General features: G+C 38.5%; 1 protein-coding gene across 6 annotated transcripts; it reads left to right on the plus strand.

Moving 5' to 3' along the window:
* The first annotated feature begins 14,121 nt into the window (after nt 1-14,121).
* FAM107B (family with sequence similarity 107 member B) lies at nt 14,122-112,216 on the plus strand. Of its 6 annotated transcripts, XM_036760324.1 has the most exons (5): nt 15,169-15,280; nt 88,764-88,878; nt 96,247-96,430; nt 108,212-108,362; nt 109,375-112,216. In XM_036760324.1, exons 3-5 carry the CDS (start codon nt 96,303-96,305, stop codon nt 109,489-109,491), a joined length of 396 nt encoding a protein of 131 aa, XP_036616219.1. In that variant the 5' UTR covers nt 15,169-15,280; nt 88,764-88,878; nt 96,247-96,302; the 3' UTR covers nt 109,492-112,216. The 6 variants fall into 6 exon arrangements, with proteins under 6 accessions (XP_036616217.1, XP_036616216.1, XP_036616219.1 ...); XM_036760322.1 differs by lacking the exons at nt 15,169-15,280; nt 88,764-88,878 and adding an exon at nt 14,122-14,192; XM_036760321.1 differs by lacking the exon at nt 88,764-88,878 and having other exon boundaries at nt 15,146-15,280.
* Nucleotides 112,217-144,179: the final 31,963 nt, after the last annotated feature.

A 144,179-nucleotide genomic window follows, 5' to 3' on the forward strand; every position in this document is an offset into this window, starting at 1 on the left:
AGCCTGGTAGGGGAGAAAGTTAAGGTAAAAAAAGAGAGTTTTGTTTTTTTGGGGGGCAGTTCTAAAAACTCTCAAATGATTAAGAATGTTTACCTTCTCAAGTCAGCTTTTTATTTTGCCCAGTTCTCTTCAACCTCTGATGCGAATGAAACCTCCTGTAATGTTGCAAGGTGGCAGTTACTGAAATTACTTTGCCTAGTCAAATAGATTTAGAGATTAAACCTTTTCTCATCTTGTGCTGTTTATATAGCCAAGCCTTCATCAATTAAGGCTTCATTGTGTCTTTAACAAACATTATCTTCCCAACTACCAGGAACTATTGGACATTTTGTTTCACACGGGAAAAATTTATTTGGAATAATAAAGCAGGAACTTTTCCTGATGTTGCAATTTTTTAAAAAAGCTCATTTTTCATAGAATTGGGCAGGATAAGTCTGTCACTTAGAAACACAAACACGCACACACACACACACACACACACACACACACATACACACACACACCTACCCAGCTGTTTACTATTATAATACCTTTGACAACAGGATATTTAAGTAGTCGCTCTAAATAGCTGACATGGGAAAATCAGACATAACATAGGATGTACTGAAGCACAGTTTAAAGCAATGTAATTTAAAGTAGTTTGGGGGATAAGAGCCATAGGCTGGGAAGCTGTAACCAGAGCATACAGAACCAGGGAGATGCAGACACAGAGTTCCAAAGAGGCAGAAACTCTCCAAAAAACTGACTTCAGTAGCCCAAGAAAGGAGTGAGGCAGTAAGTTCCTCATCACTTGTTGTTGCTCAGTCATATCCAGCTCTTTGTGACCCAATACATGGGGTATTCCTGGCAAAGATAGTGGAGTGGTTTGCCATTTCCTTCTCCAGTGGATTAGGCAAACAGAAGTTAAGTGACTTTTCCAGGGTCACACAGCTAGTGAGTGTCTGAGGCCACATTTGAATTCAAGTCTTCCTTACTTCAGGCTCAGTGCTGTATCCACGGAGCCACCTAGCTCTTCATTACAGAGATTAGGATGCAGTCACTTGATAGGGTTGTAGGGCAGATTACTGCAAGGGTTCTGAGGCTGCACTCTAAATGATCTCTAAGGTCCCTTTCAACAAATATTCAATGATTCTATGCTGTTTCAGCTGAAATACAAACGGATTAACATCAGTGTTGACTGGCTAAAGTTAATATTAGTTAAAAGTCTGGTTAAATATTGACAAAACTTACAAAATACTATTATTTCTAAAATCACCACCAAAGCCCAGCAATTATTAGCATTTTAAATGTGTGGGTGATACGGTTCTCTAAGCATAGTTAATAAGCAAAGCCTTCTTGTTTAGTCAGAGTGAGTATTAACCAGACTATTAATGTTATCATTAGCTATAGTTTGGACTTTAGCTGTTAACTCACTATGAAAAGGGCTGCTGCTTTTTAGCCACACCTAGAAACAACATCATCAGTGGCAACCTCTTCAAATAAGGAGAGTAATACACAATAATATTTTTAGAGTGGAGAATTTTCCATCAAGAGCTATAGCCTTCATTCTCACTTTTACCCATTAATTATGTGATCTTATGGATGCGTTTATCAGATAATACATAGGCATACAGGTAAAATAAATGTTCTTTCTTTAATGTATCAAACAACACACCTCACACTGCTATATGCTTTTTGAATGAGAGTGTCACAACCAAGGGTCTACAACAAGGGTCTACAACCAGACACTGCTACCATAAGAATTTCAAGATAAAAATTGTTGATGAAGCAAAGTTTAAAATGGCTATTTCCTCTTACAAAACATCAGAAAGTCAGGAAGAACAAAAAAAGGAAAAAAAAGTAAACTAAATTTTAAAACATTTAGAGTACCGTTAGCCACAAGCATCTAGCAACCAGAACAAGAGAATTAACTCTGTTAATTTATATGTAGAGATACATTACATTGGTTAATAATTTCCAGTGTTAGAATATTTTAATGATTTGGCAAGTTGGTATTGGATTTTTCTTTCTGACTTTCTGTGCTTTGGTCTAATTATTTCCTTTTGTCAGAGAGGAAGAATCTAAGATAAAATGTTCTTTTGAAACTAGTTTTAATACACAGGAAAACTCTCAGGAAATCCTTTTTCTGCCTCAGGCTTCATGCAAAGAAAAAGACATAAAACTCAGATATTCATATCATTTAGTTTCTGTATATGTGAGCAACAGCTGTTTCTTTAGTGTATTAACTCAGTTTGGTTATACGATTACAGTCACTATTTTATGGAGTTCGTTTGTTTTTTAAGACAAAAGCTTCAAAATGCATATTGTGAAAATTCAAATTTCAAACATTTTTGGAAAAACAAGTATATTTATTTTTTGTAACAAAATATATTCTGAAATTTTAAAACCACAAATATAAAAAAAGAAGAATTTGGTTAAATCACAAGGACTTTGAGATGTAGCCTTGTCATGTGGTGCTTACAAAACACTTTGAAGCTGAAAAGTACAGGAAGAGGAAAAATATTCAGCACTGCTGATATTATTGTGACATATGGTCTAATCAAATGATTATATGCTTTTAATCATAATTAATGATTATTATGAAGAATAATTGAATTATTCATAATTGAGTTGAGGGCATTTTTTTGTGAAAGATCAGTTCATCTGGCTTCCAGCATATAACAGTTAAGTATGCCTAAATCGTTTCAGTCTTTTCCACTTACTTTAAAACAAATAATGACACTGTCATATTTACTGAACATATTTTCAATCTAACAATTCATCAAGATAGTCTTAGCATTTTCTTGAAATGGAGGTATCTCAGGGGTAAGAGATGTGATTGTCTTAATGAGAAACTATAGCAGTAATACATAAGGAAAGTAATATTAATAACTCACGTAATTTTTTTTTGATCAGAGACTCTCTCCTGAAACAAAAATCCCTGTTAGAATTTGGAAGCTTCTCATAAATTTTTCCAGTTCGTCTATCCTCACCTAGCTGAGACCTTGGATCATAGGTATCTGCTATTTCCCAGAAAGTGGCCATTAGTTTCTTTATAAGCACTCAAGATCACATCAGACAAGTTTTTATTTACACTGTAAAGGATCATGGATAGTCAAGATTTTCCTTCTCTCCCAATGGGTCTCTATCTTCCCCCATCAACCATATAATCTTTATGACTTACAGTATTACCTTGGGTGGGGGCCCCAGTAAGGGGGAATAACTCAGGGTTTACTAGTTTTGTCACTTCTTTTCTAGCAGATTGGTCCCCTCGAGAGACTTATCCTATTCACATGACTGATGGTGTTGCCCTCGATGCAGTTCCATCAAGGGCCAAGGTCCCAGTGTGCTCTTCTGTATTATAGCTCTATGCCCTGTTGTCCCTTGGTCAGGTCCCCCTCTAGTCATAGTGCTCTGTGGCTCCATTACTTCAGCTCCTTGCCATGCAAACCTCTTTTTATCGGTGTTGTGTAGCTCTGCTACTATTGTCTTGTTCAGCTTTGTTATTCTGGCTTTCTGACACACTAGCATTCCATTTCCATCAGCGTTCCTTTCCTCTGCTCCCATGGTGCTTCTTCTCTCTGCGAGATGATGCTGGCCCTCAAGCCACTGGACCAAAGGGGATGGACGAACAATGTCATAGCTCTTTTATGCCCATGGCCAGAAAGCTTTCATGTCACTTGAAACTTTTTTCTTTTTTTCTTTTATGTGGGGCCAAGACTCAAGGGTCTCTTCAGGCAGCTATGGGAATCACTCTCTAAACGTCCTGTTCCACTGAGTCATTGATCTTTAATCCTGTCTGAGTTATGGTGAATCCTCCTACGAGCACCGTCTCTAGCTTCTGGGTGATGGTGCTAAACATCTTCCACTGAATCATGAGCATTTGATTCTCCCAGATTGTCTTTGAGTTAGCTGGGCCAGGCAATATACTCTATGATTGCCTTGAGCTGACTTTCCTTAAGAAGCCTTGAGAAAACAAAGTGGGGAAGGAGGCAGAGCTGATGGTTGTTGCCACGTAAGTGCCAGGGAGGTGATTCAACCCTGATGAAATAATGACGAAGATTCACGGTCTCTGCCACACTCACATGTAAAAGGGGTTGATCAAGAAGGTTCCCTGATCAATCTGATGAAGATATAGACTAGAGCGTCTACATTGACGGTACACTCTCCAACATAGATAATAAGGCTGATGCATATATTGCCAGGGCTAGCTCAGTGTTTGGGAGGCTTCAAAAGAAAGTGTGGGAGAGAAGAGGTATTAGGCTCCTACCAAACTGAAGGTCTGACTACACTGTTGCATGCCTATGAAACCCGGACAGTGTATCAGCACCATGCCAGAAAGCTGAGCCGTTTCCTCCTCTCAGGAGATTACCTGGAAAGATAAGGTACTGGACACCGAGGTCCTCTCCACAGCTGAACTGCCAAGCATTTAAATTCTGTTGCAAAGAGAGCAACTCCAATGGGCTGGCCATGTAGCCTAAATGCCAAATACATGTTTACCTAAAAAGACTATTTTTCAGAGAACTTACACAAGGTAAGTGTTCATTTGGTGGCCAGAAGAAGTGGTATAAGGACACTCTCAAAGTATCTCTGAAGAACTTTAGTATTGACTGTGAAACAAAGGAAACACTGGCACAGGACCGCCCAGAATAGTGTGCCTGCATCAGAGAAGGTGCTGTACTGTATAAGCAAAGCAGAATTGTAGAAGTACAATCCAGAGCAAATCTTGCAAATCCAAAGCCATCTCCACCCAATATAGCTAATGGATCACCTGTGCCCCATCTGTGGTAGTGCCTTCTGAACTTGTATTGGACTGATTAGCCACAGTCAAACACATTGTGATGTCATTGGTCTTCTTTGAAAAATGGACAAACAACAGAGTGTGACCTTGGTCTGGGATCATGAAATCACTCACCCATAAGAGTATGGGCATGCTGATTTGTACCTTGTTGAAAGGATACAGAGATACAGACCTATTTTTTCTCTCTAGATATAAACTCCTTGACAATTGGGAAAGCTTAATTTTTGCCTTTGTATACCCAGTAGCTGTGTATTAAGTAACAATAGGTTCTTAATAAATGTTTTTTGATTAATTAACTGTTCCTGATTGGATTTCCGGTATTAGGGCTGTCTCCAAGATGATTGGTTGACTGGGACTCAAAAGGTTGGAATCTTGTTGGAGGAGTTGCTCCTTTTCAAGGGAATATCAAAATAAACATACATAGGGTCTTTTTAAACTCCTTTTTTTCCTTCCCATTTCCTTGTTCAACTGACACTGCAGAAAGAATCTGTGTCTATTGTATATGCGCACAGTGTCATCTATCTCCCCAGGAACCACTAATGGCTGCTTTGGCATAGAACCATATGGGAATTATTCAGCCCAAGGGAAGAGTTTCTTGTAGAGCACTTTCTCAATATAAAATATGGCAGCAGCTGGAGTATTGGTGGGCAGATGTGTTCAGTCATTGAGACAGAGAGAAGTTTATAGACAATGCTCTTGAACCTCAACCTATTGTGCAGAAGAAGGAAATTTTTATTCCTAAGCAGCATGATCCTAGAGGTAGACTTCTCTCCATGCAAGGGAGATTCCCTGATCAACATCAGCTTTGTGAATTGACTAAAAAGTAGTCTTCTATTCAAAAATTTGGAATTAAGCCTTCTGGAAATAAATGAATAATTGTTTATAGATCCTGGGAGTCTTTTGTACCCTTGTGCATTTTCTAAGGTTGAGGGCTGATCATATGCACTTGTTTCCTTGACATTGTTACCTGCATTTGTGGAATACTAAATATGAACTATATCTAAGTGATATTTTGCGATTTTCATGGTTTAAGCTCTAGGCAGGGGCAAAGAGCCCAAACAAGAAAATGAACTTCTTGGGTCATATAGGTATATATGTATATATATATATATATATATATATATATATATATATATATATATATATACACACATACACACATATATGCATACATGCATAAGTATATTTATACATGTTCCATTTCTTGTTTGGGCTTTTTGCCTAATTTACATATAGATACTTATAGAGACACACACATGCATGTATCTATTACATATATATATATGTACACATACATATATATATATATGTATATATATATATATCGTACATACCCTACAAAAAAAGGCATAGAGGGACTTTTTTAATATCATAAAAAGCATCTATCTAAAACCAAAAGCAAGTATCATACTCAATGGAGATATATTACAATCTTTTCCAATAAGTACAGGAGTAAAACAGGCATACCCATTCTCCCCTCTATTACCTGATATAGTTCTGGAAATGCTAACCACAAGAGAAAGAAAAAGAAAGGTGAAAAGAAGATAAAACTTTTACTTGTTATACTTGGAAAATCCTAAGGAATCTGCAAAAATACTAAATAAGACAGTAGCTTCAGCAAAGTTGCAGTCTGCAAAATCCTCAAAAATCAACTATTTCCATATAATAATAGAACACAAGAAGCAATAATGGAAAGGGAAATTCCATTCCAAATAACTACAAAATGCATAAAATATCTGGGGATCAACTTGTCAAAACAAACAAAGATGTATAGATTCAATTATAAAATTCTGTTTAAAGAAATAAACAACTTAAATAGTTGGAGGAATATTCAGTGTTCATAGCTAGACTGTGCCAAAATAAATAAAATAACAATTCTATCAAAATTAATTTGCAATTTTAATGTTATACCAATCAAATTACCAAGGGGGTATTTTGTGGAACTTGATAAAATAATAACAAAATTCATTTGGAAAAAATGAAACTCTAAAACATCAAGAGAAATGATGAAAAGAGGTAGAGACAAAGGGGAAATATCACTTCCTGATCTCAGATAATATTATAAAGCAGCAATCATCAAAACCAACTGGTATTGGTTAAAAAATAAGAGAGATAGATCAATGGAACAGAATAGACAAGGGTGAATCACAAACAATAGAACTCAATAACCCAGTGTTTGATAAAGTGGAAAACATAAATTACCCAGGGAAAAGTTCCTTATTTGATAAAAATTGCTGGGAAAACTAGAGGGTAGTTTGGCAGAAATGTTTTCACCAATAACATGTCATATTTGAAAATATACTCCATTTTTTTGGTGAATGAAAATATTTATTATCAGATGCATTTTCTTATAATCTAAGAATCACATTTTGCACATTTATTCATCACTCATTTGCTACAAATGCTTTGTATTATTTTATTTTTTGCAAGTGTAGCCTAATCTGTGATCCTATTCTAGTATTTTCTAATGTCACAAGTATGGTACTTTTTGGCTGGAGATCTTCAAGACTGCTAATTGGACAATCTCTCTCTTTTTAAAAACATTTTTAAAATTTTGAATTCTAAATTCTCTCCCTTCCTCCGGCTCCTTCCACACTCACTGAGAAGGCAAGCAATATATCAATTATACATGTGAAGACATTAGTTGCAAAAAAATCAAGAAAAGTAAAGAAATTGAAAAAAGTGTGCTTCAATCTACACTACAGTTCTCTCTCTGGAGGTGGATAGTATTTTTCATCATGAGTACTTTGGAATTGTCACAGATCACTGTATCGTTCAGAGTAGCTAAGTCTTTCACAGTTGATCATGACAATATTGTTGTGTACAATGTCCTCCTGGTTCTGCTCATGATCACTTCACTATGCATCAGTTCATATAAGTTTTCCCAAGTTTTTCTGAAACCATCTCCTTGTAATTTCTTATAATACCATAGTATCCTATCATGATCATACAACTTTTTCAGTCATTCCCCAATTGATGGGCATCCCCTCCATTACCAATACTTTGCCACCACAAAAAGAGCTGTTATATTTTGTACATGTAGATTCTTTTCCATATTCTTTGATCTCTTTGGGATAAAGACCTGGTAGTGGTATTGCTGGGTTGAAGGGTATACATAGTTTTATAACCCTTTGGGTACAATTACAAATTGTTCTCCAGAATGGTTAGATCAGTTCACAACTCCACTGACAGTGTATTAGTGGTCCAATTTTTCCACATCCCCTCCAGCACTAGTGAGTTTTCTTTTCTGTCATGTTATCCAATCTGATAGGCATGCCTCAGGGTTGTTTTAATTTGCATTTCTCTAATTTTTAGTGGTTTAGAGTATATTTTTGTGACTATTAATAGCTTTAATTTCTTCATCTGAAAACTGCTTGTTCATATCCTTTGACCATTTATCAGTTGGGGAATGGCTCTTATTTTTATGGAAATAAATTTGGCTTAGTTCCCTGTATAATTAAGAAATGAGGCCTTTATCAGAGAAACCTGCTGTAAAATTTCACCCCTACCCTCAGTTTTCTGCTTTCCTTTTGATTTTGACTGCATTGGTTTTATTTGTATAAAAGCTTTTAAATTTTGTTTAATTAAAATTATCCATTTTATATCCTGTGACCCCTTCTACCTCTTATTTGATCATACAATCTTCCCTTATTCATGATCTAGCAGGTACATTTTCCCATGCTTCTATAATTTGCTTATGATATCACCCTTTATTTTGAAACCTTGTACAAATTTTGACCTGATCTCAGTATAGAGTATGAAATATTGGTCTATACCTAGTTTCTGGCACACTGCTTTCCAGTTTTCCCAGCAGTTTTTGTCAAATAGTGAGTTTTTGCGCCCAGAGCTTAGATCTTTGGGTTTATCAAACACTAAATTATTATGGTCATTTGCTTCTGTATATTGTGTATGTAATCTATTCCACTGGTCAAGCACTCTATTTCTTGTTAGATGGTTTTGATGATTACTGCTTTGTAATAAAGTTTGAAATATGTTAGGCTACCTTCCTTCCCTTTTTTCCCCTCAATTCCCTTGATATTGGCTTTTTGTTTTTCCAGATGAATTTTGTTATTTTCTAGCTTTATAAAGTAATTGTGGTAGTTTTTATGGAATAGCACTAAATAAGTTAATTTAGGTAGAATTGTCATTTTTATTATATTGGCTTGGTCTGCCCATGAGCAATTTATATTTCTCCAATTGTATAGATCTCTTGTAACAACCACTTGGCTAGCAGCTGCTGTAGAGGTGTAAGACCCAACAAGACCAGCAACAAGAGCTGCCAGCACAGGTTCTTTGATCTGCTTTACTAAGAAAAGCAACTTTAAGGGGTTTACAATCTCACTTTAAGCAAACATACATATATCATTCACTTACTTCAGGGGGAAAAGCCAGCACCCTGAACTTCAGAGCAAATACAAACAAATTACAAACAGAGACAATATAAACAGACCAAATCACAATTCGTAGTTACCAGAGAGGAACCAATGGGTCTGGGTTAGCAAAGCCGGGGGGCAGTTACAACAGCTTGCCCAGAGTCTCAACACTCCTTCTATGAGTGAGCCCCAAAGGCAAAATGCAAACCTCTGAGTTTATATGCCCTGTTCAGCATTAAAAGGCGTCACAACATGTGACTCAAACCCATGTGACCTAAAAGCTTCTAGCGTCACAAACATGTGACTCAAACCCTTGTCAACTAGGCTTTCCCTTGAGGTATGCAGGTCATCAAAGACTCCTGATTTAATCAAAGAAACAAAGACTGGACTCATCAAGGGCACTTGATTAAATAAGTGCTCCAAAAAAGAAAACAGTAAAAAAAAAGTCCCACCTTAATTACTGATACATCTCTCTATGCAAAAAGTATCTTGTAACTCTGTTCATAATGTTCCTGTGTATGTGTCTTGGCAGGTTGTAACACCATTGTTACTAGCAGCTGCTGTGGAGGTGTAAGGCCAACAATACCAGCACACAGGAGGGCTGCTAGCACAAGTTCTTTGATCTTCTTTTTTGAAGGAAAGCAACTTAAAAGGGGCTTACAATCTCATTTTAATTAGACATGCATATATCATCTACTTAGTTCAGGGGAAAAAGTTGGCACCCTAAACTTCAGAGAAAATACAAACAGGAATCACAAGCATGAATTACAAGCAGAAGTTAACACAAATCAATAGACAGAGCTTCTAAATGTTTGACCATAGCAATACATACATAGTCACCAGAGAGAGAAGTACCATCATCTGGGTTTTTCAAAGTTGGGGGCGGGGTTCCTTAGCAGCTACCCAGAGTCTCATCTGGCTACGTTACAAGAACACTTTTCCCATGAGGGAGTCCCAAAATAAAATTCTAACCTCAGGGCTGGAGAGCATCACAACCTTCCAGCTCTTTCTACTCCAGCCCCTCCTATTCCACTCATTCAGCAAGTTCCTCCCACCACAGGCTTCATGTAACTTAGGCTTCCATTTGACTTAAGCAAGGCATATGAGCCTATTAATGGGTGCAAATTTACAAAAATACATTAACAATACACAGGTAGACTCCCAAATACTTCATAAGGTCAGTAGTTATTTTAAATGGAATTCCTCTTTGTATCTCTTCTTGCTGGATTTTCTTGGTAATACATAGATGGACTGATGATTTATGTGGATTTATTTTATATCCTGTAACTTTGCTAGAGATGTTACTTGTTTCAATTAGTTTTTTTAGTTGATTCTATAGGGTTCCCTAAGTACACCATCATATTGTCTGCAAAGAGTGATAGTTTTGTTTCCTCATTGCCTGTTTTTATTTCTTCGATTACCTTTAATTCTCCTATTGCTAAAGATAGCATTTCTAGTACAATATTGAATAGTAATGGTGATAATGGACATCCTTGCTTCACCCTTGATCTTACTGGGAAGACCTCTAGTTTATCCCCATTACAGATAATGCTTGTTCTTGGTTTTAGATAGATACTATTTAGTATTTTAAGAAAAGCTCCATTTATTCCTATGCTTTCTAGTATTTTTAATAGGAATGAGTGATGTATTTTGTCAAAAGCCTTTTCTGCATGTATTGATATAATCATGTTTTTTATTCACAATATACTCTAAAGGGATATGTAACCTTAATATTAAAGATCATATTATTAAAAAGCTTAGAAGAGAAACAAATACTATATCCCTCACAGCCATGGGTAGGAGAGGTATTCTTAACCATACAAGAGATAGAGGCAATTACAAAAGGAAATTGCATAAGTTTAATTCTATGAAGCTGAAAAGCTTCTGCATAGGCAACATTAACACAGCTAGGTTAAGAAGTGGTCAAATGGGGAATGTATCAAGTTTCTCTGTAAAAGGGTAAGTACCCAATGAATAAATATATATATAAAGCTAATTGCCATTACCCAATAGATATAGTCAAAGGATATGAATGCCCAAAGAATTTCAAAGTACTCATAATTACATGAAAAAATACTGCAAATCACTAATAATAAGAGAAAAAACCCCAAAACCAAACCCTGAGGTTTTACCTCATGCCCTGAAAGTTGGAAAAAAATGACATAAAATAGCAATAGATAACTTTGGAGGGGTTGTGGAATTATAGGTTCACTAAATGGACAACCATTTTAGAAAGCAAGGAAAGTCCCTGTATACTCCAAAATCTTTATTGTTGAACTTTGTGTGATAGCAAAGAATTAGAAACAAAGTATATGCTCACCAATCAGGGAATGGCTAAACAAATTGTGGTACATGAATGTAATAGAATGTTGTAAGAAATTATGTGTATGAGGAATACAGAGAAGTATGGAAAGATCTATGTGAAATGATGCAGAGTGAAGAAAGCAGAGCCAAAAAAACAATATACACAGTAACTACAACAATGAACAACTACATGCCCCCAAAAATATCAAAAGTGAATGTAACAAAATTATACAGCTCAAGCATGGTTTTAGTGAAAAGATTTGAGTGGCCCCCCCCACTCACTCCTTCATAGAGGTTCCACAGATGTTATACATTACATGTTTTTTGAACTTTTTCAATGTATCAATACATTGTATTGATTGAAGGAAACTTGAGATAACTGTTGTGATACAAGAAAAAGAAGACACTTTCTGTCACTGAAATAGACTAGCCTCAGTAAATGGAGTCTGAACAACCATAGATCCAAGGTGGGGAGTTTGCTATGATTTCAAGATATTTGGGCTTGAAATCAGGAGACTTAGATTTCAGTCCTAGCTCTACTGGTTATTAGCTTCGTGACCTTCGGTCAATTGATTTATTTGCAATATATACTTCACAGTGTTGTTGTGAAGAGAATGATTTATAAACTATTAAAGTTTTATTGTTAATGTTCTCTTTTTCCTTGTGTTATATTTGTTAGAGGTCAGAAAGAAATAGTTCTGGGACAAGTTGCTGTCCAATCAGTGTTCTTTTAGGGAGGGAGAAAGGGAACACCCTTCCAGGAACTGTGTTAAGCTCCTTTTACAAATATTATTTCATTTGATCCTCATAATGACCCTAGAAGGTGGGTGCTATTATTTTTAAAGTTAAGGAAACTGAGACAGCCATTAAGAGACTCGCCCAGAGTTAGTGTCTGAGGAGGGATCTGAACTCAGGTCTTCCTGGGTCCTTGTGTGTTTTTAGGATTGTAGTCTTTTGTTTGGATATTTTCTAAATCTCTTGCTCCATTTTATCTTCCCAAAGCGCATATTAAATTGGCATTGCAAAAGGGTTAATAGTTCTAAATATATTCTTCCCTTTGAACTTTGACCTCAGGATGCTAGTCTCTAGACATGCTGCCACAACTTTCTCCTTTGGAACTTTACAGTCAATTTGTCTTGCCTGAGGAAGCAAAGGTATTTTTTAAATTTTTTTTCCCCCACTGGTTGTTTTGACCTCTGGATTTAAGCTCAGAGCCTTAAGCCTCTATCTTAAAAGAATTTTATACTCAATGAATGATATGGTTATATAAGTGAGTTATTGTTGTTTAATTATTATCTGATGCAATCCTGGATGATCTAGATGAACTGTGGATAATCTTTAATCCAGAAGCATTCTAGGTAGCAAGTCAAACTGGATTACTAGCTGTGTCCGGATTTATTCTGCTTCATGCTCCTGTGTATTTCCATAAGTGGTTCCCCATGATAGGAATGCACTCTCTCTTCATCTCTGCTTTTCAGAATCCTTATGTCCTTCAAGGCTTGCCTCAGGTGGCAAGTCCTCCATGAAACCTTCCTTGAACCATCAGTTGTGGGTGCTTTCTTCCTCCTCAAATTACCTTGTATAATGTTTTTCTGTGTACCTGTAGTATATCCCCAATAAGATGTCATTCTTGGAAGTCAAGAACTCTTGTTTTTTGAATCTCCTGTGCCTAGTTCATCCGCGGTGGCCTCAGGAGACTCACATGGAATTTTGAGTTCTATTTTAGCTTAGACAAGGTAGGAATTAGACCAGTGGGTAGGTGAGGAAATTCATCTGCCAACTCATATCTACAACTGTTTTGCAACTTGGAGCTTTAGTGAATCGTTTGAAGGCACTTGAGATGTCAAGTGGCTTGACCAAGGTCACTAGTTTGTGTCAGATAGGGAAGTGAATTCAGGTCTCAGCTCTCCTCCCAGCTTTTTCTCCATTCTACTCCACTGTCTTTCGCCATTTATTATCATTCCCTGTTGCAAAGGTAGTAAGGTTTATTCCAGAGAGTTATCAGGCAAAATTTGTCCCTGGGGGTATGGAAAATGAATATCAAGCTGGGTATCCCTGAAGATCTTCCCACGGGCCTACTATCAAAAGGGAATCTGCCCCTTTGTTCTAGTGGAATCCAGTCTTTGAGCTTCTGTTGTACTGGACGCTAAAATCCTGCTAAAAGGCAAGGTTAGGAAGTGGAGAAGGTTCACTTTTGGTTTAGTGGGAAAGTAAAAATCTCTACCCACTTCAGGCACTCAAATGGGAGTGCCTTGGACTGAGATTGAGCGCTTCTTGAAAACTTTTGAGATTTCTCAGCCTAGACCAATCAGATAGAGTCCACGTGAACAGTCTGTGCAGGCTAAGATTTCGGGTCGAGAGGGAGTTTTTCATCTTTTGGTTGTTGATGGTTTTTTTTTTTTTTGTTGAAGTCTATAAATGAGATCTTGAGTAATCATTTCCTTCATCATGACCCAAGCTGCTCTCTCCTGCAAAATTTCCCAATTAAGAGACCAAGACGCAGTCATTGAGTGTCAAGGGAATGCTTTTTTGCTCTTTCATGTCTAAAACACACGGCAAAGATCTAGATGAATAAATCCAATAAATCCTCCCCTCCCTCCCCGCAGCCTAAGCAGTATTTGGTTTTGCATTCCCGGAATAGTTGTCAGCATTGCTGTAGGCGCTGGCAAGTGGCGCTTTTGTTATTGGTTCCTCTGAAACAGATCGGGGTTATTCCTGTGCCAGCTGTGATTCAGGTAGATTGTAATCTTGAAGTCTTTGGAGGGCTGGGCTGATAAACTAGAGTTGGAGAAGTCTGAGACCTTAAAAGTAATCTTGGGGGTTGCGGGGGGGGGGGGAGGAGAGGGAGAGAGGTGGCTAAGGTAACTTTCCTACGGGGCACGGAAAATTCAGTCTTCAGTCACCTTTTAAGTCAGAATGTGGGGCAGGAAGGACAATTCTCAGGTGAGAGGCACTGGCTGCCCTGATTAGTTAGAGCTCCCGAGCACGGTCTCTTTTCTTTTCTGCCTTTCTCTGGGTCCGAGGCGGGCAGGTTTGGGGGACCCCCTTCTCCCATCTTGGGTTCGTTCTTTTGCTTGAGAAGAAAGCGTTGGAAGCGGTCACGAGGAAGTACGGTGGGCTTTTAAAAGAAAACTTAACCTTGTACTTAGCTCTGGTTTTTCCAGACCCGGGGAAGGTGTGACTCAATTGTCACATTCTTTTCCTCATTGCTCACATCTCATAAGCACCCTCCTGTCGGGGTGCAGCCTGTCCTACCAAGACACAGCTCCCCGCTTTTAAAAAAAATTAATTTGTAAAAATTCCAATCACTTCCACACACAGCCCTCCCCCACCCCCACGTAGGCACCAAACTTTCTGCAAACTCCTTCCCGGTCTCTCCCAGGTAGTCCCTCTAAGACCGAGCGGGGACCGTCTAGCCGAGCTAGACGCGGGGCCGAGGGGACCCGCGAGTGCGTGCCGAGCCGCCGGTGGTGGTGGTGGGGGGGCCGGGGCGGGTCTGTGACTCAGCAGCTGCGCCCCTCCCCCGGCCCGCCCCACTGCTTAATTCCGACGCTCCGGGCCGCGGGGTGTGAAAGAGCCTCCCCGGAGCGTGGAGCGCGCGAGCCCTGCCCGGGAGCCCCGCAGCCGCGCCGGCCCCCGCCCCCACGCCGACCCAGCCCCGCCGCGAGGAGCGCCCGCCGCCCCTCCCCCTCCCGCCGCGCGCCAGGAGCCGCGAGGCAGGGATAGCAACCGCCGCCGCCGCCGCTGGGAGGAGCTCGGGCTCGCAGTCGCAGCCGCCGCCGCGAAGCTCCTTTGTGAGACCCCGGCCCAGGGAGGGAGGGAGGTAGGTTCCCGGCTCGGGCTCGCCGCTTCACTTGACGCACAAAGACCGGGGGGAGCCGGAGGGCGCGCGCCCCGCCGCGAGGCCATCCCGCCCGCTGCCCGCGCCCTCCTCCTTCGCTTTCCCGCGGAGACCGGACGGACGCGTGAAGGAGGGAATGGAGGAATGATGACGGGCTGCGAGGGGCGGCTTCAGCCGGCAGGCTGCGAGGTGGTCCCCTTCCCTCCCCCTCTCCGAGGCGCCGAGGCCGATCGAGGGGTCTCAGAGGGCCCCAAGCACCGCGCTCCCCGGGGCTTGTCAGGGGGAAAGTTTCCCGGGGCATCACCGCGTAGTGAAGGAAAGAGGCGGGGGGCGGCTTGGCCGCGGAGAGATGCTGCCGCGGAGCAGAGAGCAGAGGGAGGGAGTCCGGGGAGGGGGAGGCGGGGAGAGGAAGCCCCCCTTTCGGTGCCGTGGGTTTATTGTTGTTTTCTCGGCTCTGAAAATGGAGTGGATGCGACCTGAGGAGGTTTGCATCGCACTCAGCCATGTGCTTCTCCCCCACCCCCACCCCTCCGCCAGATGTGGAGCCCCCACTGGGGCTAGGATCTCTTCAGCCTCCGAGCACCGGACCTAGCGGGTGTGCAGAGGAGGGGATAAGAATGCAAACATTTGGGCAAACAAAGAAGGGTGGGAGAGTCGTCTTCTACCTGGGCTTCTTAGGGGAAGGTGGCTTTGTTTCCCAGCAAATCATCGTAACATAACTTTGGTCAGTTTCGGACTGTGCCTGCCCTCCTGGCCACCGGACCCAGGACAGGCAGGTGAGCCAAGGAGAGGGGAGAAGTCCTAGTCCTGAGGGCAGCGTTTCAGCAAACCCAGCCTTGTGGCTCTCGGGGGCATCATGTTCATCGGGTCACCAGGCGAGGGTTTTCATCCAAATGTTGACTCTTAGGTCTCTTAATCAGGTGTTTTTAACGCATAGCGTAATTGTAGAAACGAGCAATCCATTTGAGAGTCGAAATGGACGGCAGAGGTGGCTCTCTGTTGCATGCATCTAAACAATCACCTAAACTTGCTTTCAAGTCTGGAAGTAAAGCAGTTACTTGGTTTAGTTGTGGATGAAGAATTATCATCATCCTGCTAAAATAGGAAATGTGGGTATAATGAAAGGATGCGGAATTATTAAATGAGCAAAATGACCACCTATTTTGAGTTTGGCCAAGTTCGCCTTCGCCAAGAGCAGGTTGCGAATCAGTTACATTAATTTTCTACTCACCAGTAGTGTCAGTAAAGTTCTCCTGTATAGTACATGCCCAGGAAATAGTTACATGTTTGCAGTGTATTGGTTATGGCATTTTGCTTGAGTTGCAGTTTAGTGGACTGTGTGACGGACTTAGGGAATCAAAAACAAACTTCTCATCTCCTTTAACATCAATCTGAAGCTTGGCACGTGGTTACCAGTGACTTGCTATCGGTGGGGTTTTAAAGTACTTACTGCGTGTGGTTTCCAGCCAGCCTGGCAAATAGCCAGTCATTTGCCCAACCTAAACAAGGACAGTGAGAGATAATGCTCTTCCTTGGACGGGGAAAATATGGGTTAGTGAAACTGCTGTTTTATTAAGTCAGTTTTATATAAGAGGGAATTCTGTGTGCGTGATTAAAAGGTATTTGCTCACTGAACAATTTGGGTACCAAGGATCTCATCTTAATTTTTGTGTCAAAAGAGTAAAATTCTTAGTCGACTTGACTTTCTCTACTTACAACATTGAGTAGTAAGATGATGTAATAAAAGTTGGGAGGACTTACAAGAAGAAAGTTGCTGCGGTAATGTAATGTGCTCTTTTTTTGTTTTTGGGTAACCTTTAAAAATGAACAAGCTGCTCATGTGAAGAACTGCCGTGGAAGAGACAGGAAAGTGGCTGATGGAGTGGGTAGGGGTGGCAAGTGTGGTGTCAGTGTTGTGGCACAAATGTTTTTGAGATTTAACAATAGTCCCTTAACGTAGAATGCAAATGAAAATCAAGTAGCAAAACAAAACCATCAGAATTCTTGAGCCTGGTTTTCAGCCTGTCTTTGTAGGTGTGAACCATGTGTAAGCTTGTGGAATGCAGAGATGATTTCATTTTGATTTTCTCTTCTTCAGGTCTTCTTTCTCTTCTGGGGCTGTGGTAGGATGGCAACTTCATCCAGGATTATTGGACTGGGAAATGTTCTAAGGGAAGTAACAGAAGTTGCATTCCTTGAATGTAAAGCTAGATTGAAGTAAATTTGAGAGATACTGTGGACAGTCTGCTCTGGCCTCCAGGGAGAGTCAGAGGGTTGAGAACAGATGACTTTCTGTTTTTTTAAGCCATGGAAGCTAGAGGTGTAAAGGACTTAACAACTTTTCTTGGGTAGTGGTAAGAGGTGGAGAATTATAACTTTACAGTTAGAGAGTGAGTGCATGGTATCCTGGCTTCTACTCCTCTGAACTGGACTCAGAGCTCGTGTTGTTCTCAGATGGTCCTTCAAGCTGTGAAAACTTTACATAATACTAAAGCAAAAGGCCTTCCTTAGCTCAGGGGAAGGAAGAAGAGGTCCACCCAGCAGCCAAGCAAGTGTGAAATAGCTGTGGGGAGCTGCAGGTCACCTGATGGGGCCCCCTGTTCTGGTTCACTTCCTTTTCCTTTCTTATTTCCCTTCTCTCTTGACTTATTTTTGTTTATCTTCTTTGAATAAACCTTTTTTCTCCTTTCTGTAGTCCAGAGGACCTGCTGACCCTTTTTCGGTGAACTTTGTTGTACCTTTGCCATGTAGGGATTGTGTGAGTAAGAGCCAGGAGGGGGAACCTTACCGGTCACCTGTTTTAGCCTCATTATACAGGTGAAGAAATTGAAACCCAGACATGTGTCCAGGGTCACACGGGTAGATAGTAAGTAGCAGAGCTGGGATTTGGACCCAAGTCCTCTTGATTCCATAGAGGCCTTTTTCCACTCAGCCTGGGTGGGGGTGGGGGAGTAGGGAATGGAAGCAATAACTTACCCTTCCCCTCATCTTGGAGGAAGGCACATTGGTAGTAAAAGGGATGATAAAATCAACTTCGCTTTTTGTTTGCCTGGTACAAGGTGCTGTTCTGCCACAATGAGTATAGGTAACGGGCTCTAGGGATGGTATATGCATTAGCTACCTACAGGTTTATAGGAGGTTCACAAGCTCCTGGCATTTAGAGGACCTGAGAGATCATTCAGACCAAGCTCGCCTTGTACGGGAAAGAAAACCAAAGCCCAGAGGGAAGCTGAGTGACTTGAGGAAGGTCATAAAAGTACTAGCAGAGTCTGGATTCAAACCCAGGTCCTCTGGACCCAAGTCTGCTGAGTTTTCCACTATAATGCGTTCAAAGAACAGTGTCCATTATGTAAATAACTATTTAATAATGACAGCTGATACTTGTATAGTGCCTGCTCTGCGCCGGGCAGCGTGCTAAGCACCGTACACATGATCTCATTGGACTCTCCCAACAAAGTGTGTGCTGCTGTTACTCCCATGTTACAGATGAGGAAAGTGAGGCAGTCAGAGGTTAAATGACTTGCTCAGGGTCACAGAACTAGTAAATGTCTGAGGCTTTGTTTGCACTCTGGCCTGACCCTCTGGGCCGCCTAACTAATCCTAATTTCATTTAGGAGCTGTGTGATACCTGTATGAGAATTATATTTCTTAGAGTTAATGATGGATATTTGAATGTTTCTGAATGTATAATGGGAAAAATGCTACATGAAAGATGGTCTTCAGGTGGGTGATCATCCGTGCTGACGGGGGTCTTAGGGGTAGGGTGATTTAAAATGACATCTACAGGGATGAAGTTTATGACCTGAAGCTGGTGTTAGGGTTCCTGTACTTGATCAAGCCCTTTCCACTTCAGTGCCCAGTGAATTGTCTGCCTCACCTAGTCTCTCCATGCTTTCTGTACATTGCAAGACATTGGTCCTAGGTCCCCAACAGTCAGAACTGATCTAGGAGAATTCAGGTCTGGTTTCTAGGTGAGCTCTAGTATTATTCTAGGTGTGTGTGTGGGGAGAGGGCATAGCTTAGTCTTGTACTCAGACCAAATATGTAGTTGAGTGGAAAACTACTAGTTATTAGAGAGGAGTTGGCAAAGAACAGAAAAAAGGCAAGCTTTTTGAAAGCATGAAAGGTAGCTTTGCCTTATTCATTTTTATGTATTGCACAGTACTCACTTTGGACATAATAGATGCACAGTATACCATAAGTGCTCAACAAATAATTGTTGAGTAAATATTTTGAAATTAGATGCTTTTTAAATTCAGAAGGGAAAGGAGGGAAGAGGTAGAGAAGACATAGACTGAGGAATGGAGACCAGTTTCACTTCACATGTGTTTTTAGCAGGATTTTTAGCAGGATTCCAAAGGCTTTGTTTAAACAAAACAAAACAAAAACCAACCTTGCATGTAGTAGTGTACAGCAATATCTAACTATCTAGTACTATCCATGAAATTGATAGATTTGGAGAGATAATTGGGAAATAGTAATATTCTATAAAAACACAAGGATTTTAGACTTATCTACTGTGAAAGAGGGAGCTTTATATTTAATGTGGCTTTATTTGAAGTCACGGTCTGGTTTGGAATTGTCTGGTCATTATTAGTTATATTCCTGGTTCTGTTCCCGAGTCATGATAGGCCCTTGGATATGTCATTTTACTATTCTCTAGTTTCACCTCTGTCTCTAAATAAGGAAATGTGAAGATATAGAATTCTTATAGAGATCGTGAGACTTTAATTAACTGAAGTGCAATGTTTTGAGATCATCTCAGATCCTTAGACAAAGTAAGATGTTGAAATGAAGTATGGTTTATAGTCTGGCAACTTCTACCATCTCCCTCAGTCTTTTTCTTCCTGTTTTTTTTTTTCCAAATAGGCACAGTTACTGACTGATGTATTTCCTCTTGTGTATGAAATCTGGATTCCTATTTGTCCTTATTCCTTATCAGGTACTTAATTCTTTTCTAGTGTGTTAGAGAGTCTATCTTTCATTCTACATAGAAGGGTAACTCATGAGATGGAGGATAGGACAGGGAATGTCCTCTTGGATGAGTGCAGTAAGGAGACCAGGTTGTCATGCCATGGTCCATGCCATCTTGCCTCTCAGTCTTCTAATAACTAAATCCCATGACACCAACATCACTGATGCCTGCTCTTTCTTTACTAATTTGTCCTTTTCTTCTGTGACAGGCTTCCAGAACCCTGTTCTTGTCAGAATTAGCTGAATGATTAGTTTAGTGTATCATCTGGACCGTGGTTTCCTCATCTCTACACAGGTGAACTGTAAAATAACCATTCTATTTACCTCCCCCTCCTTTGATGCTTCATTGTGTCATGAAGGTGACACAAGGTTCTCCAAGACTATGACCATGGAATGTCAGCCTTTCTTACCCAGCTAGTGAACAGGGCCAAGGTGGAATGAACCTTCTTTCTCTCATCTTGCATCCTGCCTGTATAATTTAGAGAAATTCATCACTTGGTTGATTTCAAGGTGATTAACTTTTCAGCCATAATAGTTCTAGAAGTTCTGGTAAGTGTAGAGGGTTTATAATCTAAGTTCATGGAAAGCAATATTTGTCAAATCAGTCCATCAACAGATATTTTGTAAGTGTGTGCTACGTGCCAGGCATTGCTCTAAGCCCTGGGGCTACAAAGAAAAAGCAAGAACAGTCTCTGCCGTCAAGGATCTTACATTCTAATGTTGGAGACATATTTATAAATAGGTACATATAAGATACATGCAGAGTAGATGGAGTAATCTTAGCAAGGGTATTGATTAATACCTTGATTAAAGGATCAAGAATAAATCAAGAATTTTGGGACACCCCATCTAAACAACTTGTTAAAGCTTAAAGCTGCACTAAGACTTTGGGACACGCTTTATAAATATCTACTTTTAATAGAGTTTTAGGAGCAGATAAGAGAATAAGTGTTACCCTTATGCAAATGTGTAGGAAATGTTAGATGTTGTAAGCAGGCCTCCAATCCCACCTCCCTCTGTTCCAGTTAGATGTTGAGATGTAATGAGGCACTACTCAGTCATTGAACAAAGGAAGTTTATTTAGTGTGTTCAAACACAGTAAGTGTATTTAGCAAGAATAGTGATCCTTAACTTCTCTGGACTCAGCTCTGGCAGCCAGGTAAGTTCTGGTCATCAGGGTGCGGTTACTCAGTGCTCTTAGGTAACTACCACGTCTGACAAGTCGGAGAGGCACCAACTAGATGTTGCTAGGACCATTTGTGCCCCCAGTCTAGGGGAGCTGGGGCCTATTTGGTTGCATATGGGTGGGGGAAGCTTTGTCAGGGAATCTGGGGCCAATGAAGTTGAATGGGAAGAGAAAGTCAGGGATACTGGGCTGAGAAAATGCTGAGACACTAGATAACAGCAGAAAATATTTATCTTTTATCTATAGAAGGATGAGAAATGGTGTCCTACATTGCAGGAATTAACTCCAACTGGAATAAGTAGTCTATGAATAATATAAAGATACTTAAATCTGTTTGATTGTTTGTCGCTTTGATGAGACAGCACTCTTAACTGGGAAATCATAATTTATGATCCAAGGAGAGGAAAAGTATATGTGTGTATCACACATTTTAATTCTAGAGTTAACTAAATAGAAATTACAGTGTAGTCTTAGGGTGATCTATTTATGTAGCATTCTTGTAGGAACTCTGTTGAAACCAAGTTGCCCTTAATTAAAAACATACAGCTACATAATTAGGCAAGGCTTGCTTTAAAAAAAATCTGATTGTTTTGTTTATTTATTAGAAACATCAGCTTGGTAGGAAATGATACCATCCAACAAGATAGTCAAGCTTTTTACTATTTATAAGTGAACATTAACCATACATCATCGTTTGTCCCCACATACACATAGTATCCTCAAGTTTTTTTTTTAAATACTAATTTCCATTAGTTCTCTTGGCTCTTAATGGAGAGACAAATGCTTCTTGTCAGCTTCTGTTACTGGCTTTAACTCAATATATGGCTTTATTCAACTAAAAAGAACATTAGATCTGGGAATGAACTTGAAGATCATCTAGTCTAGTTCCATTATTTTCCAAAAAAGTTCAGTGGATATTGCAAATGTTTGTTTTTGAAAGAAATAGTATTTGGTAATAGTCTAATACAGAGGGTACTGAACTGGTAGTTGAGACCTGGGTTCTCCTCCTGGCCCTGTCACTGAATCATGTGGTCTTGGGCAAATCATTTAACTTAAGATTCCAAGTTTCCTTTTTATAAAATGGGAGGTGGTGGTGGTGGTGGTGGTGGTGGTGGTGAACTAGTTATGTAAGGATTTTTCAAGTTTCAAATGCATGATTCTAACTCAGTTGTAGGATCTTTAAGCAGTACACCCTGTCAAGAGTTTATTCTAGTTTTGTCCTCAGTAAGTTATGAGTATGATGACCACATGACACAGATTTTCCAGGCCAGACCTAATTTCAAGAAAAAAAAACTGTACTTTTAAAAATGAGGCCTTACAAAAGAAATACTCTTTCTTAACCCATGTGTCCTGCTTTTTTTAGTTCAGAAAATAGGGTCACTTTTAGAGCTAGAAGGAATTTGGAAGTTCAGGGGGATTAAAGCTACAGACTCAACCCTATTTAAATCTGAACTCTGGCTCATTCCTGATAATGTCAGTGACATTTAGGGATAGTATATGCATTAGCTATTAGTCTGTGCCTTAGTTTCCTTAATTTCTGAAATGACTATATAAATACGTTGATTAATCATTTCAAACAAGATAAATTTTGGCTTAGTGTCCTAGGTTTTGATTTGAAGTAACAAAAAGAATAAACGTTCAGTCATTTCTGTCATAACTGACTCTGTGATTCCCTTTGGGGTTTTCTTGGCAAAGATGACTGTTGTGGTTTGCCTTTTCCTTCTCAAGCTCATTTTACAGTTGAGAAAACTGAGGCAAACAGGATTAAGTGACTTATCCAGGTTCATACTGCTAGTAAGTATCTGAGACCAGATTTGAACTCAGGAAGATGTCTTCCAGATTCTGGGCCTGGTGCTCTATCCACTGCTTTTGAGTAACTTACATTCTAAGAGAAGACAAAATTGTGTGATGCCAAACTTTTAAATTAAAGGTGATTTAGTCAATGCATCTGGTAGGCTGCCCATTCTAGTAGCCACTGTGATACAGTACCTTATTCCATAGCCTTTATTTTTCTGTAGTTAAGTTGAAGGGCAATTCAAAGCAATCAGTTAATTAAAAAACATTAGGCAGCTATCATATACTGTATGTGTAGGCAGAATGGTGAAATGTGCCAAGGTTGTTAAGGATGCTCTTAACTTCTTTCTCTCACCTTTTACTTTCTAGAAATGAAAGAAAGAATATTTGTAAGTATATTTTAAAACATGCAAAAGGCTGCACTGGGGATAATGGAAAGAACCCTGGACTTTGAAGTCTGCTGCAGCTAGGCGAAGCTGTGAGTAAGAGTGGTAGACTTGGAGTCAGGAAGACCACAGTTCAGATATTGCCTCAGATACTTACTAGCTGTGTAAGCTAAGCTTACTTAATGAGTCACTTAATGTCTCTTAGCTTTAGTTTCCTCATCTGTAAAATGGGGGTATTAGCATCTACTTCCCACTGTTTATAGGATCAAATGAGAACAAATGAACTGTGCTTTGCAAATCTCAAGGTGCTATATAAATGCTAGTTCTTACTATTATTAATTATTGTGGAGGTTTGAGTTTGAATTCCTTTTCATCCATTTACCAAGCTTTGTTCTCATGAATGAGTCACAGGACCACTTAGGACCTCAGATCTTCATATTTGAAATTGGAATTGGCTTCATCAGCCTCATAGGATTATTGTGAGAAAAGCTTTTCCACTATACCCTGCTGTCTAGGTGGCCCATTTCACTTTTAAAAAGCTATCTATCTTGTTGGATGGTGTCATTTCCTACCAAACTGATGTTTCTAATAAATAAACAAAACCATCAGATTTTTTTTTAAAGTTTGAACTAATGCTTTCCTCTGCATAGGATTCCCTGTGACAACCAGAAATTTTGAATTGGACAGACGCGTTACCTCATGACTTATTGTGGGGGCAGAGGTGAGAAGTTGTGCTCTCAGAGCTCGGTGGCTAGTGTGGCATAAGCTTGCGCTAATTTTGTTACACTAAAAGGTTTTTAACAACCAGGTGACAGGACCCTGCTTGACTATAGGACCGGCTTAGGTAAATGTGAAGTACTCATCACTAGAAAAGACGAGCTGCTAGGTGGTGATTTTTTGCTGTTGATGATGATCCATGAGACAGAAAAAAATCTATTGAACAAATAGCACCAAGATATTTGATGTCATCACTAATGACTTAAATTTTCAAGGTTTGGAAAGCAGGAACCTCCATTCTGATTTTGCTAGTCTACCTTTCTTGGCCTCCTCTATCCCTTTCCCCTAAATGACATCAGGAAATAACCTTGAAGGTGCAAAAAGAAGACCTTTAATTTAAGGAGGGATAGTGTCATAATGGTATGTGGTTAATGAGGAAAATTAGGGGACTAATCACAGAAGTAATGCTTGGGGGGGGGCAAGGAGTGTGGTATTCATGGGCTAATTGTGTATATTGTGTGTGTGTGTGTGTGTGTATGTATATATACACACACACACACACACACATTATATGTTTATAGGCTTAGGGACTTTTTTCTTTCTCAGAATTCAGTAATTTGGTATGTTATATAGGATCCTTCCCTGCAATATCACTGACAAAAGTGGTATTATCTTTCCTTGTCACTGAAGTTCTGATGGAGGATTTACTATCTTGGAAAGTCTGGGCCTGTTGGCTTGAATGTATTATGGGCAACTTGGCTCTGTTCAGCTATTACTTTTAATTATCTTAGTTTTAACACCTTTGTAGGCCATTTTTATTACAGCCTGCCTGGTCCAGGGTCCACTTGGTCAAGTTATGTTTGTTTCCCTTTCCCACTGCCTAGTAGAGTCACCGCTTTTGTGAGATCTTGGTAGAGAAACTGAGTAAGTGTTAATTAACATGGAATGAGCAGAGCCCTGAGCTTCCACCCCAGAACTAATTCTTCTAATATAACCAAGACTTCTCTGTATTTTTGTGCATTCTTCAGGCTTTTATTGTTAAACTTCACTTTATTACAGATACATTAAAGATATAGTAAACAGATTGGTTTTAAGCTTCCACTTTGCAGTTATTCATAAGTTTCTTCTTTTTCTACACTTTAAAAATTGATATATGATTGAAATACTAAGGCTTTCCCACCCTTTTTTGTGCTAAAAACAAAATAACTGGCAAATACAGTTTAGAACATGTTGCCTTCATATGCTTCATTGGAGACTATAGCACATAGTAGAATAATTTCAAATATCTCCTATTTATAGTCTCACTTGTTAAACTTTTCTTGTTTCACCCATAAAAATCATGAAGAAAAAATATACATTTTTTTAAAAGTGCGGATAAAATAGTTGAATTATTTCTGAGATCAGTATCTGGAGCTTATTGATTCAAAAGTGACAAATACTTTATTTAAATACCCTAAAATTCTTCTAAAATGTATCATTTTAATCTTGTAGCTATTGAGGTTTTTATGAAAATTGTAATAGAATCTTAGGAGTAGAAATGAGCCCTAGAACTCATCTAATACAGCACCCTTTTTTGGTTAATAGACTTCTATTCCACATGTTTCTTCTAGTTACACAAAACCCCCTAAACATCACAGAACGATGAGACACTAATGTTCTGTTTTTAAAATATTTTTATCATACATAGATTGCTCCACTTTTGTTGATATATCCCTGACACCATGCTTGACATAAAATAAATGCTTGTTGACTGATTGAATGTCCATACTTTGGTTTTAACATTAATACATGAGATTTATGTTTTGTGTGCCTGAGACAGACCCTCATTAACCGAGGAGAACCATTCTTTTATGGTTAATCAGATTTCTGACATCATTGATTATATTCATCCTGTTCCCTTGATTCTGAAGGGCACTTGCCATAAGACTATTACTCATTATTACATGTGTTCAGTAAATTTCTAAATATACATTTTAGTAAACCTTGACTCCTCCTTTGGATATGAATAATTTTGAGTACTTTTTCTACATAAAAATGCATATGCTTGTATGTATAGTGTTCTTTCCATTGTAAGTAATTCTTGATTGTGTTTTCCGAAGAATTTTAGTTGTTTTTCAAAGCTGTTTTGTATAGTGGTGTTGTTACTGTATAAATTGTTCTAATGTGCTTACTTTACTCTGCATCAGTTTATTCAAGTTAGTTTCTCCAAAACTTCCTTTCATGGCTTCTTTGGGTTGCAATATCACATTACATTCATATGCCATAATTTGTTCATCCATACTCCAATTGGTGGGGTACTCTCTTTGTATCCAGTTCTTTCCAGCTACCAGTAGAGCTACTATGAAAATGTTTTATACATAGGAATCTTTTTTCTTTCTCCGCTGTCTTTGGCATTTAGACTTAGGAGTGATACCGCTGGGTCAGAGTTGTCAGTGAAGTTTAGAGTTTGGGGGCGGGCCTAGTTTCAAACTGCTTCCCAGGGCATCATTGTGCCTGTCTTACTGATGGTCCTCTAAATAATTTTAATTTTTAATCCTCTGCTTTTAACTTTAAGCGTACTTCAGTGGATCTGTGATTTCATCAGTATGGGTATTAACTACATCTGTACTGAACTCAACCCATCTATAGTTTCTCATTCTTTTTTTTTTTCAGCCAAAGAAAAACAAAGTTTATTAACAATCCACCATATTGGCCAGACCCTTAAGAAATCTCAGCATTGGCTAGACTCTTAAGGAAGCTGAGCATTTTGTGATGCTTGTATTGACGAGTGGGCCAGATTCAATCTGAAGTAGATTGAATCTGAGCAGCTTCATGGAGGCAAGAAAGACTATGAGAGAGATGTAAGGGGGCCGAGTAGTCTCAGGTGACTGGAGATGGGGAGTGTCTAGGGAGCGTCTCTCTAATGATTCTTATTCATGTTTTCTTTTTTTTTCTTTTTTTTAAATTAAATTAAGATTTTTTTATTTTTAGTTTACAACACTCAGTTCCGCATGATTTTGAGTTCCAGATTTTCTTCCCCCGCCTCGCTTCCCCAAGAAGGCATGGAATCCAATATGTCTTCTACATATAACTTCACATTGAACTTATTTACACAAGTTGTAAAGTTGTAAAGAAGAATTATGACCAATGGAATGAATCATGGGAAAGAAGAAACAAAACAACAACAACAACAAAAAAAAACAAAAACAAAAGAGAAAGGAATAAAAAAACAAAAGGAAAAAAAGAGCAAACAATTTGCCTCAATATGCATTCAGACTCCATAGTTCTTTCTCTGGATGTGAATAGTTCACAGAATCAATATGTCTGTGGTTGTGTATAATGTTCTCCTAGTTCTGCTCCGCTCAACATTATATGTTGTAGGTTTTTCCAGGTTACTATGAAGTCCGTATCTTCCCCATTTCTTATGGCACGGTAGTATTCCGTTACATTCATATACCACAACTTGTTTAGCCATTCCCCAATGGATGGGCATGCCCTTGATTTCCAATTCTTTACTACCACAAAAAGAACCGCTATAAAAATTTTTGTACGTACAGGTCCTTTTCTCACTTCTGTGATCTCTTTGGGATACAGCCCTAGAAGTGGTACTGCTGGATTAAAGGGCATGAACATTTTTATAGCCCTTTGGGCATTGTTCCAAATTGCTCTCCAAAATGGCTGGATCAGTTCACAACTCCACCAGAAATGTAACAATGTTCCAATTTTCCCACTTCCTCTGCAGCATTTATCATTTTCCTGCTTTGTCACTTTAGCCAATCTGACAGGAGAGATGTGGTACCTAAGAGTTGTTTTGATTTGCGTTTCTCTCATCAGTAGAGCATTTTTTCATATGCCTATAGATATCTTCAGTTTCTTCCTCTGAAAACTGCCTGTTTATATCCTTTGACCATTTCTCAGTTGGGGGATGACTTGCATTCCTGTAAATTTGGCTCAGTTCCCTGTGTTTTAGAGATGAAGCCTTTGATTTTCTCCCAACTTTCTGCTTCCCTGCTAATCTTTGTTGCATTGACTCATTTTTTCTTATAGGTCTTCCATACTAGTGGAAAGAGTTCTAGATTTGGAGTCAGAGGACCTGGATTTGAATCTCAAACCTCCCACTTACCTGTATGACCTTGGACAACATAATTATCCTCTCTTAGACTCTGTTTCTCTGTCTTTAAAATGAGTGCCCTGGATTAGATAACATAAGGTCCTTTCTAGCTCTAACTCTGTTCTTTTCTTATCTTTTTGTGGCTACCAGTGCACACCTTAGGTTGTACCTTGAGCTCACTGCATGGTCCACTGCTACAAAGTGTTATACCCCATTTGAGTCTGGAATTGACTCATGAGTTTTTGAAGGCTCTTCACAGTAGAACTCAAGTTCCAACAGACCCTACCTAGTTGGAAAGACTTTTCCAGCATGACCTCAGCATCAGATTGAGTCAGCCGTCCATGGACAAACCAAGCTAAGTATGGAGAGGCCACCAGTTGGTAGGCTATTAGATGGTGAATTCTTTGGGCATGGAATCCCATGAAAAGAATACAAAATTCTTTTTGAAAATGTTAATAAATAATACAAGATATATTTTACTGTGTTATCTCATGGACAGGTAGGCAGGAGAAAGGGAAATGAAGGTGATGTGAAGTAGAAACAGTATTGTAATCTCTCTTTTTGTTAAAGTCTTGAATGGCATAGATAAAATTAATGTAATAATACTGCTTTCTCTGGGGAAAAATAATTTCCTCAGATTTTTGTGTCAGGTATTGCCGGAATTTGTTAAAACAAGTGCATTCTTTTTTTTTCATTTTAATGACACAAAATCTCCTAAAGCCTTGCTGTGAGGAATAGCATGGGAAAAACAATGCTGAAATGAGGTAAGACCTCTGTCTTGTGTTGTTTTAGGTTATTGCCTCTAATGGTCATAAAAACTGAGTTGTTTCTGCCATTAGAAGCGTAAATTATTTCTCTTCTCTTCACCCCGCACTCCCCATAGGTGTGATGAAATTAAGTCAAAGAGGCATAGACAAAAAAATATTCTATCCCTGGTTATATGCTTGAGTGAAGGGGAAATGAAAGCTTAGACTCTTGATTTGGCCCACTATGCCTGGGAAAACATTTCATGAATGAAAATAAAGAAGCACTGTTGCAGCAATCTGTCAGCCATGGAGACGTATCATACAGTAGTGAATAGAGTGAGTACTTTTCTTGGAACTGAGGTTCATACCTCCCCTCTGAACTGTAGCTTTGTGAGCATCAATGAGGCGTTTTTGACCTTTCAGTGCTCCAGCAGTTCTCTCCTCTAGAAGTTGACTGGTTCCTCACACCGACAAAATCACAGGTTCACTAGACTGAAATTGCCTCCATTTGCCTGAGTTTACCTTTACTCTCATTTTATTCTCATTTCCATGGAATAAGAGTAAAAAATGACTGCTTCTTGGTCTTTCTTGTGGTTCTGAGTCAAGTGTGATCAGATATGAAGATCCAAGCCTAGTGTGTTTGTCAGTGTGCTCGGATCAAATGGAAGTAACCCCCTCTTTTTCAGATGAGACAGCTGGGACCTAGAGATATTAAGTGATTTCCTCAGGGTCATCCTGGAGTAAGAAGCAGTGTCAGGATATGAATTTGGGTCCTGTGACTCCTTTCTGCCTTGCTGCCTGCTTCCTGATGGTAGAGTGACCCTCTTTTCGTTAAGTGCTGCTCAGCTTGTCCTTCATTAGTAACTATTTCAAACTTTATTATTATCAAGGATTTGCAGTAGTCAGGAATTACTATTTTAACAGTTGCCATTCAGTTTGGTTTTTCCACCTGTTTTATATCTTCATAGCCCTTTAGGTATCAACAAAACCCAACTCCTCAGGGAGTCCTTTAAAAAAAAAAAAGCACTTTACAGACACAGGTTTCCCTAGCCTTTGGTTCTGCTTGTTTTGTCTGTCTCCTCTGTTCCTGGCACATTGTAGGTACTTAAATGCTTCTTGAATTAAATGAATGAGTCAGGGTACTCTGGATATATAAAATAGTGCCCCCAGTATTGTTGAAACGCAAGGTTGCTAAAGTTTTTTTTTTCCTTAGGTTCTCTGATAAATTTTTCCCCCTCCCTTCTAGGCAGCTGTAGTAAGTAAATGTGCAGGTTGCTGGGCTTATATTTTATCTCCTTCCTGCTTTCCTCACAACCCTGAGAGGTTTGTGTTCTTATAAACCCCATTTTACAGAAGAGGAAACTGAGGTAGAGGTTAAGTGATCTGTACATGGTCACCCAACTGATAGTCTGAGGTTGGATTTGAGCTAAAGTATTCCTGATTCCAGGTTCTGTTATGCATCTACTGCACAAAACCTAGCTTTGACCATTTATCTACTCAGAAGGACTTTTAGTCTAGCATATTTGAGTTATATCAGTCTATGTCTTACATACCAGACATTTTTTGGAGCTATTTGATACAAAAGGCTTTTTTCCCTCTCTCATTTGAGAGTTTTTATTACAGTTCCATTAATTATCAAGATTGTATGTCTCGTCATCAACTCCTCCCCATATTTGGTTTCAAATTCTCTGCAGTCATTAATATGACCAGTTAATTTTTATGTTATTTATCACTTTGAAGCTTATTGTGGTAAATGGGGGAAGATGATTATGTCTTTAAGAAGAATTTTTTTTCATTTAGATAAATATATACCAGCTTGATTTTGCTTCACTTTTTAGTAAAAGTTTTTCCAAATGTGTGCATTCAGTTTTCAGATTAATAGAAAAAGGGAATATGTGGGTGCTTCTCCATTAAAGTCTATCACAGTTGAGAACTGAATTATGTTAACATTTTTAAACTTGCATTTGAATATAAACCTTCCATGTTTCCTAGAGCAGGGCTTCTTAAACTTTTTCCACTAGAGACTCCTTTTTGCATTTTGGCAGGATAAATAGTACAAAGTGTGCATGGTTTGTGTTTGAAACCAGGGCTGCAGTGAAGGTGTGTGGTGCAAGATGGCAAAGCGCTGCCAGAAACACCTCAGATTCTTAAGTTTGATTTTGAATTAATTTTTGGTCGCTGTGTGTTGAGAAACCTTTTACTACTATTGCCAAATTTTTTGTGACCCTATATGGGGTCCCAGCCCACAGTTTAAGAAGTGCTGTGGAGAGTCTGTGTTTTAAAAGAGATGCATAATTTAATTAGTAATGGCACACAAATCCTAGTATTGCAAAAACTGTCACTTATCTCACTTATGATCTCAATGATTTATTAGGCAGCTCTTCTCTAAAATAGCAGACCATATCACCTGTGTCTTTCTGATGCCTAAGAGGAATTTTTAACTAAATAAATGAAATTCCTTTTGACTGAAGGTGCCTCTTTCAGAAGGGCCAGTATATGCTGCCTAACCAGTGGCAAATACAGACTAAATGATCTATGCTGTTATATGCATTATGAATGGGTTGAGCATGAATCACTATCTTAAAGAAATAGAGATTTTTCTTCCCTTTGAAAGCTTGGGTTTTATGAAGTCATGGAGTAGTGTTATTTCAGTGTTACTTCAGTCTGTACTGAGAGAGAGGTGACAGGGTGGTTAGAATGCTGGGCCTGGAGTCAGGAAGACCTGAGTTTAAATCTAGCCTTAGAAAGTTAACCAGCTGTGTCATTTGTTTGCCTTAGTTTCTTCAACTGTAAAATGGGGGTAATGACAGCATCTATTTCACAGGGTTGTTGTGAAGCTCAAATGAGATAAAGCTCTTAGCACAGTGCCTGGAATATACTACATACTACTTCCCTTCCTCCTACTGAAGTAACTTCCCTGCTTGTGTCACCTTAGGTCCACAACCTTGGACTCCCCCGTAACTCTTTCCTTTTCTTCTCTCTCTAGTACCTTGTCAAATCTCTTGTATCAGGTCCTATCTCACTATGCGCATAGTGGTCTTCCTGTTTAGGTCCTCTTCCCTTTAGATAATTCCATAGACTTTGAATTGTTCATTCTGCTTCCTGGTTTTTACATCTCCAGTCAGTCTTCCACATAGCTACCCAAACCATCATCCTGAAGTCTAATTCTGGCCCTGTCATCCCCTCAGTCAAAATCCTTCAGGGGTTTTTTATTGCCTTCAGGAAAAAATAAACACTTCTCATCTTGGAATTTAAAGCTCCTTGCAATCTGACTCCAGTTCACTTTTCCAGATTTATTTCTTATGGTTTCTTTTTACCCATCCTGTGATTGAGTCTGGCTGGTCTTGCTGTTCCCTGTTCTTAGCATCCGATCTTGCGCCTTGAAGCTTTTGCCCAGATTGCCTTCTGGTGCCCCCAATGGACTTCTTCCTCATTTCTACCATTTAGAACCTCCAGCTTCTTTCTACACTTCTCTCAGCTGTCAGCAAGGTGGTGCAACAGATGAGAGTATTGCACTTGGAATCAGAAGATCTGAGTTTGAATCTCAGTTTAGACGCTTAGTAGTTTTGTGATCTTGCAAGTCTGTTTATTTCTCTGTTACCCAATTCTCTCATCTGTGAAATGAGAGACACTCAATGGTCTCTAACGATCCTTTCAGCTTTTCATTATGGTCTTGTGACCAACTATAACAAAACCTTTCCTGATTCTGCAAGTTATTAGTGTTTTCTCACTCCTTAAATAATCTTGTATTAACTTATCACTTATTGAGGGCAGAGAATGTTTATAATTTTTGTTTTTGTGTAGCATAGAGCCTGTGACATAGTAGATGCTTCATAAGAGCTTGTTGAATTGAATGTAGATAAGAGATTTGGATTTATAATAGGGAAAATCTCATGCAGTTAAAAAAATTTGAGACACACTTCTGACCTGAAATTTTCACAGATTGGAAGTAGTGGAAAGAAATCAAGATGACCTAAAGACGTTGTTCATTCAGCTTATGTTTTTAGAGCTCTTCCCACTATGTGGCATTGTGGGGGATGCATAAAATAAGTATACCAGACACTTATATTGCACTTTCAAGGCTGAAAAGCATTTTTGCATACATTTTTGCATATCTCTTTTAAAAATTTATTTGGAAGTCTAAGATATGAGCCCTGCCTTCAAGGAGCTTACTACACTGTATCTGGAAAGACAAAAAGTTAAATAGCAATACCATCAGGAATTAGAGTCATAAGGCAACAATACATATCTTCCATTTTGTTGTTTAGTAGATAGGCTATCTCGAAGCTGAGATTAGTTCTAAGTAGCTTGTTTTGAAACATCTCTTAAAAATTTAGAAGAAGAGATCAGCTTTTGTAGCTCCTTCATGTAGGTACATGAGTCTCAGTGCTGCCACATTTAGCATTAAGAGATTTAAGAACCCCATGAGGCGCTATTTAAAGGTCTTAAAGAGGTTTAGGGCAAAACTCAACTGAGAAGGATGAAAAGCAAAGGTCAAAATCAATTCCTTTTGGCATATTTCTAATACTACTTAAAATAAAACCTAATTTAGCCAAAATCTGTTGACCTGTTGTTCAAACGGAAAAATAGCTTTACTAAAAAACATAAAAAAGGAGTCGGGAATAAACTCGTGGCCTCAGACACCCATACACAAATACATAAAGCTATGGATTACAAGCAAAGTGAACTAAACGAGGTCCTTACATGAATAAGCAAATTTATCCCTTTAGGTGTCAATGAGACACATGACCATATGAGACCCATGACTTGAATTTAACTATGGAAGCTTGAGCCAATTTCAAAAGAAAAGAAAGTTAAAAGGAAGCATGGAATAAAAGAAGGTATGCTCATGTGTTGAAATCCCGAAAGCAGTGTGGGAGATCATGATGATTACTAATTGGACAGAGATTAATGGAAGCAGAAACAGAATCTATATTGCCGCTGAAATATCTTCTAAACCAGCTAGTCAAAAAGAGGAAAGAGATGCATTTGGGAAACAGATCAGAAGTCAAGCATAGCAATTTAATGTAGTGTACAGAGTATTTCAGTTACCTAAACATTTTTTGGAGCCTTCCCTCTCTGTCAAAGGAAGTACATAATCATTTCTTGACTTTCGTTAGTAAGAATCATTCTTTGAAAGACAGAGGAATCAACAAGGGGAAATTATATTATGGTTCTTATTCTCACCAACAAAGAAGAACTGATGAAAATGTCTAAACAGACAAGTAAATGACCTTTGAGATCTCTTTGAATACAAAGGTTGGGGGAGCTGGACAACTGGAATCTACAACAACAAAAATACTCTGCCTAATTAAGTATGGAATGTTTATCTTTAGTGACTGTCATGAAGAGTCCAAATAAAAATTTTCAGCCTTTTACAACATCAAGCAAACTCTGTCTTCTGCATTAAAGGCTGTATTTAAATACTGGGAAGTGTTAGAAAATTGGTCTTCCCTTTTTATTCCCAAAGTTTTTAGAAATTTAGTGTTCACTTTTTAGGAGATGGAGAAGGAGAAGGAAGAGGAATACAATTTTACTTGTGATACAGCCTGGCTTTTATTTATAATGTGAGTTTAAATAGAATTAGGTTTTGGGGCTGTATACTTAACCTGATAATACTTTGGCATTTTGGTGGATCCCTGATTTCCTTTGTATTGTACTGCATGATCCAGTATGCCCTCTCTGACTCATTTGAAAGCTGACAGTTTCATGGACTGAGGGAGAGAAAAAATTATGATAGCTCTCCTGTAAGTGTTTGAAGTAGTATTTTACCCTTAGATTGAAATAATTTTGTGTGGTTATGAGTCCATGCCAAGCTATTCAAAGAGAAGATTGGTGGGTAGGTTAAATGCCTATCTAGAAACAAGTAACTTACGGTACTCTTGAAGAACAGCCTTGAAGTTCTATAGTGGGGAATTACTAGGCTCTAACAGTTGGCCCGGTAGTGCTGTTGTCAGGGAAGGCAGTGCCTTTAAATATCTGTGAGTGCTACTGGCCAGCCCAAGGTCTAATGGATAGCATAAGAAAGGGACAGAAATAAATAAGAGAAAAGGAAGGGAGAAATGTTGAGAGAGTGAAAAAAAGAAATACATGAGGTAGAGTAGTAATAAGGTACTATTGACCGTCTCACTTACCGATTGACACCTATGTAGCAGGCTGCCTGTTTATTGCTATTGGTAGTTCTTAATTCTCTAAAGAAATCAGAATGGTCACTATGATTTCTCATCATTTGGTATTCTTATTATAATTACATAATATAACATGTTTTGCTTTTCTGATTACATATAATGTACTCTAGATATTTCACGTGTAAATTACTCTCTTACCTAGATGACTGAGATCCTTTATGAATTTATGATCCTATAATTTAATATATTATATGACAGTTTAAAAAGTCAGAGCCCAGGAGGGATTTGAAAAGCAGATATTTTATTAGTTGTCAAGACTTTTAAAATACATATCCAAAGTGGTGATAGAATAATTTTTTGGATATATCTATGAGCTAATATGTGTGGGCATTTTCTTTACTGATACAGATCCTAACCTATCCATGCTTTCTTAGCCTTTCTTAGATTTTTGTTCATATCCTACCTAGCAATGCTTCACAGAAGATCTGCCCAACATTATAGAGAACTTCCTCTTAACACTTGTAATATATTTGTTAATAACCAGGCTGTCATGTGCTTCTTCACTCATTATATGACTAACTCACCTCCTTTTCCAGTTATTTATGTCATTAATGATATAATTTTTATACTATTTAACTCATGCAATTTATTTTCAATAATATGCTGCTGTGTTTCAAAACATTCTGTGCATCCATTTTTGATTCTTCTTAGATTGTGGTGATCCACAGGTGATTAAAAAGATGAGCTTTGATGGCAGGGAGCACTTGGGCTTACTTGGAAGTGTAGCACAATTTTCTAAATGCAAAATTATTTCCCCTCCCTGTGCCTACCTTAGTTTTGGGCCTTGCTCATTTTCCAACTCTAGTGCTGGTCTTAGGCATATGTATTGATGGACTGAATTGCATGTCATAATCTGGACAAGAAGTAATATTGCTGTAGAAAAGTAAAGTTACTTTTGTTGCCCCAAAAGTTAACTTGTGGATAACCTAAATATAGTTAGTCAATAAATATTAAGCACCTTCCATGTTCCAGACACTATGCCAAACACTGGGGATACAAAAAGAGACAAAAGATAGCTCCTTCCCTCAAGGAGCTCACAATCTAATCAACAAATATGTGCAAATAAGTTATATACAGGATAAATTAATATAATTAAAAGAAAGGAGGCACTAGAATTAGGGAAAGGCTTCACATGGATTTTTAATGGGACTTAAAGGAAGCCAATAGGCAGAGAGGAAGAGGGAGCTAGAGAAAATGCCGAGAACTGAGAAATGGATGTTCTTGTTCATGGAATAACCGGGGCACCAGTGTCTTATCAGTGGATAAGAGTACATGTCAAGAGGAAGATGTAAGAAGATTTGAAAGACAAGAGTGTGCTAGGTTTTGATGGGATTTGAGCACCAAACAGATAATTTTGTATTTGATCCTGGAGGTGCTAGGGAGCCACTGGAGTTTACTGACCAGGGAGGTGACTTGGTCAGATTTGGGCATTTAGGAAATCAGTTTGGCAACTAAATGGAGGATGCATTGGAGTAAGGAGTGACTTGAGTCAGGCCTACCCACCAGCTGGCTATTGCTGCAGTCCAGGCATGAGGTGATTAGGGTCTGACGCTCTGCATGGTGGCAGCGTCAGAGGGAAGAAAGGGGCAAGTTCAGAAGATGTTGCAGAGGTCAAATTGACAGGCCTTGGCAATGGACTGGAGGAGAGGCAGTGAGGAGTCAAGGAGGACACCGAGGTTTTGAGCCTTAGGGACTGGGAGGGTGGTGTGGTAGGGACACTTAAATACACTCTGAAGCCGGTGTATACACTGGCACTTTTATCCTCATTTTGTAGATGTGGAAGCTGAGACTCTGAGATTAAATGACTAGACTATCTTGTGTCTGAGGTGGAATTTGGACCTAAGTATTCCTTTCTCCAAGTCTGTTAACTATTTCTGATTGTAGAGTGATGCTGTTTGAGGAAGTGTTTTCAAACCCAAGATTATAGATGGGACCTTAGAAATCACAGATGAGGAAACTGAGGTCCAGAGAGTTGTGATTTCTTTTCCAAGGTCACAAAGGGTATTATCAAGTATTGGTACTGGAGTTCAGGTACTTTGACTTCAAATCTAGTACACTTTTCACTGTACCACATTGTCTTACAGATTAATTAGTCCACAAGCATTTACTAAGTGCTAGGCACTGTGATAAGCACCAAAACTACAAAGAGAGGGGGAAAAAAAAACCTCAGTTCTTATTTTCCAGGAACATGCATTCTAATAGGGGGGACAACATGCAAACAAATATGCGTGTATAAGATATATACAAGTAGATGTTAGAGGGAAGACACTGGCATTAAGGGGGACCGGTAAAAGCCTTCTTCCAGAAGGTGTGATTTCAGATTCAGAGTTGGAAAGGCTTCCAAAGTATTTTTCTTCTATCCATTTTCCTTCTCTTAAAATTACTTTTTCCCTCTAATATGTTTCTTTATGAACTTGTGTAACAGAAGACAAGTTATGACCAGTCCTAGTTTCCACAATCTATTTTGCTTCACCTTGTTGTTAGAGGACCCCCAAACTGGCTGTGTGTCCTGTTCCCTTCCTCCCCACAGTACAAATGGTCTACCTTTTGCTGAGCTAGTTGAATGCAAAATAAACATCCTACTTGTTCAGGAAGTAGCCACATTTACATGTAAGCATCAGTCTTTGAGCTAGGCCCAGCGTAAAAAGATGGATTGAGGCCAGATCAAGAGAGTAATCACATTGAGCTCAATTTGGTTTCTGGCATTAGTCAGGCTGATCAGTATCTAGGAAATAAAGGTTAATCATTTTGAGCAACCTATACTTAAGGACAGACTAGAATTGCCTAGTTGTTTCCTATTTGCCATGATTTTCCCGATCCACGAGTAGTATTTCCTTCCTCATTCTTGAAAGGAAATACTTTTTTTGTCTGCGAAGTGCCAATGAAAAGGCTGGGGGATCAGTGACTTTTTAGAAAAAAAAAAAGCATGAGCATATAGACACATACAAAAGATGCAGTTACATATAAAAGGAAGGTAGGTGATTGGGGATCTATAATTCCTACTTATTCTTCAATCCATTGACACTGGCTTCCTGGCTGTTTCACAGACAAGACCTCCATCTCTCAGCTCCAGAATTTTCTCTGGCTATCCGCCATGCCTGGAATGCTCTCCCTCTTCATCTTTGCCTACTGGTTTCCCTCGTTTCCTTTAATGTAAATCTTAAAGATGTGATTCAAAACTGGTCTCAGAGATAAATAAATAAATAAATTTTAATTAAAGGAAGAGATTGCATTAAGTCCAAACTTAATAGGCAAGTTACTTAACCTCTTGTTGCCTCAGTTTCCTAATTTGTAAGAAGAGGCTAATAATATATGCACTATCTACCTCAGAAGGTAGTGCTATGTGAACATTAAAGGACAACACAAATTGAATTTATTATTATTATTATTTCAGTCATAGACTCTTAAAGTTGAAAGAGAACTTACAGGTCATCCAGTTCTGCCTGCTACCCCTATAGCATCCTTGACCAGGTAACCATTCCAGACTCTACTTGAATACTTCCAGGAACTGAAAACTTACTGCTTTGTGAGGTAGTCTGGTCACTTTTTGGATAGGTTCTTTATATTACAGAGCCAATATCTATCTTCTCTGTTAAATTCTACCCGTAGATCTGTTTGTTCTCTGTACCCTCCTCCTAGGCTTTTTCCTATAGGCTAAATATACTAATTCTCTTGTCATCATAGATCTTGGTTCTTAGATCTCTCATTATCCAGATTGCTTTCTAGTTTGTCATACTTCCTCTTAAAGGGTCACACCTTAAAAGGGTCACTGTACTACTCTAGATTTATATGACCAACAAAGAGGACACTGAATGGATCGTAGTTTCCTAGGTACTCATTTTTTTTTTTTGGTTTGGTTCAATTTAGGCCCTCTTTTCCCTGTAGCCTCTTGTGCCTCTTGTGGTTCAGTCATTTCAGCCATGTCCAACTTTTTATGGGTTTGATTTTTTTTTTTGGCAAAGATACTGGAGTGCTTTGTTATTCCCTGCTCCCAACTCATTTTACAGATGAGGAAATTGAGGCAAACAGGATTAAATGACTTGCCCATGGTCATATAACTAGTTAAGTGTCTGGGACCAAATTTGAACTCAGGTTTTTCTAATTTCAGGCCCCACACTCTACTCAGTGCGCCACCTAGCTGCTCCTGTGCCTGGCATCTTTCTAAAACACAGTTTTATTGATTTCCTTCAGTTTGCAGCTTCTGGCTGTAAGCCTTTTTTTCAAGTTATCTTTAATAATCCAGCCTTTTGATGTGTATACATTTTCTTTTGAAAACAATTATAATCATTCAGAAAACAATACATTGGGTACTAAGTGTGCTGCTTATCTGCTGTGGTGAATTTCTTTGATTTGCTCTTTGTTTCAAAGTTCATTACCATTTATTTTGAGCTTTCTGCTCCATTAATTTCTCAGCAGAGGATACTTACTGAATTATTTTTCTTTTATAGCTGCTGTTCAGAGGTGATAGATATGGCAGAGTAGGATCATTGGAGAAAGCTAAGTGTTTGAACTTAGCTGTTGGTCTGGAAATCATTCATAATCTTACTGTCATCCTTTTAAAGTAACCATTAAAATAGAAAATGTTTGACAGAACTTGTGTTAAATTATTTTTAGGAGATACTTGGATGCTTCTGTGTAAAAGAATTAAAGAAAAATTCAGTTGATTTCCTTCTCTACTTGATATTTATGTAAGGAGTACCTAGTAGCAGTTACTAGGGAGAAGCTTCAGCTATCAAGGAAAAAGGGGTGGGGAAAGTGTTCTGAGGCAATTAGATCCATCAGCCTAAATAGAGTTCCTGACTGAATGTGACTGATTTGGTTTTAGAGGCAGATACTGGAGAGATATGTTATCCTGCTTGTTTTTAAAGTTTGTGTATGTATAATGTATTTCATCCACCTTTACCCTAAGAATCCACTTCTCAAACACCTACTTAAAGTGAAAGAAAGCTAGAATTAAAGTCCCCTATTCTGAGATCTCTTTCAAAACTTAGCCTTGATTAGCACTGGCTCATTGAACAGAAACAGTGATATCTAGCTCACAATGATTGGCAGCAGAGGGATGTGTCATGTGATAGTGAAATTCACACATCCACCTATCTGACCCCACCCGGGATGTGAGGTGGAGAGGATAGTCACACCTTAAGAGTATAGAGAATTGAAAGCTTGGCGAAGTGCAAAGTAAACAAAGCAAGACTTAATTTTTTCTCTTTGCCCAGGTATTAAGATATAATTTAAGTTTGTTGGACTTCTGTGATGGTAAATAATAACAGCTCACCTTTATGGAATGCTTTACAGTTTACCAAAGTGCTTTCATCAGAATGACCCTTTAGGATAGATTGTGCAAGTATTATTATTTCCATTTTACAGATGAGGAAACAAGGTTTCAATAGATGAAATGACTTGCCCACACAACTGTTGAGTGTTGGGAGTCAGGACTGAAACCCAGGTCTTCAGACTTCCAAGTCTAGTGTTTTTGTTAAAAATACACACATACACTCATGTTGAGTTCTTATGCTGTAAAAACAAAATTTAAAAACCTGTGCAAAAGCTGTTTTTAATGAATTATGTTTTTGTCTTTACTAAAAGAGGATTCCGATCCCTAAGTACATAAGCTCTTCTGACATTAATTATACTGAGATCAGTGCAGCATCATTTCTTGAATGAATTCAGGTGAGGTGGGGCTGAGTAACAAGAACAGGTGAATGAACTCATAAGGTTCAGAGAAAGAGAGAGAGAATGAGTGAGTGTGTGTGTGTGTGTGTGTGTGTGTGTGTGTGTGTCCTTTTTACTGTCAGATTTTGATTTGGAAAAGAAAGCAAGTGTAGAAAATGTTGACCGAACAAATAGTATTATTTATAAATTTTTTCCTGTGAAACATTAGTTGATCTCTGCTTGTTTGGTTGCCTTGGTTTTTTTTTTTTAGCTCCATTAAAGGAGAGGAGAAATGAAGAATCCCAGTGGTAGTTTGTTTCTGATTTTTTTGGGGGGGAGGGGATGCAGTGATTTGGACCAGTGAATTAATTTTAACCATCATCAAATTTGATTGAACAAATAAATATATTTATTGGAATATAATAACTCTCCCTAAGAATTATTTTCATAGTCTCTCTTTTTTTGGTGAGAACATAAAGTTTGACTCTAAACTTACTTAGCTATTAAATTATAGAATTGCAGAATTTTAAATAATATTAAGTAGCACTTTATGGCTAAGTGTATACTTTTATCAGAACAACCCTGTGACCTAGAGATTATTGCCATTTTGCAGGTGAATATAAATGACTTGCCCACCGTTGTAGTCTTATTAATGTTTCACCTGAGATCACATCCTAATTTTCTTGACTTCTGATAGAGTGTTAATTCTACTATACCATGCTGTTCCTTGAAGAAACAAAACATAGGCTCTTTAATAAAGTGTTTCTGATGCCTTGAGCCCTAGATTTAATTTTTCTTAAAAAAAAAAACTTCTTAAAATACTACTCTTAAAATCTATGTATGATAGGTGTGTCATTATGGTAAATCAACCTAATTGAGGAAGATATTAATAGAGAGCTGGAAGAGAGATAAAAAGTAAGAAATCAGGGTTATTTTTTAAAAGTGTAAATAGAGGCCCTATGGCCGTTCCAGGACTGAAGATGCCTATTAGGAATTACACACTGTCACACTATTTAATGAGGGTGTTGGTTCATAAGTGACAAATGTTTGCTTTAGTGAATTAACTTAAGAGTATTTACATTCAGAGTAGCTGGTCAGTTGTGCAGAACTAAAATCTTACAGCTCACTCTCAGAATCAGGATTTTTCTATTGGCTCAGGCAATCAGTAACTGGTACTAGAGTTCGTACAGTCTGTTTTTCATTGTTTGCCTTCGTTTCTTTGCCATGTGAGGTCATTCAGCTGTACACAAAGACTGGTATATGCAGTCATAACTTTTTCTAAAAGTTGCTGCTGGTTCTCCTTTTTATTTTGGGCACTAATTTGGCTTCCTGAAAAGGTAAGTTTTATTTAGAATTTCTCTCTTGCCATAGGGGGAAAAATTAGCATCTGCCTTCTTAACTCTGAACCTTTTTAGTGTGGTCATGGATTTGGAGACTGGATAGTTAGTATTCTAGGAGGTTAATATTTGGATTTTATATCCTTTTCCATCTAAACACAAGATTAGGTGGCGGTATGAGTTATAAGATTCTTTTTTTTTTCTTGTCCAAAAATTTTTCTTGCCAAAAAAGGATTTTTTTTTTCCTTCCCCAACACTTTATTTCGCCAGTTACAGCAGGAACTAGACATGAGCCTCAGAAAATATGTACCCACTGGAATCTTCCCTTAGTTTCTTTCTAGATACAATATTTTGATAGAGGAGGTATGAATTCTTAAGTTGTAGATTTTTAAAAGAAAATAAACCCTAGGAAACTCAGCAATTTTACTGGGTATGCTGTGGGGATACTGAGCATCTTTTATTTCTGCGGAAAAATGGTATAAAGCAATAGTGATTGTCTCTTTATTACTCTAGTACTCCCCCTCCCTCCCTCTCTCCATGCCTGAAAATCCAACCATTTTACTTGCTACTTTAAATTCACTTCCATCTAAGTTCTTGCCTTCCTCATCTTTCTCTTTCTTCCAACCCCTCCCGCCCCATTCTTTTGTTCAGCTTTGTCTCTGGCATTTTGGTTATGTCATATTGAAATGAATGCACAAATAAACACCTATTGTGTACAAGCCATTTTGACAGTAGATCTGGGGAATTCAAAGCCAGAATTAGGTTGTGGGTTTTCTTTCCTTATAAAGTTGTTAGAGTCACCAAAATAAAGTCTTAAAGGAAAACTGTAGAGCTGATCTATTATTAAAGGACTACCTGAAGTTTGCATATTAATTTTTTTTAACATAAACTAGTTCGAAGCTTTTTAAAATTATAATTCTCTCAAGTCCTCATTCCTTCCCTCTAATTTTTTTTCTCGTGTTTGCTGAAGTCTGTGCTGAAGTGCCATTTCACAAAAGCTTTGTAAATGTAATTTGTTTCTTACCAATTTTTTGACTGTGATCAGGGAAGGTTTTTTCTCCCTCTGGGGTACTTTCCATGGGTTAAGGACTGGAGCAATTTGTTGTCAAGCACAGTTAGAGTACTTAAGAACTCAAATTTTGATACTGTTTTCCTTTTTCTGGGGATTCCTATGTTCATTTTTTGCAGTAGCTTGTTACAAATTAATCCTGGGCACTTTTGAATTCTTCCTTTAGCTTCATGGGATACCTGTGTTTTCTTAGTGTCAGTCCAGGGGTACCCTTGTTTTGATCTTAAGGGTTTCTGTTTTTACTAATTTCTAAACTTTTACTGATTTCTAATCTCTGGCTCAAAAACGTTGAGCCTCTTTGAGTTTAGCAACTTGCTGTAGCAGATCACATGTTCTCTTTTCGTCTGGCACCTGAACTGTGTATCCAGTTCTAGCACCCTCTTTCTTCTCTATCACATCTGAACCAACTTGAGTTTAAGCAAGGATATTTATTTACAAGGGGAGAGTGGATATAAATTCAGATAACACAGCAGGATATGTTAAATAGAAATAGGTGTAAAAGATTACTCAGCCAAACTGGATGGCATCCAGCTTTTCGGTCTGTCCTGTGTCTTAACTGAACTTCTTGTGGACAAATATAAAACGTGTATGACTTTTTATCCTACATACTGTGTCAAAGCATGTTCCTACATACCTTTTCTGCCTCCCCCTCAAAAAAATAGAACTTGGCCATTTAGGATTGTCCCATATAGGTGCTTTCAGCTTAGACTGAGCTCTTTTTTTTTCCTCTACAAGCCAAAGATCATTTTCAGCCAATCAGGAAATCTGATTGCTGTAAGACATTTGGTGATCCACCCACAATCTTTTTACATAATTTTGAAGTAACTCTTCTTACCAAGAGAAAAGGAGAAAGAGCACTCATTAAATAAATTGCAGGTTCACTCTTTGCCCAGATAAAAGAACAATTCAGCCTACTGCTCTTTTCACCAAGGAAATTCATGAAAAACAATTCCTTATTGACTGTAATTCGTGTTTTTCTTTGATAAGTGGATTTGCAATATCCCCATTTAGAAAATATGGGTGGCTTTTCTCAGAATAGGGTGCCAATTTCATGTTCAGTTGTACAAAAATTTTTATTTATATGAAGTTAAATTTTTGACAAGTTTTATAACTTTTTAAAACTTCTAATATTTAACCTAAAGTCTTAACAAGAAACCTTATCTTTTTTGAGTATTTAATGAAATATTTCTTTACTAAATTAATAGAAACTTCATTTATTAAATTGGGGTTTATTCTTATAGTCCCCATAATCAGTTTTACAGGTAGACAGCTTGAGTTCCCTTCACGTTTTGAATCTCCGAGCCTTGCAGGCCCATTGGAGTGGTGGTTCTTTCTACCTTTGGGTAGAACCCTACCCTCTCCTATTTGCCTCCTTTCCTTGGAATCTTCCCCCAAATTCATGGAAGAACTAGGAAAGTGCTAGGTGAAACTTGACCAGCTTTAGAATGGGCCTGAGTCCCAGCTCTTCTTGTTAGAGTGGTTTGTGGGGCCATAAATTGAAGGGTTGAGGAGGAAAGAAAAGCACTTAGGAGGAAAGCTAGGCCTTCTCTGTAAGTTAAAGGAGGAAAAGAAGTTTAAAAACACTACCACAAGGAATCATTAATAGAATATTTCCCAAATCACTGACTACTGTGGAAGTACTAGGGCCCTTATGTATCTCTTCCATTACCTGTCTCCCTCTCCCCAATTTAGGGGAGAAGGAAGAGGGGAAGTCTCTGAGGTGAGAAGGTTGGGCATACTTCTTTCCTCTACAGGTCTTTCTCACTCTCCATTAGGATTGTTTATATGAAACAATGGACCATGTGGGTGAGTTCCCTTGGCCAACCATTGGGCTTATTATCACCAGATGGTATAGTCTTTGCAACATCCTTCCTCCCCACCCTAACCCCTGTGGAGAAGGATTAAATTTTTTCCTTTGACATTTACTAGGAAATTTATTTTCATACTGCTTGTTGCTTGCTGGAGGTTACATCAGCAAATCCATGAGGATTTCCTGGATTTATTTTTTAAGAAATGAAAACTGGCTTTGTAACATATGTATGTATTCATTTTCAGCCTCATTTTTTTCCAGTGTTGATACTAGGTGTCTGTAATTCTGTTTGTTAATAGAAGGGTATACGGTTCCTTAATAGTGCATTGAGAATAACTTTTGACTTAGAAATATTAATAATAGAATAATATTAAATAAAACAATGTATAGTAAATAGAAAAAGAATAAACAATGGTTACAAATCCAATTCCTGTCCTAATGAATATAACAGTAAGAACAGATGTACTTGATTCTCAGAAGTGCAGGTTAGGAAGTCAAGATAGCAACAGTGAACCATTTGAAGAGATTTGATGAGGACAGAATTGGGGGAGGGGGTGAGGTGAATGGGGAGGGTAGGTCTGTTTTTCAAGCCATAAAAATTCTTTTAAGTTGTTGAGGAAATTTAATTTAATAAGCATTTATTGAGTGCTTTGTGCAGGGTAAGATGTTATATGATATAGTGGACAAATAGTTAAAGTCAACAATGATTTGGGTTCAAGTCCAGACTTTGACACTTGCTGTGTAACCATAGGCAAATCATTTAGCCCCTTAGTGTCCCAGGAAGTTCTTTAAGAATCTATAGTCAGGGGGCAGCTAGGTGGTGCGGTGAGTAGAGCACTGGCCCCGGAGTCAGGAGGACCTTAGTTCAAATTCAACCTCAGACACTTGACACACTGGATGTGTGACCTTGGGCAAGTCACTTAACCCCAATTGCCTTGCCTCCCCCCCTCAAAAAAAAGAATCTATAGTGAGTTACTAATTACACAGATTGTAAAATTAGAGGGATTTCAGATAACTAAGTCTGTATCTGTGGAGATATAAGGTGATACAAAGGTAAAAAATAGTCCTTCTAGGAATTACAATTTTCTTGAGGGGGAGAAATATGTAGGTCAGTATTCCGGGCAGGATATGTGATTTTAATCAGGGAGAATTCCTCCCCCCAAAGCAGATAAGAGCTAGTAGGATCTGGTGAGGGAACTAAAAATTAGGAGAATCAGTAAAGGCTTCCTATTAGAGGTGGCTCATGAAATAAGACTTAAAAGAAGCTAAGGGTTCTAAGGGGTTAAAATTACATGTATTAGAGAGTTTTAGGGACCACTGAGTTTGAGGAACAGCTAGGTTGTCTGGAACTTAGAGAAGATGAAAGTAAAAATATGAAATATTTGAAAATCCAGCCTAGAGCCAGACTGAACTGTTTGTATTTTATTCTAAAAGAAATGGGAAGACCACTGAAGTTTTTAAAGTAAGGGAGTGACATAATTGGACCTGTGCTTTTGAATAATTATTTTGACGCTTGTATAGAATATTTGGAGAGGGGGAAGAGTGAAATGGAAACAGGGCTACCACTTAGGAAGGTATTTCAGTAGAGGTGAGAAGAATGAGGTCCTGTGAGTAAAGAGAAGGGGATGAATAGATGCAGCTCTGAGAGATGTGAGAGTAGAATCGACAAGAATAGATACAGAGAGGGTGAAGGAAAAGGGAAGGTCAATGATAGATCAGGTTGTCAGCCTGCTTAACTGGAAGACTGACAGTATTTTCAGCAGATATAGGGTGTTGGGGCTATTTAGCCCAGAGAAGAGAGAATTTGTGGGGAGGTGAACATAACTATATTTAAATATTTTTAAAAGTATTCCACATAGAAGGAATATTGTGTAGCTCCAAAGGACAAACTTGAAATAAATTTGAAACAAATAGAAGCTTCAGGGAAACAGATTTTGCTTTTAATAAATGGAAGAATTTATTAATAACTAAGGCTGTTGGAAAACTCATGAGGGAAGTGTTCCCTGGAGGGATTCAAGCAATGACTCCTTGACGACTTGTTGGAGATGATCGTGGGGAATCATTGGATCAAATAGAAGCTCAAAAGTACTTTCCAACTCTTCAGATTAGCTAAGCCACTGACAGCCCCAGTTTAAGTATGCATCCTTCATATATGAACAGTTGAATCATTGAGCAGCTCCAGGATTCCCTTTTCTCTGTTTTACCTAAGGGTTTTTCCCACCTATTTCCTTTATCTTCCCCATTATTGATGCAGATGCTGCTAACGTCTGGGGTCCTTTTCCCCTCACAAGTCCAAGTTACCTTCATTTTACCTCATCCCGGTGACAGTTGGTAGGGATAGGGTACATGGAAGTTGAGGGAAAAAGGGGAAGAAAAACTGATAAACGTTTGCTGCGTGGATTGCTGATTTTGCCAATATTGTATTACCTGTTTCTCTTTTACAATTTCATTTCAGCTGTTGAAAGACATGACCTTAGAGGATGCTGAAATGTGTAGGCAGCTCTTACATGTGAAGATTAGCTCCCTAATTTTCCTTAGTTTTAGTGAGGTTTGTTGACTTGGTGTCCACTGGGCTGACATGCTCATAAGATAAAGCCATTAAGTGAAAGTGTTTATCTATAATCCATCTGTCTGTCTAGATATAAATCCAAATCTCGTCTCTCTTCATGAAAATGTAGTATTCTACCACATGCTTTTGTTATTTTATGGGCCTTTTTCTTTTTCTGTTTTTGGTGCTTCAAAATTTAGCTTCTTGGAGAGTTTTCTGGGCATTGAGAAGTTATATGACCTGATAGAGTCACATATTTAGTATGTATCAGAGGTGGGACTTTAAACCCAAGTCTTCTAGACCTGGATGATTCTCCGTCTAGAGTGTCTTACTGCCTCTAATTATGTGCCTTATAATAGTTGATTAAATGTGGTTTCAGGAGATACAAAGCATTCTTAAACCAAGAAATGAGTTTGCAAAAAAAGGACAGTTATCTTATTTGTTAGTGAGAAAGCTATGATATCTTCTGACATTTTGATATTGTTTATATTCAGTATTTCCTGAAAAAAATAAGAGCTCAGGGAAACTTAATACTAGTGTCTAATACTATGGATTTGATTAATGTGTCGGATTAGTGGTCCATATATACTGTATTATTGATTTGCCAATATTTTGAATCTGCCTCTACTTTACTAAGCCACAGAAAATCACTTGCTTTGTTATGTAGCTTGAGATGTCTAATTGGGTATTTTGAATGGTGCTTTTATTTAAAAGATCATCCAGTCCTCTGACTGGCACTCAAGGGATATTTCACTTTTTTCCCTTGCTAAAAAAATGACTCCTGGATTCAAGTGGCTTTTGGAAGGAGCTGTTCACTCTTGGCATTTCTATTTCTCTTTGGCTTTGTGGATCAGAAATGCTGAGTGTATGCTCATATAGAGTCTGAAGAAGAGCCTGTTGCTTTTCATTTTATTCATTTGCAAGATAGGCTTGACTTTGAGCTCAGATCATAAAGGGTTCCTTGCTGTTCCTTGAACAAGACACTCCATCTCCCAACTCTTGTCCCTCATGCATGGAATGTACTCCCTGCCCCTTTCCACCTCTTAGCTCCCCTGGCTTCCTGCAAGTCCCAACTGAAATCCCATCTTTTACAAAAAGCTTTTCTAATTCCCTGTTAATTCTAGTATTTTCTTTATCTTGATTAATTCCTATTTATCCTGTATGTTGCTTGTTTGCATAGTTGTTTGCTTGGTGTCTCCTCCATTAGATTGTTAACTCCTTGAGGGTATAGGGACTGTTTTTTCTTTCTTTGTAGGTTCAGCCCAATGCCTAGCACGTAATAGGCACTTAATAAATGCTTATTTCCTCCTTCTGAAAAAGTCCAGAAACATGTACGTGCAACATGTCTGGGCCTCCCACCTCCTGAGAAGGGATAGTTTAGCAGTATCCTGTCATATCTCTTCTTTGACCCATTCTTATTCTTTACAATTTTGATGTTCACTTTTGCTTTTTCCATTTAATTTGTGTAGTCATTGTATGTGTTGTTTTTTTCTTTGTTTTGTCTCAACTTACTGCACTTTGCTGAATCAGTTCTTGTGGATCTTTCCATGCTTCTCTATATCATTTCTTATAGCATGGTAATATTCTGTAACATTCATATACCACAGTTTGTTTAGGCATTCCCCAATCTATGAGCACCTTCTTTGTTCCCAGTTCTTTGCTATCACAAAAAATTCTGATATAAATATTTTGACGTACATGAAAAGTTTCTTCTTATCAATGACCTCCTTAGGGTATAAGCCTACTAATGGAATCTCTGGTTTTAGTCACTTCGTTTGCATGATTCACAAGTGCTTTCCAAAATGGTTGTACCAATGAATGTTCCTCCAACAGTGCATCTAATGTCTATCTTCCCACAACTTTCTTTGCCAATTTGCAGGATATGGGGTGAAACCTTCATGTTGTATTGATACGCATTTCTGTTATCATTATTAGTGATTTGGAGCACTCTTTCATGTGGTTGACAATACTTTGCAATTTTTCTGCAACAGAACTGTTTAGTTCATATCTTTCAACCACTTATTATTGAGAAATGGCTATTTGTCATACATACCTATTTATGTTAATTGTTTACATATCTGGGATACCAAACCCTTATCAGGGGAACTTAACAGAGTTTTTTTTCCCTGATTCAATGGCTTCCCTTCTTATTTCAGGTGCACTAGTTTTGTCTGTGCAGGAGCTTTTCACTTTCAAGTAATCAGATTTATCTATTATATCTTTTGTGATTTCTTCTATCTCTTGTTTGGTTTTCTCCTACCCACGGCAGTGTGAAGTGTATGATCTCCTTCTCTTCTAATTCTTTTATAGTAATAACTTTTAATATGAAGGTTCTATATCCATATGGAATGTAATGTGTAATACATTGTAAGATATTGGTCTAAGCCTAATTTCTTCCAGACTGCTTTCCAGTTTTTCCAATAGTTTTTATCAAATGATAAGTTCTTCCTTAGTAACTTATGTTTTCTGATGAACTCTGGGTTATCAAATTCCACTGTTTGTGATTCTTCCTTGTCTAGCCTCTTTTCTGTTTATCTAGCTTTCTATTTTTTAATCTGTTATTTGTAATTTTTGTGATATTTTATCTTCTTTAATTTATAGGTTATTTTTACAACATGGTTTTGGTGACTATTGCTTTATAATATAGTTTAAGGTCCAAATCCCCCTTCTTTTCTTTCTGTTTTCATTTCTCTTGATATTCTAGATTTTTTGTTTTTCTGAATGTATTTTGTTATTATTTTATCAAGTTCTATAAACTTTGATAATTTAGTATATCATTAAAAGTATGAATTAATTTAGGTGGTGTTATTTTTATTATGTTGGTATGACCCAATCATAAACACTGGTATTCTTCCAGCTATTTAAGTTATTCTTTATTTCTTTAAAGAACACTTTGTAATTGAATTCACAGAAGTCTTTTGTGTGCTTTAATAGATCTGTTTCCAGATATATACATTTTGTGGTTATTTGGAATGAGATTTCCCTTTCTATTACTTATTGTTTTTGTTATTATTTTATAGAAATGCAGTTGACTTTTGAGAGTTAATTTTGTAGCTTCCAACTTTGCTGAAGCTATTGTTTGTCTTGATTAGTATCTTTATTGATTCCCTAGGATTTTCTAAGTATACCATCATATCATCAGCAAATAGGGATAGTTTTATTTCTTTATTTATCTTTATGCCTTTATTTTCTTTTTCTTGTTACTGTTGCTAGCATTTCCATAGCTATAGCAAGTAATAGTGGAGAGAGTGGGTATCCTTGCTTTATTCCTGTATTTTTTGGAAAAGGTTCTACCGTATCCCTGTTGCATAGGATGCTTGCTTTTAGTTTTAGGAGGCTACTTTTTATGATATTAAGAAAAAGTCCTGGGAGGGGTGGAGCCAAGATGGCATCTGGAAAGCAAGGATTTGCCTAAAGCTCTCCCCCAGGTCCCTCCAAACACCTATAAAAATGGCTCTGAACAAATTCTAGAACTGCAGAACCCACAAAATAACAGAGGGAAGCAGGGCTCCAGCCCAGGACAGCCTGGATGGTTGCTGGATAAGGTCTATTGCATGGAACTGGGAGCGGAGCAGAGCAGAACCCAGTGGGGGCCGTGCCTGGACCAGCCAGACTGGGAGCCAGGTGGAACAGGCCCTAGTGCCCTGAATCAGTGAGCTGTGGCAGTTACCAGACTTCTCAACCCACTAACGCCAAAGACAACAGAGAGGGTTATTGGGAAAAGCTGCTGGGACAGGGTGAAAGGAGTTCGTGGTCAGCCACTGCCCTGGGGACAGCAGAGGTGGTGCAGCTCTGAGGCTGCTTCCAGAGCTACAGCTGCAGTTACTTCCAGGCCCAGGCCCACCTGGTGGGAGGAATTACGTGGTGGATCTGAGCAGGAGTGCAGAGCCTGCTTGGATCTGAGTCGCAGTCCCGGTTGCCGGTTCTTGGGGGAGGAGGAGTGGTGGTGTGGCAGAGCTTGCTGTGTAGAAATAGCCCTGAAAATAACAGCACATTCCCCTCAAGCTTGGGACAAAGTACTCACTGCCCTCCTAGCAGTCATATCCCGATGAAAAGCTCAATGGTCAAGTAGTTGGCTGGGAATGTGAACAGGCAGTGAAAACACACTCAGATTCAGACTGAGACTGTGGAATCTTTCTTTGGTGACAAAGAGGACCAAAACATACAGCCAGAAGTAGTCAACAAAGTCAAAGAGTCTACATCAAAAGCCTCCAAGAAAAATGTGAATTGGGCTCAGGCCATGGAAGAGCTCAAAAAGGATTTGGAAAAGCAAGTAAGAGAAGTAGAGGAAAAATTGGGAAGAGAAATGAGAGTGATGCGAGGAAACCATGAAAAACAAGTCAATGACTTGCTAAAGGAGACCCAAAAAAATACTGAAGACAATGTCACCTTAAAAAACAGACTAACTCAAATGGCAAAAGAGCTCCAAAAAGCCAATGAGGGGAAGAGTGCTTTGAAAGGCAGAATTATCCAAATGGAAAAGGTGATCCAAAAGACCACTGAAGAAAATACTACCTTAAAAATTAGGTTGGAGCAAGTGGAAGCTAGTGACTTTATGAGAAATCAAGCTATTATAAAATGGAAACAAAGGAATGAAAAAGTTGAAGACAATGTGAAATATCTCATTGGAAAAACCACTGACCTGGAAAATAGATCCAGGAGAGATAATTTAAAAATGATTGGACTACCAGAAAGCCATGATCAAAAAAAGAGCCTAGATATCATCTTTCCAGAAATTATCAGGGAAAACTGCCCTTATATTCTAGAGCCACAGGGTAAAATAGAAATTGAAAGACTCTGCCAATAGCCTCCTGAAAAAAGATCTCTAAAACTTCTAGGAATATTGTTGCCAAATTCCAGAGCTCCCAGATCAAGGAGAAAATACTGCAGGCAGCCAGAAAGAAACAATTTGAGTATTGTGGAAACACAATCAGGATAGCACAAGATCTAGCAGCTTCTATATTAAGGGATCAAAGGGCTTAGAATACGATATTCCGGATGTCAGTGGAGCTAGGATTAAAACCAAGAATCACCTACCCAGCAGTGCTCCAAGGAGAAATATGGACTTTCAAGCTTTCTCAGTGAAAAGACCAGAGCTGACTAGAAAATTTGACATTTTTTTCTTGAAAAGTATGAAGTTTAAATATTTAAACCATAGCACAACATGTAAGAAAATGATAGAAACACTGCCTACCATTTTATTGAGTACTTGAGTATTGAGTTGAATTTGGTTGCTTCGCAGTACAAGAGGGAGTTAGCAGATGTGGACGGCTTTCAGAGAAGGTCTACAATACAGAAACACAGAAAGGAAACCTATGTATAAACGCAGAAACAAAATTCATGAGTTTAAAAGAGCTGAGACTACTCAGTTTGGAAAAAGGGAAGGATAAGGGGTAACTTAATAATGACCTTAAATAAAAAGCTCTTAAACAGGAAGTAATGCCAGCTTTTCCTTTGTTTTTGACCAGGACAAAAGAGGGAGGGATATGAGCTAGAAGAACTTAAGTTAGATCAACATTTATTAAAATAATTTAGCCATGGCAATTTGGTATTTAGAAACACCCCATAAGTACTAGTTCAAAGGCTTCGGTTTGGAGGATGGGTGATAGAATACTTATTGTACAAAAGGGAGTTTGGGAGATCTTTTGGAGTAAAATATAGGAAATTAAGTTTATTCTTGTATTGAAAATTTACTGCATATAACATGTATTTTCAGTTTAATGTTGTGGAGAGGAAAATTAGCATTGAAAATGTTCTCTTGTTATACCTATTTCTTGAAATATAGAATGTGAAAAAAATTCACTTAATATAATTTGGGAACTACTGTGCTACATATTATAAGCAGGAGTTTTTCATAGAGAGGGAAGGATGTTTGTGTCATTGGATTATTTATGTGTGGGTATGTGTAAACATCTTTGGTGGTCTTTAAAACATAAGAAATTTGCATTTTCATGACGTTGTTTAGCTTATTGCTGGGAAGGTTGTGTTGGAGATGGAGTAAACAATGAGGGAATGATTAGGTGAAGAGGATGGACTAAATGGCCAGTCATAGTCCCTTTCAGTTTGTATTTTTCCATAATTACTCTATAAACAAGTAGCAGGTATGGATTTTTGTGGTCACAATTGAGCATATGTAGAAAATATGGATATAAATTAGACAGACTTAAGGATTAAGAATATAGGCAGTTTCCTTCTTCCTTACTCACTATACTCATTTACCAAATCCTATTAATTCTGCCTCTGTGATATCTTATGTATCTACTCCCCTTCTTTTCTTCTTCCACCTTTATTCTCTTCTAATTGCAACAGCCTCCTGATTAGTCTTTTACCTCCAGTATTTCCTTCTGCGAACCCATTCTTCAGAAGGTTGCCTGAATAATTTTCCTAATGCTTCAGTTGTGTCGCTTCTTTTCAAAAACATCAGGGGTTGTCACAGCCCTCCATGATGCTGACTAATTCGTTATGCTCGTGGACTAAGATGAGAAATAAAAATCAGTACCATTTTGAGGCTAGCAGTGGAAAGGTGACAAAGAATATCAAAGAATATGATGTATATTGCTAACCTTAAAATCACCAAGCATTACTATTTTAGTAGGTTTTCCCAGTACTCCTTTGAGAAAGGGGTGAACTGGGCAGTCTAATTTTAAACTCATAGCTTCATATAGGAAGTTGAAAAGTGAAAGTGCATCATTCCCATGAATTCTCCCTAGGGAAAGTCCAGCAAGAGTGCAGGGGAAACCGCATCATAGGCATTTGTTTTTGAAACATCCTTTCTTTCAGGAGTCACAGTTCTCTTATCTGAGTTCATTCTAGTCTTTTCATTCTAGCTGCAGGCATTTGCAGTTCATTAAAAAGAAATTGTTTAGGACTCAAACACTTTTTACGTTTAAAATCATATTCTTCTTCTTATTTTGGGTACTCAAAGGGAACTACATATGTCCTGGATAACTAAACCTCAGAAATGTTCACCCAGCATCTAGAGTTCTTCTGGTAGGGCATTATACCAGTTTAAATCTAGTCATTGAGATGGGCACTATTGTGATTAAGGAAATACTTTAGTTCTTGATGATGGAGAAAAAATAATAACATTTTTTCTGTTATAAGAGTGACTTGGCAAAATAATTTGATTCTAGGCCTTTGAGTTATTTATCACCACATGTAATGACACCAGTATCAAGAAGGCTCTAGTTATCAGTAATAACAGCTTGTATATCATCTATTGCAGACATTTTATGTACCCGTACGTCTATAAACTTCTTCCTTCTGCAAGAACACATTTATGGCCAGTGAGTCTTCTTACATTTTATTCCATTCTACCTAATCTGTAAGTCAGTGACATTTTGGACTCCATGACTTTTTGCTCACTGCCCCTACGCAAGCCCTCATTGTTAGCTCCTAGTTTCTGAGGTTGCCTCTCATTTACACTGTCTTTTCATACATACGTATTTGTTTGCATGTTGTCTCCCCCGTTAGAATCTAAGCTCCTTGAGGGCAGGGACCATGTTTTTGCCTTCTTTTGTATCCTTAGCACTTAGCACAATAAGCAATTAATAAATCATCCTTGACTGTTGACTGTCAATTTAGAATATTTTGTTTGTAGTTATAGTAGCTCATGCTTTATGGGATAAATTTATAGGGAAGGGAGCGGAAGATCCTGACTGCTCATAATTTCATGATTGATTTTATTAAAGTAACAAATGTAATATTAAAGCTTCTTACCTTTAGTTAATAGTATTTAATCTAATAGTTGAATAGTTAATTTTTCTTCCCCCCTTTCAAAGCCTGGCTAAGAAACCTCATGTTTCTTTGAAATATTAAATAATATATAATACTGTCCTTTTATTCTGACCACTCAAAAGCTTAACATTTATGTCATCACTGCTTACAGCTGAATTTTCTTTTTCCAACCAAGAAAAGAAGTTGATATCTCCTTTCTTGAAACTCAGACATCAGTGATTTTCCTAGGTTTTGAAGGTAGAGTTGAGACTTTCAGAACTAGAATGTACTTCAGAGGCAGTATGGTTTGATCTTTATTGGGGGATCTTCCAATATCTCTGACAAGTTGCCATTTAGCCTTCGCTCACACATTTAAAATAAGAGGAAGTCCACTTTTGGACAGTTCCAGTTGTTAGGAAATTTTCTTTATTGTTGTAATACATAATGGAGCAGTATGGTACAGTGGGTAGATTGTTGATTGGGCCTTGGAGTCAGGGAGATCTAGGTTCTACTAGCCCTTTTAATAAGACTTTGTGACTTTTAATGCTTATTGATTGTATGACTGGCCAAGTCACTTAACCTCTCAGTTCCTCATAGGCAATTCTGTTAAGATTGTAGTTTCTACACTAGAACTTCCATAGACTAATGAAAATCGCAGGTTTTAATTTACCAAAAAAGTTATAGTTTACAACCATTATGGTGATGGTTAATATATTTACAAAACTAAAATGGAAAGCTCCATTACTTCTTGACATATGGGGATAGTGTGAAATGGTAGAAAGCAGTGGATGAGGAATCTGCTAGCATGAGAGTTCAACCGTTTAACCTCAATCTCTTTGTTTTTAATTGTAAAATGTCTGAGTTGGACTAGATGAACCATATGGTCTTTATTAGCTCCGAAATTCAGTGATCCGAATAAGGTGTCATTTATATTGATCTAGCCACTGGTGGCTGTGTTACTCAAAACTATCATAGTAGCTTAATTTAATGGACAAATGTTATGCTTAACTTAAAAAGAGAAGAAATACAATTTTCTGGGCTCATTGATTTTTATTTTTTAAGTCATACATCTTGACAATTTTAATTAATTTCAGCTTTTATAATTATTTTTTATTTAGTTGATGTACTACAGTGACCTCAGCACACATCAACAACCTTCATCTATTTGTAAAACATTCTTTAATATCAAAAGAAAATAGGGATTGTGTAGTTTTAAAAATTTACTAAGCAGAAATGGAGTCAGAGAAAATGTAACCAACTCTATCTTAAAATTTTTGTTGAAAATTATGTACAACATAGCATTTCCCGTTTCTAGAATTGATTTTAATACAATCACTTACAAGGATGCTTATTTCCCTTAGGTAAAATTCCTTCATTATCTGAAGCTCCAGTACATAACATTTCTGAACCTTTTCCCAAGTGATGGCTGGCTGATACAGTACCCTCTTAAACTATCTTTACTTGTATCTTTCTTTGTCATTTTAATGATCCAGTGAAGGGACTTTGGTGGTAACTAACTGTTACCATAATAATAGTGCTCTAGCTCTCTCAGATTTTAACATCTCTTATTAGTTGTCTGGGTTGGGTTAATGTTAAGATGACCTTTGCAAAGATGAAGAGGGAAGACAGAGTTAATGTACCTGCTACCACCATGACACTCCTTGCTTCTGACCTTCCTTCTTCCAGTGCCAGACTCACCAAGAGAAAGGGAAGCAGCGTGGAAAGAGTACCAGCTCTGGATTCAGAGAACTTCGTTTAAATACTGTCTCTGATATGTAAAGTGCTTTGCAATATTCAAAGTTTTCTATAAATATGTTAGCTGCTGTCATTAATTTTACTATTTGTGTTTGGGAAAGTCACTTAACTTCTCTGGGCCTCAAGTTTTGCTCTGTAAAATTGGGGAGATTGACCTAGATAAGCTTGTCAGTGTCTCTTTGAGCTCTACATCCATGCTCACTATGAATTCACTATGAGTAGGGATGGCTATAAGACAAGTGTGAGGGGCTGAAAAAACTTGTCTATCATCACTCTTTACTGAATTCCCAGTTACCATCCCAAGAATTATTGGAACTAAACTAAGCTTTTGGCAGTTCAGGAATATAGCCCAGCTTTGGAGTTGAGTTCCCTGTAATGTTCTACCTAACATACACACCTGTACTATACTATACAGGCAGCTAGGTGGTACAGTGGATAGAATACCAGGCCTCATCAAGTCAGGAAGACTCATCTTCCTGAGTTCAAATGTCACTTCTGACACTTTTACTAGCTGTGTAACCCTGGGCAAGTCACTTAACCCTGTTTGCCTCATTTCCTCATCTGTAAAATGAACTAGAGAAGGAAATGACAAACTGCTCTGGTATCTTTGCCAAGAAAGCCCCAAATGGGGTCGTGTAGAGTCAGACATAACTGAAAAATCACTGACTAACAACAAATATAGAATGCTGTAATGAACTTGGCCTGCTCTGAGAAGCTAGTCTTATTAGTCAGTCCCTAAAACATTTGTTAATCACCTTCTTTGGCATTGTGTTAAATACCGGGGATGCAAAGCAAAACAAAAGACCAATCCATGCTCTGAAGGAGCTTGCATTCTAATGTGGGAGACAGCACGAGAACAGTCATGAACAAGCAAGATCTATACACAGGTTAAATTGGAGCTAATCGTTAGAAGTAGAATACAGTAGAACATTTCTTTGGGGGCAAATCTGTCTCCAAACCAAAATGTAGCAAACACACACTGGCACATTGAGCATCAATCATACTTTAAATAAATTAAGTAGGTCCATATATTGTTTTTAGAACCCTGATAGTCATCATTGTGGCAATCGCTTGGGTAGGGAGGGTCAGAAGGAGTGATATCTAGGAAAATACTAAAAATTCAAATCACAAATGACAGTAATGATACAAAAAAAATCATTCCGGTTGGCAATATCAATTGTTTTTACCAGAACTATCAAAGGGAAGAAAAAAGTCTAATCTTAATTTCATTGTTTCTTCTCTTGCTCAACTGAAAAGTGGTCATCGATAAACAGAGGAAAGAAGGGGGAAGATAATTGATTTGGCTGTTTATAATCAACACAAAGATTCTAGGACTGGGATTTTGTTTTGTTGTTTGATTCTTTCATTTTTACACACATGTACAAGAATTTTTGAGTTTTGGTACCAGGGAGCTTAGATTAACGCTTAGCTTTTATGTTTTAGTAATATTTCTTTTAAAAAGAACTAATGGCTGTTTAAAATTTTGCATTCTCTACCTTTTCATTTGTGAACAGGGAAGCTGTACATTTTAACTTAAAAGTTAGAAAAGTAAGGGGAAAAAGGAATAGTAAATTTTTTTTCTGTCCCCCACTCCCACCCCCCTGTGCATCAGAGTTTACAATGTCTGACAGAAATGATTGCCGTAGGTAATTGAGCAAATTATTCTTTTACTTCCAAGAAACAAATGAAGTATTTGCTATGTGCTGGGTGCTGTGGATAGAAAGCTGGAATGAGGCAGAGGCCTCATCCTCAAGGAGCTTACATTCCATTGGGTCGAAAAGTCAGTTTAAACAAGCTAATGCAAGGCAGGGTATGATTAGGGCAAACTAGAGGTCCAAACTGTTATGAAAAATCTGAAGAGCATGAAATTACTTTAAGCTGTGGAATTGCACGGGGTAATGGAAGACAGAGTGGAGAACTGGGATCAGGGAAGGATTGATTCTTCATGTGAAAGGGGTTGAACCTAGGTCTTGAAAAGGGAGGGATTTCAATAGTTAGGGTCTCATTGTTTGGAAAACTTGAGTTGCCAAACAGTAGTGTGCAGCCATATTATCTTATAGGGTTCTTCTTTCTCTTAGCTTGATGGTTTTAAAAGATCTTCCATGACTCTGGCCAGTTGAATTCAGTTTGTCTTCACAGTTCTACAAGGAATATCTGGGCTCTATGAGAAGAAAGCTTTTGATGTAGGATATCTTTTTTGTTAGCCATATTTTGATCACACCTTAAGTGAGTTAGTATGTCCAGTTTGGGGTTATATGGTTTTTGTGGTCTTTGTGATGGTTGTTTTCATGAGGTTTGGGGCAGGAAATTACTCAGTCCTATAATCATCACTAAAATTTCCCATATTTAATTAGAGGTTTTTTTTGTTTTCCTGAAGATTTTACTTTTCTCTAGGCCATTTTAATTTTGTTAAATCTTTTAAGGTTAGAATTGTGTTACAGGGTAGAAACAAAGAACTTGTGTTTGGTGGAGGTGGTTTGGAAGGATGAGGCCAGTGGAAATTTTTGCTGTGTTGTTAGGTGTCTTCCATAAACTGTTATGAAGGAACTAAAGCCTTGGGGGCTTTGAAAGAATTTGGTAAGCTGTGGGAGTTATTTTGACTTTGTTTTAAGTCTAGGTGAGTAACTAAGCAAACGAGTAAACAAAAACTACTTAGTAAAAATGCAAAAAAAAAAAAAAGCCCAAACCACAGACAATTTGAAGGGAGTTTATCTTAGCTAATATGCAGTTAGCTGGATTAGTGATTTTTAGGAAACCGAATGTGTCTTTCAAAAGGTGAAAATGAGCTTTATGGCTTTAGTTACCACTGAACTTATTTAAATTACAGGGTGGGAGAGTGATTTTATTGAGAGCATTCCTACTCTTCTTGGCATTGTGAAGGAACAAATTGTAATATGTATAGAAGGATGTGTGAATATGCATATTTAATTCCTTTAGATAAATTAGTTATGTATTGACGACTATATCCAGTATGATAATCATAAGGTACACAGTATTAGTATATTTGTTTTTCAGCATTGTCTTAGTTTTTAATATCTGGTCTTCTTGAAATTACTGCTTGAAAGACTAACTTTTGTGGGTAGAGAACAAAATTTACGTAAAATACCTTGCAAACTTCAATATATTAGATAAATGTGAGCTGTTGTTATTTTTTGTATTCCCTTGGAGCCTACCCAGTGGGCCTGGTACACATAGTAGGCAGTATTTGCTGAATGAATTAATCCTATCCTTTTGTTTTTCTTGGCTTGTTACTATTTAACAAAAATTGCATCAGAAGTTTGTAATATTAAAACCATTTCAACCCGAAAACTAAAATGAACCCTAAAGGCAAAACTGTTTTACATAAAACTTGTTAGACTAAACATGATTTCTTTAAAAAGTGTAAGAGAAATGGCTAACATAATACTATAGAAATTTCTTGTTAGGAGAAGTCCTTTATAATTGCTCTTTTGGAAAAGATTTAAAATTTCCTTTATCGCCTACTGTCAGGGAAGGGCATATTGACACACCATCTGTCCTGCGTGGTCTTTTCCACGGTTAATGAAAGTAACAGGCCTAGTGCTCCGCTGCCTTATATAATATGTGTGTCTTAAAAACAAATAACATTTATAGCAGTCAAAGAAGAGCAGAACCTTTATTTTAAAAGAGCTGAGTGAGGCATTAATGTTGTTGGGAAGTTATTGGATACAGTTAAAGTGCAAAGTTCTTGAGCAATGACTACTATTGCGTGAAAAACAGGCTAAACTTGGGTAACTCAGAGGAACACAAAGTTCTTTAAATCCTGTGTAGAACTGGCCTTGATTGGTTTATCAAAAGCCACTAAGCTCTCCTCCAGCTCTTAAATTCAGTGTTTCTTGTGCGCTAGGCCTTGCTGTACTTAACACTTGGTGCTGCTCTGGAGTATTTTGACTCAGCTGATGCTTTAGGACAGTGAGGAAATCCTTGGATTTGGTTAGTGTGTCATTGAGTGTTAAAAGTCTTGGGTTAGGATGGGCCCAATGATTACTGGCTTGCCTCTAGGTGCTTTACGACTCACAAGTCTATATGATCAATCATTCAGTTATTTTGGTTTAGAAGATTTGAGTTATTAAGTATGAGTATATGTGCATACATACATCTATCTATCTTTGTCTATATGTGCTAATCCTAAAACTGTAATATTTTCACCCCGGTCCCTCCCCATTTCCTGTTTTAGAAACCCATTTCTTTTCAGAGTCCTTTAAATTTTGGAACTGCTTCTCATTTTCTCTCTGATGACTCTTATATTGGAATGGCGTCTGACATCCATGCTTCAAACAATACATATTTTTGACTGACTGTTAATCCCAGTAGTTCCAATACTCTTAGATTTTCCTTAAAACTGGGCTTGTTGAACTCTTATAAATTAAAATTTGGATATGACCTAACCAACCAAAAGTATAAACAAAGGCCAGTCATCATGATTTTTAGAACTTAAAAAAATTGTTTTTTAAATCTTGGGTTATGTGCTTCTATTATCATTCTAAGTTGGTCATCTCCTGGTATTTGCAAAGTTCTTTGATAGAACTTTTTGATCTGATTTCGCTCGTTCTTGAAGTCTTCAAATTGTCTTTGGTTTATGACCAAGCAAAATAAGGCCAGGATTCTATTTTCTCTTATTCTTCAGGCTCCAATACTGATTTGACACAGTTTCTGTTTTAGGTGAGGAGTTTGAAGGAGAATGAAATAGCTATTTATGGTAAATTATTTGGTGGCTAGCCTCTGTTGTTTTTGTTTTGCTTTGACTATGCAAGTCAGCCTGTGGGAAAAGAGAAAAAAGGCCCTAGCAGCCTCCTAAGGGAATTGGATTGATGGGCAGAGTGCATGCAGAGATTAAAGATGAAATGTAAATGAAATTTAGTTCTTATGTCTATTTATTGAGGATGTAACCATACATAAAGAAGGATAGTGTTTGAAATTTGTCAGAACTTTCAGTTTAAATAAACATACTCATTATGATGGAAAATTTAAGGATAAATGCATGCCAGCAAGCTACCATTAATGATACCATAAACTTGTTGTACCTTATTACAGAACCTCAAAGTCCCGTACAGGAAGTTATTACTGCTGTGGTTACCACTTTATTGCTTTGGAATTAAAATGCAGATGGGCTAAGGGACAACCCATGCTCTTACAAAGAGCCATTCGTGGTTATAATTCAATGGTCAGAACCCCACACTGCCCTTCAAACGCCAACCATTAGGTCAAAGGCAGTTGCATTTATTTCATTTGTAGAAGGATTCACTTACTACTAAAATGGAGAAATTTTCCTCCTTTGGTTTGGAAGTTGGTGTAGCTAGAGGAAAATTGCTCCTGACCTTACTCCTTTCAGTTACATGGTTCTTTTTGGGTTTGGATTCCCATCCTTGGTTTGAGAATCAGTGGTGAGATATACTACTTGTTATCCACAGAAAGCCCAAAGGATCAGCACAAACAATGGCAGGTTGGAAAACAGACTTTAATTGAAAGCCCCTAGGCTGTATAAATAAGTAAGCCCTAGAGTATAGCTAGACACAGACAAGCCTCAGAAGACTTATAGAAATGCTTGATTGTTTAAATCCTAATATATTTATCTTTCTCCTTTTGAGCCAAAAATCAAATGATAACTTAATATTTCTTCTTTAAAAGTGATTATTCATGTAAGCTCGGGAAGCCCCAATTCACAAACATGTTATATTTTAAAAGTTGATTATGTATATTGGTTGTTTTGAAATTATATTTTCCACATACACAATGTTAGAAATGGCAATTTGGTTCTTAACCTATTACCACTTCTCCCCATGCTTATTTAATTGATAATGTAGCTGAAGTTCTGTGCATTTGCGAAGAAAAATACTGTCATAAGTAGAAGGGATCTTGGAAGTTATTTGATTCAACCCTTTTATTTTACAGCAGAAAATTTAAGCCAAAGGGTATTAAGTGACCTGCCAAAGGTCACACAGCTACTAAATGGTTATAATCTAGGTTTCTTGATTATAGCCCAGGGATCTTTTGGCTATGCCATACAGTACTGGCTATGAAAGCAAAACAATAACAAAATTAAGCTAATTTTTTTTCATTTACTTTGAGTAAATACTGATATTTGAAAATGAATAGGTTTAATTGGAGGATATTGAAGAGATAGGAAACTTGTGCTAATTCTGAAGGAGACTGGAATATTTTTAGAATTTTAAGCTCTGAGTCCACATTCCCCCCAACCATCCCCTTTTTGGAAGAAGTATATTACTAGCATTAATCATATTTTAATCAACTATCTGTAAGGTTGTATTTTGATTTCCAAAGAATTGAGAGAAACTTTCCTGAGCTAATTGGGTAAGAGAAAACAGAAGGAGAAAGGGAATTAAGGGAAGCTATGTCTGTGCTTATGACAAAAACATTACCCTAGCCATGAATGATTCAGAAAGGAAAAGAATCTTTGCCTATTTATTGTGACCCTTCTATGGGACCAAAAGCCCTTACGTATACATGTTAAAGTATGCAACAACCCACTTTTTAAATACAGTATGGTAGCAAATTAAAAGGGTGTCTCAGTTACCCTCATGGTAAATTTTTATTCCACATAAGAGGTTTAGTGTGATAACCATAGGTATTTCTGTGGTCCCCTTTGTCAAAATTCAGATAGGTATGGCTGCCCATCTAAAGAATGGCTGGGATGAAAAGGTGATGAGTTACACGGATGGGTACAGGCCATTTTTTTCTATACTAGGGTAACTTCATATTTATTCAGGAACCCAAAAGTCAGGTAATCTGTAACTTCATTTTTTTTTTTTTGGAGGGGGGAAGGCAGGGCGATTGGGCTTAAGTGACTTGCCCAAGGTCACACAGAGCTAGTACATGTGTCAAGTGTCTGAGGGCCGATTTGAACTCAGGTCCTCCTGACTCTGGGGCTGGTGCTCTATTCCCTGCACCACCTAACTGCCCCTAATCTGTAACTTTAAAAACAAGTGGAGCAAAATGTGAGATCTCTGAATGCTCAATCTTGCCTATGATTGGAGGGAGGATACAGAGATACTCCCTTTCCTGTCTTCTAGCTGGTGTGTGGTCCAGTATATGAAAGACAGTCTGTGCCCACCCTTAGCTGGCATTACGTAAATAATTTTTTGAAACTATAGTTATGTCATCCTCCTGTTCTACTTTATAGTAATTTCTTCATACCTTTTATTCTAAATCAAAAGAATCCTTAGGGGGGAAATGCTTACAATATAAGTATAAAAAGGAATGTTTTGGTCAATTCATGTTTTGTGGAGAAGGTTTTTTTCCTAAAATCCTCATGCCTCCCAGCTGTATTTGTTGTCACAATATAGTTTATTGCAACAATGTGGCATAGCTTTATTAAACAAGGTTTTCATTGATTACCTAAATCTTTGTAGTATGTGTTACATCAGTCCTCTTAAAGCAGAATGAAAGATGGGATAAAGACAATAGAAGATATGACCAAACACTTGTGTGATATTTTTTTTGTTATTACTTTGTTTTGGTCTTCTTATAAACTAATTCTTGCCTTGTAAAATCTGCATCTTGTTCAGCTGCTTCTGGGCTGGAGTTCAAAGCCTCACCTGGGACATTTGACACTAGTTAATTAGTTACTTAGTAAACAGTCTGTTCACTGTACTGTTCTAGGTTCTGTATCTCAACAAACCAAATTCATGACCCAGTTCACAAGTACTTGTGATTTAAGTACTACATAGATAAGACGAACAAAGGCTCTCCCCCCCCCCAACTCTAAAGTTAACAGAGTGAGGGAGTAGGAAAAATTGACCCCCGTCTTTTGGTTTAGTTTGGAATATCCTGGACTTTAGTGGTAGAAGTAGGCAAGGAAAAGAGAAAAAATGAGGTCTAAATCACTGACTGGATGGAGATATGGGAGTGATAAGAGTTCATAGAGTTCTAAGAATTGCAGAGCTGAAAATGATTTAAGAGATTAAATCAATCCAGTCATTTTACAGGTGAGGAAACTGAGATAGAGATTATGTGACTTAGATTCTACCATGTGATGTAGCGGAAAGAGCACAGAACATGAAGTCTAAACATCTGAATTTGAGTCCAGCCTGCAATACTTGATACTTTTGTGATTGTAGGCAAGTATTTTTACCCTTCTAAATCTGTTTTTTCCAACTTTAAAATGGAGGTAATAATGGTTCCATTAATAGAAACATCATGGTATAGTGTAGCAGTTCTCCCTGAGACCTTTCAGGGAGTCTGCAATGTCAAAACTGTTTTAATAAAAATACCAAGGCACTTTTTGCCTATTAAAATACTACTCCAGAGTCCAGCTGTCTTCTGTTAAGTCAGAACTTAAAAGAGATTTGCAAAAAATGTAAGACAGTGCCATTCCTCTAGCTAATTTTAAATAAGTTATTTTTCATAAAAATATGTGGACATACTGTGTAATGAGTTTTATTATTTTTAAATGAATAAATACTTCAAACGTATCAATTTTAATTTAAAATACTATAAAGCATCAATAGATATAATCCACATTAGCAAAAGCTGTTTGGGGTACCCAAGAATTTTTGAGTGTAAAGGGATCCGGAGACCCAAAAGTTTAGAAACTCTGGGCAAAATGCATAGTGTTAGAGTCTAGAAGACCTTAGTTCAAATCCTTACTTTTGATACTAGCTATGTGACATTGTAGTCGTCACCATTTTAACTCCAGTGCCTCAGACAACTCTCTAGGATTGACCTGCTAAATTATAGTTTGCAGTCCCTTTTGGTGCATAAACTTTCCAAAACTGAGAGTTCTCTCCATTCAGGAAATCATATTTGCTCTATCTACCTCATCAGGTGGTTGTGAAGAGTAATTTATACATTTTAAAGCATTATGTACGTGTAAATAACTCTTATTGTTTCTATCCAGTTTCTACTTCACTGCCCCTTGTGGCACTGAAGTGTTCTTGGATTCTTAAAAGCTATGTCCCAAGTTACTCAGGTCCTTCCAAGATATAATAGATTCAAATATGGCTCTAGAGGCTTATTACCTTTCTGCTGGCCACTCGTCAGTGATTTTTTTCCCCCCTACAGCAACTCAGGGTAACGTAGCAAGCTAAGTGCAGAACTGAGACTAGAATATAGGACTCTTCTCTTTGTTGTTTTCCCACTTAATAGTATTTTATTTTTATCCAATTACATGTAATGATAATTTTCAACATTTACTTTTACAAGATTTTGAGTGCCAATTTTTTTCCCCTTCCCCCTCCCCAAGACAACAGGCAATCTGATATAGGTTATATATGTAAATCATATTAAATATATTTCCGCATTAGTCATGTTGGGAATCAGAACATAAAGGAAAAACTACCAGAAAGAAAAAAAAAGTGAAAATAATATGCTTTGATCTGCATTCATGGTCCATAGTTCTTTCTCTGGATGTGAATATCATTTCCATCATGACTCTTTTGGAATTGTCTTTATCATTGTATTGCTGAGAAGAGCTAAGTCAGTCATAGTTGTTGATTGAACAGTGTTGCTGTTACTGTATACAGTGGTCTCCTGGTTCTGCTCACTTTACTTGGCATCAGTTCACGTAAGTCTTTCCAGGTTTTTCTGAAATTTGCCTGCTCATCATTTCTTATAGCACAGTAGTATTCCATTACATTCATATACCACAGCTTGTTCAGACATTCCCCAGTTAATGGGTATCCCCTCAATTTCCAGTTCTTTGCCATCACAAAAAGAGCTACTATTAATATTTTTGTACATGTGGGTCCTTTTCCCTTTTTATGATCGCTTTGGGATGCAGACCTAGTAGTGGTATTGCTGAGTCAAAGGGTATGCACAGTTTTATAGCCCTTTGGGCATAGTTCCAAATTTCTTTCCAGAATGGTTGAATCAGTTGGCTCTTCTCTTTGAGTCCGATACCGTTTCCTTACATCATATTGCCTCTTAACTTGGGAATGAATTTTAAGGTAGGAAAATTGTAGGTGTTCTAAAATCATGGTTTCTTGGGTTATTCCAGATACTTCTTACCTGATTCGCTCAGAGGGCAGAATCTACCTTTTCATTTATTTCCCCAGATTTTAGTTCCCAAGGACTTTTAATTATTGTGTCTTAACAGCGTTAAAGCTGAGGTCTGTGGCTCTGTCTCTCTCTCTCTCTCTCTCTCTCTCTCTCTCTCTCTCTCACACACACACACACACACACACACACAGCTAGATTTCTATTTAAACGTTACTCTTTTTCATTTTGTTTTGCTGTCTCCCTCCCCTCACCTACCTGGTTTGCTTTAGGTTTGTGACAGAATACACAGGTCCATGGATTCCTGTAATAGCATCCCCATGGGGTTACCACAGCCACTTCTTTTTTAGAATTGCTAAGGCAATGAAATGCTGCTATCATTCGAAGAAGGGAAAACTCTGGTCTCAAAGCCATATCTCAACTTTCCTGAAACAGTTTCTTGATAGCAATCCTATGACTCTTTAACTCAAATAGTTTGTAATTTTCCATCTATATGCTGAGGACCCCTAGGGTTTCATAGCGTTATTTAACAAAAAACATCAAGTTTTAGGTATATTTGTGAAACAAATGTATGTATCTTATATATGTATGTATATTTTAGGTTATATATATATGTTCTATTTATGTGCAGACATTTGTTTCTTAAACCAGTACCTTTTTCTTCTAACATTTATAGTCCTCTGTACTTGCTAGTGAAATACTTGTTAACACGTGTAATCAAGGAATACTTGGCAATGAGAAATGTCATAATCCTTATAACTTCTTATCCTTAGAGTTAAAGCAGATCCCTGGCCTTTAACCCAGAACATCTTATTGTAACCCAACAACTTTTGTCCCCTGATATTTCCATCTAAATATTTATTTGTTTTCTCCTCCTCTTCCCTCAATCTCCATTCCAGATTGGATTATTGTCACAAAGTGGCATAAATTGTGTTTTTTACCATTTACTTTATATATAACACATAGGACCACAGCTTTAGAACCAGAAGTGATATCAAAGCATATAGTCCATCTCTTCATTTTATAGATAAGGAAACTAAAATCATGGAACTTATGACCAGTTCAAAGTCACATAGGAGCTAGGGAGGATTTGAATATACATCCTTTGACTACAGAGCCAGTGGTTTTTCTATTACATCACACTGCCTTTTTCTATAGAAAATTAAGTCTCTTTCATATTAATTACAGTTCTGTGACTTTAAAAATATATAATACCTAAATTAAATTAGTTAATACCTAAAAGTTTTTGAAAACCCTTATGTTTGACTGTTGTGCTAAAGTTTGAGTTTGATCCCTTTGTGGGGCTAGTTCATTTGGTTTTGTTCTGCAGTTATACAAACTAACACCAGGTTCATTGTCTTGACAAAATCCATGTTCATTAGATCACAAAGAGGACTTGGTAAGGGTATTCATGGATTAGGGCAAATCTAACATCCTTGTTAGAAAAACTCCTCAAAATGTGTCTAACAGATAATCTTTTAAGTTAAAGAAACATTACTCCTTAGGAAAAGTGGAGTGAACAAAGGGTAGTAGCTTCATTCATTTTCCTACCTTAAAATAGTCGGCATTCTGAGATGGCTTTCACATTCTTTTTTTTTTTTTTGTTGTTGTTAATATTTCTTTTTCCCAGTGGCATGTAAAAACAGTTTTTAACATCCATTTAAAAAAATTTTTAAGTTACAAATTTAATCTTGCCCTTCTCTCTCCCCTCATTGAGAAGGCAAGCAATTTGATATAGATTATACATGTGCAGTCATGTAAAACGCTATTTCCATTTTTTTTATGTTGAGAAAGAAAACACAGACCAAAACAAAAAAAAAAAGAAAACTAAAGGTTTTTTTTTTTAAGTGTGCTTTGATATACATTCAGACTTCATTAGTTCTTTTTCTGGAAATAGGTAGCCTTTTTTTATCTTAAGTCCTTCAGAATTGTCTTGGATCATTGTATTGCTGAGTATAGCTAAATCATTTACTTCCCTGTAGGGTAAGGTAGATTTCTATACCTAACTGAGTGTGTATTATTCCCTTTTTGAGCCAGTTCTGATGAGAGTAAAGTTCAAGTGCTTCCAACTACGTCCCCATTCCCCCCCTCTACTATAAATGCTTTTTTGTGCCTCTTTTATGTAAAATAATTTACCCTATTCTACTTTTTCCCTTCCACTTCTCCCAGTACATTCCTCTTTCTCCCTCCTTAATTTAATTTTTTTTAGATCTCATACCCATGCCCTGGGTACTCTGGAATTTGTCTTACTGGAAGTTTTCTTTTTGGGATCTCTTTCAGGAGGTGATTGGTGAATTCTTTCAATTTCTATTTTTCCCTCTGGTTCTGGGAAATCAAGGCAGTTTTCTTGGATAATTTCTTGAAAGATGATGTCAAGCCTCCTTTTTTGATCATGGCTTTCAGGTTGTCCAATAATTCTTCAGTTACCACTTCTGGATCTAATTTTCAAGTCAGTTGCTTTTTCAATGATTAATTTCACATTTTCCTCTATTTTTTTCATCATTTTGATTTTGTTTTATTGTTCTTGCTGTCATTAGCTTCCACTTGCCCAATTCTAATTTTTAAGGAATTATTTTCTTCAGTAAGCTTTTGTACCTCCTTTTCCATTTTGTCAGTTACACTTTTTAAGGAGTTCTTTTTCTTTAGTGAATTTTTATACATCTTTTTCCATGTGGCCAATTCTTCTCTTCAGTGGATTTTTGTGCCTATTTTACCATTTGGCCTATTCTATTTTTTAAGTTGTTGTTTTCTGAAGATGGCGGCTGGAAAGCAGGGACTTGCGTGAGCTCCCCACCACGTCCCTCCAAAAACCTATAAAAAATGGCTCTGAACAAATTCTAGAACTGCATAACCCACAAAATAGCAGAGGGAAGCAGGGATCCAGCCCAGGACAGCCTGGATGGTTGCTGGATGAGGTCTACCGCGCACTGAGTGGAGGGGAGCAGAGCTCAGCGTGGGAGGCAGCAGGACCAACCAGACCAGGAGCTGGGCAGGACAGGCCCTAGCACCCTGAATCAGTGAGCTGTGGCAGTTACCAGACTTCTTAACCCACAAACACCAAAGACAACAGAGAAAGCTAGTGGGAAAAGCTGGGGGGGAGAGAGTTCTTGGTTTGGCCACCACCCCGGGGCAGCGGGGGAGGTGCAGCTACAGAACTACAGCTGCAGTTACTTCCAGCCTCAGGCCCACATGGTGGGAGGAATTAAGTGGCAGATCAGAGCAGGAGTGCAGAGCCTGCTGAAGATTTTAGTCAGGTCTGGGTTGGTGGTCCTTGAGGAAGGAGGAGTGCTGGGGTGGCAGAGCTGGCTGTATAGAAATAGCTCTGAAATCAATGGCTCATCTCCTCAAGCTTGGAACAAAGTACTCTTTGCTCTACAAGCAGTCATACCCCGACGAAAAACTCAAGGGTCAAGTAAGTTGGCTGGGAACATGGCCAGGCAGTGAAAACGCACCAAGATTCAGTCTCAGACTTTGGAATCTTTCTTTGGTGACAAAGAAGACCAAAACATACAGCCAGAAAAAGTTAACAAAGTGCAAGAGCCTACGCTAAAAGCCTCCAAGAAAAACATGAATTGGTCTCAGGGCATGGAAGAGCTCAAAAAGGAGTTGGAAAAGCAAGTTAGAGAAGTAGAGGAAAAATTGGGAAGAGAAATGAGAAGGATGTGAGAAAACCATGAAAAACAAGTCAATGACTTGCTAAAGGAGACCCACAAAAATACTGAAAAAAATATTGAAGAAAACAACACCTTAAAAAATAGACTAACTCAAATGGCAAAAGAGCTCCAAAAAGCCAATGAGGAGAAGAATGCCTTGAAAGGCAGAATTATCCAAATGGAAAAGGTGGTCCAAAAGACCACTGAAGAAAATGCTACCTTAAAAATGAGATTGGAGCAAGTGGAAGCTAGTGACTTGATGAGAAATCAAGATATTATAAAACAGAACCAAAGGAATGAAAAAATGGAAGACAATGTCAAATATCTCATTGGAAAGACCACTGACCTAGAAAATAGATCCAGGAGAGATAATTTAAAAATTATTGGACTACCTGAAAGCCATGATCAAAAAAAGAGCCTAGATATCATCTTTCAAGAAATTATCAAGGAGAACTGCCCTGATAGTCTAGAACCAGAGGGTAAAATAGAAATTGAAAGAATCCACAGATCGCCTCCTCAAATAGATCCCAAAAAGAAAACTCCTAGGAACATTGTCACCAAATTCCAGAGCTCCCAAGTCAAGGAGAAAATACTGCAAGCAGCCAGAAAGAAACAATTTGAATATTGTGGAAAAATAATCAGGATAACACAGGATCTGGCAGCTTCCACATTAAGGGACCGAAGGGCTTGGAATACAACATTCCGGAGGTCAATGGAGCTAGGATTAAAACCAAGAATCACCTACCCAGCAAAATTGAGTATCATGCTCCAAGGCAAAATATGGATTTTCAATAAAATAGAGGACTTTCAAGCTTTCTCAGTGACCTGATCAGAGCTGAATAGAAAATTTGACTTTCAAACACAAGAATCAAGAGAAGCATGAAAAGGTAAACAAGAAAGAGAAATCATACGGGACTTACTAAAGTTGAAGTGTTTTGTTTACATTCCTACATAGAAAGATGATGTATATGATTCATGAGACCTCAATATCATAGTAGCTGAAAGAAATATGCATATATATATGTGTATACATATATATATGTATACACATATGTGTGTGTCTATGTGTATATGTAGGTATATGTATGTATATATGTGTGTGTATATATCTATATACACACAAAGGGCACAGGGTGAGTTGAATATGAAGGGATCATATCTAAAAAAAATCAATTTAAGGGATAAGAGAGGAATATATTGAGAGAGAGAAAGGGAGAGATAGAATGGGATAAATTATCTTGCATAAAAGTGGCAAGAAAAAGTGGTTCTCTAGGAAGGGAAGAGGGGGCAGGTGAAGGGGGTATGAGTAAATCTTGCTCTCATCGGATTTGACCTGAGGAGGGAATACCATACACACTCAATTGGGTATCTTACCCCACAGGAAAGGAGGAAGAAGATAAAAAGGGGGGATGATAGAAGGGAGGGCAGACGGGGGAGGAGGTAGTCAAAAACAAACACTTTCGAAAAGGGACAGGGTCAAGGGAAAAAATTCAATAAAGGGGGATAGGTTAGGAAGGAGAAAACATAGTTAATCTTTCACAACATGAGTATTGTGGAAGGGTTTTACATAATGATATGCATGTGGCCTATGTTGAATTGCTTGCCTTCTTAGGGAGGGTGGGTGGGGAGGGAAGAGGGAAGAGAATTTGGAACTCAAAGTTTTAAAAACAGACATTCTAAAGCAGCAGCAGCAACAAAAAAGTTTTTTCATGCAACTAGGAAATAAGATACACAGGCAATGGGTCATTGAAATTTATCTTGCCCTACAAGAGAAGAAGGGAAAGGGGAATGGGAGGGGAGTGGGGTGGCAGATGGGAGGGCTGACTGGGGAATAGGGCAACCAGAATATATGCCATCTTGGATTAGGGGGGAGGGTAGAAATGGGGAAAAAATTTGTAATTCAAACTTTTGTGAAAATCAATGCTGAAAACTAAATATATTAAAAAATTTGAAGAAAAAGTTGTTTTCTTCAGTTTTTTGTTCCTTATTTACCAAGCTGTTGAGACTCTTTTTTAAAAACAAAATTCTTGTGTCACTGTCATTTATTTTCCCAATTTTTCTTCTTCCTCTTATTTGATTTTTAAAATCCTTTTTGAAGTTTTCCAGGTATTCTTTTTGGGCCTGAGAGCAGTTCACATTTTTCTTTTGAGGCTTTGGATGCATCAGTTTTGACTTTGTTGTCTTTTTCTGAGTTTGTGTTTTGATTTTCCGTGTCACCATAGTAACTTTCTATGATCAGGTGGTTTTTTTGTTGTTTGCTCATTTTCCAGCCTCTACCTTATCTTTTAACTTTATGTTAAAATTGAATTCTGCTTCTGGGGTGGAGAGGACACCATTTCAAGCTTTAGATTTTCTGTGTAGCTGTTTTCTGAGCTAGTTTTGGGGGGTCCGTAAGTTTTCAGTTCTTCCAAAGTGGTATATTCTAAGAATGGATGTGGTCACTGCTCTCCTGGCTTGTGCTTTGTTCTGTGAGTGACCACAAGCACTCTTTTCCATCCTGGAACAGTGACCAGGGTTCCCACTCCCCTGCAGCTGCAAGCTCTGGTGTGCTAGTGCTCCTCCTTGCTTTGGGGCTATGACCCAGATCATATGTGCAATGCAACAGAATTCTTCCCCCAGTACCATCAGAGACCCCTGTAATCACCTTCTGACCAGTTGTCTGACCCCCTTATTGTCTGTGGGCTGCAAGCTCCAAAAGCTGCTACTGCCAATTTAGTTGCCCGTAAGTCCTGATGCTGGCTTGCTGAGATGCTACCATTGTATTGCCTGCACTGGACTGTACTCCACTCTCACCCTAGTTAGTACCCAGACCTCTCACTGACTGTGTTAGCTGTATTGGGCTGGAAAATTGTTTTACCCTGTCCTTTTGTGGATTCTGCAGCTCTAGAATTCATTTTGAGACATTATTTAAAGTTGTTTGGAGGGGAATTTGGGAGAGCTCAGGCGAGTCCCTATCTTTTCTCTGCCGCCTTGGTCTGGCTTCCCCTTTCTAAAGAAAAGGAACCAGTAGTTGCAACTACCTCTTCTCATCTTCAGTTAATAATTATAATAGTGGATCATTTAAAAATACTGTTTTACAAAGCACTTCAAGTTCCACCAAACTTGAAAGGCTTTGAGTGGTTAGTCCCAATGATGGACTTTATGTCTCTTGTCTAAGTGCCATCCATGCCATCCAAGAAGCTCATCACTGTGGGCTCATGAAGCTTTCATCCAAAGTAACACTTGAAGACCATTTACCAAGTGAAAAGAGGCCTGGACTTTTGAAAACAAGGAATCTATGTTCAAATTCTGCCCCTTGCAATAACTATGTGTGTGACCTTGGTCAATAGTCAGTTTCGTCATCTGTAAAATAAGGGGAGGTTGGTCTAGATGACTGATAAAGTCTTTTTCTGACTCTATATCAATAATGTTAGTCTTTTTCGGCTGTTAGAGTTTTGGTGGTGTTTTTTATCCCCTCCTCCACATCCCTATCATGACAGTAGTTTCTTCAAAGAAGCTAAACTACACTTAATACTCAGAACCTTTCCACCTTGGTGAAACCTGTCAGAACGGCACCTCTGAGAACACAAAGTCACCTTCATAGCATAGTAAAACATCTGTGTAGGGCTTTGCTTAGGCATATGCAAAATAATATTTTAAAATACAATAGAAGAGTTTAGTATTTAAGCTGAATTCAGCCATAGGTGCTTCAGCAGTTCAGTTCACCAAATATTTAAATGCCTATTTTAGGCAAAGCATACTCAGGTACTCGTAATACAAAGATGAAGATAAAATAGGTCATGACCCTAAGGAGCACATATTATGCTGGGGATACAGCGGGAGGGGGATGGAACTGGAAGACATTTTGGATGTACTAAACTATGAAAGAAAACTATCCAGCAGTATACTTCTTTTTGCCACTCTGAGCTTCTAGAATATGAATTCTTTATCAGCAGGTCTTATGTATAATTCACCTCAGCCTTCAGTAAAGATATATTGAACACCCATCATTTGTTAATTACATTAACAGGAGGGCTCTCGAGTGTCAGATTTTATTATATAGCTTGAATTTATGTTGACAAGAAAAAAAGCACCTTACATAGAATTACTGAAGGTAGGACTTATCAAAAATAACTTGATAAATGTAGTTTATCCAAATCTATAGCAATTTTAAATTTAATGAATTTGGAGTAATCTGTAAATAGAACATAATTTCTGTCTCTTGAGACTTTGCTTAAACTAAATTCTGCATGTTAATGAATCACTAATTGCTTAATGAGAATATTTGTGCCAGATTTTATGCTTGCATTTGTTTCTTAACTAGACAAGAAGACTGGTTTATTTTATTGCTTGGTTCTCTTTACCATTCCCTTACCAAAAGAAAGAAAAGAGCCCTCAGAGTGTGAGATAAGACCCTACATAGATGGAAAACAACTGGAGAACAAATAGAAAACACTTCTTGATCCTTCAGTTCCCTGAATAAAAGTTTTGGCCAGGGCATCTTAAGGAGATCAGGATATAGAACTTAAGTATCCATGATTCTTCTCCTCTGCTTCATCTATCAGGCCATATTCCCCTTGGGAGTTTTTGCTGCACTGTGACTCATAATTTTCCCACCCTCACCTTAAAATTTTTTTTTTCCTCTCCATTTTCCCTTGTTGGAGACTGATTTGGAGTATGAGGTTTATCTCTGTTCTTAAAAGTTTATGTTTCTGTTTTTAATCTTTTATTTTGTCTTTTAAATGAGCAAATGTGATAAAAGGTGTTAACCTCACACATTGTTATTGAAGAAATAAAGCTGGATTAGGTGGGAAGAAAGATGCCAGAGGCTATATTTTTGCTAGAGCTGACTCTCTGACTGGGGGCTCAGAATTTAAAAGAAAGTTTATTGCTTTTATTTTATTAAACAACCTCCCAGGGCAAAGAGAATACTTTTACTGGGATTTCTCTAGGCCACAGAATCAGTGGTGGATGGGCTGATATTAGGGTTGACATCTGACACATTTTCCTAGGCTTACTTTGAGAAGAATGCTTCTCCCAGAGCAGGAAGTTCCAGCAACAAGGTGTGAGAGGTTATTAAGAGTGACTGACAGCCTTGGACCATTGTTGGATCTATATAAAGTTGATTTCCTAAATTGCCCCAAGCCTCCTGATGGTGTCCTGGGTATTGACCAGGTCAAAGAAGAAACATTTTCTGAGTTCCTGCTCTGTGTGTGTGTGAGATGGGTTTACAGTATTACTGAGGATACTCGGCCTATGCATGTGAAAAGCAAATTATTTGGTATTCTTAAATTGTCAAATTAGTGATATAGGCAAGAAATGCTATTATAGACAACAATTCAGATAAAGGTGTAGGTTACTGTCAGTTGGGGTCATCAGGTAAAACTTCATGGAGAATGTAGAATTTGAGTAAGATACACAGAATTTTGGTGGAAAGGAAACAAGCAAGGCATTTTGTTATAGCAATATATTGCTTGTAAAATGATAATTGAAATTGCATCTCTTTGCATGTTAGGTTCACACATTGTCTACCCTAGTTCCACTACTACTTCTCGGTTTCTAGCTTAACTGTCTGGAGAAATGATAGTACCATTGACAGAAGTCAGTAGTGGGAACCAATTTGAGGGGATTGATGAAGCTTAGTTTTAGGGTTTTTTTTTTAAATTTAAGGTGGTTGCAGCTTTGAGGTTAAGTCATTCATATAGATAAAGAGACAGCATGATACAGTGGAAAGGGTACTGTCAGGGGACATCTGCAAAATAAGGAAGTTGTACTAAAAGGCCTCTTTGAAGTCGCTTCCAGCTACACATCTATGATCCTGTGTTATTTGATGCTGTGAAAGGGAAGGAGATCACCAAGGGAGAGTGTGAAGAGAAAGGAGAACAGAAAGCCATCGACTAAACTGTGGGGAAACTCTCATATGTAAGGTTTAGAAAGAAGAGAAGTCACCAAAGGAAACAAAAATGAGAGAGGTAGGTAGAGAAAATATGAAGTCAAAGGAGGAGGAAGTTTCAAATAGGAAAGTTTGATTTATCAGGGGTGGGGAACCTGTGGCTTTGAGGCCACATGTAGCCTTCTGGGTCCTCGAGTGAGGCCCTTTGACTGAATGAATCTCCTTGCCTATAATGATAGAAATATCCCAACTGGGTTTTGACTCAGCAAATGAGAAGCTTGCTTGCTTGATTCTTGGTATTTATTCCGCGCTTGATGCAGTATTGCCCATTTGACTATTTATTTTTAACAGAAAGTAGATGTATTGCTATGGGTTTTGTGATCCAGTCTAGAGAGGAACTAGGGTAGGACCTTTTCTCTGAAAGAACATCTGGCCCCTCCCTGCTGAACTGTGGAAAAAGTTCTGAGTCATTTATAACTTAAGTGTAGGACGAATGAGGACTGACCTGAATATTCAGAAAGAACCAAAATTTCCATGACTGTATTCGGGTGTAAGCTGATTCAGGCACTTTCCTGGGAAGGGACTCTCAATTCTTTTGAGTTTATTATTTTATTTTGGTTTTTTTGGACAGGGCAATTGGGGTTAAGTGACTTGCCCAAGGTTACACAGCTAGTAAGTGTGCCAAGTATCTGAGGCCGCATTTGAACTCAGGTCCTCCTGACTCCAGGGCCGGTGCTCTACTCACTGCACCACCTAGCTGCCCCTGAGTTTATTATTTTAAAATCACTTTAAGCTTTTCTCATTCAGGTAATTTTAAACTGGGCTACTAACATAGACTCATTAGTAGATAGAGCCTGGTTTGATTTTTGGGTCTCCCTTTTGCCCATTTTATACAAAGGTGTGTTTCAAGGTCAGAACCTCTTTACCCACAGTCAACACACTGAGGCTGGCTGCTCAAGCTGGCCTTATTTGCCTTCTGGATTTGTATTCATTTGTATTTGATCTAGCTCTGTGAGCCTCATTTGTTATAGGTGTGAGACAAAAGTTTTACCAAGCAGTCCTGAACTTATGAGTGTCAGATTTCTAAGTACATAAATCATGTTCTGTTTATTTTAGTAAAAAATGTTTAGAATTAGCCATCAGACAGGAAATTAATACTTGGCTAAGGGAATCTGTAGAATTTTGTCGTCTCACCAACTTTCTGTTGTCAATTAGTAAGTAATGCCATAACAGATTCAGAAAGCTATTGAGTAACTTGTGGACTAAATAAATATGTCCATGTGTATATTTTTAAAGCTTATGTAGATGCTATTGTGATTTAATAAAATACAAATTTATTTGTTAAAAAAGTACAATTCAGCATACCATAACTTAGAGGATGCAGCAAAAGCAGTTCTTAGAGGAAGATTTATATAACTCTTAAATGAATAAAATAGAGAAAGAGGAGGTCAGTGAATTGGACATGCAACCAAAAAAGCTAGAAAAACAACAAATTAAAAATCTCCAATTAAATACCAAATTAGAAATTCTGAAAACCAAAGGAGAGATTAATAAAATTGAAATTAAGAAAACTATTGAAGTAATAAAACTAAGAGCTGGTTTTATTTTAAAAAATCCCAATAAAATAGACAAACCTTTTGTTAATTTGATTTAAAAAAGAAAGAAGAAAACCAAATTACTAGTATCAAAAATGAAAAGGTGAATTCACCACCAATGAAGAGGAAATTACAACTATAATTGGGAGCTATTTTGCCAAACTGTATGCCACTAAATTTGATAATCTTAGTGAAATGGATAAATATTTACAAAAATATAAATTGCTCAGATTAACAGAAGAGGAAATAAAATACTTAACTCCATTTCATAAAAAGAAATTGAACAACCCATCAATGAAAAAAATCTCCAGGGCGAGATGGATTTACAAGTGAGTTCTATCAAACTTTTGAAGAGATTCCAATACTATATAAACTATTTGGGAAAATAGGCTAAGAAGGAGTCCTACCAAATTCTTTTTATGGTACAAATATGGTACTGATAACCTAAAACAGGAAGAGCCAAAACAGAGAAGGAAAATTATAGACCAATCACCTTAATGAACATATATGCAAAAATTCTAATAAAATATTAGCAAAAAAATTACAGCAACTTACAAAAAGGCTAATACACTATGAACAGGTAGGATTTATACCAGGAATGCAAGGCTGGTTCAATATTAGGAAAACTATCAGCATAATTGACCATATCAACAATAAAACTAACAAATCATGTGATTATCTCAGTAGAGGCAGAATAAGCTTTTGACAACATACAACACCTGTTCCTATTTTAAAAAAAAACACTATAGAGAGCATAGGAATAAATGGTGTCTTCCTTAAAATGATAAGTAGTATCTACCTAAAACCATCAGCAAGCATTGTATATGATGGGGATAAGCTAGAAGCATTTTCAGTAAGATCTGGGGTGAAACAAGGATGTCCATTATCACTGCTGTTATTCAGTATTGTACTGGAAATGTTAGCTTTAGCAACAAGAGAAGAAAAATCGAAGGAATTAGAATAGGCAAAGAAGAAACAAAGCTATCACTCTTTGCAGATGATATGATGGTATACTTAATTCTAGAGAATCAAGTAAAAAACTACTTGAAATAATAATTTTAGCAAAGTTGCAGGATATAAAATAAACCCACGTAAATCATTGGCATTTCAATATATTACTAACAAAGCCCAAGAGCAAGAGATAGAAAGAGAAATTCCACTTAAAGTTACTGTAGACATTATAAAATATTTGGAAGTCTACCTGCCAAGACAAACCCAGGACCTATATAAACAATTACAAAACACTTTTCACACAAATAAAAGTCAGATCTAAATAATTTTAAAAACATTAGTTGCTCATGGGTAGGCTGAGTTAATGTAATAAAAATGACTATTCTACCTAAATTAATTTACTTGTTCAGTTCCATACCAATCAAACTACCAGAAAATTATTTTATAGAGCTAGAAAAATAATAACAAAATTCATCTAGAAAACAAAAGGTCTAGAATATCAAGGGAGTTAATGAAAAGAAGGGAAGGTGACCTAGTCAAACCAGATCTTAAATTGTATTATAAAGCAGCAATCATCAAAACTACTTGGTACTGGCTAAGAAATAGAGTGATGGGTGAGTGTCATAGGTAAGACACTGTACTCAATGACCGTAGTAATCTACTATGTGATAAACCCAAAGACTCTATCTTCTGGGACAAGAACTCACTATTTGACAAAAACTGCTGGGAAAACTGGAAAATAGTATGGCAGAAACCAGGCATAGAGCAACATCTTATAGCCTATAACAAGATAAAGTCAAAATGAGTACATGATTTAGATATAAAGGCTGATACTATAAGCAAACTGGGAGAGCAAGGAATAGTTTCCTTGTCAGATTTATGGAGGATGGAAGAATTTGTGACCAAACAAGAGATAGAGAACATTATGAAAGGCAAAATGGATAATTTTGATTACATTAAATTGAAAAGTTTTTGCACTAACAAAGCCAATGCAATCAAGATTAGAAGGGATGCAGAAAACTGGGAAACCGTGTTTACAACCAGTGTCTCTCATCAAGGCCTCGTTTCTAAAATATGTAGAGAACTGAGTCAAAATTATAAGAATACAAGTCATTCTCCAAATTGACAAATGTTTATAGGATATGAACAGGCAGTTTTCAGAGGAAGAAATTAAGGCTGTCTGTAGTCACATGATGAAATGTTTCTAAATCACTGTTGATTAAACAAATGCAAATCAAAATGACTCTGAGGTACTACATAATACTTATCAGATTGGCCAACATGACAAAACAGGAAAATGATAAATGTTGGAGAAGATGTGGGAAAATTGGAACACTATTTAATTGTTGGTGGAGTTGTGAACTGATCCAACCATTCTGGAGAGCAATTTGGAACTGTTACCAAAGGGCTATAAAACTGTGCATACCCTTTGATCTAGCAATACCACGTCTAGGTCTGTACTCCAGAGAGATCATAAAAGGAAAGGCACCTTTGTGTATAAAAATATTTATAGCAGCTCTTTTTGTGGTGGCAAGAACTGGAAATTGAGGGGATACCCATTAATTGGGGAATTGATGAACAAGTTATGGTATATGAATGCAATGGAATACTACTATTCCATAAGGAATGATGAGCACCTGGAAAGACTTGCCTGCACTGATGCTGAGTGAATTGAGCAAAACCAGGAGAGCATTGTACACAGTAACAGCAATATTGTGTGAGGACTAACTTTGATAGATTTATTTCTGCTTAGCAATGCAAGGATCTAAGACAACTCCAAAAGACTCATGACGGAAAATGCTGTCCACATCCAGAGAAAGAACTATGATGTCTGAATGCAGATTGAAGCATAATGTTTGCTCTCTCTTTTTGTTTCTTTCTTGTGGCTTCTCCCATTGGTTCTAATTCTTCTTTATAACATAACTAATACGAAAATGTTTAATATCAATGTATGTAGATTCTGTATCAGATTGCATGTCGTCTTGGGGTGAGGTCAGGGGAGGGATGGGGAGAAAATTTGGAGCTCAAAATCTTATGGAAGTAAATGGTGAAAACTAAAAATAAATTAATTAATTTTTAAAAAATACAATTTAGGGTGTTGGAGTTTATGTGGTGAAGTGGAAAGACCATTGGACTTGGAGGACCTAGTCTGTGACCTTGGGCAAGTCAGTACCTCTCTGGGCCCCAATTCAAACATTTGTAAAATAAAGGGGTTATATTAGATGTCTTCCAAGGCTTCTTCCACTAAAGTTCTATAAGCTTCTATAAGCTCTATAATTTGATCTGGTTCTTTTATTGCTATATATATGTAAAGTCTGTTCCATCATTCCCTAGTGCTTCTCTTCCACCGCCCCCACTTCTACATTCCTTCCAGATTATCTTGGACACTCAGCTTCACAGTGAGAGCCAGACAATTCATATTTGGTTTTGCTTTTTTGTCACTTTCAAAACTCTCTGGTTTTTAGAAATTTTAAAAACAATAGTATGGTACCTTGGGGAGGAACAGTAAAACTCTTCTCCCTAAATAAAACATTGTGACTTTGACATGGGAAGGGAAAGGAGTTTGAATGTACAATGTTTGTTGGCTTCTTTTGCCAGTTTCCATGACTTGTTATTATCAGTGTCATTGGATATTCTATATATAGGCATGCCTTAATAAAAAAAATTTATAAACATGTAGATTGAAAACTAATTAAAAGAGTAGAGAGGCTTCATCGCAAATACCAAGTGAAGTAATGGTAAAACTGCATGATACACAGGATAGTGACAATTACAGAAAGCTAAGGTATTGATGTTGCCACCTTAATGCTCCCTTTCTGTTGTCATCATGGAAAATGCCTTGTCCTCACTTGCTTCTGATAAGCTCTTTTGTACTGTTGGATGGGCATTATAATTCCCAGGTTGGGAGCTTGAGGAAGTGAAACATATGGAGAGTTTTAAGCATGTTACTATCCAGCAAAGCTATGTGAAATGTATTTTATAGATTGTTTTATAAAACTGTCTTATTAGTCAAGGTATCATTGGAAGATCCAGGCCAAGAGCTCATCCCAGGTTCTTTGTTTATCAGTTTCACCACTAAATATTTATTGACCATGTTCTGTTGAGGTATTGTACAATTGTGCTTTAGGAGTACAGAAGAAACATCATATACTCTCAAATTTTTTCCCCTTCCTTCTGTCTATCCCCTTGTCTATCCCTTTTCTCTCCTCCCTATCTCTCTTTTATTATATAGATATACACAAATTCGATATAAGGTAATGGTGGAGGGCAGAGGAAGGTATCAGAAGAAAGACTTCATTTAGAAGACAGTACATGAACCAAGCCTTGAAGGAGTCCAAGGATTCTAAGAATTGGAGTTGAAAGTAGAGTATGTTCTAGGCATATACAGATTGAGTATAAAAGATATAGTCTTTATTTTTAAGAGAATATTTTTAAATTTTTTTCTCCAATCTTTAAACATTTTTATGTAAAGTTTTGAGTTCCAGATTCTATCCTTCCCTCCTCTCCCCTCTTCCTGAGACAGTAAGGAATCAGATATAGGTCATATATGTGCAAATTATGTAAGACATTTTCATATTGGTCATTTTTGTATGGATTTATCATATGCTAGATTACTATGGTGATTTGCTATAATGTAACTTGTACCTATTCTATTCCACTGGCCCACCACTCTTATTTGATAACTACAGTTTGAGATCTGTTATGGCCAGACCACCTTCTTTCACTTTTTTTTCATTGATTCCCTTCGTAGCCTTGAGCTTTCATTCTTCTGGATGAATTTTATTATTTTTTCTAGCTCTATAAAATGATTTTTTGATTGTTTGGTATGGCCCTGAATAAACAGATTACTTTCGGTAGAATTACCATTTTTGTTATATTGGCTCGGCCTACCTATGAGTGATTAGTGTTTTCCAGCAATTTTATTTTTATTTTAAAAAATATGTCTTTCAATCAAAGTCATTTAAAACCCTTTCTTGTCATAAAGAAATATAATTATGCAAAAACATGCACTGATTGAATCTGACAGCGTGGTATATACAATGTTTTGTCCACTAGACCTCCTTCTCTCTTGAAGGGAGGAATTCTGTGAAACCTTCACTGGTTTTTCTGTTATTCAGAGTTTTAATTAACTTTCCAGTAGTTCTCTACTGATGAGTTCCACTTCTATTTACATTCTTGTAGATGTTCACTATATTGTTCTCTTGGTTCTGCTTATTTTGTTCTGTATAATTTTGTTCAGATTTTCCCCTCTTTCTCAGAATTCCTCGTTTCTTACTGCACAGTAATATCCCATTCCCCATTCATAGTCCATAGTTTTTAAACCATTCCTCAACTGCCAGACACCCGTATTGGTTTGTTGTTGTTCTTGCTACCCAAAGAATGCTGCTATGAGTAACTTGGTGTACGTTAGACCTTTGTTTCTGTTTAACTTTCTTGGTGTATATATGTAGTAATGAGATCAGAATGTCCGTGTAATCACTTTTCTTGCCTGATTCTCAGTTAAGATCCAGACTAGCTATAGTATTTCACAGTCCCCTTCCAGTTCATTAGAGGCCCTGTCGACCTATCCACACGAGCTTTTTGACATGGGAGTGACATGGTCAGATCTGTGCTTTTGAAATATCACTTTGTCATCTATAGAGAAGATAAATAGAAGAGGGAGAAAGTTGAGGCAGGGAAACTAATTAATAGGCTGTTACAGGATTCCATGATACACTATGTGAGTTGAGGGAAAAGGGAGACAGATACAAGATCCAGTGGGAAATGTTGGTGATGTGAGACTGGCTCTCAGGAGTGAAAAAAGGGCAGGATATGTGGGTATCACCATAGGAAGCTATGTGGAAAGCCCTGAATTAGGGGTGGGGAACCTGTGGCCTAGAGGCCACATGTGGGTCTTTAAGTCTTCTAGTGCGGTGCTCTGACTGAATCCAAACCTCACAGAACAAGTCTCCTTAACAAAAGGATTTGTTCTGTAAAACTTTTGAGGCCGCAGATTCCCCACCCCTGTGACTGTGGAGTCTAGAGTGACCTGGGTTCTAATCCTATTTCTCTCATTTATGATTGTAGAAACTTGGTTTCTCTGAACCGTAGTTTCCCAATCTATAAAGTGGGGATAATGGCAACCCATAGGATCGAAGAAAGAGCTATACATGTATAACCTTATCATATGCCAGGAGTACAGAGCAAGTATTGTGGAAGTTCAAGGGAGAAAAAGGTACTTTCTAATACTTTATAGTTAGGGTATAGGGGAGAATCAGGGGAGATTTGATTAACTATTTCATTAATGGGATCTGAAGAGTTTAGCAAGGAATTAATCTTATCAAGTATTTATTAAGTGTCTACCATGTTGTGTTTTCGAAGAGGACCATGACTTGCAGTTGCTTTCATTTGAGTGAGGGGGGACTGTGCAAGGTGACCAGCCTCATCTGAGTCCAGTGGCCTGATTTTCATCAGGATGACTGGAGATGGCCCAGGATGCAGTTGGGAGATCTTGGTCCTTTTAGGCACGTACAAGAGTAATATTTCCTGGGTCAGGCCTATTCAATTCTTGATAAAACAAGGGTGAGAGTTATTGATTGCATCTCTCAAATGAACATGTCATTTAACTTTTTGTGAGACCTGTGGCTTCAGTGTAGAGTGAGGAACTTCCTCTACCAGTCAAATCTATATCTCTTCTGCAATTTATCTCCTTGGTTGCTTGGAGTATTGTAAGATTTGCTCTAGATCAGGCAGCCAATTTGTGTTATGGGTGGGAAGTTAACTCAGGCATTTCTGATACCTCGGCTAGCTTTCTATCACCTCCGTTCTGCTTCTCTGAAGATTCTATGAAGTATATGAAATAATTCAGTTCCATAAATATTTCTTGAATACACACACACACACACACACACACACACACACACACACACACTAAAGGCATTATGCTAGGCACTAGGGATATAAGGACAGAAAAATTAAACACTTTGCGCTCAAGAAGCTTAAATCCACTGGGAGTACACAACATATAATACAAATAAATACAAAGCATATAAAATGTAATACAATAATAATCTCTTGTAATTTAAAGTGAGAAAGGAGAAAGGTGAAAGATTGACTTAATGACACCTGAGTTTGGTAAGGGGTAGAGGTGAGGACCTGGGTGTGCATTCCAGTTAAGTACAAAGAGACTCAGAGATAGAGTGTACTGGAATGGAGAACAGCTATTCCCCACCCCTCAACCCCTCCACACACAGAGATAGACACTCTAGTTGAAGGACTCACTGACTTCTGGCAGCTCTTATCGTCCTAAAAAGTCATGACTAAATGTTTTAACTGACAACTAAAAGGTTAAAAGTAGGAAGAATGCGCAGGCATCAGGAGCATAGCTAATGTGTAATCTTAAAGTTGGGTCAGCTGTGGTCTCTTTCTATGTAACTTTGATAGGGTTTTCATATGATTTATGAAGGAAAGAGCCCCTAAAGGCCCTTGACTCCTGGAGTTCTTAACCTTTTTTGTGTCATGGATTCCTTTGGTAAGTCTGGTGAATCCTATGGGCTCCTTCTCAGAATATTTTTAAATACATAAACTAAAGTACACAGGATTACAAAGAAAGCCAACTATATTGAAATATATTTATCAAAAATATTTTTTTTAAAGTTTATGGTCCCTGCCTAGGCTAAGCCCCTGCTTTAGTCCAGCTGCCTTATTTTACAGATATGCATAGAGGGGAAGTGACTTTCCCAAGGGTACATGCTACTTAAGTGGTAGAGCTGGGATTTGAACCTTGGTTTTCTGACTATAGCTCCCATGTTCTTTCTATTAAAGTGTGCTGCTGCAGCAGGCAATACCAGAAACATGTGGGTTCCAAAATACATCTGTTCCTTTTATAAAACATCTCTGAGTTGTATAATGTTGTCCTATAATGCAAATTCACTAATATGGTTCAAGGAACAGGTTGAGAAATTACTTTTATTTTTCAGGTTTTAATAGAATTTAGAATAGTGCTACTATTCTTCACTAGGGAGGTAGGTATGCTTACCTGTATAACTAGTGCCACCTACTGGCCAATGATAGCATCTTCATCACCTCTCCAACTGGCCCATGTCCAGCAGTCTGGACTGTGCCTTCTATTTATTATAAGGGTCTCTCCCTTTATTTTCATCCCTTGAACTTTAAATTTGTGATGCATCTGCAGAAATACATATTGTGGGGAGGTAGTAAATGCCTTTGATATTTTCCCAAGCATATCAGTCTTTGGCATTTACACAGAAGTTTATTTGCCAAGTGCTTTGCATTTATTTCTGTTAGATGTTATTTCTATGTAAATAGGGATTTGGAGAGCCTCTGAAGGACTTGCCTGGAGGCAAGAGTGGAGCAAAGAAAAAAATAGAATGAATAGTTTGTGCATACTTAAAGTTTGCTTTCTGTACTCCTGTCCTTAAACTGTATATGTAGGATCAGACCTTCCTTCTGGTAGGGGAAGGGAGAGTAGTAGTTGACTTGAAGCATGATTCTGTGGATCATGTGTCTGGTGCTCATAAGTCAGATGATGGCCATGTCCATAATAGTGTTTTTTAGTCTCAGACTAGTTCACTGGATTTCTAGTACCGCCTTACAGGATAAAAAGTCAAATAGTTAGGACCCATGGATATTAGGACCTGTCAGATAAAATCATTTTGGTTTAGCATGCGTTGACCTGAGAAGTTTGGTTAAAGGAGACAACAGTCTAGGTGATAGAAAAATTTATATTACTTGTTCACTTATTCCCTTAAGCTAGAGGACATACTGCATGTATGGAGCCAGACAAACTCTGACTGCCTGCACAAAAGAATGAGAAAGCTTATATACATTTTTAGAACAGTCACAATTCATCATGTCTGTATTATTTCACTTTTATGATCCCTGTGTATGTTTAACCATGATACAAGACAAGGATTTTCCTTAATGGAATAGGTTGTAAATACAACAAATCAGGATGGTTGACAAAGTGTCAATTGGAATTACAACCCAGGATCTCTGTGTTTAATTTACCATTAACATTCCATAACATAGTATATGCCCATAAAATATTAAGATAAGAAAAAGTAACACTATTCAGGATAGTGTCTGGCGTCAAGGTTCTCACCCTTAATGGCCATGGACAGAGGAAAGAATGCTCTTAAATCAGCCCCATCTGGGCTTATTGACATAAGAAGGGGCATTTTCTGGGTAAGCTCAGAGACCGAAGAAGCTTGGGTTCAGCTCTTCTTCTAGTTGATCATTAATAAAAGGCTCTGGCCCTTACTGAAAGTTACAAAAATGATATTAAATGACATTAATGATCATCACATGTCAGCACCTACTGTGTGCAGAGAGCACTCTGCTGCTCCCAGAAGATGGGAGAGAAGTGCCTGGGTACCTGCCCTCCTAGAGCTTCCCTGTGTGAACAGAGATATTAGAGAAACACTTTATTTTATTCCGTCATCATAGGCTCATAGATTTAGAACTGGAAAGGTTACCTAGTCCAGCTCTTTTGTTTTACATACACACAAAAAAATCCCCCCAAATCTAGAGATTTGTCTGTTATTCATAGGCTCCTTAAGCAACTGGGAAGAAGCTGGTGCTTGCATAAGAAGTATCATAAATCTAAAGTAGGAAGAAACTTTGGAGATCATCTAATCCAACTTCATTTTACAAATAATGAAACTGAGACCTAGTTAGATTACTCACCAGAGTCCTAAGTGACTTGTCCTAGGTAAAGTTCAGAGGTAGGATTGGAATACAGGCCCACTGACTCTAGAGCCAGCACTCTTTCTGTTGTAAGGAAAATGATAATAGGATCTGGAGGATTTCCTTTCTTCTTCAATATCTGTATGCTTAGGCTTTGAAAACTAGTTATGTAACTAATGTATATCCAGGGAGAGCACTGCTAGTGTTTTTTAGAGCCTCCTAAAATTGTACACCACAACGTGGACTGAGTTTCTCTGAAAGAATGCTGTGGAATTACTTGTCAGTAACCACAAGCCCTTCAGTTCAGAGATCTAAAAAAAGTAGGGAAGTTTTACAAAAAAAGATCTTTTGATTGGTTAGAGTACACTTAGAACATGTTGGGCCTGTTCAAACTATAAAGTTTCATAAGATTGTTTAAGAAATGATTCAAACATTAGTACTTCTGTGCAGTATCATTTCTAAGTCTAGGCAGATGGGAAAATTATGATCTCTTCCCACTGATTCTGATCTCTTGGTTCTGAATTTTACATTTTCATTTTACTGTTCTGTATGGATGAGTTCTTGATTGGTGTGAAATAAAGTATTTGTTTTCTTAATGTAGTTGGGAAATTCTTCACTAGGAGTGGTATTTTCCTGGTGAAGTAAAGAACACAAAAAATCCTGGGGCAGGAGCTGGAGGTGGAGCTGGAATGCACCTTTTGAAAATGAATATAAAAAGCAAAGAAATAATACTTACTCTTAAGGCTAGGATTTTCTTATCCTCCAGGAAATAGAAGTTGAAGATTTGCCTCCAGTGATTGAATAAACTGAGTCTGATGATGGCCTTCTCCTTGAGTCAACCCTAAGTCTTGGATTTTATGACTGAAGATTGGGCATATAAAGTATGTAGTAGGTTTGGATAATCTGAACACATCTTGGCTAACTTTCCTTGGTATTCCCAATAAACTGTCTGCTAGATTAAAAACATTTTTTTCTTGCATACCATGCAAATTACTTGCCTCTGACAAAATACTTTTTCCTTTACCCCCATTCCACTCCTTTTGCCCTGTCCTCATTTTTGCTATCTTTCTCACTAGATTCTTAGTTGAAGAAACCAAAATTTCTCTCTTTGTAATTTTATAAATTAAAATTTTAGATTTATTTGTAATTACTACATATCAAGTATTAAATTTGGCCACATGCTACTCCTGGTGTTAAGTATTAGGTTAAATAGAAAGAGTGCTGGAAGGCAGCCTTAGAGATTATTTAGTTCAGGACCCCCAATTTGAAATGAAGAAGAGACAGTTTAGGCTAAGTAACTTTTTCAAGGTTGCAGATTAGTGAGTGATTTTAGTACTAGAAAACAAATCTTTTGCATCCCAGACTGGAGTTATTAACTCATGATGTATTACCACCACTTTGTAGTTATTTTACGGCAGAGTTTTTTTTGTTTTTTTTTTTTTGTTTGTTTTTGTTTTGTTTTGTTTTTCAAAGGATCCACGTCTGTATGGGGAAAAAAGATGGCGGTGGGACATTTTCACAGTTTTTTTTAATGAATACTGAAGAGAGAAAAATGGCCTTGACATAAAGACGGGAAATGTTGTAATGCCGTAACTCCTTAAGCAATGTAGGGACAGAAGGGAATGACTGCAGGGAAGCAGAAGCCTGTGACTTATTAAGTTATGTGTTGCTCACAACTCAAATACTCATTTGCAGCAAATGCAAAATGCCTATGTGGCCAAAAAAAGAGTCAATTTCAATAACCGTCCAGACCTGTGTGTGGGAATGATGATGGAGATAAGACAGGGCCATGAAGCACCCACACAACCATGGAGACCTGTGTGGCACAGGAGTACTTGGCTGGAGTCTATAGGGTCTACCTGAAATTCCTATCTGATTCCACTTCCTGCTTGTAATATTTACATGTTTTGTGACTAATGGCAACTCACTTAGTTTTCTCATATGTAAAATAGGGATAATACCTGACAGGTTATTAGTATCAAATAAGATGATGTATCTAAAGCACTCAGCCACTCTTCTACAATAACAGTATGTTTATACTGCTTCATTAAAAAGAGATAGCTGTATGACCGGCCGACATACATCAGTCAGTGAGAGAATTAGAATTCTGACTCTGGGTGGTTATGCATTTGTTTACTTTTTATCTCCTGTTATCAGACTGAATCTGGAACACCATCTGTCTTGGCTACATTTTCCTTTATTTGAGTAGAAGAAACCCAGCCTCTTTTGGAATTACATTACATGTCTTTTGAAATGATTAACCAGATTGAAACTGCTGTTATTTTTTATGTATACCTATAATAGAATAAAGGTGTTCATGATGTCTTTTAATTGCTAAGGGAGATAGTGCTTTTGGTAACTTAGTTTGAGAACAGGAGCGTTCTGTATTGGGGCAACATATGCAACCAGGGATGGCTGTGATAAATTCGTTTGTTCAAGGTTGGTAAATAGTTGAAATTTTTGTTACAATGGGCTTTCTAAAAAGACCGTGTTTGCATCTATGTCAGGTTGTGTTTAAAGTATTTATTTGGTACATAATTTTAGTAGTGAGTTTCTCAGTGTTTCTTGATTGAATTTGGTGTTATCACAGCTAATATCTCAATAGTTTCAGACTTGTTATCTTGTGCTTAGAATATATAAATACATTTTTAAAAATTACTATGCATGCTTTATATGAAGATTTATATACACTTTGTTTCCACAGCTTTTTATTGTTGTTTCTTTTTAACAGTTCAGTTCAGTCTTGCTTATGTTGATATTGCATAATCTGGGAATTATTTTCCCTGATTCTGTAGGAAATTGTGAAAAATGTTCTAATATTTTTTTTAAAAAAAAACTTCTTCCTTGGGGAATTTATTTTTTTTTATTTTTTTTTATTTTTTTTTTAATGCAATTTATTTATTTAACATATTTGGTTTTCAGCATTGATTTTCACAACAGTTTGAATTACAAATTTTCTCCCCATTTCTGCCCTCCCCCCCCACTCCAAGATGGCGTATATTCTGGTTGCCCTCTTCCCCAGTCAGCCCTCCCCTCTATCACCCCCCTCCCCTCTCATCCCCTTTTCCCTTCCTTTCTTGTAGGGCAAGATAAATTTCTACGCCCCATTGCCTGTGTATCTTATTTTTTAGTTGCATACAAAAAGTTTTTTTGTTTTTGAACATCTGATTTTAAAACTTTGAGTTCCAAATTCCCTTCCCTCTTCCCTTCCCACCCACCCTCCCTGAGAAGTTGAGCAATTCAACCTAGGCCACACATGTATTATTATGTATAACCCTTCCACAATATTCATGTTGTGAAAGGCTAACTGCATTTTGCTCCTTCCCAACCCATCCCGCTTTATTGAATTTTCTTCCTTGACCCTGTCCCCTTTCCAAAGTGTTTGTTTTGATTACCTCCACCCCCATCTGCCCTCCTCTCCATCATCCCCCCCCCCTTTTATTTTTTTTTTTATCTTCCTCCCTCTTCTTTCCTGTGGGGTAAGATACCCAACTGAGTATGTATGGTATTCCCCCTCATGCCAAATCTGATGAGAGCAAGGTTCACTCATTCCCCCCTCACCTGCCCACTCCCCTCCTCTCCTAGAACTGCTTCCTCTTGCCACCTTTATGGGAGATAATCCACCCCATTCTATCTCTCCCTGTCTCCCTCTCTCAGTAAGTTACTCTCTCATCCCTTAATTTCATTTTATTTCTTTTAGCTATCTTCCCTTCATGCTCAACTCACCCTGTGTCTGCTCTCTTTCTTTTACATATATATATATATATACACATACATACACATACATACATATACACATAGATACATGCATACATACACATTCACTTATATATATACATGAACATATATATATGCATATATATATGAATATTCCCTTCAACTACCCTAATACTGAGGTCTCATGAATCATACTCATCATCTTTCCATGTAGGAATGTAAACAAAACAGTTCACCTTTAGTAAGTCCCTTGCAATTTCCGTTTCTTGATTACCTTTTCATGCTTCTCTTGATTCTTGTGTTTGAAAGTCAAATTTTCTATTCAGTTCTGGTCTTTTCACTGAGAAAGCTTGAAAGTCCTCCATTTTATTGAAAATCCATATTTTGCCTTGGAACATGATACTCAGTTTTGCTGGGTAGGTGATTCTAGGTTTTAATCCTAGCTCCATTGACCTCCGGAATATCGCATTCCAAGCCCTTCGATCTCTTAATGTAGAAGCTGCCAGGTCTTGGGTTATTCTGATTGGGTTTCCACAATATTCAAATTGTTTCTTTCTGGCTGCTTGCAGTATTTTCTCCTTCATCTGGGAGCTCTGGAATTTGGCAACAATATTCCTAGGAGATTTCTTTTTGGGATCTATTTGTGGAGGCGATCGATGGATTCTTTCAATTTCTATTTTGCCCTGTGGCTCTAGAATATCAGGGCAGTTCTCCTTGATAATTTCCTGAAAGATGGTATCTAGGCTCTTTTTTTGATCATGGCTTTCAGGTAGTCCAATAATTTTTAAATTATCTCTCCTGGATCTATTTTCCAGGTCAGTGGTTTTTCCAAGGAGATATTTCACATTGTCTTCCATTTTTTCATTCCTCTGGTTCTGTTTTATAATATCCTGATTTCTCATAAAGTCACTAGCTTCCACTTGCTCCAATCTAATTTTTAAAGTAGTATTTTCTTCAGTGGTCTTTTGGACCTCCTTTTCCATTTGGCTAATTCTGCCTTTCAAGGAATTCTTCTCCTCATTGGCTTTTTGGAGCTCTTTTGCCATTTGAGTTAGTCTATTTTGTAAGGTGTTGTTTTCTTCAGTGTATTTTTCAGTATTTTTTTGGGTCTCCTTTAGCAAGTCACTGACTTGTTTTTCATGGTTTTCTCGCATCCTTCTTATTTCTCTTCCCAATTTTTCCTCTACTTCTCTAACTTGCTTTTCCAAATCCTTTTGAGTTCTTCTATGGTCTGGGGCCAGTTCATGTTTTTCTTGGAGGCTTTGGTTATAGGCTCTATGACTTTGCTGTCTTCTTTAGGCTGTATGTTTTGGTCTTCTTTGTCACCAAAGAAAGAATCCAAAGTCTGAGACTGAATCTGGGCGCGTTTTCGCGTCCTGGCCATATTCCCAACCAACTAACTTGACCCTTGAGTTTTTCAGTGGGGTATGACTGCTTGTAGATTACAGAGTTCTATGTTCTACGTTTGGGGGGGAGGTGCCAGCTCTGTCAGAGCCGCACTCCTCCTTCCCCAAGGACCCCCAGTCCAGGCTGGGCTCAGATCTTCGGCAGGCTGTGCACCCCTGCTGTGATCCGCCACTTAATTCCCCCTACCAGGTGGGCCTGGAGCCGGAAGTAACAACAGCTGTAGCTGCCCCACCTCCGCTGCCCCCGGGGCTGGAAGCCGAACCGCAAACTCCTTCCACTCCCGCAGCTTTTCCCACTAACCTTCTCCGCAGTCTTTGGTGTTTGTGGGTCGAGGGGTCTGGTAACTGCCGCAGCTCACATATTCAGGGCGCTAGGGCCCCCTCCGCCAGGCTTCTGGTCTGGATCGTCCACGCCGCTCAGGCTGGGCTCTGCTCCACTCCGTTCCCAGCTCCCAGCTCCCAGCTCCCAGCTCCGTGTGGAATAGAGCTCACCCAGAGACTATCCGGGCTGTCCTGGGCTGGAGCCCTGCTTCCCTCTGCTGTTCTGTGGGTTCTGCCGTTCTAGAATTGGTTCAGAGCCATTTTTATAGGTTTTTGGAGGGACTCGGGTACGGAGCTCACTCTAGTCCGTGCTTACCAGCCGCCATCTTGGCTCCGCCCCCCTTCCTTGGGGAATTTAAAAGCACCATATAGCTATCTTGGGGATTACTTTGCATCTGAGAAAACTGATGAGTTAAGTGAATTTAAGTCCCTCAGTTCAATGTTTTGCATCCAAAAGCATCAATATATGCATGATGCATTGTGAAAATCTGATTGATATAACTTTCTTGCAGTCCTAGCTACTTCTCAGAGAAGAGCTACCTTTTCAATGGTTTCATCACCATGTGTAGGAGCATACTGCTGTTGTCCCTAATAGGCATACAAGGTGTGCTTTGTCGAATTTAGAATTATAGGGGTTATGCTGTGGAAGTACTAACCCAATGAATTGATTGGGACAAAAAAGGAGAACTGAGCCTGACTTCCGTCAAGAACTTTATCATTCTACTGACCTTCTGACAAAGGTGATAGATTCAGGATGCAGGCTATGACATATTTTTTGGACATGGTGAATGCCTGAATTTATTTTGGCTATGCATATTAGTTTACAAGTATTTTGCTTTTTTTTCCTCAAGAAAAGGGGAAGGAAAAAATGCACTTTTGAAAAAAATTAATTTAAAAAAGAAAAGTATGACCTTAAAATGCAAATCATTAAAAGACACTTAGGTTTTTTTGACAGTATCTTTGTAACTAAAATGTTCCTTTACAAACTTTTTAAAAAAAGTTTTGTTTATGTTGGATGTGACCATACCATTATAAGGGCTATCCTATTTTTATAAATGAAAACGTTTTCATTTTATAAATTTTATTTTATAAATGAAAACGTTGAGCTGTTGTGAGGTTATCAAAAACCTAAATGTACAAGCCAGTATGTTTGCTCTTGGAGGTATATTTCCTTAAGGATATTTATTGCTTATTGCTTTTCAAACATAGAAGTGTATTGAATGGTTGTTGTTTGTCCTTAGTTCTAGAAGGATGACATCAGAGAAGTGATGTCATGACACGCAAGTGAATTGGATTTAAGTGCAGGAGGGCTGTGTGAGGTCATGAGCCTCACCTCTGCCTATTTTAAAGTGGCCTGAGAACCAAGGAAGCTATATTCCCCTTGTCCTAGTAGAGACAGATAGCTGCACTATGTTAGCAGTTTTATCATGGTAATTAAGTTTGCCTTGGGGAGGGGTAGGATGTTGAAAATCAAAGAATCTAATAGAAGAGTCCTAAGTGGCCATATCTAGACCACTGGTGAAGAGATGAGAAACTTTTTCTCACATCTCTTCTGGGAGTACCAGAATTTCATCAGCCTCAGTGAACGTTTCATCGGTTTAGAGAACTCGCTTCTTCTACTACATAGTAGAACATCCCATCTTTGTATTGCTAAATCATAGAGTTGGCTGAGGCTTGTACAGGTTAAGTAGCTTGCCCAGGAACACTCAGCTTATATCTGTGGTGGGATTTGAATTTGAGTCATTTCTGTTCAGAAAAGAGGCAATTGTAGTGTAGTGGGTTAAGTGCTGGCCTCAGAACCAGAAAGACTTCGGTCTAAATCTAGTCTCTGACACTTAACCTTTCAGTGGGCCTTCAGGTGGCTTGTTTGACACCTGCTTTAGGTAGCTAAAAAAGGTGAGGGCTCAACAACGGGTATAACCCAGGAGCTCCAGGGTGTGATGGTGAATCATCCATCTTGAAACTTTAATCAAAGCATACAACCCTTCTTCTTGAGTCCTGTAATGGCAAGCAAAGTGGGATTTTTTGCTGTTTTTTCTTTTGGAGTGCTTCTCAGCACCAAGGCAATCAAGTGCCTTTGATTGAATGAAGAGTCTTTGATGACCTGCTTAAGTCACAAGAAAGCCTAAGTTACATGAGTTTGAGTCACATGGTTGTGACGCCCTCTGACCTGAGGTTAGCATTTTGCTTTGCAGGGCTCACTCATCGGAAGAGTGTTTGTCTAGAGACTCTGGGTAGTCGTTAAGGAGCCCCCTGGCTTTGAAAACCAGATGTTGGTGCTTCCCTCTCTCTGGTAACTATGTATGTATGGACTATGTAACTATGTATGGACAGACGGTTAGAAGCCTGTCTGCTGATTTGTGTTATTTGCTCTGTTTATATAATTTCTCCTTGTAATTTTTGTTTATGTTTTCTCTGAAGTTCAGGGTGCTGACTTTCTCCCCTGAACTAAGTGAATGATATATGTATGTTTAATTAAAGTGAGATTGTAAACCCCTTAAAGTTGCTTTCCTTAGAAAAGCAGGTCAAAGAACTTGTGCTAGCAGCCCTCCTGTGTGCTGGGTTGGTCCTACATGGCCACAGCAGCTGCAAGCAGTATTGGTGTTACAAGTCCTAACAGGCATCAAACAATAGCTAGCACATCCTCTTCCACCCCTTCCCCTGTATCTTGCAAAGCATTATTATAAATGGAAAAGTGGCCTTAATATGTTCCTATATTGTAATATGACATTTTACACATCCCTATATGCATGAAAATCTGTGAAAAATAGACTGCTTACATTTGTTTCTTCTTCCTGTTTACAGAAAATACAGTTGAGGATCCTGAATTAAAAGATTTCACTCTCATTCCAAAAAGTATCATGGCTGAACCTGACTACATAGAGGATGACAATCCTGAATTAATCAAGCCTCAGAAATTAATCAATCCTGTCAAAATTTCTAGAAACCATCAAGATCTTCACAGAGAACTTCTGATGAATCAGAAAAGGTGAGTTGATCTCTCACCTACAGGGTTCGCAGCACGTGCGTGCGTGCGTGTGTGTGTGTGTGTGTGTGTGTGTGTGTGTGTGTTGTGGGGGAGGAAGGATCTCTTGCCTTGTATTTTCCCAGTTCTTTCTTTGAGGCAAATTAAATTAAGATGCTAGGTATTTGGGTTAAAGTCCTGCTTCTGCTGGTGGGGGTTCTTTGGGGTCTCTGGGAGCTTCCTGCTAAAGCTCTAAAAGCTTCTTTTTTAGTCTTCTTGCCCTGGGGATTCACATCTGGGTCCTAAGATCATTCCACCTATGGTGAAAGTTAACTCAAACTGTTCCATATCTGCTCCTGGCTCACTACATTGGATTTAATGGTAAATTCTATGAGCTAAAGTTCAGAGATACCCAAGAAACATGGATACACATTTTTGTACATTTTCATACACATACAATACAAAATTTCATCCTATTATAATCGTCAACATTTTTATAAACATTCTCCTTATCTTGTAACACTTCTCTCTGAAATCACACTTGAGGTTTGTTTTATAGATGCTACCACTGTCACTGATCAGTTTTCCAATTACTCTGGGATCCTCTTTCCTGCCCCACCCCACACAAACCTATGAATTACTCTTCTGCATTCTGTAGGAGGTTAAGAAATAGCCCTATAAACCTATTGCCTAAGCTTTTAGGGGTCTTTGAGCGGGTGGGTGTAGGTAGCAGGGTTTGTTTGCTAAAGAACTGTTAATTTTACATTTAAGAAAGCTGTTTTAAGATGTTTGGATATAGGCCCATAATTTATGCCAGTTTAGAAAAATAAATATTTTTAAGCTGTTTAAATATAAGCCATTTATGGGTCACATTTTTTTTTTGCCATAAATGACTTCAGGTGGTTTGGTTTTTTGTTTGGTTTTGTTTTTTATTTCTCAGCTGCTTAGCATAGTGCTTTGCACAGCAGTTATGTTTTGGTCTGAGCCTGAGTCAGTCCCCTAGTACTTTGATAAAAGAATAAAATGAGACACTTGTAAGCTGTCAACAGTTTTTAACAAAAGAGGATTTACTTAGGCATTATAGGCTATGGATATTCTACAAGGATGGGCATCGAGGACAGTTTGAGTCCATTCAGCTGATTTAACCCTTGCCTGATGGGGCCTACCTTACCCTCATGATATACCAGCCAAACCTTGCTGGTCTCCCTCACATCCCTGGCCCCTTCTGCTTTGTATTCAGGAGATACAGAAGTCACATCCACAATTTGAGCCCTTAGTCCCCTGAGCCAGCAAAGTCTGGAGGAATGGTTTAAAACCTTTTAAGAGAAAACTAGAGTAAAACCTAGCCTGCATGGGAGAACGAGTTAAAGTATTGCTGTTTCCACAAGATGTCTAATAAATGCTCTTTCGGACTGGCGTATTTTGTATTGTCTAATGCTAATATGCTTTTGTGTTTTGAGAGAAGACAGACTGAGATAGAAACATGACATGCACTATTTATGAATTACATAGAGCTGTACACATATAGACTCCTCTAGTCATAATCGTACAGACAAATGACTGATATCTGACTTGCCCTAAAGAATTTACCTATAGGGAGGGTTCTGTCCTTGGCTTTAATCAGTTAAATTTTTTAATAGAGGAACATGAAACTAGAAAATAATTCTCATGCAAAAGACCTCTGGGTTTTTCCATGAACTGCAAGATCAATATGAGTGAGCCAGTGTGACAAGGCAGTGAAAACACTAATGTGACCCTAGACTACATTAAAAGGAACATAATTGCCTAGTAAAGGAAGTAATAGTCCTGTTTATGTTGCTGCGGTCAGACTACCTCTAGAGCATTGTGTGCAGCTCTGGGGACCATGTTTTAGGAAGGACTGTTGACAGATTGGAGCAAAATTAGGGCGATAGTGAAAGGACTAAAAATCATGCCATAGGACAAAACGTTTTTGATTTTGTACCTTTCAATAAAATATTACTTCCGTGTGTACCTGATTGGTAAAAAAATGAGCATGTCTCCCTAATCTATGTATATTTACTTATTTATGAATTATATACTTGTACTCATACTACTGTACTAATTGTGTAAGTTTTAAAACTTCCACAAAAATAGAAGTTAAGAAAGGATGAGATAAAGATGAATAGTGTTTGTTTTTGAAGCAGTAGAGAATCATGAGTGTTTACTGAGTGGGGCAGTAACATCATCAGAGCTTTACTTTACAAATGTCACTTTGGCATCCATGTACAGGCCAGATTGGAATGGAGAAACACTTGCAGCAAGGAGGCCAAGTGGGAGGCTTTTGGAATCGTCTAGGTGAGAGCTGATAAGGGCCTGATCTAGGGTAGTGGCTATGTGAGGGAAAAGGGGGCAAATTTGTGAGCGATGTGGAGGTAGAATCTGTAAGATCTGTAAGCTGTTGGATATATAGATGTGAGATGAGGGGGAAAACGAGTTAGAGGTGAGCTGACAAATGAGAAGAATGACAACAACCCCAACAGTAATAGGGAAGTTTTGAAAATAGGTGATTTGGGGGGAGAAAGATGATGTAATAATAACTGGGGTCCATACTGTAATCTTTCCATGCCTGTCATTCCTTCTGAATCACTCAGGGGAAGGTCCCTGCTCCAGAGCATGCCCTACAAGGTTGGACTTGAGGGGGAGGGCACTACTCATACAAAAGCTGACTGAAATTTTCCAGATTATATGGCAGGGGTTCAAGGATGCCTCCAAGATTGTCCTGTGACAATCACTGGGTGGCAGAGGGACTAGGGGTCTCTCTTAGACATTGCTGGCAAGATTCTTGCCAGAGTTCTCCTTACTAGGCTGATGCTTCACCTGGAAGATGGTCAACTACCTGAAAGCCAGTGTGGCTTCAGAAGAGGCTGAGGGACGGTTGATAGGTGTTTGTTGCCCAGCAACTCCAGGAGAAATGCCAGGAGCAGAACAGAGATCTGTACATGATGTTCATCAGTCTGACCACACTTTTGATACTGTCAGTCATGAAGGCTTATAAAAAATTATGTCAAAATTTGATTGTCCAGAGAGGTTCATCAATATTATACTTCAGTTTCATGACGAAATGCTTGCCTGGGTTCTGGATGATGGATGATGCTCTCACACTTTCCCAGTCACCAGTGGAGTGAAGCAAGGCTGTGTGCTTGCTCCCACGTTCTCAGCAATATTGTCAGACACTGTCAACGAGGATGAACGCAACATCTGGATCAGCTGCCACACAAATGGTAAATTATTTTAACTTGAAAAGGCTACAAGCCCAGACTACAGTGGAGGGAGACTTGATGCATGATTTTTTGTTTACAGATGATTGTGTACTTAATGCATCATCTGAAGCTGAGATGCAGCAAACTATGTATTGATCCTCTGCCGCTTGTGCTAATTTTGGCCTAACAACACTAAGAAAACAGAGGTTCTCCACTAGCTAGTGCCCCACCATCCATACACGGAACCATCAGTTACAGTAAATGGAGAAATTTTGAAATGGCAGTGTACTTTCCAGGGATGTATGAGATGATGAGGTTGACACGCACATTGCCAAAGCTGGTTCAATGTTTGGGAGGCTCCAAAGGAAAGTGGGGGAAAGAAGATGTATTAAACTGCCTACCAAACTGAAGGTCTACAGAGCCATTGTGTTGATCTCGTTGTTGTATGCCTCTGAAACCTGGACAGTCTACCAGCGTCACGCCAGGAAACTGAATTGCTTCCATTTGAATTGTCCAGGAAGATTGTGAAGATCACCTAGCAAATAAGGTACCAGACACTGAGGTCCTTTCTCGAACTGAATTGCTAAGCATTTAAACTCTGCTCCAGAGAGTGTAACGCAGATGGACTGGCCACATTGTTTGTATGACAAAATTTGATTTACTTAAAAGACTAATTTATGAAGAATTCACCCCAGGCACCAGGCAAGTGCTCATGCAAAGGTCAGAAGAAGCTATGCAAGGACATTTTTGAGGTCTCTCTGAAGAACTTTGGACTAGGTTATGTGACATGGGAGATGATAGCAAAGGAGGCTCAGTACGACATGCCCACATCAAAGAAGGTTCTGTGCTCTATGAGTGAAACAGAATTGCAAATTTAGAAGCATCTCCACTCCAAATGTTCACGTGGACTATTTGTACCTGACTTATGGTAGAGCCTTCCAAGTTTGTATTGGTCTGATAAGTCACAGTCGTGCAACACTGTACCTTGACTCTAACATAGTGTGGTCATTTTGGTCCTCTTCAAGAGGACCACCAACCAACCAGCATGCTCACCTGAAAACTATTCAGATTAATGGAATATACTTTTTTAAAACAATTAAACAACTCCAACTTATAAACTTTAAATGCATAATGGTGTGTTTAACGGCACAAACCATGTTTCAAGGCTTTCCTAGTTAAACTGTATCAGAGTTCCATCTGAATGATTCTCTTGAGAATTACATTGAATGGAATCCCTTTTGAACATAAATGTTCCATTTCCTTGTGACTTGGACTCAGAAGTTTTAGAATAAATAATAGCTTTAATGTCGTATCTTCTGGGTCCGAACCAAGTTTTGGATCAGTCTTTTGAATTTGTGATCTGGTTACAGTTTAATGTGGGTCAAGAGACTATGTCCTTCATCTGGTTCATAATGGGCAGTCTGGCAGACAGAATGTTTTCAGTGGAATACTAGATAGGCAGATTTCCAGAGGCTTCCTCTCCTAAAGAACACTAGCTGTGTACTTTTGTGTTTGGTTTTTCAGAGACATGTAGGGGCCACAGTGGATAGAGCACTGGGCCTGGAATCAGGAAGACCTGAGTTCAAATCTAGCTTCAGACACACACTTAACTGTGACTCTGGACTAGTCACTTAACCTCTGTTTGTGACATTTTCCTTATCTACAAAATGGGGATAATAATAGCACCCACATTGAAGGGTTATTATAGGATCAAATGAGATAATAGCCAGAGATAATTGTGTATGTGTGTGTCTGTGTCTGTCTGTGTATACAATTGAGGGTTCAATATTTGACTGAAAAACTTGTTAACTGTCTTTTTTTTCCATTTTGGAAAAGTATCAGCATTTTTTAGTGGGGAAAAAAAACTAGTGAAAAGATTTAACTTCGCCCATGTAAAGTGTTCATCCACTTGTTTCCAGAGACATTTTTTCCTATGGGTGAACTGAAAGGCATGTATAAAAGTGACATGATGGGGCCAGCTAGGTGGCGCAGTGAGTAGAGCGCTGGCCCTGGAGTCAGGAGGACTTGAATTTATTTCAGGCCTCAGACACTTGACACATGTACTAGCTGTGTGACCTGGGGCAAGTCACTTAACCCCCAATTGCCTTGCCCCCCCAAAAAAGCAAAAAAAAAATTACATGACATATTTGGCCACCAAAAAGCATTTTCTAGCATATAACAGGTAATAAATTCTTGTTATCTTTAAGCATATATATATATATATATATATATATATATATATATATATATATATATATATATATATATATATATTATGATTAACTGTGAATTACTTAGCTGTTTTCCTCAATACAGTGATCTAAGACAACTCTGAAGGACTTATGCTATCCATCCTCAGAAAAAGAACTGATGGTGTCTGAATACAGATCGAAGCGTACTTTTTTTTTAAACTGTCTTGAATTTTTTTAATGTTTTATGACTAATATGGAAATATGTTTTGGTGACTACACATGTATAACCTATTAAATTGTTTTCCTTCTCAATGGAGGCGGGTGGGAAGGAAGGGAGAGAGTTTGGAACTCAAAATTTTTAAAATGAATGTTAAAAATTGTTTTTACACGTAATTGGGGAAAAATAAAATACTAAATGAACAGCAAAAAAGTGTATGTATACACACACACACACACACACACACACACACACATATATCATAGTTTTTTAGCTCTAAATTTTCACACTAGTGTGTATACATACCTCAAAAAGGTTTCATAGGTATTTTATATAAAAAACAGGAAATAACATGTGACTTGATGGATGAAAATTGATAAGCAGTGCAAGACAGAGGCACTCACCCTTGTATCCATGCAGATTATATGTCAGTACTTAAGAGTATTATGCCACTTCTGTTTTTGTTGATTACCAACTTATCTGCTCATTCATGTCCTTTGAGATTCATGTCTATATTATCTAAAGGATTTTTTACTCAGTGCGACGTCCATATAAATTGGAACAGCCATACCATTTTGCACAGTTGCAAATCAAATCAGCAAAGTCAAAGATTAAGAAATGTCCATGAAAGAACTGAACATCTTTTAACATGTTAAGCCTAGAAGAAGTCAGACTGGGGCAAGAATATGGGGAATTGAATGTCTTTCACAATCAGAAACCAGGGTACTTTGGATTAGTATTAAAGTTCTATATCATCAATTGCACACTATTATTCTTTTGAAGGAGCTGAGAATTGGTGCAAACTTTTAACAAAATCAATATGGAATTAAGCAGTAAGAATTTTTTAGTTGTTATATCTTTTGTCCCAGTGATCACACTATTTAGGGATTACAGATACGAAAAAGAAAAACATCTTTCCAGATATAGCAGCACCGTTTTCCCCCCCAATAGCAAAAACCTTGAAACAAACTAGATTTCTAGAGTTTGGGACATGACTAAACAAGTTAAAGTAAATAACCGTATTTGACCATGAAAAATAATTAAAATGAAGAATTTGAAGAAATATGGGAAGATACACAAAAAGTGATGTAATATATAAATAAAGCAGAATCAAAAGAAGTCAGTATTGATTGTAGTGAAACAACAACCACGGCAACAAATGGCTTGTAGACATGAAATTGATTAGAGAACCAAGGATAAGGTTAGCATTAGGTTAATGCCTGTGTGTGTGTGTGTGTGTGTGTGTGTGTGTGTGTGTATTTGGAGCTAGGATTATCAGAAAATAATCAAAAGTTTATAGACAAAATATACAAGCATTCAGCGTTTTGTTTCTTTTCCTTGCTCATTTCCCTTGCTTATGCTCTTATTTATATATTTGACTACCTGTGCTTGTTTGTGGAAATTAAAAGAAAGTTTACATTAATTTATATTATTAATAAAATTCACCTTAATATATGTTAAAGTATGCAACTGCCAAAGTTCTTTGGCATATGTTTGATGGTGACCTTTGAAAGAAGCTTCCTTGCCTGTAGCCTGTGTGCTCTGTCATCTGTTCCATTTTGATTATCTTATTTCTGCCCTGAATTATTAAAGGACCACCGAGGAGTTGCCTTCATGAAGAAGGCTTGGAGATATTTAATTTTCTGAAATGAATATGCTGCCACCGGAATTTCCAGCATCTAGAATCACACTGAATTTTTTTTTTTACATTTCCAGTTGTTTCTGGAGCAACTGACACAGCTGTTTGTTTTCCTGTTTGATTTAATGTGTGTTAGCTTTGTTCATACTTGGATAAAAGCACTACTAATGATTCCTTTTTACCTGTGCTTTAAGAAAACATTTATTTATGTCTTTTTTCCTCTTCACTTTAATTTTCAAAAGCATTGCTTTTTCTTCCCCCACCTAGTAATCCATACCCTTGTTAAAGTAATCTAAGAAGGATGGATTTTCCTTCATTTTGCCATGGCCTTAGTTAAAAACTCACAGACTCTCTTTGATTTAGAGAATCAAAATGGAACTTTAAAGACTTTTTTCCTGTGCATGCACAGAAAATTAAAAACAATTCATTGTAATGAAATATTAATTAAAACTTTACAACTTTTAGTATATTTGAAATATTGTATGAACACCATTTTTTCTAAGCATTTTGTTAATAAATATTTTATATTACTGGTGCTATTATATAAAATCTTTAAGCAGAAATTGAATACTACATAATCTTTAAGCTGTTCATATATTGAAGAGAATGTCAGCTTTGTGGATCCCTGGCTCTATTTAATGGATTTTGCATAATCTAGAAAATTTGATAATTGTAGAAGCACATTAGGCTAGTAGAATAGGAAAATGAAGCCTAAATTTTAAATAATGCAGGCAGTTAAATTCCTTAACCTTAAAATTTTGAAGCAGTTAGTAATATAATTTCCTGAAAGATGGTATCTAGGCTTTTTTTTTGATCATGGCTTTCAGGTAGTCCAATAATTTTTAAATTACCTCTCCTGGATCTATTTTCCAGGTCAGTGGTTTTTCCAAGGAGATATTTCACATTGTCTTCCATTTTTTCATTCCTCTGGTTCTGTTTTATAATATCCTGATTTCTCATAAAGTCACTAGCTTCCACTTGCTCCAATCTAATTTTTAAAGTAGTATTTTCTTCAGTGGTCTTTTGGACCTCCTTTTCCATTTGCCTAATTCTGCCTTTCAAGGCATTCTTCTCCTCATTGGCTTTTTTGGAGCTCTTTTGTCATTTGAGTTAGTCTGTTTTTTAAGGTGTTGTTTTCTTCAGTGTATTTTTCAGTATTTTTTTGGGTCTCCTTTAGCAAGTCATTGACTTGTTTTTCATGGTTTTCTCGCATCCTTCTCATTTCTCTTCCCAATTTTTCCTCTACTTCTCTAACTTGCTTTTCCAAATCCTTTTTGAGTTCTTCTATGGCCTGGGGCCAGTTCATGTTTTTCTTGGAGACTTTGGTTGTAGGCTCTATGACTTTGTTGTCTTCTTTAGGCTGTATGTTTTGGTCTTCTTTCTCACCAAAGAAAGAATCCAAAGTCTGAGACTGAATCAGGGCGCGTTTTCGCTGCCTGGCCATATTCCCAACCAACTAACTTGACCCCTGAGTTTTTCAGTGGGGTATGACTGCTTGTAGACTAACGAGTTCTATGTTCAACGTTTGGGGGGGAGGTGCCAGCTCTGTCAGAGCCGCACTCCTCCTTCCCCAAGGACCCCCAGTCCGGACTGGGCTTAGATCTTCAGCAGGCTGTTGCACTCCTGCTCTGATCCGCCACTTAATTCCTCCCACCAGGTGGGCCTGGAGCCAGAAGTAACAACAGCTGTAGCTGCCCCACCTCCGCTGCCCCGGGGCTGGAAGCGGAACCGCGAACTCCTTCCACTCCCGCAGCTTTTCCCACTAACCTTCTCCACAGTCTTTGGTGTTTGTGGGTCGAGGGGTCTGGTAACTGCCGCAGCTCACATATTCAGGGCGCTAGGGCCCCCTCCGCCCGGCTTCTGTTCTGGATCGTCCACGCCGCTCAGGCTGGGCTCTGCTCCACTCCGTTCCCAGCTCCCAGCTCCGTGTGGAATAGACCTCACCCAGAGACCATCCAGGCTGTCCTGGGCTGGAGCCCTGCTTCCCTCTGCTGTTCTGTGGGTTCTGCTGTTCTAGAATTGGTTCAGAGCCATTTTTATAGGTTTTTGGATGGACTCGGGTACGGAGCTCACTCTAGTCCGTGCTTACCAGCCGCCATCTTGAGCAGTTAGTAATATAACTAATTATATTACTATATTATTAATTATAAACCCAATTGTTAAGTTGGGGTATTTACTAAAATAATTTGGTAGTCATTTCATAAATTTTTAAAAGAATAACATTGCTATACTTTGATCGATAAAATGTACACAGCCTACTGAGCTACAAATATGGTAACTGAGCTATAAAAAATGTAACGTACGAAACTATGATTCCTTTATTTTTTTCTCTTTTTTAAATGAGGAAGATACTGCGGACATGCGATCGAAATATATTTCAGTTATTGAGGCTAAATGTATTGTCTGATGCCCATACCAGGATCACTCCATTTTTGTTACTTGGTTTTTAACAAGCCACCCTTCATCCTTGGAATTTTACACTAGTTTACAAACTGATGATGCTACATATTAGGAGTACTTAGAAGTACTACAGAAGGCCTCTCCTGATTTCTAATACCCTAGCCCACCCAAGTTATGTGTTCTTTTGTCTCCTAAAATTATTTTGTACAACTTTGTTGTCATGTGTAATGTTGAAGGCAAGGACTATTTCATTTCTGTCTTTCTGTCCCCAGTGGCTAAGACAGTGCCAGCACCTTGAATATAGGTATTTAGTAATGATTTGTTGACTTGAATTAAAATGAAGACTGGAAAAGTATAGGGAATGAACATGGGCCTCTCAGTGAGTCACAGGGAGATGTGTCCCATTTCATATGGGAAGAGAAGTAGCTACTGATGAATGGACATACTACACTGTATTCTTTGATAGTGGATTTCTATTTTTGTCTTAATGATTATGTATTTTCCTCTCTTGCCTGAATTTTTATGGATTTTCTTGATTTTTGAGAGTATGTGTATTTTTAAGCTTCTGCCAGAGATGGGGAACCTGTAACCTTGAGGCCACATGTTGCCCTCTAGGTCCTCAAGTGCAGCCCTTTGACTGAATCCAAACTTCACATAACAAATCCCCTCAATAAAAGGATTTGTTCTATAAAACTTGGACTCAATCAAAAGGCCGCACCCAAGGACCTAGAAGACCACATGTGGCCTTGAGGCCTCAGGTTCCCCACCCCTGTAAAATAATTAAGACAACCTACTTCCCTCCCCCACATAAGAAAATGATTACTTAACTTCTGTACTAAAGCTTAGAGGTTTGAGACTGATCAGTCCTGTTGTTTTTTCCTATCAGGTGCCCCTGAATTTTTCTTTCTGTTTATTTTTTAAAGTCATATCATTTAATATTTTCTAAGTTTGTAGTATGGTGGAAAAAAATAGAGGATTTGGTGTCAGAGGATTATGGATTTGAATCTTGGCTCTGCCACACTCAGTAGTTGTATTACTTTGGACAAAATTTTTTACCTCTCCGAGGGGGCCTTAATTTCCTCAGGTATAAAATGAAGGTGTTTTAACATCACTGAAGCTGCTTCCAGCTCTCAATCCTCATCCCTATGTAAAGAGCACACAAGGAAGAGATAGAAGATCTAGATTCAGCTCTCTGCTCTGGCACTGCTTGGGTGTGTGACTTTGGCCAAGTCACTTAACTTCACTGATCTTTTGTTTCCTCATTTGGGAAAGGGAGTGGGTTTATACTAGGTCCTTTGAACCTTTTCTGTGCTGTGGACCTCTTTGGCAAGGTTGGGAACACTGTGGGCCCCTTCTCAGAATGTTTGTAAATGCATAAAATGAAATATGCAGAATAACAAAGGAAATCAATTATATTGAAATTCATTCATCTAATTACTTTTAGAGTTCATTGACCAGAGGTTAAGAACTTTTGCAATAAATAATCTTCGGAGTTCTGTCTGGCTTTGAGTTGGTTTTGTGCGGTCAAATGGGAGAGGTGCTGACCCTTCCCAGGCTGCCACCTTGTGAATCAATTTTGCTGAGCTAAAGAAAGGTATTGTTAGTTGGCAAATGAGCACCAGAGGATTTTAGAGCTGGAAGGATTTCAAAAGATCATCAACTGTGGACCAGAGATTATTAAACTGGTGTCCGTGGAGCATCAAGAAGGTTCATGAGTAGATGTGAAGTAGTCTTTGAACTTGGTTGGGAAGAAAGTTATATTTTTATATCAACATAATTTGTTTCCTTTGTAATTCTCTATGAATTTTAAAATATTTTTTCTGAGGTGTTTCTAGGTTTCACCAGACTGCTGAGGGGTCCATGACACAAAAAACATTCAGAACCCTGATCTAAACCAACCTCTTCATTTTGTAAATGAAGAAACTGAAGCCTGGAGGAAGGAAGTGATTGTCCAACAGAGATAGGCCTTGAACCTGTATCTTCTGGTTATTCATCAATTGGGTTGGAATGCCAGGCTTTCTTACCACAGTACTTCTCTGGTACTCCTGTGAATGCCTTTGGCTAACTGTGGATCTTTAAAAATAAAACAAAACAGTGGTTTTATTTGTTAAACTAGAAATGTGTTTGCTTTTGAAGGGGGCTTGCACCTCAGAATAAACCAGAGCTACAGAAGGTGATGGAGAAGAGAAAACGAGATCAAGTGATAAAACAGAAGGAAGAGGAAGCCCAAAAAAAGAAATCTGATTTGGAGATAGAACTACTGAAACGGCAGCAAAAGTTGGAGCAGGTGAGTGGGCAGTGGTGGGATGCAAATATTGTCTTTTTGGTGAGACAAAAGAAAGTTGAAGCTCTTCTGACAAATGTACAAGAGCTCTGGAATAGAAAAAATATGTTCGGTTAAGGAAATGGGTGGAGTGAAACTCAGTAAAGTGAAAGGAAGGCGCATATGGTGTAGGATAAGAATATGGAGTCAGAGATAGAAGTAGGGAGGGGAAGATCTAAGGTATTCTTAGAATACAACAGAAGCAAGATGGTTGCTGTGGGAGGGATACAAGGGAAGACTCTTTGTGTCCCTGAGTCATGTGCCAGCCCCCTCCTCCAGTGGCACTTGGCTCCCTTCCTACCTCCCTCCTCCCTTTCCCACATCCCACTGCATTACATACAAATCACTTTAGACTGCAGAATGATCCACTTCCATAAAGAGAAAACTGTCCATAATACTTTTTATTTGCTAAACATTTTCCCTCATAATTATACTGGAAGAGAGAGAGAGCAATTATTTTTACAAATGAAGACACTAATAGGCTCAGAGAGAGGGTAGATGGTTTGACCAGGAAAATAAGATCAGTAGGTGCCAGAGCCAGAGGCAGGCCAGTCTTCTGGCCTCCAAGACAGGTCTAGTCCTCTTTCCAATGTTTTTCTTTGCCTGTTGTGTTTTTGTTTTGGGAAGGATGGGTGAATGGGGAAAGTTTTTTGTTTTTTGGTTTTTTTTGCAGAAAATTGGGATTTCAAGCATTTTGTTCATGGATAATTTTCTACTATTTTTTTAAGCTAGCAGTTCGAGGGAGAAGTGTGTGTGTTTATCTAGATGTACATACACGTATTAGTATTACTGGTCAGTAGTATTACTTGATCCTAAAATGGGATCAAAGTTTGTTTTCTTTTGATCTTGGTAAAGTGGAGGATAGTAGAAAAGTTGGAGTTTGATGATTGTGGGTAGTGACTGCTGGGAAGGGATGAGTGTTCTGAAAAACTTGTTCTAAATATCACATTTTTTTGATTTGTGACTCTCATTTAAGCTTGAGCTTGAGAAACAGAAGATTCAAGAGGAGCAGGAAAATGCCCCAGAATTTGTGAAGGTGAAAGGAAACCTGAGAAGAACAGGCCAAGAAATGGCAGAAGTCCAGGATTCTTAGGCATTCACTGTACAAAAACTTGCTGGATTCTAGCCCCTTGCTGCAGAGAAGACGTTCCTGTAGGATCATCTCTAGTGCTGCTTCCTCTTGAGCCAATAGTAGCATGGAGAGACATCTGTTTTTTGAGAAAATGCCAGCCAGCAGAAGTTTTAATTTTTAAAAGGGGTTATTTTGTGTATCATTTTTTCTTTGAATCTGGGGGGATAAATTGACCATGATAGCTGCAGTTCAGATTCGCCAAATGAAATATGTTGACCAGCAGATAAGCAGCCTATTGTTGGTATAACAGACTTGTCTTCAGAGACTCAAAAGAAAGGATGAGGACACTGGAGTATCTTAAGTGTTGCACTACTTGGTTCCTTCCAACCTAACTGTAGTGGGGACATAGTATTTTTATTTTTTCTTCTTTTAAAAATATTATTTTTCCAATTCTTGGTTATCTTTTAAAGAATTTAGCTTACACAAACATGTGCTTAATCTGTTACTTTTTATAACTGTGATTCTGGTTTCGAAAGCCTGAAAATCTTCCACGCCTAAGTGTGGAAAAATGTTCATTCGTATTGAATGGTCAGCACAGGTTGTATCTTTGTTGACCTGAAATTACAGAAGTAGGAAGCATTGAGGAAGTTTTAAAACCTGAACTCTGAACCCACTTGTAGGAAAACCATAATACATAGATTACATAGGAATTTTTTTTCCTTTTTCCAGTCATTTCTGTTTTTGAGCAGCAGTATCTTATTTGGTTAACATTCCAACCCAAAGAAGGGTATTTGTTCTCTAATAGTTTGATAGCATAGTTGTCCCTCTCAGTATTTTCTTTTTTTTGTTCTTTTCAGCTTGTTTCTTTAGGCAAAATGTTGGGAGTCTGTAGACCCAAGTTCAGTGTTACAAGTAGAGGTCGAGGTCTTTAATTACTTCGGTCTGCTCTTAGCCACATGGGGAGAATCCTAAGTGGGAGTTCTGTAGCAAGATATTTTAGCTTAACGTGTAATGCAAGTGTGAACTGGTCTCAAGGAGACTTAATTTTAGAAGATTTTCTTGCATTTGTACATTTTGAATGTTAGAACTGAAGCTTTGAAAATTTTTGGTTAATGATCACATATGCCTTTACTGGGATTTTTTTTCCTATGAAGGCAGCATACTACCACTGTCTCAGTGATAATGACTACTAAATTCCCTCTCTCAGGAAAAGCCAACATTAAGGGAGAGACTGCTAAGATTCCTCTTGCTAGCCAGAGCACTATTGTGAAGCAAATTCCCAGTTATAAATAATAACTAAATATTTATGCAAATGTATTTTCTATCTTTAGCATGTGCAGGAGTGCCTCCCATATTGGATGAAATTTGGGATATGGAATTGGGAAACGTGTAGCTTCAGTATTGTTTTCTGTCTAGGATATAGAGCCAGTGACTTCTTTGGGCAAGACACTATTTTTGCCTGACTTAATATATAAAGTTCAACCTCGAAGCCGTCTGAAAGCCTTGAAAACCATAATGGAAATTGGCATCATTGAGGGATATTTTGTAGGACCAGATTTCAAATCCTCAAGTGAGCAGCGTAGCACAAATACATAAAGTCACAACATAAAGATGGAGAACATGTTACAGGAAATATATTTGAAATGTTTTATCCAGTTCATCAATGAGGATTATTGCTACAAAATACAAGTGTGATTATCAGGCAGAAATGTTATTTTATCTTATTAGTTTTGTCTTTGTAAAATGAAATAGTGATGGCTGAGATTTTCCTCCAATTTCTCTACTCCTTTTGAGAAGTGTGGTGATGGATCATCTCGAGTACATTTCCAATTTCATATTGACTGGGATTTCTCCCTTTTGTGTGTGGGGTTGATGGAGTGATTTATAATACCAGGATTTAGGATAAGTTCACAACTCTTTTATTCAGCAAGATCTTAGATCCCTACATGTGTGGTGAATCTCCCATTTAACAGGTATCTGGAGCTATTCAAATTGAAGAGATACCCATCTGCTTTGCCTGCTCAGCACAGTCCTTTAAAAGGATCATACTCTTCCCTCATCATCTTTAGTCTGCTTGAAGCTTATTCTTCTCTGGTGGGGGGGAGGAATAACAAAAGGGACTACTGGTGGATTGATATTTTCCTCCCAAACTCACCAGCAGGTGTGCTGAGTGGTTTTAGCCTAATAGACAAATGCCTCAAACCAGCCCTGTAAATATAGTGTGAAAATAAGGTTTGTTGTTACAAAACAAGTAGAATATATAGTTAGAGTTCATCTTAGGATCCTGATAGGCCCAGCCTATAAATCTGAGTTAAAACATGGCAAGCAAAATCTCCCTTAAAATCAAAAAGCTATACAACTTGGTTAGAATTTGTAGAAGTCTTCTGAGCAGTTCTGTTTATTGAGCCACTTTCTAATTTTGCAATGGTCCAACGTTTTAGTTTAACTGTTTTCCTGTCCTCTTAAAATATTTGAAAATTTTGTTGTCTCCCACTTTGATAGCATGGTAACAAATTTGTCTTTCTAAGCTACACTATGACTTTATTCTATTCTGAAAAACATTGACTTGTTTGAGTGTATATAATATATATAAAGGGAGCCTTAATGGGTTTGTTTTCATAATTTAATATTTTTTTGTATTTGCTCTTATATAATTGTTTTTAACTGAAAGTATTACAGAAATGAGGGTGGAATACTTAGAACCAAAGTTATGCTTAATAAAAATCTACTACATGCTTGAACTATACAACTGCGTCTGTCGTACAAAAAAGAGATGGCTTGAACTTAAAAGGTATTTTTGTTCAGGTTGTGAATTGAGTTTGTTTTGTAATACATTTTCAGGCAGCTAGGTGGCATAGTGGATATAGTACTGGGCCTGACTTCAGCAAGACTGATCATCCTGAGTTCAAATGTGGCCTCAGACACTTGCTAGTTGTGTGACCCTGGACAAATCACTTAACCCTGTCTGCTTCAGTTTCCTCATCTGTAAAATGAGCTGGAGGAGGAAATGGCAAAGCCCTCCAGTATCTTTGTCAAGAAAACATCAAGTGAGGTCATGAAGAGCCAGAAACAAGTGAAAATGACTGGACAAGCATGACATTTGTTTCCACCACCTCCAATTCCTTACCCTTTCCCTGCCCCCAAGTTAGGCATTTAGTCTCAGTTCCTTGCTAGGTGACTGAGGAGCTTGTACTATGTCATGCGAACATGTTAATAGGTATTCATGTCTTATCATAGATGTATTTATTAACAGGAGCCTTCAGTTCTTTCACCCAGGGTCTTGGGGATTTCAGTTATTTGGGCAGGACAATAAACATGCTTTTGTGGGGGTTGGGGTGAGGGACAGGAAAGATCTTAAAACATCTATGAAGACACCTGCTTTATCTGCCTTACCATTAGGGCTTCTTTGTCATCACAGGATTATTATGAAAATCAAGGGAAATGTCCATGTGAAAATGCTTTGTAAGCTATAGCACATTTCACAAATCTAAGGTAAAATGACTGCAAGTAAGAGACTGATTAGGTCTTTTTTCAGAAATATCCCCATTTCATTCATAGGACATGATGTAACTATAGTTTTCTGGGGTGGGGACAACATCTACGGACTTGGCAAATTTACCTTTGAATCAATTACGTTTTAGTGCCTTAAAATATAATGGTTTCATAATTCTGAAATGATAAAATTTTAAAAATTGGATCTGAAAAGTGTTTTAGAAATTTTCCAAGCATTTTTTTTCATTAACCTAAAAACATTTGGTGTGACTTGATGGAGGTGAATCTAAGGACATAGGAATGAAGAATTTAGAATCCAGTAGGCACCCTCTGTTCCAGCCAAGTTGGATTATTAGTAGTTCCCCTGAAATCAACAGACCATCCTTTCTACTTCTGCAGTCTTTCACAATTTCCAGTGGACAGAGCGTTGGCTCTGGCACCAGAGGGTGATGGTTCCAGTCCCACCTCTAATGCTGACTTATGTTACCTTGGGCATTCAATCAGTAAACATTAAGTGCCCGCTATGTCCCAGGCACTGGGCTAAGGGCACGGCACTTTACCTCTCTGGGTCTCCATTTCCTCATTTGCAAAATAAGGAGATTGGTCAAAGGGTCTTTGAGGTCCCTCCCAGCTTTGATCTCTGCTTTTCAGAATCTTCTTCAAGGCTCAGTTCAGGTGCCCCCTCATCCATGAAGCTAGGTACTCTGATAGATATCCCCCACATCCCCCAAATGAAAGTTCTCCCCTCCACTCAAATTTCCTTAGAGCAATTTGGATTTCGCATGGGATCATGGATTTAGAGCTGGAGGGGACCTCAAAGGCCATTGAATACAACTCCCTTGTTTTACATCTCATCCACCGAGGTTATGTGACTTCCCCAGGGCCACATAGCTTGTAAATGTGTGGGTCAAGATTCAAACCCAGGTCTTCCTGCCACTAGTAGTCTAATGCCCTGTCTGCTATACCAGGTGGAAACTTGGGACCTATCACATTCCCAAGTGGGGCAGAAACAGATTTAAGATGTAATTGGGAGATACTTAATCAAATAATTGAAAAAACCACAAAGTAACTTCATATTTAAGCTTAGCATGCAGGCCACAGGGATCTTTGTACACAGATTAGCAGCTTTGCCCTTCACACCTGTCTCCTTCCACTCCAGGACCCTTTGGCTTGTATTTAGTGGTATGCTGGTAAATGTTTATTTAGAAACTGACTTCCCAGGGGGAAAAATGCATTGGACACACACTTAAGTTTTATCCACATCATTCACATTTTTCCATCACTTTTTTAGGGTTAGAAAATCAATAAAACAAGTCCTAGTTGTAACATTTGCTGATTTCTGAGGTATAAATGTTCACACTGAATATTTAACAATCCTGAATATGTCCTTTCTCTTTATAAGTTACTTCTGAATGGGGACTGACCTTTTTTTTTTTTTTTTTTTTTACTCTTCTACCCCCAGCAGGAAGTGCAGCCTTGTACATTTTGAATAGCTGTCAGAGGTATTATCTCTTCCTTTTCCAGACCACCTAATGTGTGAAATACCTTCAGCCCTGTGGTCTGAGCACAAGCTGTAGCTCAGTAGTGTACAAAAGGGATGCAATCCACGGGGATCCAGAGTTCAAAAGTATCTTTCAGTCTCAGGAAAACAACTTTTCCTCTTTAGTTTTTTTTCCACCACTACCAGCAATTAAGGGAATTGTGGGTTTGATGCTTGCTAGGATTTTTCCCACAGTTACTCTTATTGGCTGGCGCCTAGGTGTATGGGAATACCAGGAAGTGGTAAGTAAGTAATGAATTACTGCTTTTCTACAGCATGATAAGCTTTGGAATTAGTCCCAGAATATTTAATGAACTCGTATCTCACCAATTTCCATTCTTGGGTGGTGTAGGAACTCTAGTGTAACAAGACAAGATAATTTACTAACCTTTTTCTTGTGATTACAAATGTCAGCTTCTTACAACTAAAATGAACTCTCTTCTCACCATCTTTTTTAAATTAAAGGATTCAGTCGAACCTCAGAGCAGGAGAGGGAGGGGATTGGAAAGTTCCTTGGTGGCTACAAAGACTCTGAATAGGAACTAGAAAAAATGGTGATTACTGGTCATTAAAAAGAAAATTTACCCTCTCCTTTCTTCTTTTAAGATAATTAGAACATAACAAAACCACTCCCAAGTCTTCTATGTTATTTAAACTCCCTTGGAAGAAGCAAGTGAGAGGTAGAGAAAATAAATACTTTTTAATTAAAAAAAATTCTTTTAACTAAAAAGGCTAAAAGAAACCAACTTCTGCACATTCATCTTTAGAACATTATGCCTAGAGGCAGGTAGATAGCATAGTGGATAGAGAACTGGACCTGGAGTCAGAAAGACCCGAGTTCTTTAAAAGCTGTGTGACCCTGGGCAAGTTGCTTTACTGTTGTCTGCCTCAGTTTCCCATCTGTGAAACGGGTATAACACTAACATATAGAAATGAAGACACCTAGGTTAATTAATTTGTCCAAGATCACCCGACTCAGCTGGCATTTGAACACAGATTGCTTGACTCCAAATCTAGTTACTTCTGCCTCTGCCTGTTCCTCTCCACCCCCTCCCCCGCCACGATGCCACATTTCTAAGTGGGACAACAAATAGCCGGCTTTCTTTCAGTTCTCTAGCTGCTTCTTCAGTGCATTCTTTCTTTCCTTCTTCCTGAAGAACAAGAAGTTTCTACAGATCAATGAACGAGCCAATGCTTACCAAACCCCTCCAGTGTACGGGTCTCGAATAAACAACTGACAACTGGCACTGGGTGATAAAACAGAGACACAGAAAGGGTAATAGACTGTAAGCGCCCGATGAGTGAGTCCCTGACAGTAAATGCTATCGTAATGATTAAAAGAGGCAAAATGAACACATTGAACTACACAAATATTTAGTGAGGGAGGGAGATGGAATGAATGGCTCAAATCAAGTTTTTGATGACATTTCATTTAGCTGTGCCTTTTAAAAAAATTTTTGAGAGGGGAAGGCAGAGCAATTGAGGTTAAGTGACTCGCTCAAGGTCACACAGCTAGTACATGTGTCAAGTGTCTGAGGTCACATTTGAACTCAGGTCCTCCTGACTCTGGGGCCCATGCTCTACTCACTGCACCACCTCAAGCTGCGCTTTTTAAAGCAAAACAAGACACTGAAAACCCAGGTCCCATGAGTACCACAAATAGAAAGAAAACCCCCCAAATTTAATGCTTTTATCACTCCTCCCTCATCATCTTGCATTACTAGGTAACCTCTATTTCCGGGATTTCTACTCCCAACTGTACTCATTTAGGTTATCAGAGAACCTTTGTTCTCTTCCACAGGTGCCCCGTCTAAAGCTCTCATATATTTTGCCTGTAATACAGTTGCTGACAGGCTGTGGTGTAGGGCAGAGGTCTTAAACTCCCAGCCAGAGGGAGGCCAGAACAAGATTAAAATGTAATCTGGAAATGTTTAACAAAATATGTGATACAACATACTGTGGTTTTTGAAATCAATTTGCAACAGGCAAGGGTCCTTTCTATTTGAGTTTCATGCCACTGATGTAGGGGATACTAGGCCATCCTGGGAGTTAGGGTAACCTGGATTCAAGTCCTGCCTTTGACTAATAGTAGCTGTCTGGACAAGTCACATAATCTCTTGTTGTCCCAGGCAATCCTCCAAGATTTTGAATTGTAGACCAGCCGCGGATCTGTATTAGTAGAGGGAGTTCCTATACTGATAAAATTTCAGGCCTACAAAAAAAGTACATATTTACATTGTCAGTGTCAAGTGAATGGCAGACTCTATCCCTCAGAGAACAAAATAATGGGTCCAGGTAATGAAAATGAGAGTTTTGACTGGTGCCCAATTGATACTTCCTGCATTTCTGCCACTGATCGGTGCCTGAGCCACTCGCCCATTTTTGTCCACTGAGAATATTGGAAGTTTACTTGGGTGCTGATCTTTAGATCTCTCTAGATCACGCTCTCATATTCAGATAGAGTCAATGCTCTAATTCCCTTCATTTTTCTTACAGCTGTGATTTGGTTGGGAAGGGAAAAGGCCCTATCATATTTCAAAGGCAGAGGTAGTAACTTAAACAAATTTACAACACCAGTTTCTTCTCAGCACCACATTGTTTATAACCATCAAGCTTTGCAGATGAAAGAAAATGTATGAAGTCATTATCTCTTTTTTGTGATACCATGCCACCAAACTGGCTACTCTGGATATTTGGAATAATCTTTCTATGGGCCTATATCTTGAATAGGTTATGTCTAGGCCAAGGGTCAACAACTTAGAACATGCATGTCAAAGGGGGCAAGAGGACAGATTTTGAGGGGCACATGGTGACTCATGGAGAATTGCTTGCACAGAAGAGTATACGCATATACGTATGTTGGAAATCCGGGCCCACTACCCTTCCTTTCCTGCCTGACCTTTCTTCCAAGCCACTACACTTAGGTTGCTATGCTGCTAAGAACCTGATGCCTGGTGTCTCCAATTATTTCTCCTGCCAATGGGGTCTGTCGGGCAGTTTACCCAAGTGAGTCTTTGGTTCAGATCCCTGAGTACTGTGTTTAAAGAACCTGTTAGTCTGAGAGGTCATAAATTAATGAAAATTTAGCAGGCCACTTTTGAGAGATTGACTTAGCTGATTTCAGGCTGTTCACTGGCTGTAGATTAGCTGCGAGAATTAGCTGTTTAAAAGCTGCCCGTTTGCTGGGTTCAAATACTGCCTCTGATTGTCGCATCCTGGACAAGTCACAACTTTTCCAGGGCTCTAGGCAGCTCTGTAAGACTGAGCTTCAGAGAAAGTGCTAAGCTGAACTGGTAGACAAAATTCAAGAGTTCCTGGCGCTGATTAAATCACAGGTCCAGTCTTTTTTTTTAAGCTCAGATACTAAAACAATGAAACAGGCAATCTTATTTTAAATTGTTACTAGCTGAAGTGAGATGAGTGTTTCCAAATTTGAAACCTTTCATAGAATTAGAAGCAAAGAATGTTAGAACTGGAAGAATCCTCAGAGAGCATGTCCAACTTATAATTGAAGATACTACAGAATCCCTCCTCTCTCCTCTTCTCATTTTGTATATAAAGAAATAGAATTAATCTGGCATCACAACCCCTGGAAGTGAAGCTTGGTGCAGGTACCCTCTGCAATATAAACATTATAGATTATATTTGGAATTTTGGGGACTGGTGAATTCTGTAAGGTCCTCCACTGACTAATTTCTCCCCACTGATAAATCCTCTTCCCCTACTATCAAATGCTGTTCTAGTGTATTTCCCATCACATTAGTTTCCCCCATACCTGTCTTGTAACATTACTGCCCTAAACGCAAGCTATATACTCCTGCTGCCTCTTCATGAACATTTATCCCAGGTCAAATTAACCCTACCTCTCCCCAGCCCATTCGAATAATGCCCAATCACTTCTGGTCCATTTTATTGACCTCTTTGGAAGCCCCATCTTTTTAATAGGTTCCCCCCAACCTCCCTCCAAGGCACCTTCCATCTCTTTGTTCCATAAATATTAGTTGTTTTCATTTTCTAAATTCATGATATATCTATAGATCACAGGATCATAAGATTAGAACTGGAAGGAAATGCAAAGACCAACTGGCTCAATCCCCTCATTTTACAGATGAGAAAACTGAGGCCCAGAGAGATTAAAGAGTTGTTTTCCAAGGATAGAGGGAAGAATTAAAACAGTTCTCAGTCTTCAAAGCTGGTGCTCTTCCCCCCTGTCTCACATAGCCTTATTCTCTGGGTCAATCTTCAGTCTCTGCCCAAGATCTATGAACCAATGACCTGTTTCAATGGAGGGAGGGACATTAATAGCTAGACTTCATTTTTCTCATGTTTATGAAATCTTTAAGTGTATCCTTGATGAAAATAAGAGAAGAGAATTAGCAGCCCTTTGCAAAGTATTTTCAACAGCACATTATATCATCGCACTGAAAAAAATTTAGCCCTAAAGCATGGAAAATATAAGCTCTTGTATTGTTTATTGATTATCATTTATAAGAAAACGTTTGATGTGTCACAGAGAAAAATGAATCCTGGAAGCTTCCTATAAGATATTTCCTATGCATATGATCAGATGACACAAAATTGCATGATGAAATCACAGGCATAACTTTGTTCAATAATCCTCTGGTGAGTCATATCCAATGAGGTTGAGAACAAGAACATAAAAGTGATTTTATTTTTTCTCCTCATTTGATATCTTGCCCTCTTTGGAATATCTTGAAAATCAACCATCCAGTATGCTCCAAAGTACATTATACCTAGCACAGATTTTGGTGGCTGCTTGGTCTGGTCTATACCTCCCATATCATCTAGAGTACTTAATTACATGTTCACAAAGAACACATCAAGCTCTTTGGGATAACACAGGTTATGTGGGGCTCATGAGCTCTCTACCAATTTGTTTCTTTTTCTCTGTTCTTTGCAGGGGTTTTGTGAGGTGATGTTGCTTATAACCTAACAACCTTTTCTATAACATTTTGTAAACGAGCTAATATGCTAAATTGGTGCTGCTCGTGTCTGCCTTGTCTCTTGGCTAGGCCTAGATACTGACCTAAGCAAATTTTAGGGTTTGTTTTTTTTAAAGGCTGTCTCATTGTGGTATCATTTTATATTGATTAAAATTGATCCCAGTGACTGTTTTGAATAGCTCAAGTTGTAATTTTCACAATTAGGCAGTGACACCACATCATTCCTTTTCTTTTAGTATGGTGTTGATTTTAAACTTTGCTCTAATTAGTCACTCTGCACATTCTGAGATGACTTTCAGACTGATCATTGGATTAGTCATTTCCTGTCTATTAAGATACAGGCACTAAAACAAAGATCTATCAACCTTCTGGTGATAATCTTCTTCCAAGGTTGTTATAATGTCCAAAGAATTGAACCTGAAATTACCCAAAGGACAAAGGAGAGATGCAAGGAAGGAATGAGCAGGATACAACACATTATAGAGAAGAAGAGTCATAAAGGGGGAATGGAGTCAAAGATGTCATCAAAGGAATGACTGAATGAATGAATGAAAAGCAAGACTGAACCATATTCTCCACCATACTGTTTGTTATCTTCGCCTGTACCCACTTTCTTCCTGAAGTCACCAAATATCAAGGAATATGTTGACATGGTTTGGAGAATTTTATCAAATTCTTCATAGAATATCTCTAGTTCTTCATACTCCATAAGAGGTATTGATATATAAGCTTCAAGAAGGGATAGGGTGAATATAAATCAGGAAATATAAGCCACAGGGGATTAGGTAACAAGTGGAATGGAGAGGATCCCATGTATGTTTCAGTAGATGTCCTTTCAGTTTATAAGAAAAAAGCTGTGCCTGTAGCAAAGACATACAGTTATCCCTTCCACACTTGTGGGGGTTAGGGGCATGGTACTCCCTTGATCTAGAAAATCCACATAAAATGTTTTGGCCCTCCCTTTGTACCAGAGAAATCTGAATTTTTCCCTTTTTTTCTGGGGTGTTTACAGTACCTTAGTCTAAAATTTTGACCAAATCTTGTTGTTAGGGAGGTTATATATGAACTAGGTGACACAGTGGGCATTGGGCCTATACAATACTATACATATATTTTATGCATTTCTGAGCTTCTAAACTTTTTTTGTGCTGTCTTCTGGCCTTCATGTGTCATCTGCGGCTTCCTCAAAACTCCCTTAAAATTCCCATTTAATTTTTTATACTGACCCGTGATATATTGAAACCATGATGGGGAAAGTCGTGATGTGGAAGGGATATCTAATAATTGCTATAGAGCCCAAGGGATATGGGATCACCTCCTTTCTCTTCTCAGTGACCCCTCTCATTGGATCCACACCTGTAATCTAGACTGGGTTAAATCCTTGGTGGAGGCAGTAGGGTGGGGTGGCGAAGAAGGCTGCCTTTACTGAAAACCTTTTTCTTTCTAAACACTAAATACAAGCATACATTAATTGCAAGGTTTAAAACAGGCTTCAATAACTTAACTTATACCTACCGTTATATTCTCCTGAGAGGTTGATACTTAAACCTCATCACCCTTCCCCAGACTGCTAAGTAAGCATAGTTACATTTTACCTCCTCCTTGCACTATCCCTCCCCTCACCCCTCCCAAATTCCCTGTCTTCTGAACGCCAGTACTCATCTTGATGGCAGTCTTCTTCAGTGCAGAAGCTCTATCTACCGGCAATCAGCACTCTCATTTGGATCTAGGACCTTTAGAAAGCACAGGATCACGTCCAAACCTGGACACAACCATCTCAGGATAGATGTTTCTTCTCAGGAAAGGGGAAAAAAAGGAAAAGGCAGTAAAGGGTCAGGCTCACCTGATTGAGTCCCCCTGTTCTAGTTGCAGAGGAAATTTAAAGGGGAAGATGACAGCTATCATCAAATATCTGAAGGGCTGTCAAGTAAAAGAGATATTAGGATTATTTTGTTTGGCCCCAAGGAGCAGAGCTAGAACCAACAGGCAGACGTCATAGAGAGACAGATTTAGGTTAATGAAAGAAAAATCCTTTTAATAATTAATGGTGTATGAAAGTGGCACGGGCTGCACCTGAGGAGTCTGCTGTCATTAGAGGTTTATAAGTATAGACCAAATGTTGTTGTTAGGGAGGTTATATATGTTAGGGAGGTTTTATATATATATATGAGCATTGGGCTTAGAGTCAGGAAGACCTGAGTTAAAATCTCACCTCTGACACTTATTACTATGTGACCTCAGCAAGTCACTTAACTTGTTTGCCTCAATTTTTTTTCAATAGGGGGATAATATTAGCACCTACCTTCCTGGGTTGTTGTTAGGATCCAAGATAATATCAGTAAAAGCACTTAGCACTGTGCCTGGAACACAGTGGATACTTAATCAGTGCTTGTTTCCTTTCCTTCCCCAGGCTATTGGTTGGGCTAGATGACCTAAAGGCCCTTTCCATTCTGATCCAATATCTTCACATGACACAGACCCAGATGGCGTGCAGTGTTTCATGGGGTGGGCAGCCTGAAGGCATCACAAGGAGCAGGGAAAGGTTAGTGGAGGGAGCTGAAAAGAGAGGAAGGTACAGAATGAGGAAGTAGTTGACTACTGAAAACAATATGTTTCACAAATCTTAGGCCCTGCTCAAGTCTAATGCCAGGTAGGTGGGGAACAAGGGCATTTACTGTTCTACTTGAAGCTTGGTAGAAATCCTCAGGATGCCCCTCTACCCTGTTCAGAAGGGTACTGCACATAATGATGGGCAGATTTAATTTACAAAAGCTGTCCATTGCTGGCAAATATGACAAACACATATAATATGTCTTAACAATATAAGGTAGATGAGAATAAAATTCAGCAAGTCACACACATTGGGAACATACACACATACACACACATATATATATATATATGTATAAATAAATATTATATATCATATATATATATTTCCTCAAATACTGTTAAGTTCTTTTGAAATAATACTTAATGCTGCCATCTAGTGCCTGTGGACACATATATGTGTGTACATATATATTTAATATTGCTCTATAGCTAGAGTGCCTTGTTTCATTAGCATCTCAAGATTCTGAAGAATTTCAGGTCATTGGTGTGAGTGAGGTCCACTGCTTATGCTTATGCAGCTAAAAGCAGATCTTTCCAGTTCAGTTTCTGCAGCTGATTTTATGTAGAAATAAGTAGTTTTAGATAGAGAATTTATCTAGGTACTTTAAAAAATCTGTATGTAACCTTCTATAGCTTGGGGGTAGGAGATAAAATCAAAATGGTTAAAAAAAAATTTCCTCCTCTGGCCCCCACCTTTGGAATGTGGGCTTTGCTGGCATGGTCCAGCCATACCTTTTCTCAGTTCCTAGTCTATATGGTCATTGTCCTTGACTCTACTGTAGCAAAAAGCGTTTTTCTGCACATACATGCGATGACAGGTGGGGAAGAAGAAGGAAGGAGGGAGTGAGGTCAGCAGCTTCAAGTTGTCCCAGATAGCAAAATAGTACATTGACTAAATTTTATCCTAGGGCAAAGAAAAAAAGCCAACACCCCAAGTTCAGTTTATTTTCTGTCTTTTGGGAAGATCTTCTGAAATCAATAAATCGAAACCATAAGATTCTTTATCAGTTTGTCTCTGCTTCCTTCCAGGAGAAAGTCTAGTACATCCAGGGGCAAGGGCTCAAACTCTGTGGTCTTTTGAATATTCCTATCTTCCAATGTCCTGCCTTTCTGCAGCTCATCAGATCAGGAGATCAGCATCACAAAAGACATTCAGACTACTTAAAAAGAAATGAGAAAAGCAACTTTTCATAACAACATAAGCTTCGAAATCAGCTTCTTTCCTATTTTGGCAGAGCAGGGAAGGAAAGGGGAGACCTTATCTCACAGTCAACTCTTCTCCCAAATAGAAAGTCAGCACCCCTTATCCCATTCTGGTGACTGAAAGCAGATTCAGCTGCAGCCATTCGAGCTCTGGCAGCGGTGGGATAGTGTGCCTCAAAGCTCATGCAGTGGCCCGGCAGGCTAGAGCACCTCAAAATGGAACTCTCCAGTTCTAGTCCCTGCCATCCCCTCTCCTCCCTGGAAGCTGCTGCCCCAGCCTCAGTGCTCAGTGAAGGCAAAACAAACAAAAATGCCCCACTGTAGGCACAGTGGAAGAATGCCATGCTTGCACTCTTCAGGAAGAGCAATCCATGAGGCTCACTTCTGACCTGTACATCATCTCCCTGCCAGAGAGATACCACTAGTTTCAAATGGTGAAGTATTTCTCCTTTTCTATATCAGCTCACATGTACCAAAGATTAAAATTCTTTTTGGTTGTGTCATCTTTTAACAAGGGCATACTGGGAACATCTCCTGTCTCATACCAGGAGACAAGTTCACAAGGAAACCTTGTGCATGAGCAGCCCTGCTCCTGCTTAAAGAATTTTGAGAAGAGCTAATTAAGCGTGTGATCCGCCAGTGGGACCAGGAGTCCATTGCTTCTCGTTCTGGCTCTGCCTAAACTAACGATCCATGCCTTTTGGTGTCTGTTCCCTCATCTGTAAAAGGGTGGTTGGATTTGCTCTCTAACTGTCCCTCCTGGAGGCTGAGACGCACTATGATTCTAGTCTTGTCTCCCTGGCCTAATTGCTTCAGCCAAGGAAGTTACTTAATTGATTCTATTAATCAATTTCCTTGGCTATAAAGTGAGTGGAGCTGCCCAACTTCATAAGAATATTATGAGCAGTCTAAAGAAATATTAATGTAAAGGGCTAAGGGAAATGAAAACTAATAAAAATCCAACAAAGAACAAATGAATGAAGATGCTACATGTGTTGCCCAGGAAAAACCACTGAAAAAGGTTCTCTTGAGCCCCCTAGTGGTTGTTTCTTGATTCTCTTTAATAGAAAGCTAAGTAGTTACCCCTGAATTTTGTTTGTTTGAAGAGTAAACTAGGGTTTTGAAAGACTTAATGGCGTCAATAGAATATGTTTTGCTCAGAGAAGGGGCTCAGGGGTGGGGAACCTGCAGCCTTGAGGCCACGTGTGGCCTTCTAGGTCCTTGAGTGCGGCCTTTTAACCAAGTCCAAGTTTCATAGAACAAATTCTTTTAAGGGGATTTGTTCTGTGAAGTTTGGATTCTATCAAAAGGCTGCACTTGAGGACTTATAAGGCCACATGTGGCCTTGAGGATGCAGATTCTGTACCCCTGGTAGGTAATTTAGTTCAAGAAGGTTTCTAGGAAAATGTTGGGTCTTTCAATACAGTGATCTCCAAACTTTTTTGATTGTGTGTGCATATCAATAAAAAACTATTTAAAAAACCCAATCCATATATATTTATAAATTATCTCTACATGTACACACATATACATTTATGTATACATAGATATAGTTATACATATATACACACATATATACACACGTATGTGTATATACATGTTTGTGTGTATATTTATGCACATATATGCATGCATCTATCTATCTAATAGTGCAACTCAGTCTGTCCACCCCAAAACAAAAATAGGGTTGGAGGTGGGTTATAGGGAAGTGGGACCGGGGTGTTCAGAAGGGAATATTCCTCATTGCCGTTTTAGTTGACCCTGTTTGATCACAGATCATAGTCATGGTCCCCCAGGAAGCCCCAACCCTATTTCAGAGACTGCTGCTTTAAGGAAGGTTGTGGTTTTTTTTCCCTCCCACAGCCCTAACCTGCTTTCATTTAAAATTTTAAGGCTGCTGGGGTCCCAGAAATGCCATTGCATATAGTCAGTTCTGCTATAACGTTGAGGTGAATTTGTTCCAACATGATTGATATATCAGGGAACATTTTAAGCATGTCTTGAATTTTGGGTTTGCTTCTGTTCCATTTCTTCTGAGAGAAACAGAGAGAATGAAGAAAAAACTGCACCACTTCCCAAAACGTACAAGCTTCAGCCCTTCGACTTCCCACTAACATGAGCAAACCTCGGCTCTTTTTCAAGGTAAAGTACCGTATTTATTCTATATCTTCTGGTGCAGTAGGTGCTGTGGAGAGGAGTTGGTCCACCCCGCCCCCACCCCTTTCCACCCTAGCCTCAGGCGGGAGGCCCAGAGTTATTAGAGCTATTAAGGACCCATCTTGCTCCGGCAGCCCGAGGCCAAAGCCGAGCAGCAGCCTCAGCCACCATTTATTGTACATATTGATGTATTTCCTTTATACATCTATTCTACATTTATAAAACTGTGCTACCATTTTTATTGGGTTCCTATTTTTCTTCTTTATGTGTCCTTCAAAAACTTTGAGTGTTAGGACACTAACTCCACTTTCCCCATAAGCTCTGTGGCTTTATTGGCCAATTTTGCAGAGCCTGAGGCATTTTGGGAATGCATAAATGGTGGTACAGCATTTTTGGATCTGCAGCCTGAGTCTAGAAAGTAAGCAAACTTGATTCTGTAGTTCTCATTATATCCATGGAAAGAGAAATCAGTTAGGTGGCTAAACCTGAGATAGAAATGAATGTATTATTTATACAGAAAGTAATGCTAATTAGTTATATTATAATGTAATTTGATTAATTAACTATATATTAGTATGGATTAATTTGAGGGAAAATAGATTTTTTTAAAAAATGGAGGTGGGCATAATTGGGGTACCTTCAGGGTTACTTGAACCCAGAAAGTGGCATAAAAAGAATCAGCTATGAAATGGATAATTAGAAAAGGAAACAGGCCTGTCATGTATTGAAGATGAGGAACTAAAACCATATATAAAGAGTGTGGGAGTTGCTCAGGCACCCAGAGAAAGTTAATAGACTGTAGGGAGGTCTCCGGCTTATCAGGTAAGAATGTCATTTTCCCTAGGAGAATGTAAGGTCTTTGAGAGTCTAGTCTATTTGGTGTTGTCTTTGTATCTTTGGTCACTAGGTTAGACTCATTTCTGCTGGGGCAGATTTTAAAATAACCTAATTTGTAGTAATTCTGTTCTTGGAAGTATAGTTATGAAATGGCTTGTAATGATGTCCCTAATTGGAAAGCAAAGAACCCTCTGACAACAGGCTATGTAACTGGGATCTCAGCCCTGAGCTGTCCTGTACCCTCATGTAGCCAACCAGGAAATGTAAGGACAGAGTCAACCATAGGTGTGTATGTGTGTATATGTATATACATACATGTATACATGTATGTGTGTGCGTATTCCAACTAGAAATGTATGCTGAGGTAAGGCAGGGGCAGATGGTTTGCCAGTTCCTTATGCTTGTTTTCTCTCAGTCCTCCAACTACTACAGCTGGCGCCTGAGGTAAATGACTCAGTCAATCGATCAATCCAAAAAAGCACATACAACCCTCCACTTATCCGTTTGGGGGTTACCTTTCAAGATCTCCCATAGAGGGTCTGTAATTATTACATATATGTATGCATGTGCGTGTGTGAATCTCTATCACTTCTCCTCTCTTCCTCCTTTCTTCCTCTTCTCCCCCTCCTCTCCTCATCCTGTCTTCCTCCTCCTCTATTCCTCCTCCAGTCCTCTCCTGTCCTCTCCTTTAGAGAGCTCCTCCAAAACTCCTCCTGTAGAGGAAAAGACGCCACTCCAGTCCTGATTTCACTTCTTCTCTTCCCAAGCTGAGAAAAAATAAATACAACTCTCAGGGTCCTTGTGAAGGTGTTACATATATAATAGGTGTTGGATAACTGTTTGTTGAATTGAATAAAATTGGGTTGATCCTCTTTGGAGGCTGACAGAACATGGACAACAACCATATAGGAGAAGGTGTGGATGAATTACAATCTGTGGTGTTGAAAGGGGCCCCCAAATTGATGAGATGAGATCATTAATCAGGTGAAGCTTTCAGGATGTTTAAAACAACCCCTAATAATCAGGTTGTTTGTAGATAGAAATGTCATGGTCATTCATGAGATCCATTAAACATAGAATGTATGTGAAGGGAGGAAGCATGGTACAAGAGGAAAGCCACTTAAATGAAGTCGAAGAGGGATTTAAATTAGGTTTGTTTTGCATGTGGTTAAAAAATATATATAGTAAAGAAACTCAGGAAGTCACCTTCCCTAGACAAATGGAAACAAAAAGCCCCGTTAACCTTTTGTCCTGGGAACCACACTTCTCAGGATTCCTAAAAGGCTTCATGGCTCAAGACACACATCAGTCAGTTCTGCAGGGATCATTCCAATCATCGATGCTCAGCATGAAACAAACCGTACTCAGATTGAATCAGTGAAGGAAACTTCCCAGGCCTTCCAGGGAGTGTATTCTCCCCACCTTCCTTGTTGTTTTGATTTGTAAAGACATGAGGCTGTCATGACAGCATCTTTTGGCACATTTGGAATAGACATTGGATTAAAAAAATGCTACAACAAACTGGGAAGTCATCAATCATCCTTTGGGTATATGCCAATCAAATGTCCTGAATCCACCCGAGAAGAAGCTTTCAATGGCCACTGAGAAGAAGAGCACACACATGTTGTCTGGGGGGAAGACAGCCCATATTAAGATGCATCCATGTAACTATAAGTCAATAGGATTAAACCAGCCCCAGCCTCTGAAATTGACTGTAGCTCATTCTACCACACGAGTGTGTATCCTTCAGATGAGTCACCCCGAGTGACCAGAATACAAATCCTGCCTCAGGTACTTACCTACCTGTGTGACCCTGGGCAAGTCATGTAACTTCTGTCAGCCTCAGTTTCCCCATCTGTAGAATGGGGACAATAACAGCAGCTACCTCCCAGGGTTGTTATGAGGGTAAAATTTGATAACATTTGTAAATTGCTTTGCACACCCTAAATATAACTGCTATACAAATGATTTCACTTTTATTGTTATTTTCCATATTCTTATTCCAGTAATGTTAGAATATTTCTCCTCTTTTGGAACTGCTTTCTGAACCATACAGTCACTGTACAATCACATCTCATTAAGAGAGTTTGATCACCTACTATGTTTATCAGGCTTCGCTTAAAAGGACTTTTAGTTGTTTCTAAAAATGAAAGCCATTCTCAGTGTGTTCAGAGGAGGACAATCAGGATGATGAAGGGGTAAGAAACATATTACATGAGGATCAATTAAATAAACTGGGAATAGTTAGCCTTAAGGGAAAAAAAAATGCTTAGGGAGCATGTAATAGCTGTTGTCAAGTGTTTTAAATGTTTTCTGGTGAAAGAGGATTAGAATTACAAAAGGAGATAGTTCCTGTCTAGAATATTAGAATTATTAGAATGATTCTGTTTGACTCCAGACAGCAGAACCAGGATCAGAGGGCATATTCACAGGGAAGTAGGTTTTGGCTCAAAATAAGGATTTTGGCTCAATCCGTGTAACCTGACTAACCTCTAGGTGCATCTCGTATATATATTTAATTTTAAGAAAACAAACAACTGGCCAACTAATTACTTGAATGAGGACAATCAATAATTTATATTATATCTTATTATATTTTACATACATATCTTCATAATTACCACATGACATATTGTACCTTTTATTTTTATATATATATATATATTTATATGTTTATATTTATTTGTAGATTATTACCTCTTATATTTTATATATGTTATTGTATAGCATATAGTATTGATTTATTCTGTGTAGGTTATTTACCCCAGAAGAATCCACACTGATTGAGGGCAGGAGCTATTTTCATTTTTATCTTTGTTTCCCTAGCATAGTGCCTAACACCCAGAGGCACTTAAAACACGATTGTTAAATTCAATTGTGTTGAATCATCTAAAAAGCCCTCACACCTTCTCTTACCTTCCTCACTCTTCAGACTTTTTCCCCTCCTCACTAGTATCCTTCCCACCTGGAGAAATCTCTATTCTGAGGCCCTGCTCTTATGCTTATATTGTCAGCTGGATGGAACCGGCCCCTAACCTGTGGATGGCCAAAGCCAATCAAAGCAGGCTAGAGATGGGAGAGTCAGGAATCAAACAGAAGTTTAATTTCAAAATGAGAGAAACGGCTTGCAAACAAGGAGGCAGATTAGACACATGTGGCAGGGCCCCTAGCGGGGGGATCCAAGGCAGCGTGGGGTGATCTCAGTACTTATACCAACGGCTTCACAGTGAGCTATGGCCCTGACAGTGAGGGGGAACAGCAACAACAGAAAAGTTTGATTCATAGCAGGGCTTCATGACCAGAACGTGGAAAGAGCAGGTGCCTGTCTGAGCTCAGAAAACACAGGGTGCCGGTCAAAGCAATACAACAGTTATGTGAAACAATTCTGGATTTTGCTGTGGCTGAGGTCATCCAGAGAGTGAGCACAAAAAGACTATTATGCCAAGCTCGGGGCACAGCTTGCTTGCTGGGCCTTAGCTCTGGGAAACAGGGTGTCTCCCAATATCTTGACGGTACATATGTGTGTGTGTGACAAACACATACACACACACAGAGTAAATACAATGTAAGGCTTTATGCCAGAAGTGGTACTTGAAATGAACATTGACACTAGGAATTCCAAGAGGTGGAGATGAGGAGGGAATACATTGCAGGCATGGGAAACAACCCGTGCAAAGGATATGGTATGTCCAGTTTGGAGAATAGCAAGGAACCATGTTGAGCTGAAAAAAGAAAAAGAGTACATGGAAAGAGTAATATAAAATAAATCTGGAAAGACATGTTGGAGCCAGATTTTAAAGAGCTTTCTTTACACTTCAGAAAAGTTCGTATGTTCTCCTAGAGGCAATAGGGAGCCACTGAAGCTTAATTAGCAGAAGACTAGCAAGTCAAATCTGCCTTAGGAATATAGCAGCTGTGTGGAGGGTAGATTGGAGTCAGGGAAAATAAAAGAGCAGGTGTAGAAATCAAGGTTTGTAAGGGAGTGTGTCCAAGGAGATCACAGGAGATGGAGTGTGGAGACACTGAGATTGGAAAGAAGGGTAACATATAAGCTTCAGGAAATAAAGAAGATGACCTTTGCATGCTGGACCAAAGGGCTCTGTGGGTCCCTGTGATGTTAGAAGTTAGGAGAGGAGTGAGATAGGAAACAGATTAAACAGTCGAAGTTAACATAAAGCAATGTTTTAGTAAGATAAATAGGACTAGACCTATTATTAATTTTCTAATTATTAAAACAATAGAACATTATTTTCATGTTGTCAGATAGCATAGAAAATAGAGAGTTAGGACCCTTCTTTCCTTCTTCTATCTCCTCCTCCCTACCTCTCTCCTTTCCTTTTTTCTTTCCTTCTTCCATCTTTCCCTTCCTCCTCTACCTCCTTCCCTTCCTCCCTCTCTCCTTCCTTCCTTCCTTCCTTCCTTCCTTCCTTCCTTCCTTCCTTCCTTCCTTCCTCCCTCAAGACTGACAATGTCCATTAAAGAGGCTGCCTTCACTGATTGATAATAAGATTAATCGATCAAACCAATCAACAAGCATTTATTAATAACTTACTATGTGCCACATCGTGTGCAAGGATCTGGGGATACCAACGTAAAATGAAAATAATCCTTGCCCACAAGGACCTTACATTCTAACAGAGAGGCAATGTGTACATATAATACGTGTCCGTGGTGGGATCTTTGTCTATTTGGTAGTTTCAGCTTTTATAGTAAAGAAGCCTTAGGCTGCCTCAGCTTAGTGGCAATATCCCTTGATAGCATTCATTTTACAAGTTCCTATTTTTATAGTATTTTAAGATATATAGAATACTTTCCTCGTAACAACCCAGTGATGTAAGTAGTGTATTATTATGTCCATTTTATAGATAAGATAATTGAGGCCTAGGCATATAAAAGGACTTGCCCATGGTATCTTAGCTAATATGTATTAGAGTTAGGACTGTAACCCCGATCTTCTGACTTCAAGACCAGTGCATTCCACAGTACATTTTTCTAAAGTTTAGATTTCGTGAGCTTCAAGCATTCGTTAAACTTATGTACGATAGATTTTCCCTACTTGGGAGAAAAAGTGTACCAAGCTGTTGATAGAAAGTATCTCTCCTCTCTCTTGGTTTTTGGTTTTTTTTTTTTTTGGGGGGGGGGGCGGGCAGGGCAATTGGGATTAAGTGACTTGCCCAAGGTCACACAGCTAGTACATGTGACAAGTGTCTGAGGCCGGATTTGAACTCAGGTCCTCCTGACTCCAGGGCCGGTGCTCTACTGACTGCTCCACCTAGCTGCCCCTATCTCTCCTCTCTCTTGATGTAAGAAGTTCAAGAGCTACAGATCGGCAATTTGTCCATGACCTAGAGTCTTAAGGAGAGGCCTAGAGAATTGAAAGATTAAGTGACTTGCTCAGGGTCACAAAGTCAATATGAGTGAGGGCAGAACTTGAACCCAAGACCAGCCCTCTATTCATCCAGCCATTATTTATTAGTAAGCACACATTCCATCGAAAAATCCATTTGAGGCCATGTGAGCCTGTTAGTTCTTTCAAGGCTTACTATGCCACAGGTGATCAGATAATACACTTTTTGAATCTGGAAATTTTTGAATCTGAATGGCTGCCATTTCTGTAACGATGTAACTGACTCAAAATTCCTCAGCCATAGATCTTCTTAGGAGCCCATGCTCCCACTTGATTATCACCAACAAGATCCTTTGTTTTGTTTGTTTATGAGCTTATAGCTGCCGTGTAGCCAAAGGGTCATCATGACTCACAGGTGAAATAAAATAGAGTTGTTTTTAATGACTGCATTTGATTGGTTCTGCTCCCTTGCTGACCTCACTGTGTTACAGGCTCAATTACTTTTTAGCATTCAGGTATCCTCTGGTATGATTTACAGAAGGCTATGAATGAAAATAGCAAGAGACTTAACCAAAACATGCTTTGGTTTTCTCATTCCTACCAAAGAAGAGAGTAACTGCTAAAGATAGCACATAAATCGCCAGCCTAAAGGGCAGATACCTTGGTTAGAATGAGAGGCAACGTAGTGTAGTAGAATGAACGTGGCTGTTGGGAGCTCAAAGACCTGGTTTCAAACCTTAGCTTTGTTATATGTTACCTGCGGGACCTTGGGCAAGTTATTTAACCTCTTTGTGCCTCAGTTTCCTCATATGTGTCATGAAAGGGTTGGATTCGGTATCTCTAAAGTCCTTTTCAATAGAGAATCACAGACTATCAGAGCTGGAAGGGATCATAGAATCATCCTCTAACATCAGTGTCCTAATTATAGACCTAGAGTTGAAAGGGATAAAGGGCATTTGGTCTAACCCCTTCACTTAAAATTTGAGGAAACTAAGTCCCAGAGAGTCACATGCCTTTGCCCAAGATCACATTTGTAGTAAACACTAGAGGTGGGGTTTGAACCCTTTCTTCTTGGTCCAGGTAGCTAGGTGGTGTGATAGATGGAGTGCTGGGCCTGAAGTCAAGAAGACCTGAATTCAAATTTGGCCTCATATACTTACTAGCTGTGTGACCCTGGGCAAGTCACTTAATCTTGTTTGCCTCAGTTTCCTTATCTGTAAAATGAGATGGAGAAGGAAATGACAAGTCACTCCAGTATCTCTGCCAAGAAAACCCCAAATGGGGTCACGAAGAATTGGACACAACTGGAATGACTGAACAACAACTTTTTGCTCCAATTCCTTTACTTTATGGATTAGCCCAAAGAGGTAAATGAATTTGATGAGCATCATGCAGCCCTTGAGTGGAAAAATGAGAACTTAAAACCCAGGTCTTCTGATTCTAAGTCTGATATTATCCAAGGAATCAGCAACCTCTTTAGTCTTGAGTGTGACAACCTTGTGTTACCACTGGGGGATAAAAAGGACAACATAAATAATAAGAGAGGGGAAAACAGAAAAGTTACATTTGGCAAGAAATGGTAAAGTGTTAATAACAATAGCGTCAGATTTTACCCAATGACACCGGTGTTATTGATCTGTCCCTTTGTCTTCTGGTTAGACCCCTGAGCCAGTATGGGAATAGTCTCTTCTCTCAATCAATCCAGTTTAGCTCATGTTAACTCAACAACATTTATTAGGTATCTACTTTGTGCAAGGACTTTCATTGACTTCTGCTTGAGCAAATTATTTGCCTCTCCAACTATAAAAATGAGGGGAAGAGCAATAATGAAGAAGCCAGAAGAGAATAGCTTTGTAATCCGTGGAATCAGTGGAAGGCCCTCTCACCCCAATCTACTAGACAGGAGCACTTACTGTGGAGCCTAGCATGTGCTCTGGCCCCTTCCAGTTGATGCCATGTTCTGGCTCCTTGATAAAGGACACAAGAGACCAGTGGCTTCTATTTAATCCTTGAGTATCTCTACGACTTGGTATTATGTCAAAGAAGGTTGGCAGCTGAGTCAATGGAATGGGCAGAGCCTGACACACAGGTCCCTCCTCTAATAGTTTAGGTCTAATATTAGAATGAAATGAGACATTAGATTTACTTAGATGTAGCATAGAAAGGATACTCAACAAGGATGACTTTGGGTCTGTCCTGCGTATTTATTACCCCATGCTGCCACTCATCTCTCTCTCTCTCTCTGTATGTATGTATACATGTATATATGTGTATACGTATGTGTGCATATATATGTATATGTATATATGTGTATATGTGTGTATACATATATATATATATATATATAAATAATTTTTTTAATGTATGCTAGTCTCATCTTCCCAACTAAACTGGAAGGTTCCTTAGGGCAAAGATCTCATCTCATGTGTCTTCTATAATAATGGACTTATGATAGATGCTCAATAAATACTCTTTGCTCAATTATGGCTTTTCTAAATATTTTTTATTAGATTATACACTTTAACTTATCTTTCGAAAATTAGTAAGGCCCCAGAAGAAGCACAGGACCCACCCCCTTTTTTAAATATAGAATTTGAAGTCCCAGTCTCCTGAGTTTAGCACAGTTAAAAGATACATAGTAGGTATTTAAGAAATGTTAAATAGAATTGAAGAGTATAGTGAAAAGAATACTCCTAAATAGGTCATTATGATGAGGCAGAAAACTAGCTTAACACTAGAGGTCCCTCTCTTCATAGGATTATGTTCATGTGTCTTTCAGAATTCAGTCAGCTCCAGTTTTGGAATAAGATTTGTGGAGCAATAGAGAAGAAATCCACAGCTGTACATTCTTTCTAGGCTGCAAATTAAATCTCACGCTGAGGGCCTGAGCCATAAGCTTTGTCTAGAGAGCAGGACGGGACATTAGCCACAAAAATATTAACACATTAGTATTATGTGGAAAAACATACAAATGTGCATATATGTGTGTTTAAGATATATATATATATATTAAATATAATGTCTATATAATATGCATATATTTATCTCCAGGCTATTTCTTTCCCTCACTCCCTTCCCACCTTCCCACCCTGCCCCCTTACATCCAAACCTCAGTATAGTTATTTCTGAATCATAGTTTTCCAACTGGGTCTTAGATACCTCAAAATGTTTGTCCCATAGGCTTATTAGTTTCCCTGGCTTCCTTAAAATTCAATTTTTTGCAAGCGCCCTGTCCTAATTTCTGTAGTTGCTGATGCCTTTTCTTTTCAGATTACTATCATATACTCTGTATATAGCTATTATGTACTCAGATTTTTATGTGTTTTCTTCTTCAGTAGATTGCATGTTCTTTGAGAGCAGGGACTTTTTGGCCTATCTTTGTGATTTCTTTTTCTCCTTTTGCCTTTCTTTGTATCTCCAATTTTTAGCACATTGCCAGGCATATAGTAAGTGCCTAATAAATGTGGTCGTTGAATCACTTCATTCTCAATGGGTCTTCAGTTTCCCATCTGGGTAGGTAAGAGCATTTGTGCCATCATTTGAAAGAGGTTTGTTCTGAGGGCTGAGCTGTGAAATCCACCTTATATGTGGCACTTTCTGAGCCACAGCTACTTACAGTCTTGGTCGCTGCTCCCAGGACCACCTACATACTCCTATGAAATGCTTTATTGGTTCAAACATAGACCATGATTTTCCCTCCAAACCCTGAATATAGCCTACAATTGTTGTGATTTTTAGTCTATGCTTATGTATGTTTTTTTCCTTTCAAAGATAACTTACTTTAGAGATGTAACCTGCATTAAATGATGGACATCCCAAAAAGTTACTTTGTATGGAGAAAAAACTGAAGTATAGACCTGGAATACACCCTAGATCTCCTCTAGGCTGTATAAGAAGGTTAGCTTCAATAGAAACTTTAGAAAAAAAGTCAAGAATAGCAAAATTATTCAAAGTATGATTTAAAATCTCCAATCTTATGTTATGATTAGTAAAGGAAAAAAAACAGAAGTGAGGAGAGAAGGCAAAGAGAAGAGACAAAAGAGATAGGGAGTAGGAGAGAAAAAGGAAAGAGAAAGCTATGGGGAGAGTGAAATAAAGCTAAAAGGAAAAGGAAAGGGAAAAGAAAGAGAGAGGCAGAAAGAAGTAGAAAGATAAAAGAGAAAGAGGCTAATTAGGTTCAGAAGTGAATATGTTAGTCAAATGAAATTGCTCTTGGCTCACTTGTGTTGGTCCCTACGGTAAATACTGCCTTTGATTTCTAAAATTGGGTGAGCTTTTAGTTACTGACCACTGTTCTCAGTTCTTCACCACTCTTGGGCAACCATCGAGCAACTCTTCATTAACTAGCCACAACCATTTCCCTCCCTCACCACAAAAAAATTATTCAATAAGCAATAGTCAGGCCAATGTCACTGTCTAGAACTGGATGGAATTAAGCAGAGAGAGGGATCAAGTTTCCTGGTTGTGATGTTACTCACTAAGTGAGTGACTGAGGAGCATTAAGCGGAAAGACTCTCGATTGATGTTGCTTACTTCCACGAGGGGCTTAATTAAGAACTGGCTCTTGAACCAAAGGTTTGAGTTTTATCAATAAATAGGAGAAAGAGAAATAGAGAAGTTATAAAGGGCCATGACTTTGGGGGATCACTCTGATCTCCTTAGAGGTAAATGCTGTGTGTGGAAGTAATTCTTACTATAAAGATTTTTCGTTTTCTGGTTTAGGAAAATGCCCCTAGAGAGTTACAAATTCACACTCATGTTGTTTGTGGAGGTGGCCCACTGTCCACATTTTTCCAACTGACAGCTCACAGCTTATCTGCTCATCAACATTATTGGGACATCTGTTGCAAAGGCTGAGATTCCATTTACGCTTATGTCAGTTTACTACTCAAGTTATATCTCTGACTCCAGTTCAACTCGAATTAACATACATTTAGTAAGCTCCTATCTGTTCAATAAAGGGGTTAGATTAGATAGCCTCTGAGGTTCCTTCCAGCCTTAGATCTATGGATCCACGATCTCATGATCCTGTTGGGAGATGCAAACTTAGTCAAGACAAATTCCTGACTCCCTCAGAAATTGTAGGAGGATAAGATATGTGATGCTGCTAATTATAAAAACAGATAGACGCGGGCATCAGAAGTATGAAACAAAGTACTTTGTAAGGATCATGTGGGGGCAACTAGGTGGTATGTAGTGTAGTAGATAGAGTTCCAAGCGAAGACCTGAGTTCAAATTCAGCCTCAGACACCTACTGGCTTTATGACGCTGGGCAAGTCACTTAACCCTGTTTGCCCAAGTCTCCTCACCTGTAAAGTGATCTGGAGAATGAAATGGCAAACCACTCCAGTATCTTGGCCAAGAAAACCCCAAATGGGGTCACAAAGAGTCAGACACAACTGAAATGACTCAACAACAGAAAGGGGCATGTTTGAGGGAAAGTTGTTACTGAGAATCTAGAAAGTCTGGTGTTTGAGTTGAGCTTTAAAGGAATTCCAAAGGGGAAGAGAGATTGTGAATATTCCAGGGACTTTAATGTTGTTTCCTACTTGACTGTGGATAGCAGGACCAGCCCTTGGATGTGACAGTGGAATACTGGCAATGGCTCCTCTTCTTCCATGTCCTTCCAATATTTTCAATGCCACCCTGAGGCTTATCAGAGCCTTAATGTAATTTTAATGTCTAGTTGCCAGTTACTGGGAGAGCATGGTAGAAGTTGAAAATTTAGCTGGAAAAGGCTACAGAGGCTGAAGAAGCTCCAAGCCCAGGTATCTGGATGTCATAAATGATTGATCGGCACAAGATAAGTATAGGAAACAACAGGGGTTGAGCTCCTCGTAGACTGTCTAGCTGTATTTGCTGGGGCAAGCTGTGGGGTTGGGGAGAGGGTAGACCCTCTCTCCTGGTCACTACCCATTCCTTACTTCATTCTCTAACCCTCACAAAGGTGGGAGAGGAAGCTCAGCAATAGCCTCAAGCACAAAGGGAAGCCCAAGCTCTTTACTCCTGCTTTCAATAATAATGGATGCTTAGGCTCTTTTTAATAATAAAAGTTAGCGGCTCTGAATTAATATTTTAAAAGTTCTGTTTGTTGGGAGAATTATATAATTATTCATAAAAGTAGGCTGCTGCTGCTTGGTAGCCCCCAGGGAGAATCTTGTGACCTCCCCAAATCTCGAGGATTCTAGTTAATATACTTTGCACAATATGAGAACCCCTCAGGGCTCAGCTACCCCTCTCCTCCTGTCACCATCCGGCTCTAATCACAAGGAGCCAAATTGCCTTCATACAGGTTAAACTCATTTATATAAGTAAGAATCAGTTTTATAAAGTAGATGTTTGGGGGCAGGGGAGATGATGAGGGGAGAGGCAGGGAGGGTAACTGGGAGACAATTTTCTTTTAACTCTACAGTAGACAGAAGGAGTGGAGAGAGGTAAGGAGAAAGATGATGCCCCCTCAAGAAAAGTCTGCTACTACTCAGGCTCCAAGCAGTTTGTAATAGCATAGATAACACTGGCTTCCGGGGTGGTGGTAGGGGTGGGGTGACAGGGAGAAGATTCCCAGTCTTGCTGGACCCCATTCATCAGCCCTTTTTATGGGCTTCCCTTTTCCTCTTACATCATGGCTCTCACTCCAGATCCCTTCCTACTCCATCTCCTAACTCTCTCTCTTTCCCTCAGATCTCATTTGATGTTTCCTTTATCTTTCCCCAGGCTGGAGAAATGGCAAGCATGCCTAGGGAACTACATTTCCCTTGGGGGCTCTGTGATTACAATCTAGCCTGCAGGCTACATTCATTCATAAGGATGCTGATATTGAATACAGAGCAAGGATGCTTGTTTATGGCCCCTGCTGCTAGCTCTGGTTCTGGTCTTGTTCTAATTAGCATAGACTCATTTCTGGTTCAGTTGAGCACCAAGATCTTTCCACACAGAGGCAACATCTATAGTCATGACCAGTACAGTCCTGTAGCAGTGTGGTAAGAGAATCTCCAAGTCATTGTGTCCCCTAGGTGGTTTTTATGTTTTGGGAACTACCAATCCCAGTATTACCAGTGCAAAGCCTTCAGTTATGTGTGAAACAAAGAACCTTTTATGCTTTAGCTGCCTGTGTGGGAGGGGGCTATGGTCCCTCACTATTCCTTAATTCCCAGAGTCTTAAAATGCTATCTGCTCCATAGGTTAGGGACTTCTCTTGTGAAATTTTATTTGCATGGCAGCCGGGAACTTTCCCACTGGAATCCCATCTTGGACCTACTTCCTTCCTTGTAATATATTTAGGCCTGGACATAGATTGTCAGAGGCTGTGTTTATCTTCGGCCTCATAAAGATTCTGTGGAGGTGCCAACTCCATACTGCCTACACCTTGAGGCAAGAGGGAGGTGAATGGAATTTAGTTGACCTTACTCAGCTAGTGAGACCCTATTATTGAGAAGATTGAATCTCAAAATCAAAAGGGCCCATGGCCCTTTTGTGAGTCAGACTGGTGAAGCTGTGAATTAATTAATAGCTAAGAATTTATTGACGAGCCCTAAGGCATGTTGTTCCAGACCATCTCACTTACTACATGGCATAGTGAAAAGAACATTGGACCTCTGTTTGTATGTTACCTCAGACATAGTGACTGTGTGACCCTGGGCAAACCATTTAACTTTTCTGAACCTCAGTTTCCTCATCTGCGAAACGGGAATAGTTAGAAGGTGATTGTGAAGACTAATAAAATGCTTTGCAAACCTTAAAGTACAAAAGAAAGAATGACAGAAAGAATGAAAGAAAGAAAGAAAGAAAGAAAAAAAGATGACCTGTTACTAGTAATATAGCATGTATGCTCTGACTGACTTTCTGAGAGCCAGGCTGCCATATTTACCCCCTCAGGATTTTTTTTGGGGGGGGGGTGAGTGGTGGGTGGTAGGGAAATGGTTAACCCTTAGGTTCTCTTCTCTACTGACATTAGCTTGAGCTCCCACTGGCTATGTTCCCCCATTGTTAAGGGGCCAGTGACCAACAGTCCAGTTCCATTGAATCACTGAACATCAATTGGCTTTTACAAAGGGAAATTTACTTTAAAGATATGACAAGCACAAATTTACAAGCAATTCCCTCCAGTATCTCCATGGCATAGTCTCCTCTATTTTACCTTGGTCTCCGGGGGAGTAGGTGTAAATTTTTGCTCAGTTCCTACATAGCATTGGTCTTACCAAATTCACCGAAGATGGCATCACTGCTAGATGAAGCTTTATCTAAGCAGTTTTTTGGGTAGGGGAAAGTCCTATTGAAGATTTCTCCTTGTTTCTTGAGGGATTGATATGAGCCTGGCTGCAACACCACTCTTGGGCTCTGATGCCTGTGGTTCACTTGCTCAACCTTTTGAAACTTCCAAGGTCGGAGGTTTCATTCCCCCAACAGAGAATGCCACAAACCAAGGAATCACTGAAACCTCTCAGAGTAAATGAAGTAAAGAGCAAGTAGCCAAAGTTGATCTCTAAAGCCAATCAGAAAGCCCAATTTCTATCATATGGTTAGCTGAATGGAACCAGTTATGGAATATATGCTCCACTTTCTCTCCAAGGCACTTCACTTACATGTCATCATGAATCTTCTGGAATCAAGTTCCTTATTATCCTCCATGTGGAGGGACATAAGCAAGCTGATAGAGTTTGCACATGTGTTAAGACCTCCATTAAAATATAATAATGGTGTTTTCTTGATGCAGCAGTAACAGAAACCAGCAGTGACAGCAGAACTTTAGCAGATGGTAGCAATGGGGAGAGGATGTATGAGCAGAACATCGGACTTTCACATCTTTATGGGAGCTGATAAAGAGTACAGCAATAGCAGTGAGGAAATTCCTGGACCATTCCAAGAAGCTACAGAAATATAGTTGAGAAGAAGGAGGGCACAGTTGGCATCTAGGAGATGGAGTCATGAAGATTCAAGTGGCAGAAGTCTTCCAGTTTAGATGGCAAAGGCTATGCCATACACCGCTAATTCTTTCCTCATCTTAGAGTGTGTTTCCAGAGATTTATTTTTAAATTCTTCCCTACAATGTGTGAGTTTCTGGGAGATTGACTCATTAGAGCATTGGGATAGTAAAAGGGTAGTGTACTGAGGACAATTGTCTTGTTTGGTTTTTCCTTGTTATTTGCTTTTAAAAAAATCCTATCCAAATTACTTGCTTTGCTCTTTTATGTTTCCTACCTGGACTATTAATAGAGCAGATACTGAATAAGGTATTGGCCTTCCATTGAACCCAATCATTTATAAGGATTCCAGAGTGAATTGAAAATATATATATATTTCAACTGCAACATCACCATACATTTAAAAGAGGTAAATATAGCTTGGATGTACTAGTAAAGAATATGATCCTGAGCATAATTAGTCCACTTCCTCATCAGTCATAGTGATAAGAAATGATTGTTGTTTAGTTATTTTCTAGTAACGTCTGACTCTTTGTGACCCCTTTTGGGGTTTTCTTGGCAAAGACACTGGAGTGGTTTGCCATTTCCTTCTCTAGTTTGTTTTACAGATGAGGAAACTGAGGCAAACAGGGTTAAGTGACTCGTCTAGGATTCCGCAAGTAAGTATCTGAGGCCAGATTTAAATTCAGGAAAAGGAGTTTTCCTGACTCCAGATCTGGCACTCTATACATTGTGCCACCTAGAGGCTAAGAACTAATTCCAAACATCTAAATGGGGGAAATTTCTTTGTTATCTCCTGTTTCTTTTCCTCTTTACATTATTATCTCCCCTCCTCACTGGGGCCATCTCCAGTCATCCTGATCTATATCTTGCCACTGGACTCAGATGGCTCCAAAGGAGAAAGTGAAGCTGGTGACCTTGCCTTCCCTCACAAATCCATTTCACTTGCAAGACATAGCATCACCTTCCTGATGTCATGGTCCTCTTTGAGAGTGAAGGACAAACAACAACCCCTCCCCATCCCCCCTTCCTTTTCCTAACTTCCCTAGGACATGAATTACTGTAGGGCTCCTAGGGACTTACAGGAGGAAAGAGAGGGGAATAGATTCTTTGGTCTTCCTTCCCCACCACTTAGCAGCAAATGCTTTCTAAATAAGTAGTTTTTGTGTTAACCCAGCTATTATCCCTGAAAAATGAAAAGCAGGCCATGCACAAAGCTTTGAAGGCATCCATACAACCATCTAGGTGTCCAGTGAATCAAAGGCAAAAGGCACAGGAATTATAAGCTTCTTCCAGGTGCTCCTAGAAGAAAGAATATATCTTGTTCCAGGGTTGTAAATAGAGTCCCCTGCTTACTATATTTTCACATTAGTGCCAGGTTCATGATCAGTTCATGATATATAGCAGCACAAAGGAAATTTCCTCTTTTTACCTTTATATACAGAATAAGTGTCATCTCTGATATATATTGGTTATGTTTCAACAATTTCCTTGCTTCCCAGGAATTCTGGGGCAATGATTGGGGAGGCAGGATGCTATCTGTTGCCTCTATTCCTGAATTCACGCTTTGGGATCTTGGAGCATTACAACCACTTGAGGAGGTGAAGGAAGGAGAAAAGGAAATAAGAAGAAAAGTCTGGCTCACCTCATGGCTGGCAGCAAATTTAATATCCACTAATAGAGATGAGTATTTTTTTCATGGTCTTAGGATGTAGTCTGGGAGACATTTCTTATCTGTATAGTCCCAGAGCTGAAGATAACAAATAGCAATAAAGAAAAGAACAAATATGTCATTTTTGTCCAGGGAGTAGGCATAATACAGTGTAAAACACCAGCTCTAGAGCATATATTCCTGCATTCACATGCTGCCTCTGATGCCTACTACTTGAGTGACATTAGAAGGTCACTTAAACTCCCAGGGCCTCAGTTTCTTTATCTGTAAAAAGAGGAGATTGGTCTGGATTGCCACTGAGGTTCCTGTGATCATCCCATGACTAAGTCTGTCCATGGCTTGATTTTATGAACTCAAGTCTCCTGAACCAGTCTCCAAACTTTAAAACATTCCATATAGGTACAATAAATAGGTTAACATTCACTCAGGTTTTTTATTCAACACTTCATATATTGCAGTGTTTTTCATCTTTGAGATGAATCAGCAGGCAAGGAGACTAGAAAGTGCTTCCCCTGCAGAGCACTACTCCTGTTCTGATAATTGAACTTACAACCTCAGGGTCAACTTCACCACCTTATTTTCTGTCCCCTCTCCCTCCCCTACTCTCCACTACCCATTTCCAATCAGTTGCCAAGTCTGCTTGGTTCTTCTTCTGCATCTTGCACCTGGTTCCTTCTCTCTATTCACATGACCAACTGCCTTGGTTTAAGTCTAGTCTATTGTGACAGCCGTCTAGGCTGGTTTCCTTTTTCCTTTTCTCTCTTCTCTAATAAATTACGCACACACTTGCTAAATTTATCTTTTTAATCACAGGTCAGACATTGTCACAGCCCTGCTCGGGTATCTTCAGTGGCTCCAGCTTGTCTCTACTATAAAATGCAAACTTCCCTGGACTGGGGGTCTCCCTTACCTCTAAATAATGACAAGAACAACAATAAAAGCTAACATTTTTATGGTGCTTAGAAATGCATCTTGTCAGTGGGTCCTCAAGGTATAGCCCTTTGAATGTTCTTTGTGACCCACTAAGACTTAGAGGAACAGAATCCATGTGGCTGGGACTTTTTATGCTCCCAGACTAGATGGTCAGGAAGTGGCATCAGAAAAGCCAGAACCAAACTGGTTCCAGGGCCAGCTTTGTTCTGGTCCTACTCCACATTGGCTGGGGGGGTGGGGATGAAGAGAGCTGCATCAGGGGAATTGGGACCAGCCTCCGTCCGTGGTGTGGGTGAGAAGAAACTGTATCAGGAAAAAAACCTGTCCTATCACACCCGTCCCCTTGAGCCTTTGCCTTTGAACTGACTTTCTTCCATGTTTGGAATGCATTCCCAACTTACCTTTGCTTCTTAGAATACATAGCTTTCTTGCAGCTAAAATTAGGTGCTACATTCTACAGGAAATATTGCCTTATGCCTCCAGTTGTTAGCATCCTCTCCTTCCTCAAATTATATTGCATTTACTTCCCAATCAACAAGCATTCATTAAATATCTAGTGAACGCTAGGCTAACTGAAGGCAAGGGCTGTTTTTTTTTCCCTTTAGGTATACTACCTAATGCATAGTAGGTGCTCAAATATTTGTTGGATTAATTTCAAATGAGGTAATGTTCATACTATGAAAAGAGGACTGGGAAGATAGCAGAATAAGGCAGAAAACTATCTATTTCTCTCAACTTCACCCACAAATAACTTAAAACAATGCCTCAAAGCAAATTTTAGAGCAGCAGAAATAATTAAAAGTCTTGGTAAAGCAGTCATCCCGTCTAAGATGACTTGGGAGGATGTTAGGGAAAATCTGATCTCCCTGGGTGATGATTTGGCCTGACTGATGTGCAGAAACTGCTGAATCAAACAAACAGCAGGTCTTGGGGGCAGCTGCTTTTGAAGTAGCTTTAGGTTGGGAGCTTTTACTGCAAAGAATATGGGGATGCTGCAGCTGATCAGGAAAAGATTGTGGAGGTTCTCTGC

This window comes from Trichosurus vulpecula, chromosome 5, assembly GCF_011100635.1.
Source record: "Trichosurus vulpecula isolate mTriVul1 chromosome 5, mTriVul1.pri, whole genome shotgun sequence".
In the NCBI taxonomy this organism is placed as follows: Eukaryota; Metazoa; Chordata; class Mammalia; order Diprotodontia; family Phalangeridae; genus Trichosurus; species Trichosurus vulpecula.

What these genes read in the sequence shown, in the direction of transcription:
- FAM107B (XM_036760319.1), top strand. Translation starts at nt 90,397, where the DNA reads ATGCAACCAGGGATGGCTGTGATAAATTCGTTTGTTCAAG. An exon ending in GATAAATTCGTTTGTTCAAG is followed by an intron (nt 90,437 to 96,246) that starts GTTGGTAAATAG and finishes TCCTGTTTACAG; the next exon opens with AAAATACAGTTGAGGATCCT. An exon ending in CTTCTGATGAATCAGAAAAG is followed by an intron (nt 96,431 to 108,211) that starts GTGAGTTGATCT and finishes TTGCTTTTGAAG; the next exon opens with GGGGCTTGCACCTCAGAATA.